The sequence below is a fragment of the Xenopus laevis genome, chromosome 5S (assembly GCF_017654675.1).
Source record: "Xenopus laevis strain J_2021 chromosome 5S, Xenopus_laevis_v10.1, whole genome shotgun sequence".
Lineage (NCBI taxonomy): Eukaryota > Metazoa > Chordata > Amphibia > Anura > Pipidae > Xenopus > Xenopus laevis.
This window is the reverse complement of record NC_054380.1, coordinates 126107947-126252125: the sequence shown is the minus strand read 5'-3', so window position 1 is coordinate 126252125 and position 144179 is coordinate 126107947. Positions and strand designations below refer to the sequence as shown.

The window sequence follows — 144179 nt, the reverse complement described above, 5'->3', positions numbered from 1 at the left end:
CTGCCTAAATATGAGTTGGTGGTTCCCTCACAATCTGTGCTTGTTTTAGAGTTTTTTTTTAGAGTTTCCTACTTACTGTTTGTGTTATTCACATATAATCTTTGCCCACCAATGGCACTGCTAGAAATATTGACAATGTCTGTATAATCAGATCTGTATTATTCCAAAGACAGAAGGATTTGATTTATTTTAATTCGCTTATTTATTCGTATTTTTGTTGTTTGCATGCAGGGCCAAAACTAGGGGTAGACAAAAGTCATGTGTCTACGATGCAAGGGGTGCTAGGAACATATCAACTGTCTGCCTTCCCCTACTTTGAACCCCGTGTCGTAGGAGGGATTGGGCATTTGTTTGGGCTCCCTACTAACTTTGTTTGGCACTGTTTGCTTAAAAAGAGGAACATGTGTAGGCTGGGACTTCATCAAAAAAGTGTTGCCTCTCATTCAAATCAGTGCATAATTGCTAGGGTAATTTGGACCCTTGCACCCAGATTGCTGAAATTGCAAACTGATATTGCAGATTGTCTCAGAATATCACTCTCTACATCATACTAACAGTTAACTCAAAGGTGAACAACCCCTTTAATATACCATGATGGCACAGGGATTATTAGTGTTGTCTCATCATCATCACTATGGTACTAGGTTTAGTTCTGGCCAAGGAACTATCTACTTTTTATGGCTATATCTAGTAGACGCAAATCTAGATCAACTGGACTTGCTGAGTAATCACTGAAGACTACTCATTATGTAACCAAGCAGTTTCTTCAGTTAAACTCACTGGTACGAGAAGTCCTCAGCATAGGAGATTCCCCCATCCAGGTGTTAGCTTGCTCTGTGGGCAGTTGGGAGGTTCTCTCTAATGTATGGATGCCATGTGGTTGCCTCCCTATAAAAGGTAGAAGAATAACAAATGTGTTAGCCTTTGGGGTCAGTGATGCTCAACAACACCTTAACTTCACTGCCAGTGGCTTCAAAGCAGGTGCTTATTTTTGAATTCTTGACTTGGAGGCAAGTTTTTTTGGTTGCATAAAATCAGATGTACCATCAAACTGTCCTTTGGTCCACATACAGCCTACCAAATAGCCAATCTCAGCCCTTGTTTGGCACCCCCAAAACTTTTTTCATTCTTGTGTTTCTGTCACAAATCGGCACCCAGAATCCAGAACCAATGCTACGCTACCAGGCAGGGGTCAGTATCACAGAAGTCAGAATAGTCAATCAGGCAGGGATCAGATATCAGATGTTTACCATGAACTCACAAGGATGAACCTACAATGGCCAATGATCTCAGCGCCAAAGTCCCTTTAAATACAATTTGAATTTCCCCTAAGGCAGTGCATCGCGAACAACCAGGGAAGCAGCACCCCGCGGCGGGCATCCCCGCCGGCCCACTGGACCACCAGGGTGAGTTTTTGTTACAGTTTCTTTCCAACTACTTTTAAAATTGACTGTGGCTCACAGGTTAAAAAGGTTGGGGACCCCTACCTTTAGGCTATAGTTGTAGGACACCTAGGTGGAATGGGCCCTGTGAATGAGTACTAGATAGCTACTACTAGATGGAACAGAAGAAAATGTTGACCTGCCTTGGTTCAATATTTTAAGGTCTGATATTTCATTAGGACTTATTAAAGAGCATGGAAAGTACTAGTAACACTTGTCTATTAAAAGTTCCTTTGAATTAAAAAAAAACTGTCCATCAAGTTCAACCCCTCCAAATTTTCCCTCAGCACATTTATATAATATATACATAGAGAACGTATACTGCATATACACTCTCCCCGATCACCACCTTGCACTGTCTACCGGCTTCATTTTTTTTATAGATGCGCGCCTTATCGTCCGCCCCTTTTTGTGATGTAATCAGTGGGGCGGGGTGGTGTGGGTCTATAAAAAGAACCCAGAAGTCGCGGGCGCGGGTGGAGGGAGGGCGGGTTAGGGTCAGGTGCAGGTCGGCACATCACTACTGTACAAGTGTGCTATACTAGTTTTAGAAACTTCTAGGTAGAGTCTATTACACTCAACCCTCCAAACACAATTCCATGTAGTGGAATAATTTTAACAGGGTTGGTAAGTCATAGAAACATTTTTATGAGCAAAACATGCCATTCAAGAATTATTCCCTGCACTATTCATTTAATCATTCCGTAAATACACCCCATTATCTGTTAAATATGGAGAGATATTTGTGGACATTTTTTTAAAAGGATATTTACAGTTGTGGAAAACAAAGTTTGGGTAAGACCTAGAGTAGAGTTTAACCATGTTTGCCCAGGTTCCCATCATCCGAGGTGTTAACAACCAATACCCCATGTAGAATCAAATGGTTTAATATATAATTTATATATTTATATATATATATTATTTTTATTGTATTTTACAGAATGCATTTCTTTACAGAATTTTTTACAAAATATGACATGTAAAAAAAATAAAATGAAAACTTTACAGTTTCAATAAATGGCACATAACAAATAAAATTAACTCGATTAATAGTTGACGGGCATTGTCTCAGATGTTCATACCTACACAGACATATGTATGGGGGGAACGGATAATGGGGTATCATTGCATTATTGAGCCTTCAGCATTAGTGATGGGCGAATTTGTCTTGCTTTGCCGAAAAAATATTTGAATTTCACGCGAAATTTGCAGAACAGTGAAAATTAGTGAAACGTGAATTTTGACGCCGGCATAAATTTTGACACCGTTGTTAATGTCAATGGGTGTCCGAATAATGTTGACACACAACGGTTTTGGCGCGTCTGACTTTTCAGACGCGCGTCCAATGATTTTTGACGCTGGCGAATTTTCCACCTGGAAATCTACCGCAAATTCAAACGTGCCGAATTTATTTGCCCATCACTATTTCCCAGGCCTTGCTGCAACCATTGTGTCTGCTCTCAATTGTTAGTTTATAAAATTGTGATTTTATAAAGTTTTGCCCTTGCCCAAAATAGTTCATTTTTCTATTCATTAAGAGGGAAAGTTTCATGTCTGAAAATTGCAGCCTTAAGTGTGTAATGCAATGGGGAACTATCATTTGATCTAACCACAGTTGATTTTTTGGGGATGGTACAAAGGGCATTTGTCCTGGTGGACCCACAGCCTTATTTCCTAGAAAAAAAACTCAACCAAAGGTGCCTTTTTTCAAGCTTTTCAGCATATTCAGAAGATTCAAATGTTTTAAAAAAAAAGAACATTAAATAGCTTGAATGTTAAACATACACTTCCCACTGACTTATATAGAAGCTTGCCAGTTTTTGCGGAATTCTTCATTCCAAGTTTTTTTGAGACTTTTTATCCTGAATCTCAAGTTTGGAAAAATGTGAACATTGTTTCACCATCCTTTGTTGGATTGAGAAAAAAAAACATGAATTACATTTTCATTTGAATTTCAAGAAATATACACCATAGACACTTAGGGGGCTATTAATAGAAGTCCGAATGGTATAAACTCGAAAAATATGAGTTTTTTTACTACAAGATCTGAATTGTTCGAGATTTATTTTATATATATATATATATATGTATATATATGATATATATATGATATATATGTATATATATAAATATAGATATATATATATGGTGGTACGTTAGTCAAAGCTTAATGTTACAATCCAGGAAATGGACCCAAACTCGTTCATGTTAGTGAAATAAATGTGTTTTTATTCAAATGAACCTGTGAATAAAAACACATTTATTTCACTAATATGAACGAGTGCGGGTCCATTTACTGGATTATATATATATATATATATATATATATATATATATATATATATATATTATGCAAAAAGTTCAAATCCAAAACTACACCATCTTCAACCTGTCACGGTCCTGTAGAAGTCAACGGCAAAGGTCCTATTTGCAATTTGACGATATTATGGTCTGTGTAATAACCCAGTGCAGGGAGTTGTGGAACGAGAAGAACGCACGCAGAGATGCCAGACTGCAGGGTAAAAGTCACTGCTCTCTTCACACTTTTCGCTCCTCCCCCTTCACTTTCCCTTCCTGTGTCCATAACTTTTCTCATTTCTCCACCCAGTGCTAAGCTGCTAATGCATATTAAAATGAACATTTAACATCACAGGAATGGACGGAGCAACATTACATCCTGCGCTGGGTTTCTTATGATAATCCAAATGTTACGTTTGCTATCCCCAACCTAGAAAAAACCCTAGATCTCTTTAGCCTTTAGCAACTACCTTTGGCTTCGGGAGGAGCCCTCCGCTACTCGGGTGCCGCCAGGTCTTAATATGAGAGGACTCAGGGAAGAGTTCTAGGCAAGCAAGGGAACCGCACGTAAAACTAACTGGGAGAACAAGGAACGTAGTCGGGGTCACAGGCCCGTCAATACACCAGATGAACTGAGCAGAACAATAACAGTAGACAGTACCGTAATTGGGGTCACAAGCCAGGTCAGTTTACCAAACGGGCAGCGTAGTACAAAACAGGAGTCAGAAGCTTAGGGGCAAATTCACTAAACGACGAACACTAGCGTGAATGCGCCGATTCATTAACGGACGCAGGCATAAATTCGATAGTGTTACTTTGCACCCTTACGCCTGGCGAATTTGCGCAACGGACGTAACTACGCAAATTCACTGACGCGCAAATTATTCTGAACGCTACCTTTTACGCTAGACTTCCTTCGCCACCTCAGACCAGGTGAAGTGCGATAGAGTAGATAGGGATTGCTTCAAAAAAAGTTAAAAAAAAATTCTAAAAACGCTGGTGTTTTTTCATTTTTTATGGGTGATAGGCTGAAAAAGATTGAAAAATTTTTTGGGGCTACCCTCCTTCCCCCCTACATTTCCTAACTCATGGCACCTAAACTATACAGTGGGCACATGTGTATGGCAAAATAAACATGTTATTTGCTGTTTTGAAGGTTCCCCGGCTTGTGTAGTGATGCTACATATACCTCCATTGTAACTTCAATTTGGCGCCGTATGCAAATTAACCATCGCTAGCGTAACTTTGCTTTGCTTGGCGAATTAACGCTAGTGCACCTTCACAACCTTACGCTTCCCCTGAGCACAACTTCGCATTTTAGTGAATTTGTGCAGTGCTGGCGAAAATACGCCTGGCGAATCACTGCGAAGCGGACGCTGGCGCAACAACGAATCTTAGTGAATGTCCCACTTAGTCGGGTCATAGGCCAGTTCAAAATATCAGATACCGTCAGGATCAGAGAGAATGGTCAAAACACAGGCCGGGGTCAAAGACAGGCAGCAGACAGTACTTGGTCAAGAACAGGAAGGGTTAAACACTAATAGAAACACAGAGAATCGCACCCAGGAACTAATGACAGTTGGGCATCCTCCGTTGCCCCCTCCCTCTCAATGGATAGCGCGCATGCACATCCTGTCTTCTTGCCGGAGCGCTAGCGTTGAACAGCTAGTGCTCCAGAATCGAACGCATTGCTCATACGGCTGACAGCATGCCGCCCCTTAAGTGATGCCGCCCTAGGCCCAGGCCATTTGCAGCGTAGCCACAAATCCAGGCCTGCATTGGGCAAAGAAACTAGACAGAGAGCTCTTTAAATAATTAGAATTTTGCGCTACCAATCACGTCACATTCTGCACTTTCCAGATAAATCCGGAAATAGCCGAGTGCAGTGAAAATGTATACGCATTCAATGGACTGGCGCTAACGAAGACGGACATGGCGGGCATCCCGCTGAGGGTGCGACGGGCGTCTCCATCGCACCCCCACTACACCACCAGGATGAGTCCTTACACCAAACATTTCGGGCTTTTCCACTGATTTCACGAAAAATTCTGACTTTACGATCGTCAAATATGAAAAAGTTGCCTATTTTACCAATATGATTTTTTTCATGTTTTTTTTAATTATAAATGAGGGTAAATGGATTCTAGTTTGGTCCGACTTTATTTATTTAAAACATCGGAAAAATTTGGATTAAGAAAAATAACCCTCTTTCTGTGTCCATCGTATAACAGCGCTGCTCGAAGAGTATCTTTTACCATGAATAAACATGAGGGAACTAGGAAAGAATGAGAATACTGTGAATTTCATTAAACAAATGGGCCTCTGTTACTTTACATTTATTTCTATCCCATTCCCCCATTTGTTTTCCTGATACTTCTTATTGCTTGTCTCTAACAAACTTTCTATCGATTAGATGGCCAATTCTTTCTGTATATAGGAACAATTCATTATTCTTTGACATCCCACGTAATTACAATAGGTTCATTTGTGTTTTCTCTTAACTATCCCATCATGAAATTACACCAATGAGGTGACAAATGTAGTTGTAGATTCAATAAGACGTTCTTTTAGCTGAGGGATGCACAGGTCAAAATGGTGTGAAAAGCCAGCCTTTCTCTCAAACCCTCTCTTTTGGTCATATTTTCTCCAATAGAACCTCATTTTACATTTTTTAGGGAAAATCCAGGAAAATGTAAAAGCTGGGAAAATGCATTATACATAATATATAGGTGGGACCAAAAAAAAACTGTGTAAAATGATGGAAAACTTAAAATCAGGTGATATAAAATTGAGGATTCCCTGCATGTAAAAGGAGACGTTTTCAATTGAAATCTCTTTATTTTTTTTCAGTTACATTTTTTAATTCTAGTTTTATTTTTCTAATTAACTATTTTTCAAAAAAAACTTAATAATTATTAGAATTTTTGAAATTCCTTGATAGTTAAAGTGTTTGTCTACCTTTAAATTTGCTTTTAGTATGGGGTAGAGAGTGATGTTCTGAGACAATTTACAATTGGTTGTCACTTGTGTTTTTTTTTTTTTTGCTTTTGAGTTTTTGAAGTTGTAAAAGGACCAGTAACATAAATTTATTTTAAAAAAAAAATCGTTAGTTAACAATGAAAAAAAAACACAAAGACAAATGAAACTTTGAAATAGTTAAGTCTTTATCAAGAAATAACTTACCGAAACTCCGCTTGCGCTCCTCTTCAGAAAAGGCGACAGGGTGATTTTGATTTCTCCTCCCTGGCTATTTCCTATAAGGAAGACAGGGAGAGAAATCGAGTGCCGCACGATGGATCGCCTTTTCTGAAGAGGAGCACAAGCAAAGTTTTGGTAAGTTATTTCTTAATAAAGACTATGATGGTATTTTTAGTAGTACCATTTTGACCTCGTGTAAGACAAAACTCAGTAAAGGAAAACCTTTAGTAATAGTCAGGCAATTTATTCATACATAATACAACATAACAGTTTTGTCTGGGTAAGCTGTTGGAGTAACACACAGAATGTCAGCCAAGGACTTACCAAAGACCCACCTCTTGGTCCAGGCGTTATATAGCTTTCAGAAGGCATTTACAGTAATTGTGACAAAAGGGTGCACGGAAATACCATACATAGTCTGACTCCTCCTTGTACAATTAATGTCTAAATGATTTACTTAGTCTTACATGTTATCAAAGGAATGTTGTAACATACTGTGCCTAGCTCCAACGGTCCACAACCTCGCAATCAGCTATTGGCTAACCAAGGCCATTGTGGTATTTCCAGTAATTTGAGCAGCACTTCAGCTAAAAGGGGCCCCATCAGACAGGCTGACGTTATGCTGACACTCTGGAATTTAAGTAACAGAGTGATGATCTTTTGTTTGTATGGCCTAGTATAAGTTATATGAGTGACCATTGTCCACAGTAGACCATTAGCCCTTATAGTCCATCCTGCCTTGGGCCCTATAGCGTTATGGCGTCATAGAGGGCGGGGGTGACAAATATCAACCCTCTGACACTAGCCATTCGTCCGTCTTAGGATTTAAACTGTTCCAGATATATTTTATAATAACAACTTATCTTTGTGTTTTTTTTCGTTGTAGACTAACAAATTTAAAAAAAATTATTTGATGTTACTGGTCCTTTAATGGTACTTAAGGTGGCCATACACGAGTCGATAAAAGCTGCTGACAGACCGAGTCGGCAGCTTATTGGCCCATGTATGGGGGCCCCCGACAGGCTTCCCCGACAGGCTTCCCCGATGGATGGGACTACAAATCCTGTCGGATCGCGGCCGCATCTGTTCGTTGAAGCGGTCCCGCGATCCGACCGCCCGTTCCCGTTTGTTAGGATCCGATCGTTGGGCCCTAGGGATCAGCCCGATATTGCCGACCTCAAGGTGGGCATATCGGAGAGAGATCCGCTCGTTTGGCGACATCGCCAAACGAGCGGATCTCTCCGTGTATGGCCACCTTTAGTGGGGTCTCTATATTGGGTCCACTTTTATTTAACTTGTTCAATAATGACTTAGGGAAGGGTATTGTAAGTAATGTATCAGTGTTTGCAGATGACACAAAACTATCATCCCAATTAATTCCATCCAGGATGTGGCACTTGCAACATGATCTTGACAAACTGGCAATCTGGGCAGCTAAGTGAGATTCAATGTTGGGATTTATCGTGGGTGAGAAATCTTCCCGTGTGCCATGGCCCTTAAACTTTTCTGCAGCTGAGTGCCAATAACTTTCCTTGATGTATTCATATTCTATTACAATGCTAAGGTTTGAATTGAAAACAAAGAACCTAGCCTGGTTAGGGTGAGACAGGCTAACAGGAGCCAAAAAGCCCTTCACGTGCAAGACATGCAACATGGAGCCTTCTGACAACATAAGGTATTTACTTGCCTCCTGCCATATACATAGCACTGATTTAATACCACAAACAAGAGTCCTCCTTTATTTCTCTTTGCTTTGGCCAACTATGCATCCAGAATCTAAGGTTCGTGATGACATGATAAATCACCTTGAGAAAAAATATTTGCTGTTTTGTTTCCCTGGACATTATTATTTCTTTCCAATCCATGGGGACTTACATAGCTATCACATAAACTCCAATCTTTTTTTGCTTAATTTACGAGAAATCCATAATATCACAGTTGCGTATTGTAGTAAAAGTCAGGTTTAATTACAAGCCTGCATTCATTACCTTCTCGGCAGACCTTGAATTCCGCACCAAGGTTACCCAAATAATGATGGGATACATAATTAATTCATCTACTTATTAATTAGTCAGATTGTATCAATATGTATCTTGGTCACGGAGCACCAGGCAGCGTTAGGGTCTTCAAAAAGTATCTAATTTTTATTAACAATTTAGTCACATCGTAAAAATGGAACGATAATCGGCAACAGTGTAGAGTCGGTGGCTTAATTGCTTATCTGTTGGTGCAGGAAAATACATGTCAGATATATATCTGTCAGCGACATGTTTACCTGGAGTTAAAACAAGGAGGTAACAAAGCCTTTGTGTAAACTGAGGTCTTTTATAGCAAGGTCACTCTGGTGGAGCTCCGAGAATGCCAATAAAGTGGACAGCTGTTTCAGTTGCTTCTGCAAAAGGATTTCTATTCTTTGCCTAAACTGAACTCATTTGGCATATACTCATATTTATGGGTATAAAGAAATAAACTTGACAAAGGCAAACGTCTTTATAGATTACTCAAAACATTTGATGGATGCATATATGGTACCTACAGGTATGAGACCAGTTATCCAGAATGTTTGGGACCTTCTGTTTTCTGGATATGGGATCTTCTGGGTCTTCATTTCTTAAAGTTTAAGCAAACATTTAAAATTGAATGTAAAATTGATAAGAGCGCTATTCTAAGCACTTTTGCTATTTATATTCATCCTTTGTTATTTTTTTTTCATTCCAAAATATTAAGGGATACATGTACTGTTATATAAACTAATATTGTTACAACAGCGCCACCTGCTGGTCATTTGCCACCAGTCTGACCACCAATTAGTCAAGGAAGTTGTCAGGAGAAAGAAAGAGGCTGCTCTGATGTTCTTCTGCTTAGAAAAGATTAGGGATGCACCGAATCCAGGATTCGGCCAGGATTCGGCCTTTTTCAGCAGGATTTGGATTCGGCAGAATCCTTCTCCCTGGCCGAACCGAATGTGAATCCTAATTTACATATGCAAATTAGGGGCGGAGAGGGAAATCACGTGACCCTTTGTCTCAAAACAAGGAAGCAAATATTTTTTTCCCCTTCCCACCCCTAATTTGCATATGCAAATTAGGATTCGGTTCGGTATTCGGCCAAATCTTTCTCAAAGGATTCGGGGGTTCGGCCGAATCCAAAAAATCCTAGAAAAAGATAAGAGAAAGGTTTGTAATTTTTTTCCTAACCAGAGTATAATAATTCTCAATGTGTGCTGCCAGTTTGGCCTCTTTAGATAGAGCCAGCAGCTTATCTGTTTGTATGGTTACACCCAGGGCTGCCATCAGGGGGGCACATGGGGTACAACTGTACCAGGCCTGCACCTAAAGGGGGGCCCAGCTGTGCTGCAGTTTTTGAAATAGCCGGCCCCATTGGAAGCCACAAAGCTGCGCCGCCTCTTCGGAAGTCCTGAACCGCAGAAAAGATGAAGTCCCTTCATGCTGACTTTCCGAAATCAGGAGAAGTGCAGAACTGCCAAAGTCCCGAAGCCGTGAAAAGACCCGAAGTGACAAAAAGAGTCAAACTTGAAGCTACAAAGCCATGAAAAGACCCAAAGTGGCAAAAGAGGCGAACTTGAAGTCCCGAAGCCGCAAAAAGACTGGAAGTCACGAAAAGAGCCGATCTTGAAGTCCTGAAGTCACAAGTTCAGTTCTACTATGTTGTTCACATAGACACGAATTTCTTGGAAGGCCAGAAAAACCTGGACCTAGGGTTGTAAAATCTAGGAACAGCATGTCAACCTCTAACTGCTTCTGCCCAGTGGAGCAGTCTTCAGAGGCAGGCAGACAAGCTGAGGGGCAGTTGGGGTCGAGAAGATGGGAAGGTTGGGGTGCAGGGTCGGACTGGTCATTGGGGGGCCCACCGGGTTCCAAACCTCTGGGGGCACCCTGCACGCATGTGGCAACTCTGGGCCCCTGTGCATGCGTAAACACCGGAGCAGCGTGCATGCGCAAAAGCCGGCACATCACGCAAACGACAGTCTAGAGCTCGACACTACTGTTTGTTTTTTTTGGGGGCCCAGCAGGTCGGGGGAGGGGGTCTGGGCTAGCAGGGGCCCACCAGGTTCTTTCCTGGTATCCCGCCTGCCCAGTCCGACTGGGGTGGGAGTGGGCTTACGGGCCTAGGGGAACACCAGGTTTAATTCTGGCCTTGACAGTTCCCTGTACTACCAACCACTGTAGTGGACAGTAAATACTCTCCATCTGTCCCCTACTATGTTGATCTATACTTATTAAGTATAGTAATTTTATTTACCAGAACCAGCAGAAGTCTAAAATATTTTTATAAATCAGATAAGCATACCATCCCTCCTTTACTTGGACGTTCACTTTGAAAATCATTTAACAGTTCTGAAGTGCTATTTAGGAGGGGATGGGACGCCAACGCTGTTGCTCATGGCAACCGATAAATATCTTGTTCTGACCACCCTATTTCAAGTTAGAAAATTAAATGTCTAATTGGTTGCTATGGGCCACCACAATGGTGCATGATTCATGGTTACATTTCCTTTCTCATTGAAGGTGATACTTAAGATTTTTACCCCACAAAAATCAGAAACTGCTTTGTTTCGAACCCATTTAGTAGGCTGTTGTTTGATGCATGTGGATTTGTATGGTCTCCTGCCCAGAGGCTGAATGAGAAATTCCCCTTTTGATTTAAGATGTATGTGTTAATTATTATTGTTATTAATAATAAGTGAAAGCACCCACATATTCCACAGCACCGTACAACAGCAGGGTGCAGCCATTAAACATACCCATTACATACAAATAGCCACAGGTATAATCTGATTATAATCTTTGCCATATTCATTTAGGTTACAAAAACCACTGAAACCACCCACAGAAATAAACAAATAGTACCTTTTGAATTGTAAAAAAAACACTGAAACCCCCTCATAGTAAATTAGCACTATACTGTATGGAGAAAGGACACTGTTATCCTGTTCCATAATGAGTAGAGTCCTGGCAGCCGCCAGTTTCCAGCAATTGTCATTTGGAGTAAATGCCTATTTGTCACCTTATGGGCCCATAAATCTCAGTCGGAAAAGGAAAGTCGTTTAGCACTTGGGGGTGCCAAAAATTAGGCACCCCAAGTAAATATATTTACTTACCTAAAACCCCAGGCCAGTGCTCCTTTTAGCAGAAAGTGAGCACCACGGATCGATCCTCTTCTGGCTTCTTCTTTCTTCAAGTTCAAGTTCAGCGACGCCTTTTTAATCTGGATGCAGAGATATGTCCCTTGTTTTGCTAATGACCAAATGGCAGTTAAATATTTATTATAAAATAAAAAATCCTCTATTTTAAATCTCATCAGCAGCATTTGAATCTATTTAGTTTGCAATACATTAGTCAGCAGACAGCACAACATATAGTTACATAGTTACATAGTTAGTTACATAGTTAAATTGGGTTGAAAAAAGACAAAGTCCATCAAGTCCAACCCCTCCAAATGAAAACCCAGCATCCATACACACACCCCTCCCTACTTTTAATTAAATTCTATATACCCATACCTATACTAACTATAGAGTTTAGTATCACAATAGCCTTTGATATTATGTCTGTCCAAAAAATCATCCAAGCCATTCTTATAGTCATTAACTGAATCAGCATCACAACATCACCCGGCAGTGCATTCCACAACCTCACTGTCCTGACTGTGAAGAACCCCCTACGTTGCTTCAAATGAAAGTTCTTTTCTTCTAGTCTGAAGGGGAGGCCTCTGGTACGGTGATCCACTTTATGGGTAAAAAGGTCCCCTGCCATTTGTCTATAATGTCCTCTAATGTACTTGTAAAGTGTAATCATGTCCCCTCACAAGCGCCTTTTTTCCAGAGAAAACAACCCCAACCTTGACAGTCTCCCCTCATAATTTAAGTCTTCCGTCCCTCTAACCAGTTTAGTTGCACTTAGTCTCTGCACTCTCTCCAGCTCATTTATGTCCCGCTTAAGGACTGGAGTCCAAAACTGCCCCCATACTCCAGATGAGGCCTCACCAGGGACCTATAAAGAGACATAATTATGTTTTCATCCCTTGAGTTAATGCCCTTTTTTATGCAAGACAGAACTTTATTTGCTTTAGTAGCCACAGAATGACACTGCCCAGAATTAGACAACTTGTTATCTACAAAAACCCCTAGATCCTTCTCATTTAAGGTTCTGTATTTAATTAACCATTTAATTAACCATTTAACCTGCCAACTGTAAGATTTCCAATAAAAAAAAAAATACAGTACTGTGGCTGCGCAGCCTGTACTTTTAAACTGCAGGTGATTGCAGCCAGGCTGAGGCAGCTAGCCAAATTCGCATTAATGCCTCTGTTGTGCACAGCTCCGTGGCAGCCTCCGGTGAGAAATAGCGCCTAATCTGACTATTTTTTTTAAAAAAATAGTGCCTATGGGAGACAGCCTTTCAGTAATTCGGAACTTTCTGGATAACGGGTTTACGGATAACAGATCCCATACCTACTACATATCGATCTCTTTCCAGTTCATCTTCCAGTATGCCCTCCACAACGCTGCAACTAACAGTCTGAATTATGAACTGGAGAGCTGCAGAAGAAAAAAATGTTAGATATTTGAAAAACCTCAAAGAATACAAAATAAAAGCCTTCCATTTTTAATCATAGAACATCACTGTCTACACTAACTATTCCTTGAAGGGAAATGGCACATGGAAAGATTTCACTCAATTATTGTCTCCGATTTGCTTCTAGGGCAATTGAAAGCACTTGTCAAGCGATTGCCATAGAGATCAAGGGGGGCAGGTGATTTGGGGTGTTTTTCCCCATCTTTTGAGCTACTTGGTACCCCTGTTACCAAGAAGTCCGGAATCTTGCTGTGTGACAGTATCTTTAAGGTGAAATGGCCCTTTCTATTGTTTGTGCTTTCTAAATTCAGTGCTTCTCTTGCCTTATGGGAGCTATACATTTGCCAACCAGGCATAGGATCCTGCTGGCTGAAGGGATAGATAGCGTACAAGGACCATACACATACTATATACTATAGGTATTTTATCTGCTGAGCTCCATTCATTGGTTTCGCTGCAGGTTGACTTCCCCATACACCACACAATCTGCTAACAATTGATAAAAATAAAATGAGATTAAGTGCACTACCCTGCTTTCCTACTTCTTAGCAAAACTATAATTGTATTCTGGAGTAGCTGGAGTAGCTGGAGTATAACAATACTTCCTACTTAACCAAGCCTTACTTAATCTTTCCCTACTATACCTGCTATTCCACAGCAAAAGTCCCTTCCCAGAGATTATTATCCCACTTACTATAGGCACCATCTCTCCCTACTATACCTGCTATCCCACAGCCACACTCCCTTCCCAGAGACTATTATCCATTGCAACTATAGGCCCCTTCTCTCCCTACTATACCTGCTATCCTACAGTCACACTCCCTTCCCAGAGACTATTATCCACTGTTACTATAGGCACCATCTCTCCCTACTATACCTGCTATCCCACAGTCACGCTCCCTTCCCAGAGACTATTATCCATTGCAACTATAGGCCCCTTCTCTCCCTACTATACCTGCTATCCCACAGTCACACTCCCTTCCCAGAGACTATTATCCCACTGTTACTATAGACACCATCTCTCCCTACTATACCTGCTATCCCACAGTCACACTCCCTTCCCAGAGACTATTATCCCACTGTTACTATAGGCACCATCTCTCCCTTCTATACCTGCTATCCCACAGTCACACTCCCTTCCCAGAGACTATTATCCACTGTTACTATAGGCACCATCTCCTCCTACTATACCTGCTATCCCACAGTCACACTCCCTTCCCAGAGACTATTATCCACTGTTACTATAGGCACCATCTCCTCCTACTTTATCTGCTATCCCACAGTCACACTCCCTTCCCAGAGACTATTATCCACTGTTACTATAGGCACCATCTCCTCCTACTTTATCTGCTATCCCACAGTCACACTCCCTTCCCAGAGACTATTATCCACTGTTACTATAGGCACCATCTCTCCCTACTATACCTGCTATCCCACAGTCACACTCCCTTCCCAGAGACTATTATCCCACTGTTACTATAGGCACCATCTCTCCCTACTATACCTGAAAAACATCTTCTGTGTCATTCCAAATAAAAAGTGCCAAGAGAATTCCATTGTCTGTAGTTGCAGGGCCGCCATTAGAAAACACGGGGCCCCGTACAACAACTTTTTTGGGGCCCCGCCCCAGACCCCACCCACTTCACATCACAGTTAAAAGACCACACAGACATCAGCGCTAGAAAAGTAACCCCCCACACGCAAGTTATAAAAAGCTATTGATGGTCAGGGCCCCCTTATAAGTTTAAAAAAAAAACACTGGCGCCAGGGTTGCCCTTAAAAGTTTTTTTTTAAAAAAAGCATTGGTGCCAGGGCCCCCCTTACAAGTAAAAAAAATTGGGGCTTCAAAAAATTTCAGGACCTTAATTCCGGCTGTTTTCGTGATTTCTGGTCTTTTCGGCGCTTAGGGACTTCGGCTTCGGCTATTTTCGTGGCTTCGGGTCTTTTCACCACTTCGGGAGTTCGGCTGTTCGGCTTTTCGGCACTTCCGCATGTTCAGCTGGCCGCAGATCTACGGCGCTGGCAAGGGGGCCCTGCTCTTTCTAAACTGCAGCACTGCCGGGCCCCTCTTCATGCCCGGCCACTTGTCCCCCCCTGATGGCGGCCGGTGTAGTTATAACCCAGAAACACATTTGTAGCTTTTTGTGGCTTTTTCCTTTTCTTTGCCTCAATTCATAAACTATTGATAGAACTAGGCAATGGCTGTTCATATTAGAGGGCTGTATGTAGGATCTACACCTACGTAACAGAACTTTAGCATCCCTGAGCATGTACAGATCTGTGTGAGGAGAAGACGCAGTAAATCCCTATAAACACACAGTTCCTTTTTCCTCTCTGATCAATCTCGTATATATATTGGAGTCATGTATTTCTGTTGTACAAATGCAAATTGCATCTTGAGACCTATAATTAATTCTGAAAGCCTGAAACACAGTTATTATAAACCTGCATAAGATTAACGGATATGAACTACAAAAGAACAATGGTCTCGCTAAAGAACAAAATAAATCCATGTACCATAATGACCCCGAAGAGACGGGAGCAAGACAGGCCTTTATAATTCCTATCCGCACAGAACATTTCCCACAAATGTGCATTTGCCATGGCAATAACAACTGTATTTAACAGCTTTACATGTGACTTTGGTAGGTGACAAGACTGCTGCTAAGTACAAAGCCTTATATGTCATTGTGTCCTGAAGTCTTTATAAAGATCTTTTTAATAGTGTAAATATATCAGATAAAAAAGGGGCTACACTGTTATTAAGACAAGCCTTGAATCATCTCAGAATCTTGTTTGTGCACCAGAATGAGGGACCTGATGTCCATCCCAATGTACTGGCTACACAATTAAATGGTAAAGAGAACGAGGGGAATGTGGGGAGAGCAGTGACATCTAGGAAGTGCTGAATGGAAAGTGAAAGTAATTGTCTGACCGCCTCTATGCCCATGGCTACAATAAATAATATATTATAATGTAATTTATTGTAGGTCACTAAGTAGATTCCTGACCTTATAATAGCACGAGGCTGGTGGCCAATTGTGTTTTTCAGGTCACATAACTTGGAAGTGACCTCTGATATCTTTATTATACTTCTACTGCAACATCAACATCAGCAACAGAACACGAGAAAATAAAGTGCAAATCATTCTACTCTTCATTCAGTTCAGGCAACTGTATATTTAGATTTTTTTAGAATGACTTCACTGAATAATCACACATTGCACTTAAAGGGCATGTAAAGTCTAAAATAGAATAAGGCTAGAAATGCTGTATTTTGTATACTAAACATAAACATGAACTTACTGCCCCACAAGCCTAATCAAGCACATAATTTATGCTTTCAAAGTTGGCTACAGGGGGTCACCATCTTGCAACTTTGTTAAACATCTTTGCAAGTCTAAGACTTATATATACTTATACCTCAGATACCCAAAACATAACAGATTTCCAGACAGAAGATGTAATGTTCTTTATTTTATCAACAAGTTATGCAGTAATAATTACAGTATAACACATATAAAACAATAAGGAATAAGGACTTCAATAAGGAAAAAGAGTATAATCTACGCAGGGGTGCTTCGCCAATGAGGCGAGTTGAGGCTGTCGCCTCAGGCGGCAGCGCACCACTAGGTACCAGGGGCAGCAAAAATGCTGCTCCTGGTACTTTAAGAGCAAATTTCCGGGGGAGGGGGGCAGCGGGAACTGCTGCTGCCTCAGGCAGCGGAGGGCCCAGGATCTCCCCTGAATCTACTGAATCCCAACTGTAGGATCTAAGAATAAGGCCATGAAGGAGTTTAATAATTTAGAAGGCAAAGTAAACAGAGTGAAGATCTTCTTCCTTGAGACAGAAGCAGAATAACATACTGAAGGTCACAATGAAACAATTTATTAACTTAAATAAAGGAACCTCATGTGAAGATCCTTAATAAATGATGGAAGAGTGAGATAAGCTTAAAGGAGAAGGAAAGGTCTTCTAACTTGGGGGTGTTAGTTAGGCACCCCCAAGTGATTGCATGTACTTACCTGAAACCCCAGCAGAAAACTGCACTGGCCCAGGGTTATTCCAGCGAGCGGAGCAATTGGCTCCTGGTTTCTTCCTTTTTTCTCACGCATGCGCAGTATACTAAAAAGTCAAACTTTAATGAAAAAGTCGGCTATTTCATACTACTACACATGCGTCTGCCCGGGGTAATTTGAAGATAGAAGAAGATGGAAGACGATCACTCCCTGGTGCTCGCTGGAAGAATCCAGTGCAGTTTTCTTCTGATAGTAGCACCAGCCTGGGGTTTCAGGTAAGTATATATAATCACTAACTGCCAAGTTAGAAGACCTTTGTTTTTCCTTTAAGTGAAAGGCACCAGCTCTGAAATATGTGGAGAATCACGCAGTGTCTGCATGTAAACAGCAGCGCCAGTCTATAAATACCTGAAAATCTCAAATAAACTTAAAACATGATCCCTTTAATCAAATGCAGATCCTGAGTGAATATTTGATAGTAATACTCAATAATCTCAGATGCAAGAGTGGGACAAGTGACCTGCGGAATGTGAAAAGTCGTGGAAGAAAAGACAGTGGATGTTAATTAGAAGCTGATCTAATGGTAAAAAGCATAAATGCCTGACCCAATGCAATATTGAAAACTTTGTCGAGCCCATCCAGCCAGCTCCAAACATTGGGGCAGATTTACTGAAGGGCGAAGTGAGCGTCGCTATAGAAAATTCGCCAGAAATCCAATCCGCAGGGACATCGACAAGTCACTAACAGGCGTAGAGGACAATTTGCTTGCGATTGAGACCGTCACTAGCACAATTTCACGCCCTTTTGCCAGGTGCATTTTCGCTCAGGCGAACGATCATTACTCTACAAGTTCACGAAAGTGTGAATTTTCCATTACGTTAACTCTTTCATCAGAGTTTCCTTCGCCAGCTTAGACCTGGTGAACTGATAAGGTGCAGCAACATCCCCTCAATCTTATGTTAGTGACGTCATATCCTGTATGCCGAGAAGTCTTAAAAATTATAAAAAATGTCAGCGTTTATTCATATTTTAAAGCGGAATTATCTTTAATCATTTCTAATTATCTTTAATTTTTGTATTAACTGTTTTTTACCATAGGCATGCTACATTTGTTTTAGGGTGGGCTCATGTCTAGGACATTAGAGGATCTCTTTTGTCTTTATTTTGCTTCCTTGGACATTTGTAATAATAAGTGGCCACTTCAAGCATTTGCACCATCATTAATAAAGACATATATGTGACCTATATATACCCGCCCTATTCAAATTGACCTAAGTGTAAGGGGCACATTTACTTAGCTCGAGTGAAGGATTAGAATGAAAAATACTTCGAATTTCGAAGTATTTTTTTGGCTACTTCGACCTTCGAATTGGCTACTTCGACCTTCGACTATGACTTAGACTTTGAATCGAACGATTCGAACTAAAAATCGTTGAAGTACTGTCTCTTTAAAAAAAACTTTGACCACCTACTTCGCCACCTAAAACCTACCGAGCACCAATGTTAGCCTACTTCTATATTCAGCTACAGATGGAGAGGCTATTTACTTCAGAGTTTTAGTCTCTGGTATCAGGAGTGTCCATTATCCAGAATGCCACATTTGTGCAAATTGTTGGGCTTGGTGTAAAAGTGAGTTTAGATAAAAATGTGAATAATATTCCAGCCTATTTATGCAATACCCCACCTGCGGCCTGGGGCAACACAACAGTGAGGAATGAAGCATAAAAAATGAACAATACTAGAAGGTGCTGGAGCCTGACACCCCATAACATTGTTTTACATTTTACATCCTTTAATTTTGCATCAAAAAAGACATTGAGGAGCTCAAAAGGCATAAAGAGACTTTGTTACAAAAATGTATTCATGGAATGAAAAGTTTTATTTAAGATGGAAAGCAAAGATCGTCCTGTTGGACTTTCTGGCTACATGAACCAGTTATAAAAAATTGGAAGCAAGATTATAATTATAATTCAATTGCACCTGAATCTATTGCACCAATGGTCGTCATCCCACCACTAAATGTACAATAATCATTGCACCTCTGTACAATGGCTGGACTAAGGAGAAAAGCTGCAGAAAATATTAGCGAAAGCAGAGACAAGGTGGGTAAAAGTAAATGTGTCTCTGCCCTATATAGAACTGCAGTTTAATTCAATTGAATTTCGCTCCTCTGCCCACAAAGAACAGAACTTGTAGACCAACAAAGCATATGTTGCTCCAGAATAGCAGGATGGAAGAGACTATTTTTGGTTCTCTTACTTTGCAGATATCTCAAAATAAATGAGAATTAATTCAAGAAAAATATGCTTCTGAGCATTTATATAGACACATGGTAGTGTCCTTATAAATCCCTGTACCACTGATCTATTGCAATGAAACAATACAAAGAAGAACTGATACTGTTGTCCATGTCAGACCAACTAATGTCCCATTCCTGTTGGGAAGAACTGGCTACCAATACTCACTAAAAGTAAGGTAATACAGGTATGGGATTTGTTATGCAGACACCCGTTATCCAGAAAGCTCAAAATTATGTAAGACTGTCTCCTCCTATAGACTGCATTTTATCCAAGTAATTTCCTTTTTCTCTGTAATAACAAAACAGTAGCTTCTACTTGATCCAAACTAAGATATAATTAATCCTTATTGGAGGCAAAATCAGCCTATTGGGTTCATTTAATGTTTACAATATTTTCTAGTAAACTTGAGATGTGAAGATCCAAATTGCAGAAAAATCCATTATCTGGAAAGCCCCAGGTCCTGAGCATTCTATATAACAGATCCAATACCTGTATTTTCAAAATAAAGTAAGATTCCTACCAGCACATGATACTTATTGAGGCTAGACAACTTCATAACAATTAAAACCTTAAATCGGGGCTGTCCAACTAGAGGCCTATGGGCTGGATGTGGCCCTCTAAAGGATGTTGATGGACCCCCAGTCTGCTCAAAGCTTCCATAGACTTTATTATATGACATCATTATTTTGTTTTAATCTGGTCTGGTCAAACATGCTGTATGAGAAATAATTTGCTCACTACATCCAATATGTTGGACAGTACTGCCTTAAAGGATAAGTAAACCTTTAAAGTAATTGGATGTAAAGTTGACACGGGTGCTATTCTAAGAACTTTTGCAATGTACATTCATTATTTTTAATTACTCTGCATTCATAAATGAGCCCTATAATTTTATGTATACTGTATATATGCTCATTCAGCAGGTTAGAGTTTTCAAGCCTAACAGCACAGTGGTGATATCTACATATTGTTTGCCTATCTTTTTGTGCCACTGATCAATGGAAGCACCGTATTGTGGTCTCCCACTTCTGAGCAGTCATTCATTGATTTCTTTTTTATCCGTTCCTCCTATGGTTTCTTCCCTTAGCACTAACTTTGTAAATGCTTTTCACACTCTCACTCTCTGACCTTAGCATAGGGCAGTAATGTAACTAAATGTTACTGAGCCCCACAGCAATTTTATCTTAGGGCCCCCAAAATGTCCAGAAATTGACATTTTTTGCCAAATTGCCCATTAATTAGGGTCAAAAGAAACCCCTGTATATTAGTGATGTAGGGGCAGGCTGGAAACCCAAAGACCCATGGGTTTACCCCCGGGGTGGGGTAGATTTGGGACGATATTGGCCAGTGTTGACCTTACTCTGCCAAGCTTCTAACTCCGGCAGCCTCTATTTAGAGGCACGTTCCTGCCCCATCCTTTTCATGATGTTAGAGATGAGCGGATCGGGCACAGGTCTATAAATAGGAGGCTTGCCAGTTTGTGTTGGTTTCAGGTTGGGAGCGACCCACACATCACTACCGTATACCTCCTGTGTCCCACTGCAGTCAAAGAGTGTGCTTCCTCTGTAGTTAAGGCCCTGGCATGGGGCAATGTAGTATATATTGTGGACCACATCGGATAGGGTCGTGGGGTCTTCCACACGCCAGCACTGCAAGCCCCCACATGTACTTTGTTCATTTTCATTATGCCTGTCGCAGTGTCGGACTGGCCCAGCGAAATACCAGGGAAATTCCCAGTGGGCCCAGGTGTCTGCTAAATATTTGACCTATTTTATGGCCATTCCCTGTTTCTATGAGAACAAAGAGGCTAAATAGATGGCATAATAGATTATAGTATTTATAACTAAAGAGACTAGGACAATAGAGGTTGAGTGAGAAGAGGAAGAATAATAGTACTGACATTAGGCCCCGGGCTAAATTTTCTTGGTGGGCCCCTGATCTAAGGTTTGGGGTGGGCCCTTGGTGTCCGACACTGTGCCCGTATTTGGAGGGAGTTAAGAGAGAACGGTGGGTAGTAAGGCAGGGAATGGGTCTGGGTCAGCCAACCTATAAGGGTTAGGGCCCACCAGGGTTTTTCCCGGTGTCCAATCGGCCCAGTCCAACCCTGATTGGGTGGGGTGCACAGCATAATGACAGCATCAGCTCAGAACACACAGTCTGTACAAAAACATCTCTAATCTCTCCCTTTGGTTTTTAGCTTGGACACCGACCAGAGATGAATGCTTTCCTTCCACCTGAGCACACCCAAAAAGCACTCGGACAGAAATGCAATGTGACAATTTCAGACCACTTCTACTAAATATTTGATACATCCCCTGGATACTGAGACAAAATTAACCATCTTCACTTGCACACAGGAAACCTATCAGCTCTCTTGTCAAGAGATGCTAGTCTAAATATTCTCCAAAGCACATGACCCACTTTAAGACGTCTGTTTTAATTCTCAATATAATAAGATATATATGAGTATAATTGTAGGTTGTATTGGTGTCATCCCTACAATTAATTTCTAGTTACAAATCAAAGGATGAAATATCAGACCTAATGATTGATGTAGGGCACAACCTAATTGGCTGTCAGACACTTCACTCAGAAATGCTCTTGATTCAAATGCAACCTGACTTATTATTGGCAGAATAAAAATTTGTTCACTTTCCTGGAAATAATATGTAGCTGAAAATGTATGGGGGAAAGTAGTTTAACTTTACCTTGGAAATAGCATTACAGAGGCAATAAATACTGCGAACTTGGCCACTCCAGACCAGGCCTGTGTTTGGGCCCTTGGGGGGGCCTGAAAATAAGACAGCTATCTATCAGGCAGGAGGTTTATAGGTCTAAATAGGCCTATTGTATGATAAGGGTTGCCACCTTTTCTTGGGCTGGAAAAAGGGGGCAGGGCGTATGATGTCGGAGGTGGGACGGGGGCAGGACCAGTGACAGGGGGGGGTAGTAATGTCGGGGTGGGACAGTGACATGTCGGTCAGCGATTGGCTGATCACCATGTCATTTTTTCAATGTACTGTCCAGATTTCCTAATTTGCCAAATTTTCAAAATACCAGGCTGTCCGGGTGAAATCCAGACAGATGGCAACCCTATGTATGATCCAATTATTGAACCATGAGCCAACACTTTGACCAGCGCAATTAGCCCTAGTGCATGGAAAGCCAAATCAGGGAGAGATCTGCTTTAAAGGGGTTGTTCAACTTCAAATTAACTTTTAGTATGATGTAGAGAGTGATATTCTGAGACAATTTGCCATTGGTTTTCATTTTGTATTATTTGTGGTTTTTGAGTTGATTTAGCTTTTTATTCAGCGGCTCTCCAGTTTGAAATTTCCGCAATCTGGTTGCTAGGATCCAAATTACTCTAGTAACCATGCACTGATATGAATACAAGACTATGAATAGAAGAGGACCTGACTAGAAAGATGACATGTATAGTGTGTGGATTTGTATGCACAAGATCAGATACGGTATGGCAGGAGGTATTTACAGGACTCATCTGAAAATTAGCAGGCGGCACAGGCAAAATGTTGACCGTTACACTTATTATGATTGGTCCCTTGTAGAACTGTTGCACCCCCACTGTTACTGCCTAAGAGGGTCGCCATCAGGGGGGCACAGGGGGTACCAGTGTACCGGGCCCGGGCCTGAAGGGGGGCCTGGCAGTGCTGAACTTTTAAAAGAGCCAGGACTCCCTTGACAGTGCCGAAGCCCAAAGCCGTGTCACCTCCTTCCGAAGTCCTGAATGCGGAAGTGCCGAAAAGCCAAAGTCTCGAATGCGGAAGTACCGAAAAGCCAAACAGCCAAAGTCCCAAATCAGCGAAAAGACCCGAAGTCACGAAAGGAGGCGAAGTTGAAGTCCTGAAGCCACGAGTTCAATTCCTCTGAAGACCAATGTTTGTTTCTTTTTAATCCCCTGGCCACCAATGTATTATTTTAATACTCTATAGGCCCCTGTTTATTTATAAAACATATTCTTTGGGGCCCCAGGTTTTTTTAACTTGTAAGGGGGGTCCTGGCGCCTATTTTTTTTAAAAATTAAATATTCTTTGGGGCCCCATTTTTTTTTTAACTTGTAAGGGGGGCCCTGGCGCCAATGTTTTTGCGCCAATGTTTTTTAAAAAATATTCTTTGGGGCCCCAATTTTTGTTTAACTTGTAAGGGGGGCCCTGGTGCCAATGTTTTTTTTTTAACTTGTAGGGGGGCCCTGGCGCCAATAGATTTTTATAACTTGTGTGTGTGGGGGTTACCTTTTTTAGCGCTGATATCTGTATGGGCTTTTAACTGTGATGTAGAGTGGGCAGGATCTGGGGTGGGGCTCGGGGGCCATTGTGGGCAGGGCCCAGGGCGCCCCAAAAATTTTGATGTACGGTGCCCCGTGATTTCTAATGTCGGCCCTGCTGCCCAATAACTGTTCTGCACTGCAGAATACAAAGCTAAGATCAAGAGTGCATGGACTTAGGTATTCTCCATACACTTCAATAGAATACTGATAAATACAAGAGTCCTCTGCACTCAACCAAAAACAATTATCAATATATTTAAGACATTGAGATATTTTGTGTCTTAAGCTACTAAAAATGCCCTCGCATTTTAAACAGGGATTGTTTGTCCATATATTGCAATATTTAAGCTGGCCAACTACATCAAAGTCATCTTTGGTCTGGTCAGTCCTACACTCAACTATCATTTGATTCATTTAAGAATTCTACTGTTTCATTATACATTTAAAGGGCATGTAAAGGCAAAAATATAAAATCCCATTTTTACTTTCTTTAATGAAAAAGAAATCTATCTCCAATATACTTTAATTAAAAGATGTCTACAGTTTTTATCATAAACCTGACTGTATGCAGTGCAATTCCCCCTTCTTTTACTGCTGTTGATAGGAATTGTCAGACGGTCCCCAACTGCTGTGCAGGTAAACGATCATACTTTCAAATGGCAGGGGGAGCCCCCCACCTTACTTCCCAGAACTCGAGCAGCATTGTTGGATTCCCTGTAGAGATTTGTATCCAGAGACGCAGTGCAGTCTCTATATTATGATTATTAATCAGTCTTGCTGTATTGGCTTCTATGGCAGATATTATTTGACTTGTGCTGTTTTGATAATTTATGACGATCCCTAAGCTTAACCTCCCAACTGAAGCCCAGACCACACTGAGCATGTGCGAGTCTTGATATTGCAGAAATGTCTAACAAAGTTACAAGATGACAGCCCCCTGCGCCAACTTTGAAAGCATAAATCATTTGTCTTATTAGGCTGCTGGTGCTGTAAGTTCATGTTTATATTTAGTATACATAATACAGCATTTCTAACATTATTCTATTTTAGACTTTAGTTGCCCTTTAACACAGGAACTAAGTTTTACCTGCAACTCACTTTCTTTCAAGGTTAAATCTCCCAAACATGGTTGCTCTTTTATTGGCCGCCACTGGGATCACCTGACTATAGCAGGAAAGGGTAGGAGCTACAACACGTAGCTGGCCACCGCTCCTGTATAAACTATAACATGGGATCAGTGACCCCTTTTTGAAAGCTGGAAAAAGTTAGAAGGAGAAAAAGGCAAATAATTTAAAAAAAAGAAAAATGAAGGCCAGTTGAAAAGCTGCTCAGAATTAGGAAATAACCACATAAAAGTTAACTTAAAGATGAACCACCTCAAAAAATAAATGTTCAGCTACATCATTATACCCATATTTAGAAACAATATGTATTATATACCCCTACTCTGAAGGAGTGCTATCTCATCTATACCAAATACTAGTAGAAGCCTATTCTCCAACAATATTGCCCTACATATGGGCCTGAGAAAAATATATATAAGCAGATCTGTGGGTTCAAAATATGGGATGGAACAGCCCACAGTCCGATAAACACTTCCTTACTCGTCGTCATATGTTTTGACGCTGGCGATTTACCCATATATACTCGAGTATAAGCCAACCCGAGTATAAGCTGAGGTACCTAATTTTACCTAAGAAAACTGGTAAAACGTATTGACTCTAGTATAAGCCTAGACACATTTAAAACCATTAGACAAGCAAAACGGTACCTTCAGCACTAGGCTGCCAGTTGGTGCCTGAGGCACAACAAAGACTGACAGGCAGGCACTTTACTTATTTACAAAGGCTTGGTATTACAGGTTATGATACAGAATCGACCAAACCTATCCCTTTGTAATCAGATTGTAGGTCTACTACACACCTATCATGATCTAGTTGCTTCTTTCTCATTATGACCTGAGAAATCCCAAAGCAGGAACTAGTTCAACTACAACTCTCAATATATATATCATGGCAGCTGAGTTGCAGTTCAACAACAGCTGGAGAAGCATTCCGATCTCCCCGGTAATAGGGCAGGGTACAGTGCTCTCAATTTTCAAGTTATACTCAGCCCCCTGTCCCCCTGACGCACGACCCCTTCCAACTCCCCGCAGCCCCAACACTGAAACTCAACTCCCCCCACTTTCACGTCCCCCCCCAATAAATCATCAGCCACAAACTTACCCAGTCCCACCCTGGATAAAAAGCAAAGGGGGCTCAGCAGGACCCCCCACTTCTCCCTTCCCGAGCATGCGGATCAGAGAAAATGCCGTTGCCATTGCTGGCCGGTGACGTCACGTTATGCACATCACTCGCAATGCGCCATGAAGAATCCGGCGGGACTTCGGTCAGTAGCACAACCACTCATATACTGACTCGAGTATAAGCCGAGGTAGACTTTTTCAGCACATTTTGGGTGCTGAAAAACTCGGCTTATACTCGAGTATATACAGTACATTATTCTCATGTGGAAGACAAAATGAACGATTAGTCGCCAAATGTTTTTTTTAAAAATCGCGAGCAACTAATCTCCCCGTGTGCCACTGCCCTTAGGGAACAGAGTCTCGAACACAAACAAATACATGAGAAATCTTATTACCCATATATTTACATATATTTATAAACTAAATTCATAAACTAAAATGGATATTAGTTAATGAAAAATGAACGAGTATACTTCAAGATAGACAAATACAATTCCAAAAAACCTGGGACCCATGGGTACAATAAATCACCCCGTCTGGTAAAAGCCGTGCTCTCCTCTCCAACTGAACAGTTAGGAAAAAATAAACATAAAGGGATGGGAAGGTAACAAAATAGAACTTTACAATGTGATGGAAATAATCAAGACTAAGGAGAATGAGATGAAAACTCCACTTACCATATACCTGTACCTTGAAACCCAGAGAGAGGGTTAAGGAGGCATCACAAAGGTTTTGGTTTGTTAAGTTTTACCTCTAAAAAAGTTGACGAATGCAATGCAACCAATCACTGTGTTAAAAGTGTATATTGTTATGTACCTTGAAGAAAGGCATCTTGAAAGCACAGACCCTGATCCATATCTCCCCTTCCCTCCTTTCCAATTCCATTACCCCCTCTTCCCTTTCCCCCTCAATAACAAAACAAAACATGGAACTTGTTAACATTGAATGAATTCTTTATTGATGTACTATAATCATTTACATGATGTTATGTACGAAATTACCTTCCATATAAAGTCAAAACTTTTAAGGCACCATCCATTCAAATGGGGCTTGGCATGTGCACAATAATCCCCATTGTCAAATAAACCATCCTTTGGCTGAGAGAGTTTCAGTTTTGCCTAATAAGAGCAAAGTAATTTTTGTAATTTTGGGAAAAATATGAAATATCCATTTTCAGCAGCTAACAAAAAATACATCTACATCTAAAGGTGGCCATAGACGCAAAGATCTCCACTGGACGAAAAATGACGGGACTCTCCACACATGGTCCGTAAATCGTATGAATCCTCAATTCGTACCATAGGATCTTTGCATCTATGGCCTCCTTTACAGAGAAAGTAGATAAAAGTATAAGATAAGATTCTTTATTTGTCACATGCATAGTTATACAAGTACAACATGCAGTGAAATGCATCCTGATCCACTTTTTAAGACTGTGCAAAACATACTAGTTAAACACTACAACCAAGTACCAAAAGAATACCATAAAAAATTCAATTTCTTTTTTTTTAAATTGAGTATAGCAGCAGAGCATATGTAGTACAAGATGAACCATGTTATTTACATAAGTGACAGTGAGTGAATATTGTATAAAAATATAAAATATAAAAACAGCAGTGCAAAGGGGATGTATTTGTGTGGTTGGTGATAGGCAGTTGGTGTGACTTTATTGGAAGAGATTGAGAAATGAATATTTATTAGGCCAGGCAAAGGAGAGTTAACTGCTCCTACTCCATAGCTACTCACTGAGGCACCTGCTGCACCTCTGTCATAAATATGTCACTAGGAGGACCTCGAGTTATAAAAATATCAGCATAAATCTAAGAGGCTCATGCACTGACAGAGAAAGGGCACCGAATTCTTCATAAATCAGTCTCTTTGCTCTTGGTGGGTGATGTGAGTTGAATTCCAACATCAATGGCTACAATTTTGGCAGTTTTTACTGTTGCTTTAAAGTGTTGTTGTTCTGCTGTCTATAAACCTGCTCCTCACTTTCTTTAACCATCAATTTGTAAAAGAGACCTTTACTCCTGTGCTACTCCTAAACACAGCTCTGGGTGCTTGACTCAAGCTGAACATACACAGAACGATACACTTGTACACACAAATTGTGGGTTATACTGGGCTGATATGAATGTTCCCCACTGCTACTATAGGCACCATCTCTCCCTACTATACCTGCTATCCCACAGTCACACTCCCTTCCCAGAGACTATTATCCACTGTTACTATAGGCACCATCTTTCGCTACTATACCTGCTATCCCACAGTCACACTCCCTTCCCAGAGACTATTATCCCACTGTTACTATAGGCACCATCTCTCCCTACTATACCTGCTATCCCACAGTCACACTCCCTTCCCAGAGACTATTATCCACTGTTACTATAGGCACCATCTCTCCCTACTATACCTGCTATCCCACAGTCACACTCCCTTCCCAGAGACTATTATCCCACTGTTACTATAGACACCATCTCTCCCTACTATACCTGCTATCCCACAGTCACACTCCCTTCCCAGAGACTATTATCCCCACTGTTACTATAGGCACCATCTCTCCCTACTATACCTGCTATCCCACAGTCACACTCCCTTCCCAGAGACTATTATCCACTGTTACTATAAGAACTCTCTTCCTACTATACCTGCTATCCCACAGTCACACTCCTCCCCCGAGACTATTATCCACTGTTACTATAGGTAAAATATCTCCCTACTATACCTGCTATCCCACAGTCACACTCCCTTCCCAGAGACTATTATCCACTGTTACTATAGACACCATCTCTCCCTACTATACCTGCTATCCCACAGTCACACTCCCTCCCCAGAGACTATTATCCCACTGCTACTATAGGCACCATCTCTCCCTACTATACCTGCTATTCCACAGCCACAGTCCCTTCCCAGAGACTATTATCCCACTGTTACTATAGACACCATCTCTCCCTACTATACCTGCTATCCCACAGTCACACTCCCTTCCCAGAGACTATTATCCCACTGCTACTATAGGCACCCTCTCTCCCTACTATACCTGCTATCCCACAGCCACAGTCCCTTCCCAGAGACTATTATCCACTGTTACTATAGGCACCATCTCTCCCTACTATACCTGCTATCCCACAGTCACACTCCCTTCCCAGAGACTATTATCCCACTGTTACTATAGGCACCATCTCTCCCTACTATACCTGCTATCCCACAGTCACACTCCCTTCCCAGAGACTATTATCCACTGTTACTATAGGCACCATCTCTCCCTACTATACCTGCTATCCCACAGTCACACTCCCTTCCCAGAGACTATTATCCCACTGTTACTATAGACACCATCTCTCCCTACTATACCTGCTATCCCACAGTCACACTCCCTTCCCAGAGACTATTATCCCCACTGTTACTATAGGCACCATCTCTCCCTACTATACCTGCTATCCCACAGTCACACTCCCTTCCCAGAGACTATTATCCACTGTTACTATAAGAACTCTCTTCCTACTATACCTGCTATCCCACAGTCACACTCCTCCCCCGAGACTATTATCCACTGTTACTATAGGTAAAATATCTCCCTACTATACCTGCTATCCCACAGTCACACTCCCTTCCCAGAGACTATTATCCACTGTTACTATAGACACCATCTCTCCCTACTATACCTGCTATCCCACAGTCACACTCCCTCCCCAGAGACTATTATCCCACTGCTACTATAGGCACCATCTCTCCCTACTATACCTGCTATTCCACAGCCACAGTCCCTTCCCAGAGACTATTATCCCACTGTTACTATAGACACCATCTCTCCCTACTATACCTGCTATCCCACAGTCACACTCCCTTCCCAGAGACTATTATCCCACTGCTACTATAGGCACCCTCTCTCCCTACTATACCTGCTATCCCACAGCCACAGTCCCTTCCCAGAGACTATTATCCACTGTTACTATAGGCACTATCTCTCCCTACTATACCTGCTATCCCACAGTCACAGTCCCTTCCCAGAGACTATTATCCACTGTTACTATAGGCACCATCTCTCCCTACTATACCTGCTATCCCACAGTCACACTCCCTTCCCAGAGACTATTATCCACTGTTACTATAGGCACCATCTCTCCCTACTATACCTGCTATCTCAAAGTCACAGTCCCTTCCCAGAGACTATTATCCATTGTTACTATAGACACATCTCTCCCTACTATACCTGCTATCCCACAGTCACACTCCCTTCCCAGAGACTATTATCCCACTGTTACTATAGGCACCATCTCTCCCTACTATACCTGCTATCCCACAGTCACACTCCCTTCCCAGAGACTATTATCCACTGCTACTATAGACACCATCTCTCCCTACTATACCTGCTATCCCACAGTTACACTCCTTTCCCAGAGACTATTATCCCACTTCTACTACTGCCATTGTTGAATTTCCTGAATTATAAAGAAGTAATTAACTAACTTACCTGCATATTTGCTATATATTGCTGCTGCTCTGAGGTACCCTTTAATGTGTATGGCTGCTTTCACTCATCCCAGCTTGGACTCCACACAAACAGTTCTCACTACTTCACCTTGTGCTGAATAGAACATTACTATGTGAGGGGTATAAAGGTTAGGAAAACATTGCCCAATATGGCTGCTTGAAGATGCATCAAAGGGACTATACTGATTAGGAACACATAATATTTACATGCAATTATTCACACCTAATTAAAGCAGAATATCTATAATTAACATATTTATAACATTGTTACCCTCATATAACCTTTCTCATAAATACCATAGGCAGAGGTACCATCTTGTCTCTTAGCATCCACCGTCCTATAGCACTGAGACCACAGGTAGGTAATGACACTAACAGATCGTTTCCTATGCCCTACCAGTTGTTACTAAGCAACAGCTCAAAGTTAGAACAGATTTTATTAATAGAAATATTCATTGTAAGTGGCTGTCAGGCAGCTTCTGTACAGAAAATATTGTTTATTCAAACTTGTTCATGGTTGTTTTACTTTTTGTGGTTTTATCTGGTTGCTAGGGTCAGTGGTCATGACAATGAAAAAGCATACTGACTATAAGGCATCATTTCTACCTTTTATAATAGTCTTTTCTATCCTTCCAGTCAGGCACTCAACTTCTTGCCTTTGATGCTGACATTTGCACCATTGCCTAGCCGAATAGGATTGTTGACCTTAAAGGAGAAACAAACCCCTTATTTAAAAAAAACACTACCCCCCTACCCCCACATAGACCCCCCTCCCTCCTCCCCCCAGCCTAGCTGCTACCCTGGGCAAATGCCCCTAACTTTTTACTTACCCCTCGGTGCAGATTCAGGGATAGGAGTTCACAGCAGCCAACCTCCGGGATCTTTGTGTCTTCTTCCGGCGCGTAGACAATTTCGTCCATTTTGGCGCATGCGCAGTTGTCACAAACCCGGAAATTGCTCAAACTGCACATGCTCCGTCGGCCGGTCTCATTCTCAGATTACCGAAGACCCGGAGATGGCTGCTGTGAACTCCGATCCCTGAATCTGTATCTTAATTAGTGATGGGGGAATCTGTCATGTTTCACTTCGCTGAAAAATCGTGAAACAGACAAAAAATTCACAAAACAAATTGAATTCGATGGGCGTCAAAATCATTTTGATGCACGTCAATTTTTGAGGCGAGCAAAATTTTAGTAATTTGACTATTTTGTCCAAATGCATCAAGTCAATGGCATCCAAATAATTTTGACATGCATCAATTTTTAAGAAGAGAGAGAGCTGGATCCAACAGGAGGGCTGGATGTGGAGTCTTGGAGCTCTTGGAGCTGTTGGTGACATGATGATGTTGCTGGTAGCACTGTCTCGCTTGTAGTTGGTGGTTGAGCTGCTGATGGTATGGGCCTGATACAGATCCAGTGGAAGGGAATGAATCTGAGCTGAAGGTAGGGCCGGATGTTTGAAGCACACGATCGTAAAGATTCTTATTACAATGATGGATGGTCCTACCAGCTTTTGCACACATAGGAGAATTCTAGAAGTCTTTTGATGACGCCTGAACTGATGTTGGGATTTGGTTTCATCAAGAAGAACATTGATTCCTGATTTCAGTGCTGATGACTGAAAAAGGGCATTATTATTTTAGTTGGATTGTAACATTTCAATGTTAGAGAAAAAAAAACCATAGGCAACAGTAATTCTAAATGCAGACATGTACTACATGGTTCATTAGCAGATATGTGCAGTGTATTGACTAGTGGACGCATGAACTGATATGTTCTTATTTGGTTTAAAGTGATATCCAGACTAGGATGAAAAACTTTTTTTTAATATAATGTAAAAACATGGAATTCTAAACAAATTTCCAATATACATTCCTATTGATAATGATTGTCTCTTTTTTCCTCTATTTTATCTGACTTCTCATACCACTGCATTATTGTATCAGTAGTCAGATCTCCTCCAGACAAGACTCAACTTCCCACAATGCCTTGCATGTTTTGTAATTAACAGACCTTATTCTGGGCACGAGCGCCATGTATGATTACTTGCACCCACTAGTGTGCATAGTGCTAAGTGTTGCATTATTAAATGGTCCATATATATTACTGTTTCTATCTCATAGATGATTTTCCTTTTGAAATCCTGCTACTGTGATTGGTTATTTTTATCGTGGCAATTTTAATAGACACTGAGATGCCCCTTTGAGCCAAATTATTACTTGAGGTTTATGAATGTAGAGTAGGCTTTAACTTTTTTTAACCTCCACTGCTGCCCAGTCAACGTTCCTGATGAGAGGATGCTCTCTGATGTTTCCATGGACCTCAAGATGCGTCTCAGGGTCCTTCTCTAGAAGGTATAAGGAAAGACATTAACAGCCATTAAAATTATTCACAAACATGTGCCCCTCCCAGAAATACAATTATGTATCTGGTCTATATGCCAGGCCTGGCAGCGGGATTATATAAATTAAAATATTCTGTGGAACAAGGGCAATGGTGCATGGGGCACATTCTTGCTCAAGTGCAGATGGTGCAACTTTAGAGACCTGGCTCCCACATAATTTTTTGAGCTTTAGGCCATACACTATTTTCATTGGTCACTTGCAGAATTGAACATGTGAAATCAGTGAGAAATACTTATGTTTACAAACTAATCCCTTCTTTCCTTGTAAGGTGCCGATGAAGAAGAACTGGGATGCAGGGATAGACTGGAGTCTATCCCTGCATCCTAGTTCATCTTCATCGGCACCTTACAAAGAACGAAGAGGTTCGTTTGTTAACATAAGTATTTCTCACTGATTTCACATGTTCAATGGCCATTCATCTGCAGGATCAAGGGGACTTCTATGTGCTCCCACTTACTGCCCATACTGTACAGGCAGTGGCACTTTAAGAGTGAAGTGCAACTCTATGCTCTTCATTTCTAAGAGTGGAAACAGTTGCCCCGCTAGGTACAAATTACCTGGTCACGCAGTTGCTAACTATCTACAAGCTGACACCCACTGCACCCACTGCACCCCTGCCTTCTGGATCTCACCAGTGCAGGTCTTCACACCATTGGGAACAGTAAGGAAAAGAAGAGAAAAATGGACACACTGGAGGACAGAGAAACAAAACAGGGAAGGACAACGGCAGTGGGTGAATAACAATTAAAATAAGAGCCTCCTTCCACCCACACCTATTGGGCCACTGTAGCCCTAACCAGCCCCCCCCCCCCAAGGATTCTGCCATGCCTTTCCCCCCAAGGCTTTACATTATATTGAATTTAGCCCTTCTAATCAAATTTATAACAATATCAGATAGCCATATACAATAGATAATAATCATCACAATAAGCAAGAATAAATATGACACATATGAAAGTGCCATCTGGTAGATCTTTGTTAAACTCCTGTGTCTAAATAAGTGTCTCATACTTGTGCTTATTCCACTTATGGTAGAAATTATATTATTACTTAGAACAAGTACTTGTAAAGGGTCAACATATTCCACAAGGCTGTAGATTAGATGGGTGTATGTAACAAACATACTGAGCAACACAGAGGGTAAAGAGGGAAATGGTCATTAGAGCTGACACTCGAAAAGAATGTAAACCTCGCAAGCAGAAAGATCAGCAATGCTTTTTATCACAGAAGATATTAATAATTCAAAGTAAGAGTGCCCAGGCAGAACAGGGAATTATATTCATAAAAGTGTAAAAACACGAGTGCTTAAATGTCTCACCCAACATGGAGTTGCTTTAGCCTTGAAGGTGAACCTGAACATGAATAACATTAGTAGCAACCCCGGGGGACATGAAGTGACGTTTATGTGCAGCACAAGCCTTACAGTTCAGGTTTCAGGAAAACATGAATTGTGTCCCAGAAAGCTTTCTGTTTTCTTTACAGTCGGTTAAACATGGCAGCACCTGGGTATGATACGGCTCTTGTGCCCTGGGTGCCCACAGCAATATTCCTAGAGAAGAACATGCTGATTATGTACAAAGACTAAGCACTCCTTTAGTGCTGGTGATTGTGTATTACCCTGACTTCAACATGAAATGTCATATTAAAGGGCAAGTTAACCCCAAAATAAAAATGTGCCCATTAAAAGAAGACTTAATTCAAAGCAACTTTCCACTATACATTCATTAACATTTTTCAGTGCTTTTAACGTTATCTGTAAAAACAATTGCTACTGAAAGGGATTGTTCACCTTTAAATTAATCGGCATTTGTGTTTTTTTACTTATTCAGCTTTTTATCCAGCAGCTCTCCAGTTTGCAATTTCAGCAATCTGGTTGCTGGGGTTCAAATTACCCTAGCAACCATGCACTGGCTTGAATAAGGGACTGGAATTTGGATACGAGAGGGTCTGAATAGAAAGAAGTAATAAAAATGGGTAAAAACAATAAATGTGTAGTCTTATGGAGCATGTGTTTTTTAGATGGGGTCAGTGACCCCCATTTGAAAGACGGAGATAGTCAGAAGAAGGAGGCAAATAACTTAAAAACTATAATGAAGAAAAAATTAAGGCCAATTGAAATGTTGCTTAGAATTATCAATTCTATAACATACTAAAATGTGAACCACCCTTTTAACTCCTGGTTGTTACTTTTTAAACAACGTTGCAAAAGTCTTAGTTCTAAAGTCAGATCTGTTAATCAGTTGCCTTGTCTGACATTGTATCAACAGTCTGAGCCACCAGTGCAGCGAATAGAAAGGGACAGACACTGCTTTCAATAACAATAGCTTAAAAACCAAAAAAAAATACAATTAATGTAAATTGCAAAATTGCTTAGAAATATGTTTTCTTTTATTAGGCAAAAATAATTTTTTGTGTTGACATTCCCTTTAATCTCGATCGGATGTTTTTCATGTTACGGCTGTTGCCCCATCTATATTATCTATAGTATTATATATATATATATATATATATATATATATATATATATATATATATATATATATATATATATATATATATATATATATATATATATATATATATATATATATATATATATATATAGCAGCTACAGGATATATTAAGCCATCCATAAATACACGGAGAGCAGGCACATTTTAGCCTCTGACCTGTAAGAAATTCCTCATCTGAACAAGCAGGAGAAAACAAGAAATAAATCATTTAAATATATAGATGAAGTAGGGATGCCCTAAACCCATCATTTTAGGATTTGGCCAAATATTGAACCCTCACTGAAAGATTCAGATAAATGCCAATACAAAATCTAAAACAAATACTCATTTTGAAAACAAAAACACAAGACTTTATTAAGTAATGGCAGATTTTTATTTTTTATCTTTTTGCTGAGTGTAATCACCTCCAGTGCAGAACATACTAAATTACATTTCTGCCGGGATGTAAATAAATAACTGGAGGTAAAACATATGCATAACTTGAAGCTGCAACTTAACTATTCGAAGATGTTTCAACCGCCTTTTTACCATGACTCCTTAATAAATAACCCGGTAAGTGGGGATGAACACACATAGATAGTTATTTATCGAAGTCCAATTTTATCTCAACATTTTCTGCTACAAACTCCAATCAAATCCACTCGGGTTTTATATGCTAATTTATTATTACATTTTCCCAAAAATTAGTTTTGTGGGAAAAAATCTGATTTTCAAGATTTCTTCAGATTTTTCACTCGAAAACTCAGATTTTTGCCCGAAAATGCCAAAAACGTTGGGGTATTGCACGAAACCCAGCGCACATCAAATAATTATTGAGACTTCTCCCATTGACTTATATGTAACCTCGACAGGTCTGAGATGCCGGATATTCTAATTTGGACTTTTCCATCCTCGCGGTTTAATAAATAACGAAAAAAGCGTGATTTTTTAAAAGTTCGATTTTATAAAAAAAAAAATCACACATTTTTCAGGATTTTTGCATTCAGAGTTTAGTAAATAAATTGGATCCGCTCCCTTAGCAGAACAGAAAGCAGCCAAAAGTGAGTCCACAAAAGAGAGGCAGGGAAGAGGGAATGGGAAAAGGTGATTAAAGAGAAATAATTAAAGACGGTGAAAGTAAAAGGAGGTGGGAGAAACAAAAAGTTAAAGACAAGGCATGATGAAACAGCACAAGGGAAAGGTAAAAGGCAACAGAAAATGAAACAGCAGAACATTAAAAAAAAGAAAACTCAACTCAACAAAGTAAGAAACATATCACATTAGAAAAGTGAAACAAATTATAGTCATATTTTAGTTAGAAGCTTTTCAATTGGTATTCATTGCTGTTATCACTTTTCTTTCTATTCAAGCTTGATTGCTAGCGTAAAATGTACCCTAGCAACCAAATGACTGCTGAAATTCCAAATGGGAGAGCTGCAGAACATAAAAGCTAAACAACACAAATAAAAAATGAAGATCAATTACAAATTGTCTCAGAATGTCACCCTGTTTTGACTTACAACAGAGCAAACAACTCGCACACAGTGTACATCATATACAAACAGTAGGTGGCAGATTTATCAAGGGTTGAATTTTTTTAGTTAAAAATACTTCAAAATTCGATCATCGAATTGAATTGAATATTCGAAGTCGAAGGTTTTTTTACATCGAATTTGGCCATTTCGAACGATTCGATGGATTTCATCGATCAATCAAACGATTTTTTTTCGACTACAAAAAACTTAGAAAACTGCTCTAGAATGTCCCCATAGGCTAACATAGCACTTCGGCAGGTTTTGGCGAAGTATTGAAGTCGAAGTTTTTTTAAAGAGACATTACTTCGATTATCGAATGGTTGAATATTCTAACTATTGTACTTCGAATCTAATTCGAAGTCGTAGTATCCTATTCGATGGTCGAAGTATCCAAAAAATTACTTTGAATTTCGATTTTTTTTATTTCGGAAATTCCCTCGAATTCACTTCGACCCTTGATAAATCTGCCCCTAGGAGTCAGTTGGTTGTTCCAAGAATAATTGTTAAGCGGAGGGAGTATATTAGCAGAGTAGCATAAGGATAAACCAAATAACAAAGTTATAGTCCAACATTAGTCGCATTTGAATTCAGTGCTTCCCATCGTATATGCAAAGAGAATGACTAAAATCTCCTGTGCAGAAACACTGAAAAGATCAGAAATCCCAGCTTCTACCCGGTTGGAAATAAAACCTGCCCCAAGGGATGGTGATGAGCACCTCTAGGTGTAGAGGGCTGTGCTGTAAAGGGTGAAAACTGTGCATCCACAATCACTTCTAGAGGTCACTCATCTCACCCTATCAGGACACTTAGGAACCTATACTTCTCTATGTCAGCTATTCAGCGGGTGTACTGTTAATGGCTGGGTAGGGAGAGTTTAGCTGAACATGTGCAATCACAGACTGACCCCATAGAATGTTGGCGTAGTTGGCCAGCTTAAATATATTGCAATATATGGACAAACAATCCCTCTTTTGTTTAAAGGGTAAGGCATTTTTCAGTAGCAGTATGCACAAAATGTCGCTGTCTTAAATATATTGATAATGGGTTGAGTGCAGAGGAATCTTGTATTTGTCTATATATATATATATATATATATATATATATATATATATATATATATATATATATATATATATATATATATATATATATATATATATATATATATATACAGTATGTATAAACTGTATATGGGGGACCATGTGACCGTTCAATAAATGAATTCTTCTTTTGCTATGCGAGTGCTTCCAGTTTTTTGGCACACCATGATGTTGTGGTAAAGCAGAACAAAAAAAAAACACAATAAAAATAAAGAAATTTAAGGTTAAATGGTTAAATGGTTAAATGGTTTAAGGTTAAATGTCAAGTTGTTGTTACCGCAAATATGGGCAAATTCACTAAGCCGCGAAGCGCCGAACGCTAGCGTTAATTCGCTAGCGTTTGGCATTTTCGCTACTGCGCAAATTCACTAACGAAAGCTGGCGTAGTTTCGCTAGTGTTACTTCGCAACCTTACGCCAGGCGAATTTTCGCTAGCGACGAAACTACGCAAATTCACTAACTTGCGCAGTGTACTGAACGCTACCTTTTACGCTAGACTTCCTTCGCCACCTCAGACCTGGCGAAGCGCAATAGAGTAGATAGGGATTGTTTCAAAAAAAGTAAATTTTTTTTCTAAGTCCCAAAAAACGCTGGCGTGTTTTCTACATGATGGCTGAAAAAGATCGAAAAATTTTTGGGGCTCCCCTTCCTCCCCCCTACATTTCCTGACTCATGGCAACTTACCTAGACAGTGGGCACATGTGTAGAGCAAAATAAAATTTTTATTTGCTGATTTGAAGGTTTTCTAGGCATTTGTAGTGCAGATATGTGTTCCTCCATTGAAATTTGAATTTCGCGCCGTATGCAAATTAGCCTTCGCTAGCGTAACTTCGCTTTATATAGCAAATCAACGCTAGCGCAACTTCGCAACCTTACGCTACCCCTGTGCGCAACTTCGGATTTTAGTGAATTTGCGGAGCCCTGGCGAAACTTCGCATCTTAGTGAATTTGCCCCATAGAGAGCTGCCAAACCTCATCAACCCTGCAACGCTCCTCTAGGTCCTAAGCGCATACTAGTCCCATTGTAGTCTGCTGGTATACAAAAGGTGGGGCTTAACCCCGTCCTGTAGAGGTGAGTCTCAGCCAACTGGAGTAGCCGGAGTATTGGTGATACGGAGCAGAATGCATAGCCTAGCAAGCCAAGTTCCATGGCTCCGGTAACCCTGCACCTGTTGCATAGCAACACCTGTGAGCACTACTTCTGTCAGTTTGGGAGAGATGTCATGGTACAGAGAAAAAGTCTGCGCAGAACCACAGGCCTGCCTCACCACCACACTCACCGGTTCCCCTGACAACAATTTAGCAGGTATATAACCAAAAGGAATGATTAGTTTACTGCTCCACCTCCACTCCTATCTCATATACCAGGACAGTAAAATAAAACGTTTTGACCAGACCGGGAGTTCCTGCTGGGGTTTGTATATGACTAAAAGGGATTGGTTCTGAGGAGGGGTACGCCTGCTACCTTTGTTGCAAAAAGTGAATCATGGGTCAGGTACTTGTGTCAATTACAACGTAAATTGTGACAGTTTGTGACCAAAAAGAAAAATGTAGCAACATAGATAACACCACTATAATCATGTAGCAAGCCAAGTCAGAAATGGTTACATTGTGTGAAAAAAACACATCAGAAACAGATGCTTATAAGAAGCACCCGATATACAGATATAGTATCAAAGATCGAATGTTGAATTTGAAAAACTTCGAAATTCGAATTCAAAAAGACCAATCGAAATGAAGATGAAGTTTTTTTTGGGTCGAATAGGTCCGTTTTTCACTGTTTTGACTCCAAATTCAGCAATTCGGCAGGTTTTAGATGGTGAATGGTCAAAGTCGAATTTTTAAAGAGACAGTACATGATAAATTTCGATATTCCAACTTTCGAATTTTTCAAAAATTCACCTTGACCTCTGAAAAATCTGCTCCTAGAGTCAATTGGAGGACTTTCGATTCATGGGTTTCTTGTTAGAGTGGAGAGACAGAGATTCGTCCATGTTAAGCATGCGCCAGTGTTTATAACTCGCAAAAAGTGGGAGTATGGTCCACCCCTGATTGTGGCAGGAGGATGCCGGCTGACTGCCTGTAGGATAGAATTGCGATCGGTGGGTTTCCTGAACAGTCTGGTTCCTAGTTGTAGATCCTCTATGAAGATATTTAAATCCAGGAAATCAATATTATCGGTGTGGAAATTTAGGGTGAGCTTGATGGGGCTGTCAAGTTTATTAAGGTGTTGATGGAAAGACACAATTGCTTCCTCTGTATCCGTCCAAATCATAAACAGGTCATCGATGTATTGAAAATAGGTAAGTATTGACCCAGGAGAGGTAAAATATGAGCAGTCTCAAAGTCTAACATGAAAATATGGCTCCAAGTGCAGACTGGAAAACAAAATACAGTTTGGGAAATTGTGTAAGCTTTATAAATGCTAATACTGATTGAAATATCCCTCAGTACTGTGTTGGGATGAAATATCCTTTAACAGGATAAAAGTCTTAAAAGCAATGGCTTGTGGGTTTTATAGATTCCAGCTGTGCTAGAAGCCCTATCGCTTGCATGGAAGGCAGCTGCTGATGAGACTGAACGTGTTCCCTTGTTATTAGCTAATGAAATACTCTGTCTACTGACATTTCTTCTTTCTGAACAATTAATGCATAGAAAAGTGCTGTGTGGAATAGCAACTGCTTGTAATGGAAATGGACACAGTGCCCTCCAGTGGACAGATGTCTAAATAAACATAATCTAAAAGGAATCAAATAAAAAGGGCCAGTGTATGCCTGATAATGGATTTTAAAATGTGCATGAGAATTTGGTTTTTATTATGTTGTTGACTTGGTGGTGCAAATGTTTCAGTCTTCCCATAATAAAAATGGAAATGAGATCCTTTATCCTATATGTGCCCTCCTTAGCCAAATAATGTTTTTTGTTTTTTTTATTTTTTTATTTTCAAATTTTTTAAAGGGCATGAAGACAAGAGACAAGAGTAGGGTGAAAGTCAGAGACAAGTGGTTAGGGCATGTACAGAGAAAATTCAGATCCACATGCATCTTGGCAACCCCTGCTTCTGAGTAGGGATGTAGCGAACCGCCGATAATGTGTTCGCGAACGCCGTTCGCGAACACCGGCAAAATTTGCGAACAGTTCGCGAACAGTTCGTGAACTTCGAACATCCGAAAATCGTTAGATTCGAACGATCGAAGGATTTTAATCGTTCGATCGAACGATTTTCGTTCGAATCGAACGAAAATCGTTCGATTTTAGCGATCGAATGGTCGAATGGTCGAACGATTTTGACGCGAACGCCTATTGGCGAACGTCGCGCGACGTTCGCGAACTTGCGGCGGACGCGAACAGCCGATGTTCGCGCGAACAAGTTCGCCGGCGAACAGTCCGCAACATCCCTACTTCTGAGTTTTTTTATGGAAATCGAATAGGTTTCAACATGTGAACTGGGAGCAAACAGCTACCCCTAGGTTATACGATTATGGGAGAATAAAGCTTGGGACCCAGGGTTTCACAGATAAAGGATCTTTCTGTAATTTGAATCTTTAAAATGCAAATCATTTAAACATAAAATAAACCCAATAGGCTGATTTTGCCTCCAATAAGGATTAATTATATCTTAGTTTGGATCCAGTACAAGGTACTGTTTTATTAATACAGGTATGGGATCCATTATCCGGAAACCCATAATCCAGAAAGCTCCAAATTATGGAAAGGTAATCTCCCATAGACTTCATTTTATCCAAATAATCTAAAAACAGTAGCTTGTGTTTGATCCCAACTAAGTTATAATTAATCCTTATTGTAAGCACAAACTGCCTATTATTGTTTATTTAATGTCTATTTGATTATCTAGCAGACAAGGTATGAAGATCCAAATTACTGCAAAATCCCTTTTCCTGAAAACCCCATGTCCTGAGCATTCTGGATAACAGGTCCCATACCTGTATATGTATATCTATATACACTGGCGGTAGGCAGAAGACCTTTGAACAGGTACCTGCCCATTGCCCTCACATCGTTGCGCCTTAGGCAGGCGCCTCTTCTGCCTACCCCTAGTTCTGGTTCTGCACCCAGGGTGGCCTACTGTCTGCTTGTAGCCACTATTAGAGGAAAAACAATGGTTTTGTTGAGACTTCTCCGTGCCTCAACAATCTTTTAACAAATGCCAAATTTTTAGATCAACTGGAGGAGTTTGGGGTCAGCACTCGTCTCTGGGCCAATGCAATGCAATGAGAAGGAATTTGTAAATCACTGGGAGGATGCCAAATGTAAGTGTTTGTAATGACTAACCTGATACCCTGGAACAGTGCTCCTGTTAGCAGAAAACTGCACCAGCCTGGGGTGCTTCGCACTGAGCAGCATGGAGCGATCCTCCAGCATCTTTTTTTTTTTGCTCTGAACTTTAACAAAAATGCCAGCTTTTTCTCTCCACTGTGCATATGTTGGACCAGGGGATAGAAAGAAGGATCGCTCAGTGGTGCTCACTAAGAAGAACCCAGACCAAAACAGTTTCCTGCTAACAGGAACTCCATAAGTGATTACAATTACTGGGAGGGGGGTGCCTACATTTGGCTTCTTTCCTTCTCCGTTAAAAGAATCAACTCAGACACCAAACCAGTGACACCTTCTTTCTATTTTTGGCTGTGTGAACGCAGCATTTCACAATGGAACTGCTTTCAGGCAGGCTATTGTTTCTCCTACTTTATGTAACTGGAGGAATCACAATGGGACTTGGATTTTTACTATTGAGTGCTATTCTCATATGTACCAGGTAACTGTTATCTTGTGTTAGGGAGCTGTTATCTTGTTACCTTCCCATTATTCTATTGATAGCCTGCGGGGGGGAAAAGGGAGGGGGTGACATCACTCCAACTTGCAGTACAGCAGTAAAGAGTGACTGAAGTTTTATCAGAGAAAAGTCTGATAAATGGGTCACATGTCACATGAATGGGGGGCACCTGGGAAGCTAACAATATGTCTAACCCCATGTCAGATTTCAAAATGAATGCTCTTTTGAAAAACAGATTTCAGTGCAGCATTCTGCTGGAGCGGCACTATTAACTGAAAAAAACATGTTTTCCCATGACAGTATCCCTTTAAACTGTATTAGTCATAAGCCCCCACTGCTCCTTCCTCTTCTTTTGATTAAAGCTGGGAATTTTTATTTTACTGCAGAAAGTATGGAACACTGAAGAGATCTTATCAATCAAGGCTTCTATTTCAGCATCAAACAGAATTATAATAACACCACGGTCAGACAATTCAGCTAATTAATTATTAGTGGAATGCTTCATCCCAAATATGTAATGTATATGTAATGTAATATAGTTGTTTATTTTCTTGGACATCTCTTCAGGCCCGGATTTAGGGAAAGGTGCCCTAGGCCGGCAAGATGTTAGGGGTGGCAAGCAGGCGCCCCCTAACATTCTATATAACCCACAGTAATTGTAAAACGGTTACGGACCGCTGGTCAATCCCAATTCCATAACAGTCCAAAATGGTATTTGTGATTCTTGGTCCAATAAACACACACCAGAGCAAGCAAGTGACAATACCTATCCAGCTATGAGCACTGGAATTGCAGCATTTTAATTTGTACTCAATGGCTGCTCCCACGTTTATACACAAAATAACTTATTCTGTACTTTGTAGATCTGAGTGGGAGCCCCATTATCACTCATGAACTCAATGAAGCTCTGGCCTCCAAAAATAGCAGACAACCTGGTTTTACCAGGCTTTATAACAAAGCATCTCTCAGCCTTGTTTTGTAGAGTTTGTCACACAAATCACCATTAGTTAGTATTTCCTCCCCTAAAGCTGGCCATAGATATAGTGGAACTTCAATATTGGACAAATGATCATGCGCTGCCATCTCCCGACCTACTACTATCCATTCAGATCAAATAAAGTTGTAAAAGAACAGATCAGACGATGTTCTGCCCCTGACAGCAATCGTACGAAAGTTATGTCTGACAAATATATCCCACTGATATCCTCAGATAGGCAATACATGCAGATATATTATCGGTAGCCGACAGAAATATTCTAACTTGTCCAACTGAACGACCAATAGACATGGCAAGAAAAATTACGGAACAATCCACACGCGGTCTGAAATTCGTACCAAATGAAGATCCATACGATCAAATCTATGGCCAGCGTAACAAAAGTAGCTGTGTTTGTATAGAACTAACAACCAGTGTCGGACCGGGACTGCTGCCACACCATTATCCTGGCCCCCCAGCTGCAAACTGGGGCGCAGAGCACTCTTAAATTTTTCAGGAAGGAGTTCTGAACTCCCTCAGAAGAGGGAGTTCAGGAGCAGGTCTGGGCCGGGGCCCACCGGGTTTTTTCCCGGTATCCTGCTGGCCCAGTCAAAAACTTGCTGTTGCTTGAAAGAAATGCACTGTATTCCCATCATTATAAATATCACAAAGGTGCTGAATAATTTCATACTGCTCAGTTGCATGTTGTATTGCCGGGCAAAAGAAAGGCCCATGCAGACACGGGGCAGGATGCCCATGCAACACTGTATGCCACCCATTACTGCCTGATCTTTTCCCAGTTTGTTCATACATATAGGTGGGTAAAAATTGCTCTGATCTTTAGCCCCAGGGCCAGTAATCAGATGATAACAGGTAGTTAGGCAGACCCACTGGGAAAGGACCACATCAATTTCCCAATACAGTCCTAACATTTTGCATTTCTAACCTGTCTGACCCCTGGCCAGATATCAATTAGGCAGTAGGGCAGGCTGTAAGTACAGGGCCACTGTCATGGGCAGCAATGCATTTATGGGGATGCTCAAAAACGGAACTAGAGGGGGGCGGGCCCTGGCGCAGGACGCGCAGCTGGGCCCCCGCCCCCCTCCATAAACCCGGAACTGGCCACCGAACATGCGGCGGGCGGACTGCCGGGGTGCCCTGAGGGGGTGCGGGCCCTGGCCCGCTCGCACCCCCTGCTCCTCCGGTAGTTCCGCCCCTGGGGATGCTGCATGATAGATAGAGAGCAGAGTGCAGAGTGCAAAAAAAAAAAAAAAAAATCAGAGCATTAAGACTTTTTTCAGCACGTTGTACCCTGCTTTCCAGAGGGTTAATCTGTTTTATCAGCTTCTGCTCTGCTCGGCAGAACCAGGAAGCAGGTTATTATCACCCAGGAAAATGGTTTCAATTTGCCATTGAGTTTGAGAAATACTTAAAGGGGTTGTTCACCTTCAAAAACTTTTTCCAGTTTTGTTGTTTTCAGATTGTTCGCCATAAACAAAGACTTTTTGCAATTACTTTCTATTTTCTATTTGTGATTGTTTTCTAATACTGAAATGTAAAGTTTTGTTTTTCACCTTAAAGGGAACCTGTCACCCCTAAAGAATATTCAAAATCCTATTTTATCACATTAGTAAAGCAAAATGAACTTTAATTACACTATATAAATTATTTGAATCTTGTTTTCTTGAGTCTGGGAATTCATAATTACAGCAAGCAGACAGGAGCCAGTTTGTGGACACTGTTATTAAGACAAGCCTTGTATCATCTCAGAATCTTGTTTGTGCATCAGAATGGGGGACCTGATGTCCATCCCCATGTACTGGCTACACAATGAAATGGTAAAGAGAGAGGGAGAATGTTTGGAGAGCAGTGACATCTAGAAAGTGCTCCTCTATGCCTAAGGCTTAGAGGAGGGGCAGACAATATTTGATTGACAGCTGAGATTTTTAGATGAGCTTACAACAGCTATATAAGCTTTAATAAAAAATAGAAATTGGATTTCATGTTAAATTTGAAAAGGACTTTTATACAGATTTTTGTGTCTGGGTGACAGGTCCATTTTTTTGGGGGTCGCTGACTCTGTAACTGTTCTAAATTGATACATTTAGTTGATACATTTGTAATCTTTGTCCTTGCTGAGCAGAATCCCTGGGTTTCATTACAGGCAGCTGTTAGAATTGATACAATAGTTGCTAATATTCCACAGATACTGCTGAGAAATGTATTGTCAGGGAGCCGGGATGCTCCCACCAGGGAGGTTGTCAGGATCAAGGAGGAAGCCCACAAGGGAGTCAAGGTTGCGGTGTCCAAAAGGGGTAAACAAGAAGATTAATCAGAGTCCAGGCAAGGGTTCAAGGGCAGGCAGAATAATCAGCAAAGTCCAAAGTCCAGGCAAGAGGTCGGCAACAAACAGGAACAAGATTAGTCTCAAAATAGCAGACAGGAAACCCAGGAAACACACAGAAACGAATCCTATACTTGGGCGCCATTCTGGCGTCTTGGTAGGGCTTTTATATTTGAATTTGGCGCCATAGTGACGTCATCGGCGTCCTTGCGCGACGTCGACGCGCTGACGTCATTGCGCCAGCGCCGCTACCCACGTGGCGGCCATGGGCGCCGGCATTTTGGGAGCGACGCCGGCAGGGGAGGACGCGCCGCCCGGAGCTCCTGGAACTGCTCCGGGCGGCGATCGTGACATGTATCAACTAAATGTATCAACTAAATGTATCAACTAAATGTATCAACTAAATGTATCAACTAAATGTAGCAAATTGTAACAGTTCAGAATCTGCTCCTGGATCACTGAGCTGCCAGACTGAGACACCAGAGACACAAACATTAAACTTTAAACTTCAATTTTGGACAAAACGATGAAAAAAAAAGAAAATGGAAATAAATAGACAAAAGTCTTTATTTCTACTGAACAATCTGAAAACAACGCAACTGAAAAAAGTATTTGAAAAGTGAACCACTCCTTTAAAATGATAGGGAGAAAGTTGTATTTTTATGTGTTTGGAGCAATTTTGGGCAGGTCAGTCACACTTCATTATAATTTTATACTTTAATTAGCCTCAAAGTGCTCCTAGACTCCCTTTGTATTTTAATATCTAATCTGCATATCTATTCTGTCTTATAATATCCCATTTGAGGGGGAAGAAGCAACAAAGATGTTGTGCTGGACACTCACGGACCAGTAACATAATACAGTGTAATAACCTATTTTAGCTGCAGAGTTTGCAATGCAAGTAGATAAGGGTCACACAGATGCCCCAGCTGAAACAGGAGATGGATACAAATCTACAGGTGCTGTTAGAGACACAAGGGTTTGGAAGAGTTCAGGGCACCGAACTGATAACATTTGGCAATAATACCCAGGAATGAACATCTAAAACAACCACGGGATTCAGACAGTTACACATGGCTACCGATTCAGTTTCAGGAAAACTATTCCATGGCCAGTTTTAGGGTTGGGCGAAAAGGGGTATTTTCTCCAGAACCCCGTTATAATAACAATACACATCAGGGGGCACAGGTAATTCATCCTGGGCTGGTACATATCAGGAATAATGGGGGGTCCGGCCATGCTGCACTTCCAGGATTAGCTGGGCCCCCATTGAAACAATCTGCCATGGATATATGGGAATTCCACAAAGACCTGGGCATAGGGCGGCAATGTTTTTGGGGGCTGCATAAAGGCCACTTTCCTCAGTAATAGGGAGCTGCACAGGGACTGCACTGGGTTTAAACTCTCCTGTTCTAGTGCAGTTCCTTCATACAGAACGCAACCCTTTATCTGCTTTTTCTCTTGCGCGAGCTATCACCTGTGTGTGTGTGTGGGTGCTTGTGTCTGGCAGGCTAGGTAAGTCATTGAAAAGAAAATCAAAGAAGCAGCTGTAGCCAGTGAGGGGAACAAAGAAGACCAACCGCTGAGGAGGGAGAGAACCATCCACAAAATGATAAAGGTAAGTTCCACTGAACATCAATGGTCTTTTTGTATTTAAACACTGACAACCATTATTTTTAACTTGTAGGGTGGGCCCTGACCTCCAATTTTTTTTTTTTTTTTAGTGTAGGGGACACTGGCCAGCAATGGTTATTTTTTGACCAAGGGATTAAACCAAATACCTCTTATTTGTACATTACAAATGCAGGCAAATTCTAAAAACTGCAATTTAGGTTAGAGCTGTTATCTGCTTGCAGAGTCTACCTTGGTTGGTGGCAGGCTTAATAATTCTTTGGTCAAAAGTGTTTTTACTGTTTTAGCACTCGTGTCTGTGTAGCCTTTTCACTGTGGGGAGGGGACCGTGGTGGAGTGGATAGAGCCAAGAACATTTTGTTGTATGTAGGGTTGTCTCCTTTCTTAAAGAATCTTACCAACTGGTGGTGGTTGGCGGACACTAAAGGGGCGAGAAATAAAAGAGGTTTGTAGCCAGTGTTTGGCCAGGTTGATTCTCACTGCAGCTAGGATTCGGGCCAAAAGCTTATTCTGTGTTTTATTTAGTTCTTTAGTTCTTTAGTAGGGATGGGCGAATTTGACCAGTTTAATTTCGCCAAAAATTCACCGTTGGCAAAATGTCGCCGATGCTCATTAAGGTCTATGGGCGTCAAAAGTTTTTTGACGCGCGGTGAAATTGTTTTGACGCGCGTCTTTTTTTACAAGTCTATGGGCTTTATTTCGCCCATCTCTATGCATGCCATTTCCAATCTCTGCACATCCCCTGAAACAAGTAGGGGTGGTTGAAATATCAAATTTTCTTGCAGGGGTGATATATCATCTTGTCATCACTTTAAATTCAGATTCTTTGATAGCCTTGTTTGGAGATATCTTAGATATTGTGGCCCATATTCTGTTAATATTCGTTATATTCTGATTAATTTTGCAGTAATGATTGCCATATCTCCCTTTCCCAGTGCGTCATATGCTTCAAATGTTTTTCAGGCCTTTGGGACAATAATTGTTTATACAAAATGGAGAGGCTCTCGTTTTAATCTGAATGCTTTTTGACAACAGGATTCAAGTTGTGTAGGTGCTTGTTTTGTAAAGGTAGAATTAGTTGTCTTTTATAAAGACAATCTTTAAAAGTTTATTTTGGTGGGAAGCTGTTTAGGTCTGTGTGGCCTGTTGGGGCCTCTGGGTACCTGAAATGCCAGGGCCTATTTTGATTCTCAGTCCAGACCTGAGGGGTGGACTATGATATAATTAGATCTGTAATGGTACAAAGGGGCAGGACTATATTTAGACAGCAGAGCGGGGGCAAAAAAGGGGGCTGGCATACCTCACAACTGTCCCAATTTTAGAGGGACAGTCCCTCTTTTCACAGCTCAACCCGCAGTCCCTCGTTTGTACTGGAAAATCCCAGTTTTCTCTGCACTGAACAGCCAGAAAAAAACCCCAAAGTTTCTAACTTAATTGGCTTTTGGCAGAGAGCCCAGAACAGCCACAGCTGCAGATAAGATACTTTTGTAACAATTTTGAGATAAGCAAATAAGTAATTGTAACAATATAAGATAACAGGTCCCTTGGGAGAAGTTAGACTCACAGCTTAAAGGGCAATTCGCCTTCATTAGCAAAACTGTAATAACTGAAACTGAGAGTGGGCCCCTAATTTAAGCACTTTTGGTGGGCCCCTGGTCTAAGATTTTTGGATGGGCCCCTGGTGTCCCAGTCCGACACTCATCACACATACAATGAATGGTGGGCTGGTTTTGGAGGAAATCTGGCAAGAAAAGAGGTAAGATTGGGCAGATTAGGGGAGGGCCAGGGGCTAAATGTATGGGCATTACAATTTACAACTGCATTGCTGGTAAATTTGCTATACTGGTCCCAGCCTTGGAGCTAGGGTTGCCACCTTTTCTGGAAAAAAATTCTGTCTTTCCTATATATTTATCTCTTTTCCCTATTAATAAGATTGGGATGAACCGTCATTTTTACCGGCCAGGTGACAACCCTACTTGGAGCGTGTTTTGCAGGCAGAATACCAGCTGGGTGGCCCTGTGATTTCTAATGGAGGCCCTGAGGGAATTAATATCATAGTGAGCATGTCAAACATAATGTCTTTAATAAAAGGGGAAGGAAACCTTCATATTCCCCAAATTAAACATGGACTCCCTCTTCTTTATTTCGCAGTAGAACTTCCTATTCTGAAATTGCTGTGAGGGGGTCAGTGACCCCAGCAGACAGGCTTCCCTTTTTATTGTTATTCTTTTTCCTTAGATTCCTATTAACTCCTAACAATAACAGCCATGTAAACGTTTAAAGTCCAAGCCTGGGAGAGACTGTAAATAAATAAATCTCTGCTGGGCACCCTATTCTAACAGTCCCAAGGAAACAAACCTTTTCCGAGTATTCCCCAAATATACCAATCAACCAATCCGACATCAGCTTTCATAAACCCAAGGTGGAAGGATCAGAGACAGACGCAGATTGGTTGTTGACAATGGCAATGGGCGAGGCCTCACATTCATCGTTCAATACACTGACAGAGTCCGGCTCAAGCAGGAGGTTTCAAGCTCCGCCCATTAACTACGCCACGCGAAGCCAACCAATAACATTCCTCCAGCTCCCTCTGGCCGGAGAATGCAGGCGAGAAAGTCATCAGCGGCTGCGCTACCCGTCGGCTCCTGATTGGCTAGTCCTAATAAGGTACCTTGAGGGGAGCCAATGGAAGGTGGACACGGCGGAAGACGATCGCTTAGCTATGTGTATGTGAGGCAGAGTGGGGCAGACAAGCAAGTGCCGGCGGAGGGGTTGGATCCTTATAGAAGCAGCAGCGGCGGAAGGGTATCGTGCCAGGCGCAGAGATGGCGAGAGCGTTTCTTGGTAAGAGACTGTTTTCATGTCACGGTATATACAGGCGGTTTCAATGGTTTCACTATATCTTCCTGAGCTCTGGCATCCCACGCCGGCCTGGGAGTTAAACATGAACTCAAGAGACTGGACATTTCCTATGCACTTATTTCTCATGATTCCCTTTCATTCAATGGCTGCGCAGCTTTTCTCTGTCCTGTCTCCATACAATCAACACATATACTGGCACCTTATGCATTTACACTCACTGCTGTGACCACAGGGTAATGGGCCCCAAACAAGCAGCATTTGAGGGCCCAGCTTAATAAATCATTATTCTTAAACATGTATGAACTTCCTGGCCCCTCCATTACTTCCTGGCCCCTCCATTACTTCTTGGCCCCTCCAGTACTTCTTGGCCCCTCCAGTACTTCTCGGGGCCCCTCCAGTACTTCTCGGGGCCCCTCCAGTACTTCCTGTGCCCCTGAACGACTTGGGCCCCCCCAGTACTTCTTGGGGGGGGGCCCTCGCAGTACTTCCTGGGCTCCCCCATTACTTAAGCCACAGGGTCAGCTAAAGTTACCCCCCATTCCCAGATACATGTAAACAAGCCCATTCTAATAAAGTAATCTAATAAAGAAAGCCATGTGTAGGGTCCTAGAGGTACTGACTGATAAGCAATTTCCATGTATTTGTATTAAAGTGCACTGCTTCCTAAAGTTAATGGGGCCCCTAAAATGAGTTTTCCGTGGGACCCACTATCTTCTAGTTACGCCACTGCTGAATCGCCCACACATTATATCGTGTGGACAATAATAAAAAAAAAAAATATATATATATATATATAATATCAAAAGAGCGAGGTGCACACCAGGAACCTTTAAACAGTTAAAAAATCTTTTCTTTATTTAATACATCTTTAAAAAAACAGGTCAACGTTTCGGTCTTTGCCTAAGACCTTTCTCAAGACCATACATACAACATTTAAAAAAATCTGTGAATAAATAGCTAAAACCAATTACACTCACCCAACCACGTGTTCTAGAATGACCCATGTGATCAGGATCACCACTCCCCTTATGGGGGCTGTGCTACTCATAAAAACCGTGTCAGACTATGGACAATATTGGTGCTTCCGTCAAACTAGAGCTTTACTTAAGCTTTTGGTTTGTCGTACGTGGGGAAATCTGACCAAACACTGCGTTTACGCATGGACGGCCATAGATCTGCCATTAGTACTGCATTTCGAGATGGGTTCACCAACAAGCCAGTGGCAAATCATTTTTTGGAGGCCGGCCATAGGTTACCTACATTTCGCTACATAGCCATTGACCACATCCCCCCACTTAGGAGAGGGGGTGATAGGTCAAAAATTTTGCTCCAGAGAGAGGTGTTTTGGATCAGGAAGCTGAACACTCTGGCACCGACAGGGTTAAAAAGACAAAAAACACAATTTCACCGCACAACAAAATATTTTTGACGCACATAGACTTTAATGGGCGCCTGCGGCGAATTTTTGATGAAACGGGTCAAATTCGCCCATCCCTAATACTGATCGCAAGCAGTTAGCCAGCACTTCCTGGTGATACTTTCTCTGCTGTGTTCAAACAATGCAGCAAGGGAAAGGATGGTACGGGGAATTCCTGTCTTCAGTCCATTATAACCTTGAGCAAGAACTCGTACAACAAGTCATATGTTGACACATGGTTTAGAGGGGTGAGCACAGCATTGTCCAACGTTCATCCTTTAAACACCAATTTTTTAGTATCCTGTAAGGAGGGACAGCTGTCTGGGAATGCTGGAAGCTGTTATTCGGCAACAGGTGGAAACTCACTGTTTGGGCCTCTCTGATTTATACCTTCAGGCTATATGGCCGGCAACCTGTACTTGCCCTTTATCAATACTGGGTTGTTTTTAATCTGTATCCGAGAGAAATACTTAAAGCGGACCTGTCACCTACACAAAAAAAGATGTATAATAAATGTCCTCTGCGAAGTAAACATGGAACACACATTCATTTTTTTTTTTTTTCATTAAAACATCCATATGTGTTATAAAGGTGTTTAAATATCTGCCCCGCCTCTATGCCTGAGGCAGTCAATTACTTTCACTTTCTATTCAGCAATTCCTACATGTCACTGCTCCCTCACATTCCCCATCCCTCCTCACATTCTAATTGTGTAGGGCACTGTGTATGGGTATTAGGTCCCCCATTCTGGCGATTACACAAGATTTTGGGGTGATACACAATTTGTCTTAATAACAGTGTCCACAAAATTGCTCCTGCCTGCTTGCTGTGATTGTATAATTCCAAGACTGATCAAAACCCCATTTCAATAATAAATACAGTGTAAGTAAAGTTTCTTTTGCTCAACTAACATGATAGAAAAGAATTTGAAATTATTTCTGAGGTTGACAGGTCCCTTTTTATATAGCTGCCGACAGACCGAGTCGGCAACTTATTGGTCTGTGTGTGGGGCCATCCGACGGGCTTTCCCGATCGATATCACGATCGAACGGGTTAAAAAATCCTGTCGGATCGCAGCCACATCTCTACATGTATGCGGTCCCGTGATCCGACCGCCTGTTCTCCTGCATTATGATCCGATCTTTGGGCCCTAGGGCACACGGTCGGATCAGCTCGATGTCGGCCAATTCAATGTGGGCAAATCTTTGGCGACATCGCCAAATGAGCGGATCTCTACGTCTATGGCCACCTAAAGAAATGTGTGTATATTTTTTATTGGCATGGAACTAAATATTTCCCCTGCTTCTTTTCTATCCGTAGGTGCAGTGGCCTGCACATTGATCTTGGCTGCAAGTGCCATGTACTCACCCAGCGACGATGTCATCGAGTTGACACTTAGCAACTTTAATAAAGAAGTTATCCAGAGTGACAGTTTATGGCTGGTGGAGTTTTATGCCCCCTGGTGAGTATTTGGCCTCTAACCTATGCAAGCACTGCTGTCGTTTGAAATGAGAACACATGATGGGGGGGGGGTCTACTAGGTGTGAACAGTGCTGAATCTGTTCTGTCTATTGGGAGCTGTAGTTCAGGATTAGTGTTGAGTTATCTAGTTAACATCTGTGTTTTACTGTTCTAGGAAACCCATAACAATGTGCCAAGCGTCACAATTGAGACAAACTATGCAGTTTCAGTGCAGTCCCACAAGACCTATTAAGAAAGAGGGATCTAAAAACGTTTTTTAGCATAATATAGAAAAATAATTCATTTTTTTTTCCAGTGGTTTTGCAAATGTAATTGCTATAGAAAGTAATATTTGGTTGCTCTGCAGGTTCTGACTCTTGTAGCAGTGTAACAAAAGCCATATGATTAACAGACCTGGAGGATAACTGACTTTTTGTTACATTGTTTAAAGACGGAGATCCAGAGAACAAGATAAGGATAAACACTGTGTTTAGATTCAGTTACATCTAATATTATTATGATTAACATGTATTTATAGAGCGCCAACATATTGAGCAGCGCTGTAAAGTAAATGTGTTTATACACCTAAATCACATGAATTACATACATAGAAATTATGAAGTTACATACATCACGACAATACAGGTAAAAAAGATGAGGAAGGCCCTGTGCAAAAGAGCTTACAATCTAAAGGGAAGGTAATAGTGATGCACCAAATCCAGGATTCGGTTCGGGATTAGGCCGAATCCTTCTGCCTGGTCGAACCGAATCCTAGTTTGCATATGCAAATTAGGCGAGGGAAATCGCGTAACTTTTCACAAAACAAGGAAGTAATGTTTTCCCCTTCCCACCCATAATTTGCATATGCAAATTAGGGTTCGGTATACAGCTGAATCTTTCGCAAAGGATTCAGGGGTTTGGCCGAATCCAAATTAGTGGATTTGGTACATGCCTAGAAGGTAATAAGACACAAGGTATGGGAGTGGGCAAGATCAGAATTAAGTGAGTGAGAGATGTGGTACTGTATGTGGTGTTGCATTTGGTAGTTAAGCAGAGTGAGGGTAGGCTTCTCTAAATAAGTGTGTTTTAAGAGATTTCTTGAAAGCAGAAAGGTTGGTAGAAAGTCGGACAGACCATGGGAGAGAATGCCAGAGGGGGGGGGGGGCAGCCCTTGCAAAGTCTTGAATGCGAGAGTGTGAGGAGGTAATGAAAGAAGAGTTGAGGAGCAGGTCAGTAGAGGAGCGTAGTAAGTGGTTGGGTGACTATCTAGAGATGAGTTCAGAAATGTAGGGTGGGGCAGAGTTATGAATTGCTTTGAATGTCAGGGTCATTTGTTTGAATTTTATTCTGAAAGGTAGCGGAAGCCAGTGCAGGGATTGGCAGAGGAGGAGCGGTTGGTGAGGTGTATAAACCTTGCGGCAATGTTCATTATGGACTGGAGAGGTGACAATCTCTGGCAGAGAAGGCCAATTAATAGAGGGTTACAGTAGTCTAAACGTGATCTGATGAGAGAGTGAATAAGAATTTTGGCGGCATCTTGGGTGATAAATGATGGTATTTTGGATATGTTCCTTAGGTGAAAGCGGCATGATTTAAAAAGTGACTGGATATGAGGAGTGAAGGACAGGGCAGAATCTAGGATAACTCCAAGGCACTGGGCTCTATTTTCTATTATTAAAAAACATATGGGGGCGGGGGCAGGTCCATCATACTGTTTGTAGAGCCCCAAACAGGTTGCCTAGGCTTGAGTGGCATTAACAAAGGCTTTTGTCTGCAGTTGGGTATATGTTATAGCTGTTTATTGGGTAAAGACATTACTGATGTTGGCAGACTTGTGTGTTAATGGTGCGCCTTCACATAGATGAAAGCAAGAGGATGTAGTTATGTTTGTGCTACAATTTTGTTTTTAATTGATTAAAGGTGTGGTCACTGCCAGAGATTGACTCCAGACTGGAAGAAAGCAGCTACAGCATTAAAGGTAATTTTGAATATTTTAAGAGAAGTAGCGGCCAAAAAAGCATGTTTTTATTTTGACTTGGAAAGAATGGCCTACTGCATGAGCCAAGTGGGAACATAAAGTGTGCTCTTTCTGTGTCAATTTTTTTTTCATATCTGATATATATATTAGCCAAAAAGATGACTGTCTCACAACACAGAGCACTTGGCAATAAATACACTTTATAGCCAAAGTATCCTGACACCTGCCTGTTGAACACTCTCACTACTCAACCAGTGGTATTTATATGAAACTTTTACCCTTCTCGGAAGGCTTTCCACTAGATGTTGGAATATTGTTGTGAGATTTCCTTCCATTCATGGGGTAAGAGTTTGGGCACAGATATAAGGCATGGCTCACAATCTGCATTCTGATACATCTCACAGGAGTTGTGGGGTTGTGTGCAGGCCAGTCAAGTTCTTCCAGTCCCATGTCCAAAAATCAGTTCTCTACTGGCCTGAGGTGCTGAAATAGAAAAAAGCCTTTCCCTCGCCACAAAGAAGTAGGCATGGAATTTTCAGGAATATCATCATATGATGTAGTGGTGCCTGTGTTGGCAGTGTCCGGGGGTGGTTTAAATAGCCAATTTCAGTAACAAGAAAGAGGTTTCCTCATAAATTTGGTCATACAATGTACTATTTTACTTTCCAGTGCCCAAAGCAAAGAATTAGTTAAAGGAGAACTAAAGCCTAACTGACTAGAAATATTGTACATTATGTTTTGAGCTTCTGTACCAGCCCAAGGCAACCACAGCCCTTTAGCAGTAAAGATCCGTGTCTCCAAAGATGCCCCAGTAGCTCCCCATCTTCGTTTCTGCTGATTCACTGCACATGCTCTGTGCTGCTGTCACTTACTGAGCTTAGGGACCCACTCACAATATACAGTACACATAGAATAGAAATGTAACCATATAAGGCTGATTAGTAATTAATACACATAATTACTACATGGCAGCACAGAAACCAGTGCAATTAGCATTATAATTTAATAATCAGCCCTGTAGCATCAGCTTATATTACAGGCCAACCTCGTTTTCTGCTTTAAAATTTGCGACGACCCCTAAGCGTCGTCTCTGAACAGCTGCTCAGAGCCCACTGAGCATGTGAGTGTTACAGACACTTTCCAAGATGGTGACCCCCTGTGACAAGTTTGAAGTCCTGGATCATTGCTGCTATTGACAAGCTCAAACTTTAGCCTCGTGCAATAAGTTCAGTAAATAAAATATGGCATTTTTAGCCACATTCATTTTTAGGGTTTAGTTCTCCTTTAAATGGAATGTAAAGGCAAAAAAATAAAATCCCATTTTTACTTTATTTAGTGAAAAAGAAACCTATCTCCGGTATATTAAAAAATGTCTACCGTTTTTTAAAAGAAACCTTACTTTAATGCAGTGTAATCCCCCCTTCGTTTTACTTGCTCTGACTGCTGCAGATAGGATAGACGGTCCCTAACTGCTCTGAAGGGAAACGATCATACTTTCAAAGGGTCTAGCCCCCACCTTACTTCCCAGAACTCGAGCAGCTTTGTTTGTTTCCCTGTAAAGCAGCTGGCGATTGGTATAGAGATTTGTATCCACAGACCCAGTGCAGTCTGCATATTCTGATTATTAGTCTGTCTTGCTGTAGCGGCTTCTGGCAGATATTATTTGACTTGTGTTATTTTGATAATTCATTACGTGCACAGTCTTGGTCTTGCAAAGATGTTTAACAAAGTTACAAGATGGTGACCCCCTGTGGCCAACTTTGAAAGCATAAATCATTTGTTTAATTAGGCTTGTGGTGCAGTAAGTTCATGTTTATTTTTAATATACAAAATACAGCATTTCTAGCATTATTTTATTTTTAGACTTTAGTTTCCCTTTAAGCAATTGCCTGCTGGGCTAAAAGTACAAAACTTACTTGGATTTTTTGTGTTTATTACAGGGAGTGGTGAAAGTCGGAGCTGTCAATGCTGATCAGCATCAGTCATTGGGTGGTCAGTATGGGGTGCGAGGCTTTCCAACAATCAAAATATTCGGAGCGAATAAGAACAAACCAGATGATTATCAAGGTATTTGGGACTAGTATATAATGACGGAAATGCATTTCATGTGAGTTTTTTTTAAAACAACCATAAACTACCATGAACCGAAATTCTACCAATCGAAACTTATTATAAAAATCGAATTTCTTTAAATTCTTTTGAATGTGATCGAATTCGATTCAAGTTTTAAAAACTCAATTGGAAAAAAACTTGAATGTCAGGAAGGCTGCAAACAACTCCAAATTGATCTCTGGACGTCTCCCATTGACTAAAACAGTAATTCGGAAGGTTTTAGGCGGCGAATAGTCGAATTTGAGTTCTTAAAGAGCCAGAGTAGGATAAATTTTGAAAATCGAATTAGAATTTTTTAAGAACTCAATGAAACTTGAATAACTCCCTAGTCGAATTTGACTTTTGTGACCATAAAAAAAAAATTTCTAATTTTCTAATTTCGAATTCAAATTTTCAATTCGACCCTTGATAAATCTGCCCCCTAGGCTAATGCTGATAAGTGATTTGCAAGACAATTGATCTAAATTCACAAAATATTATTAGCAGTTTCGGAGATATCCAGATTATAGACCAGTGTACTGTGCGATGTTTTTTACCCCTCGCATTAATCTCTGCATGTATTTTTTTGCAACTCTACGTAGGAGGGAGGACGGCCGATGCCATTATAGATGCTGCATTAAACTCACTTCGTTCCTTTGTTAAGGACAGGCTTGGAGGAAGGAGCGGTGGATCTGATTCAGGAAGGCAGGTAGGTTTCAGTGGTTGCACGCAACATCCATCACTGGGATTACAATAAATTGGATAGTCCTGTTCCTAACAAATTCTTATTTTTGAGCTTAGTATTTAGAACTGCAGTGTAACTGTTAATTGAAAAATATCCACCATTTATAGATGTATCAATATTGTTTGTGAGCACAAAGCCTTCCATCTCTACATTTCCATATCATAGTTTGAGATTCCATACTGTTCACAATAGCTGAGGACATTCCCAACTATTTCGAATCTGGGTTACTACAGGGTATAAATATTTGCTAACAGTTGAGATACAAAATGTCCAGCTTGTTTAAAGGAGCAGAATAAAAACTGGGTAAATAGGCTGTGCAAAAAATGTAATGTTTAAAGGCTGGAGTGACTGGATGTCTAACAAAACAGAACACCATTTCCTGCTTTGCAGCTCTCTAACTCTGAGTTAGTCACTTTAAAGGAGTTGTTCATTTTTGACGTAACTTTAAGTATGACGTAGAGCGTGATATTCTGAGACAATTGGCCATTGGTTTTCATTTTTTTTTATTATTTGTGGTTTTTGAGTTATTTAGCTTTCTATTCAGCAGCTCTTCAGTTTGCCATAAAAGCAACATGGTTGCTAGGGTCCAAAATACTCTAGCAACCATGCATTGATTTGAATAAGAGACTGGAACATGAATAGGAGAGTGTCTGAATAGAAAGATGAGTAATAAAAAAAAAGAACTATACATTTGCCGCCACACAGAACATTTTTTTTTTTTTTAAGATGGGGTCAGTGACCCTCTTTTGAAAGCTGTTAAGAGTCGGAAGAAAAAGGCAAATAATTAAAAAACGATATAAAACAAATAATGAAGTTCACTTGAAAAGAGACTTAGAATTGGCCATTCTATAACATATTCAACATTAACTTTAAGATGGACTACCCTTTTAAGGGGGGCCACATGGTACATTTCTGTTCAGTGAGTTTGCTCCTCAGCATTCAGCTCAGATACAAAAGCAACAGATGTGTCCCATATGGCCCCTCTCAAGTCACTGATTGGTTACTGCCTGGTAACCAATCAGTGGAAACCAAAAGAGCTGAAAAGCAGGAAGTAGTGTTCTGGCTATTATGTTACACATCCAGTCACTCCAGTCTTTATACATTACATTTTTGCCTAATTAACTATATTAGAAACATTTTTTATTTTGCACAGCCTATCTATTTAACCAGTTTTTATGTAATATTGAACAATTCCTTTTAAGCCAAATGTGTACAGAATGAAAGCATTGCATTTGTAATTTATAAATCGCCTCCATTAAACACTTGTTCTTTCCTATTTCATGATTACATTACCGTGTTTTTTTCCTACAGAGCTACAGCGGCGGCAGTGGTGGGAGCAAAAAAGACGTTATTGACCTGACCGACGACACATTTGACAAGAATGTACTGAACAGCGATGATGTGTGGCTTGTTGAGTTTTATGCTCCCTGGTGTGGGCATTGTAAAACGTAAGTGTGCCTTGTCTTGGCCAAACAAGATTGATTGAGGCATATCCCTTTCCTTAGAAATACAAAATTGACATACTAATCTTTAGATGCCTAACGCGTTAGGCTTTTCTGGGGGGGTCTAATTGATTTTAATTTGGCATAATAAATGAGAATTTTTTTTTTTGTTTTACTTAAAGGAGAAGTAAAGGCCGAATCTAAGTAAGCGTTATCAGAAAGGTCTATATAAATACACCAGTAACCCCTCAAAGTAATGCTGCTCTGATTCCTCTGTAGGGATGCACCGAATCCAGGGTTCGGTTCGGGATTCTGCCTTTTTCAGCAGGATTCGGGCAAATCCTCACTAACCTGCTGATTTATGTCATGTTTGCTTTTCAGTTTAGAGCCTGAATGGGCAGCTGCTGCCACTGAGGTTAAGGAGAAGACCAATGGAAAAGTAAAATTGGCTGCTGTAGATGCCACTGTCAGCCAGGTGTTGGCCAGTCGTTATGGGGTGAGTAGAACAATTAATGTTTATTGTGTAATTAGATGTCATATATGGGAATCTTAAAGGGATAGTGTCATGGGAAAATGTGTTTTTAGCGCTGATCCAGCAGAATTCTGCACTGAAATCCTTTTCTAAAAAGGGCAAACAGATTGTTTATATTTAATTTTGAAATCTGACATGGTGCTAGATATATTTTCCGTTTCCCAGCTGCCCCCAGTCATATGACTTGTGCTCTGTTAAACTTCAGTCACTTACTGCTGCACTGCAAGTTGATATCACCCCCCTCCCTTCTTCCCCCCCCCCCCAGCAGCCTAACAACAGAATAATGGGAGGGTAACCAGATAGCAGCTCCCTAACACAAGATAACAGCTGCCTGGTAGATCTAAGAACAACACTCAATAGTAAAATCCAGGTCCCACTGAGACACATTCAGTTACATTGAGTAGGAGAAACAACAGCCTGCCAGAAAGCAGTTCCATCCTAAAGTGCTGGCTCTTTCTGAAAGCACATGACCAGGCAAAATGACCTGAGATGCGCCTACACACCAATATTACAACTAAAAAATACTTACTTGCTTGTTCAGGAATGAAATTGTATATTGTAGAGTGAATTTGCAGTATAAACAGTGATATTTAGAAATAAAAACACACCATAAAAATCATGACCGAATCCCTTTAATCGATTTTCTTTGTCTTTCTCTCAAGGAAAAAAAGGGCTTCTCTTTAAAACAGGACAGAAGCAATACATTACTGCTTCTTCAAGTGGTTTTTTTTTTTTTTTCTGTCACAGATAAGAGGTTTCCCCACAATTAAGATATTCCAGAAAGGCGAAGAACCTGTGGATTATGATGGCGGAAGGACCAAGCCTGACATTGTCGCTCGTGCAGTGGATCTGTTCTCAGAGAATGCACCACCCCCTGAGATTAATGAGGTAATGCATACCTTGCCATGCTCCTATACAGGTATGGGATTCGTTATCCAGAAAACTCCGAATTACGGAATGGCTGTCTCCCATAGACTCCATTATAATGAAATAATCCAAATTTTTACCCTTTTCCCTTTAACATTAAAGCAGTAGCGTGTACTTGATCCCAACTAAGATATAATTAATATTTATCGGAGGCAAAAATCAGCCTATTGGGTTAATTGAATGTTTTCTACTAGACTTAAGGTATGAAGATCCAAATTATAGAAAGATCCAATTTCCGGAAAACCCCAGGTCTCAAGCATTCTGGATAACCGGTCCCATACCCGTATAATACTTCTTTCAAACAACACAGTTAAATTTGTGGAAGTGCACATTTTGGGGGCTCAGGAAGACCATTTAAAAAGCTTTGTACTACTGGATGCTTGTAGCCGTGATGCTTGGCTTATTATTATTATTATTATTATTATTATTTTTTTTTTTTTTGTGCAGATCCTGAATGGAGATATAGTAAAGAAGACCTGCGAAGAGCACCAGTTGTGTATTGTTGCTGTATTGCCACATATTCTTGACACAGGTAAGCAAACAGAACATTAGGACTTATTTTATCTTTCCATGAACTGCTAATTGGGAATGGCTCAGCAATATTCAATAAACAACAACACTGGCCACAGGCTTTTAGTAAAACATAAAGGTATTTGCCTTGTGTTTGAGACAATCCCCTTATACATTTTTTTCCCCTCTGTTACCCAGGTGCTGCTGGAAGAAATTCTTACTTGGAAGTAATGCTGAAGATGGCCGACAAATACAAAAAGAAAATGTGGGGGTAAGATGCAATACTTAGTGTTTGATTCATATAAACTTGTTTTTTAGTAGCGATGCACCGAATCCACTATTTGGGATTCGGCTGAATCCTTCTTGAAAGATTTGGCCGAATACAGAATTGACTCCCTAATGTACATATGCAAATTAGGGAAAGGAAAAAGTGGAAAAACAATCTTACTTCCTTGTTTTGTTATGAAAAGTCGCATGATTTCCCTTTCTACCCCTAATTTACATATGCAAATTAGGATTCTGTTCAGCCAGACACACGGATTCGGCCAAATCCGAATCCTGCTGAAAAAGGCTGAATCCCGAACTGAATCCTGACTTTGATGCATCTCTAATTTTTAGTGATTTAACATCGTTTAAAGTCCTGCTCTAGGTCTGGTTCCTGCAAAGCACTCCGGTTTCAAACTAGAGGGTCGGGTAGTGGGTTTATAAGGGGTCCTCCACCCAAAATCTGAAATTGTTTGTAACAAAAGGAAATATCTATTTTAAGCACTGCTATTTCGAAACCGTGTTTTGTTCAGTATATTTGTGGTGCTTTATGATTTATTTTTTTTCTAAGGTGGTTGTGGGCTGAAGCTGGCACTCAGATGGATCTGGAAACCTCACTGGGAATTGGAGGCTTTGGGTACCCTGCCATGGCTGCCATCAATGCAAGAAAAATGAAATTTGCACTTCTGAAAGGTTCCTTCAGCGAGCAGGGCATTAACGAGTTCTTAAGGTGAGTTCAAGGAGTGTGGTTGAGGAGTTTGCAAGATTCTCAATAATATAAAATAATATTTAAAGGGATTCTGTCGTGATTTTTATGATGTTGTTTTTATTTCTAAATTACACTGTTTACACTGCAAATAATTCACTCTACAATAAAAAATGTCATTCCTGAACCAGCAAGTGTATTTTTTTTTTAGTTGTAATATTGGTGTGTAGGTGCATCTCAGGTCATTTTGCCTGGTCATGTGCTTTCAGAAAGAGCCAGCACTTTAGGATAGAACTACTTTCTGGCAGGCTGTTGTTTCTCCTACTCAATGTAACTGAATGTGTCACAGTGGGACATGGATTTCTACTATTAAGTGCTGATCTTAGATCTACCAGTCAGCTGTTATCTTGTGTTAGGGAGCTGCTATCTGGTTACCTTCCCATTGTTCTGTTGTTAGGCTGCTGGGGGGGAAAAGCGAGGGGGTGATATCACTCCAACTTGCAGTACAGCAGTAAAGAGTGATTGAAGTTTATCAGAGCACAAGTCCCATGACTTGGAGCAGCTGGGAAATTGACAATATGTCTAGCCCCATGTCAGATTTCAAAATTAAATATAAAAATAAACTGTTTGCTCTTTTGAAAAATGGATTTCAGTGCAGAATTCTGCTGGAGCCGTGCTATTAACTGATGTGTTTTGAAAAAAACTTTTTTCCCGATGACCGTTTCCCTTTAAATCCAAACACATCCTAATATGGGACTTGACACTGCATTTTGTTGTTGTAATCGCCTTTGTGAAATTAAAATGAAATTCGCTTTATCACAGATCCTCAATTAGTTGCAGTATTTTGTAATCTAGTAGAGCCATTGCCTATACTGAGTGACGTTCTTGAACAAGTGTGTGTGCTCTTGATCACAGATTACTTTTTGGGAATTTATGACATTTCTTGACCATGTATTTATGTTTCTCATTTAGGGAGCTCTCTTATGGGCGTGGTTCTACATCACCTGTGGGTGGAGGAGCAATTCCTAAAATCAATACAGTGGAACCTTGGGATGGAAAAGATGGAGAGGTAAGGTTATACTTTAACTTCAACCCCCTGTATTCTGAAGCTTCGTTTGCAATCACTTCTTTGAAGGACAATTTAACCCTTTAGCAAAAAAACCCAACCCCCCACCCCATGTAGACCCCCTCGGCTTAACTGCCGCTCCGGGGAAATGTCCTGAACTTTTTACTTACCCCTCAGGCAGATTCAGGCATTGGAGTTCCACGCAGCCATCTTTTGGGTCTTCGGTAATCCGAGATGGAGACCGGCGAAGTGGCGCATGTGCAGTTGGAGCAATTTACTTGTTTGCGACAACTTCGCATGCGCCAAAATGGACGGAAATTGTCAAAGCGCCGGAAGATGGCTGTGGTGAACTCTCCGATGCTTGAATATGTGCCATGGGGTAAGTAAAAAGGGGCATTTCCCAGAGGGGGGCAATTAGGCTGGAGGGAGGGGGATCTATGTGGGGTGGGGGTTAGGGCTTTTTTTGCTGGGTTGAATTCTCCTTTAAATGTGAATTCAAACTGTAGTTTAAAAAAAACCCTCACTCTACAATATATAACTTAATTCCTGAACCAGTGTATTTTTTAGTTGTAATATTGGAGTGTAGGTGCATCTCAGGTCATTTTGCCTGGTCATGTGCTTTCAGTAAGAGCTAGCACTTTAGGATGGAACTGCTTTCTGGCAGGCTGTTGTTTCTCCTACTCAATATAACTGAATGTGTCTCAGTTGGACCTGGATTTTACTATTGAGTTCTGTTCTTAGATCTACCAGGCAGCTGTTATCTTGTGTTAGGGAGCTGCTATCTGATTAAACAAAAATGGGATAGACTAAGGGGCATATTTATCAAGGGTCGAATTTCAAATTGAGAAAACTTTGAAATTCGAATTCAAAAAGACCAATGGAAATTAAGTCTTTTTTTTTTTTTTTTTTTTTTTGGGTTGAACAGGTCAATTTTCGATCGAATAGGCCCATATTCGGCCGAATTCAAATCATACGAATCAAAGGAATAGTGCATTCGATCTAATTCAATGCAACGTTTTTCCCCAAAAAAAACTCAGATTTTTTCAAAGTCTACCAATTGACTCCAAATAGGTTCTAGGAGGTTCCCCATAGGCTAAAACAGCGATTCGGCAGGTTTTAGATGGCGAATGGTAGAAGTCGAATTTTTAAAGAGACAGTACATGATGAATTTTGATATTTGAATTTTTGATTTTTTTTTTTTTTTAAATTCGAATCGAATTTGGACTATTCCCTAGTCGAAATTCGAAATTTCACCTAAATCTTTGATAAATCTGCCCCTTACTGTTGGTAGAAAAGGAAGCCCTGATGATATATAAAAAGTAGAAAAATCTTTATTAGGACATAGTCAAGCCTATCTGGTTACCTTCCTATTGTTTTGTTGTTAGGCTGCTGGGGAGGAGGGGAGCGATATCACTCCAACTTGCAGTAAAGAGTGATTGAAGTTTATCAGAGCACAAGTCACATGACTGGAGGCAACTGGGAAACAGACAATAAAAATGAAATATAAAAAAATCTGTTTGCTCTTTTGAGAAATGGATGGATTTCAGTGCACTATTAACTAATGTGTTAAAAAAAATTCCGCCTCAAGAACTCTAGCGACCTTCCTAATATTTTAATTGTAAGAGTAAATGTTTGTGAATAGCGGGTGTCTCGCCTTTCAATCCCTTTTATTGGCTCATGAGAGATGTTTGTAAGACTGGAGCTTACCTGCAGTTTCCCCTTGTTGCCTTGCAGCTGCCAGCTGAGGATGATATCGATCTGAGTGACGTGGAGCTGGACGACATCGGGAAAGACGAGTTGTGAGGACACGGCAGCTCCGTGTGTCCTGTTGTTTCATCCCAATGTTTGGAGGGAGTTTGTAACTGTCAGACACCAGCCCATCTCTGGTTATCGGCTGAATACAGTGGTGCCCCCATATCTTCCTGTTTTTTCTTTTCTTTTTAAGATGAATTAACAAATGTGCACTCAGAGAGAGAAGGGTTTTATCAAGACCTACAGAGAGGCCTTCTCGGGAGAACACTGACAAATTCTGTGAATTGGTGTAACGGTGAATCTCATTGTATTCTCTTTAGATATTGAGGGGAGCTGCCGTCAACCTTTTGGGGGTGGGTTAGGGTTGGGGGTGGGTTAGGGTTGGGGGTGCTGGAGAATAAAGCTGTCGGAGTGTTTACTGTACTACCTTGTGGCCATTGAGAAGTGCATCGTGGCTGACACGGCAGTGAGTTTGTGTATTTTTATGTTTTGGGTATTTTCATTTGCAAATTGATCAGCCTGACTCAGTTTATGAATAAAATATTTTTTGACATATAGTGGGTTTCTTTCATGCGGGGACAACGTGCAATGAGAATAAACCACCCACAAATAAGCAGAATTTAACTTTTGCTCTCCAGGAGCTGCGGTGCAACTACATCTCCCACAACTCCAGGCTGTAACAGTCTAGTGCTGGAGTATCACACTCGTAGCCCCCCAGTCATTCCAGGTCACAACTCCCAGAATAAGGGTTGTTCACCATTGAGTTAACTTTTAATGATGTAGAAAGTGATATTCTGAGACAATTTGCAATTGGTTTTCATTTTTTATTATTTAACGTTTTTCAGTTCTTTAGCTTTTTATTCAGCAGCTCTTCAATTTGCATTATAAACAATCTGGTAGATAGGGTCCAAATTAGAGTCCTGCGTGGAACCAATTTCTTAGACCCGAACCGCAACCTGCATATTTACTCACTTTGATCCGCTAACCGGACCTGCAACTGCCTTATCCGCAACCCACCGACCACCATCAAACTGGAAGTGATGTTGCTGCAAACCGGAAGTGACATCATCAAAAATGGGCGGGGACCGAAACAAGTTTTGTAGAACTTTAATAGGAGTAAAATATAGACAAAAGTACATAAGAAATTTAGATGAGACGAGCAGCCCGCATCTAGACCCGCACCGCAGGGTGCCCACTTTTTTTGCCGGTGCCCGACCCGCTGCAGGACTCTAGTCCAAATTCCCCTAGCAACCATGCATTGATTTGAATAAGAGACTGGAATATGAATAGGAGAGGAGCTTACTAAAAAGATGAGCAATAAAAAGAAGCAGTAATAATAAGTGTGTAGCCTTACAGAGCATTTAGTTTTTAGACGGGGTCAGAGATACCCATCTGAAAGCTGGAAAAGAGTCGGAAGAAAAAGGCAAATAATTCTAAAACTATAAATAATGAAAACCAATGGAAAAGGGGGTTATTTACAAAACTTTGAATGCTAAAATCCTGAAAAGTTTGTGATTTATTTTTTTTTTTTTTTTAGAAAATCAGACTTTTAAAAATTCAATAACTTTTTTTCAGAATTTATTAAACCCCCCGAGGAAGTAAAAATCTGAATCTGAAAAAGCATAAGAAATCAGAGTTTTCGGGTGACAAATACAAAAAAAAAAACTTGAAAATCAGATTTTTTCCTGCAAAGCAAATTGTCAGAAAAATGTAATAATAAATAAGTGTAAAAAACCCGAGCGGAGTTTGTAGCAGAAAATGTTGAGGTAAAATTGGACTTTGTAAAGGCAAAAACCCCCATTTTTACTTTCTTTAATGAAAAAGAAACCTGACTGTATGCAGTGAAATTCTCCCTTCATTTACTGCTGTGGATAGGAATTGTCAGATGGTCCCTAACTGCTGAGCAGGGAAACAATCATACTTATGAACAGCAGGGGGAGTCCCCGCCTTACTTCCCAGCCATGCAGAACTCAAGCAGCTTTGTTTATGATGATCCCTAAGCAGCCCAGACCACACTGAGCATGTGCACAGTCTTAGTCATGCAAAGATGTTTAACTAAGTTACAAGATGGTGACCCCCTGTAGCCAACTTTGAAAGCATAAATTATTTGTTTGATTAGGCTTGTGGTGCAGTAAGTTCATGTTTATATTTAGTATACAAAATACAGCATTTCTAGCCTTATTCTATTTTAGACTTTACATGCCCTTTAAAGGTGAACCACCCCTTTAACATGTGAATGCTGATGAGGGGTTTGGGTGTTGTAGTTAAAAATAGGTTAATATTTGATATAAATACCACAGTAGGAAAGCAAGATAAGGCCAACATCGACCTTCAGTGATTTTTAGTGCACTAGGATATATTAGATATTCAGCATTTTTTTGCCCCAATGGAACTTGCAAGCTGCCTGTATGTTTTTGAAGTGTGGGAGGAAACCCATGCAGAGACGGGGTAACATATACACTACATATACACTCCTTGCAGGCAGTGCCCTGTCTGGAATCGAACATAGGACTCCTGCACTGCATCATGAACCATTGTGCCAGGGAAAAAAAACATTTATTGTGATTTCTGCACAGCAACCCGAGTCAACGTTTTTAATAAAGATTGTACAATTAAATATTTACTGTTAGAAATCACTAATAACTCCATATTTAGCACAGGGATATTCAGGCCAGCAGCTTGGCTAGATGCACAGACAGTAACAGACACTTTGCTTCTGCAGAAGTTGCTGTGGTTCATCCCAGTTATACATTATGCAGCAGAAATAATGCTGGGATCAGTTAGAGGCACATTTATCAAGGGTCGAATTTCGAAATAAAACGCCAATAAACTGCCAGAAATTCAAAATTCGACTAATCAAAATTTATTGATAAAATCGATTATTTTAAGCTCAAACTAATTTAAACGACCTGGAAACTCGTAATTCGATTCGAATTATAAAAATTCAATTTGAATTTAAAAAACGTCATTCTTCTCCGAAAAAAACTCGAATGTCAGGAAGGCTACAAGCATCAGCAAATTGATCCCTGGAACTCTCCCATTGACTTATACAGTAATGTGGCTGCTTTTAGGTGGCGAATAGTGAAATTTGAGTTCTTAAAGGGCCATAGTATGATTAATTTTGAGTTTGGATAAATCACAATTCGAAATTTGAGAGTTTTGACCAAAAAAAATCTAAGAATTCAAATTTTTACTTCGACCCTTAATAAATCTGCCCTTAGTGTATCTCTGTAGTGACTAATAGATTATATATGATCAGACATCACTCAATCATCTCTGTTTAATATAGCCTGGTACATACATCTCTCCATTCCTCCTGCAACGTGACCCTGTAACCCTCCCGATGATAAAACAGCCCATACAATTGCATGTGGCATTTTCATCATGAAGAAATGAAATGTGGGAAAATTGTACCTGGATGGGGGTGACAGATAATGAGATACAAAAGAGGCTGCTCTTCCTTGATGGCTGGGAGTGGGAGTTGTAGTTCATTAATAGCAGGGGAGAGATTTACTAAAGGGCAAAGTGTCCGTCACTAGATAAAATTCGCCAGAAATCTCATCCGCAGGGACATTGCCAATTTACTAACAGGCGTAGAGGACAATTCGCTAGCGAAAGAGCTCAGAGCATTTTCTTTCAGGCAAACGATCGTTACTCCGCAAATTGACTAAAGTGTGAATTTTCCATAACATCACCTCTTTTACCAGAGTTTCCTTCGCCATCCTAGTTAGGACTACACGGACGTTTTCGGCACGATCCGTCGCGCTGCAACAAAACGTCAGCATCAAGTCGCATGCGACAGAAATAAGGTAATCGATAGAAATGTCGGATGAAGTTGCAGCGTTGATCCGACGCGACACAACTGTCGGATGCAGACGCAGTGAATGTGGGTCTGGGTTGCGGATTGCAGGTGTTGGGTACTGGTCGGGTACAGATTCCAAAAAATGGACCCGCGCAGGACTCTACCCCCAATGACTATCCCTGATCCCCACAGAACTGGAACCTACAGCCTGAGGACACCAGATCAATTGACACAGACCCTCTAATATATACATGTTCCTAGGCTGCACACTGGGTGTATCTGAATAAAACACAGTCAGTGCAGCCCTTCTATATGTATTCTGTACTTGTTTATGGTTACCTTTAAGCTGACCATAGACGCAAAGATCCGATCGTATGAATCATGGTACGATCGGACTTTCCCATCTCCCGACCCGCCACTAACCATTCAGATCAAATAAAGTAGTTAAAGAACAGATCAGCCAATGTTCTGCCCCTGACAGCAATCGTACGTTAGTTATGTCAAAGTTCAGTCTCCCACTCAAAATCGTACAATCAGCAATACACGCAGAGATATTATTGGCAGCCGACAAAAATTTTCTAATCTGTCCGATCGACCAAACGACTGATCTCCACCGGACTAAAAATGTCGGGATTCTCCACACATGGTCAGATCGTTGCGTCTATGGCCAACTTTATTCAACATTTATCCTCTGACTGTTGCTGGACTATAACTCCCAGTGACCCCCTTCCCAACACCCTCTGGAGGGCCACAGGTTAGAGATTACAAATAAATCTTATAGGGAGTAAGAAAAAGCATTCAGAAGTCATTGTGTTGCTATACAAGAGCCCCCACGGGTATATCTGGCTCCCAGTGCAAGGAATATATAACATAAGGGGATGAACATCCTATAAATACATGTACAAGTAATGAAAGGGTAGCAGTTAAAAGTCCAAATTGGTCAGATCTATCTTGAAGCAAACGTAGGGATAATAATCTTGGCTGCTCAGCTGCAAACCAGGAATATCCATACCAATCTGTGGGGGGAAAAAAGACAAAGTGTTAAATGCTATGCAGGTATGGGGATCTGTTATCCAGAAAGCTCAGAATTACCTGAAGGGCGCCTCCTGTAGCCTCCATTTTATCCAAATAATTTGAAAAAAGTGTAAATGATTTCCTTTTCCTGTGTACAGGTATGGGACCTGGGATTATCCGGATAATAGATCTTTCCGTAGTTTAGATCTTCATACCTTAAGTCTACTAGAAACTTATTTAGACATTCAATAAACCCAATAGGCTGGTTTTGCTTCCAATAAGGATTAATTATATCTCAGTTGGGATCAAGTACAAGGTACTGTTTTATTATTACACAGAAAAAGGAGATCATTTTAATAATTTGGGTTACCTGCAAAAAAGTGGGCACCCTGCAGAATGAGGGGAGGATTTTCAGGTGCGGGTATAGATGCGGGTCTCATCTAAATTTCTTATCTTATGTTATTTTGCCTATATTTTACTCCTTTTAAAGTTTTACAAAACTTGTTTTTGTCCCAGCCCACTTTTGATGATGTCATTTCCGGTTTGCAGCAACATCATTTCCTGTTTGATGATGGTCAGCGGGTTGCGGGACAGGTTGCGGATAAGGCAGTTGCGGGTCCGGGTCAGGTAGCGGATCAAATTCGGTAAATAAGCAGGTTGCGGTTCGGGTCGCAGGACTCTAATTTGGAGTATTTTGATAAAATGGAGTCTTTGGGAGATAGCCTTTCCATAATTTGGAACTTTATAGATATTGGGTTTCCAGATAACAGATCTCATACCTGTATTTATAAAACAGTACCTTGTACTGGATCCACACCAAGATATAATTAATCCTTAGTGGAGGCAAAACCAGCCCATTGGGCTTATTTAATGTTTAAATGATTTGCAATATGAAGATCCAAATTACGAAAAGATCCTTTATCCGTGAAACTCTGGGTCTCGAGTTCTGGATATCAGGTCCCATACTCGTATAACTTAGGGGTTGCTGTTTACTCCTAGTTCATATGTTGGAACCTATTAGATTTCCCAAAAAATGAATGACTCCATGGTCAATGATTTTGGTGATCTGAGAACTATAGGGGCACCATGTGGAGTCTGAACAAGTGCCTGCCTAATGCCTGGATACTGGGGAACATATACAGTATGGTTAAAAATGCCTTCTTTTTTCCCCCCAACTATCCCTATTTAGACAAAAAAACATGTTGTGGTATGTCCTGTTAAAAGTGTGCCTTCCCCAATTACTTCCATTCTCCTCCAATATGTCCACTGGCTGGCCAGTCTTTCTGGGAGACCCGTTGGTGACATATACTAATCTGATTCAACTGAAGGTGTTAAGGTGGCCATAGATGTAGAGATCATCGCCAATGGAGCGGATCTCTCCCCAATATGCCCACATTGAGGTGGGCGATAATGGGCTGATCCGATCGGATCATAATGCATCCAACGGGATTTCTTAATCTGCCCGATCGAGATGGCCAGATATCGATCAGATGGATGGCCCCACACATGGGCCAATAAACAACCAACTCGGTCTGTCCTCAGCTTTTATCGGGCCGTGTATGGGGGCCTTTAGTTAGCCAGCAAACACAGTGCTCTCTTCTATGTTTACAGAGAGTGGTTATGGAGGAAAGTTAAATTGGCCATCCCTACCCAAATTTTAAAGGAATTGTTCAGTATAAATAATAAAAACTGGGTAAATAGACAGGCTGTGCAAAATAAAAAATGTTTTTAATATAGTTAGTTAGCCAAAAATGTAATGTATAAAGGCTGCAGTGGCTGGATGTGTAACATAATAGCCAGAACACTACTTCCTGCTTTTCAGCTCTCTTGGTTTCCACTGATTGGTTACCAGGCAGTAACCAATCAGTGACTTGAGGGGGGCCACATAGGTCATAACTGTTGCTTTTGAATCTGAGCTGAATGCTGAGGATCAATTGCAAACTCACTGAACAGTTATGTCCCATGTGGCCCCCCTTAATGTCACTGACTAACTCAGAGTTAGAGAGCTAAAAAGCAGGAAGTAGTGTTCTGGCTATTATGTTACACATCCAATCCTCCAGCCTTCATACATTACATTTTTGCCTAACTAACTATACTAAAAACATTTTTTATTATCTTTTTACCTAGTTTTTCTTTTTACACTGAGCAGTTCTTTTTAACACAATGCCTGACACTCTGGTAGGGTTGCCACCTGTCCAGTTTTGACCTGGACAGCTCGGTTTTCTGAAGGGCTGCCCAGGTCAAAACTGCTTGCCCGGTTTTCCAAATTAGGATGCCCTATGATTGATATGGTGATCAGCCAATTGAAGATTGCCGCGTCATGGCCCTGCCCCCCTGACATCACTGCTCGCCCCCTACACGTCCATAGTCGCTGGATACCTACATCCTTCATGTTTGCAGCTGCACTTTCATCCAGGTGCCTAAAGATGGCGTTAAGTACATCCCGTAATCTCTTCATAGACTTCTTGTTGGGCTGCAGAACCACTGCCTGGAAGTTCACTGGCAATCCATACCTTCACCACAGAGAAGATAACTTTAGACTCAAGCCAAGTTACTGAACCTTAACCACTCACTTTACACGCCAACAACATGTCTCCATCTGAATGTATAAACTATAACACAGTGGGGGTCATTTATCAACACTGGGCAAATTTGCCCATGGGCAGTAACCCATGGCAACCAATCAGATTGCTGCATTCATTGTTTTACTTACAGCTGGTTTTAAAAAGCTACTCACTGATTGGTTGCTATAGGGTAACTGCCCATGGGCAAATTTGCATGAGCCCCAGTGTAGTCATGATGATGAACTGACCCCATCCCATATTGCACTCTAGGGTTGATCTCATAAAATGCAGAACAGTTTTTGGGTGGGAATTTGTGGTGTTTTTTGGACTTATTGCTCTTTTTTTGTATGTGTGTTTGCGGGTTTGCCTGCAATTTACTCAGGGCACAACATTGTCATCAATAATATTAAAGGGGTTGTTCACCTTTGAGTTAACTGTTAGTAGGATATAGAGAGTGATATTCTGACACAATTTGCTATTTATTATTTGTGTTTTTTGAGTTATTTAGCTTTTTATTCAGCAGCTCTCCAGTTTGCAATGTCGGTAATCTGGTTGCCCGGGTCCAAATTACCCTAGCAACCATGCATTGATTTGAATGAGAAGGATCATTAATAGGGGAGGATCAGAATAGAAAGATGAGTAATAAAAAGTAGCAATAACAATACATTTGTAGCTTTACAGAGCATTTGTTTTTAGACAGGGTCAGTGACCCCCTTTTGAAAGCTGGAAAGAGTCAGGAGAAGAAGGCAAATAATTCATAAACTATTAAAAATAAATAATGAAGATCAATTGAAAAGTTGAATTGGCCGTTCTATAACATAATAAAAGTTAAACCTGAAGGTGAACCACCCCTTTAAGATAACAGAAAATATTTTTTGTTTTGATCAATCAGCCCATAAACGTTATGATTCATAAGGTTTCTTTCAGCAGAACCATAACAGTGTTCCTAGAAGAATGTGATTGGTTCTTACCTAAGGACGGACTCCACAAATACTCGCAGGGCTTTGATATGGATCCAGGCAATGAAAGCTTCGCTGAAATTCACTTTCAACCAGCGCAGCAAGGGACCCTGAAAGATATTTATTCCTTAAATTCAGATACACTTTCCTGCACAGAAACATCATTTTCACTTCATTATCCTGAAGAACTCAAAAGCCAGCGACGGGGCAGTATTGCCCGAATGCCTCTTCTATGGCAGTTACACTGGCTCATTTATATACATTGGGCAAGTTTGCAAGTGGGCAGTGTCCCATAGCAACCAATCAGTGATTTGTAGGTAAATCAATGAAAACAAACATTTGATTGGTTGCTACGGGTTTCTGCCCAAATGCAAATCTGCCCAGAGTTAATAAAGGACATCTGCTTGTGAGATAAATAGGCAAGAAGCCATTCAGACCAGTGGCGGAACTACTGGGGGAGCAGGGGGTGCGAGCGGGCCAGGGCCCTCAACCCCTCAGGGCCCCCCGGCAGCCCGCGCGCCATTGAAAATGTGGGCCGTACGGAGGGGGGCGGGGCCCGGCTGCGCGTCACGCACCAGGGCCCGCCCCCCTCTAGAATCGCTACTGATTCAGACCAATGCAGATGCCATGGCATGTCAGCCATTTAGTCAGTTACATTTTAAGAAAATTAAACTTCCAGACTTTGGATACAAAATGACATTAAGGAGAATTAAATTTGTTTTCACAAAATATCCTTTATCATTATTTCTAAGAGGTCATTTACAGTACAGTATGCAGTGTGCAAAGTACAAAAATGGTCAAAATTGGTCCACGGTCTAAGGTTTTCTGGTGGGTCCCTGGCATGGCTGCCACCAGGGGGGCACAGGGGGTACAACTGTGCCGGGCCCGGGCCTGAAGGGGGCCCAGCTGTTCTGCAGTTTTCTATATAGCCGGGTCTCCCTTGCGTGATGCGCCGCGGAACTGCCGAAGTGTCGAAGACCCGAAGCTGAAAAAGGACCAGAAGCCTCGAAAAGACCAGAAGTTGAAACCCTGAAGCTGCGAAAAGACTCAAAGTTGAAACCCTGAAGCCACGAAAAGACCCGATGGCACGAAAGGAGCTGAAGCTGAATACCCAAAATCGCAAAAAGACCTGAAGCCGTGAAAAGACCCAAAGTTGGAACTCTGAAGCCGCGAAAAGACCCGAAGCCACGAAAAGACCCGAAGTTGAAACCCTGAAGCCGCGAAAAGACCCGAAGCCACGAAAGGAGCTGAATCTGAAGACCCGAAGCCGCAAAAAGACCCGAAATTGAAACCCTGAAGCCGCTAAAAGACCCGAAGTTGAAACCCTGAAGCCGCGAAAAGACCCAAAGCCACGAAAGGAGCTGAATCTGAAGACCTGAAGCTGCAAAAAGACCACGTAAGGTGCCGAAGAAGTTGAAGAAGAACCTAAGGTAAGTTCAACTGAACACCAATGTTGTTGTTTTTTTAAATTTCCTTAAACCCCTGGCCACCAATGTTGTTTTTAAAATATTCTATGGGGCCCCTGACCACAAATGTTTCTTTTTTAAACTTTTATGGGGAACCCTGGCCGCCAATGGGTTTTTTTTTCAATTTATAGGGGGCCCTGGCCACCAATTAATTGTTTGAACTTGTCCGGGGGCCCTGACCACCAATGTTTTTTTAATAACTTTTATGGGGGCCCTGGCGCCAATGGTTTTTTTTAACTTATAGCAGTACCCTGACCACAAATGTTTTTTTAAAAACTTTTATGGGGACCCTGGCCACCAATATATTTTTAAAAACCTTTATGGGGGGCCCTGACGCCAATGGGTTTTTTTAACTTATGGGGGGCCCTGACCATGTATGGACTTTTTACTGTGGTGTGGGTGGGATCTGGGGTGGGGCTTGGCGGCCGGGCTGGGGTGGGTGGGGACCAGGGGGCCCGGGCCCCGTGATTTCCAATGGCGGCGAATTTGCGCTAACGTTAATCACTTCGCCCGTTAGGGAATCTGCCCCACTGAGTCTAGATAAGGTAATGAATGTCAAAAACTTTATTTGTAATGACTTACATATTGCTGTTTTTTATCAGCCGCCAGTTTAACAATTTCATCTTTTTCTGACTGAAGTTCCTTTTCATTAAAGAGAAATTCCCGAACGATGAATCTGAAAAAAGACAATACGTGGTTCTTTAACTGTCAGGAAATCATGAGAAACGTCCGGCACGAAACATGAGATTCAACTTTGCCTTTAACCCTATTAAGACCAGCAGCAACGGCAACCCTGGTACCACCAATTCATTTCAATACAAGATTGAAGTGTTGATATGCTGTTGTCTTTCGGTAACTTCCTTGGCAATAACATAGAATCTACGGTGCTGTTAAGGAAATCGTTTAAGAGAAGTTCAACTTGATTTAACAGTTTGACTTATAAATGGTCAAATTCTTGAAATTCTTAAAATTTTTCTGAATTTTTCATGTTGACGTTTGTAATTGTGATTATCAATGATAAATTTCCTCTAGTGTAGACCTGGAAGAAATTTTGTGGCATTGGGGGGAGGGGGGGGGGGTAGAATTTTGCAACATAATTGAAAAAAGCATTGAAAATGCTCTACCCATCAAACATTTACCCAACTCTATACAGATTTTGATTATATCCGCCAGACTAAGTAGTAGTGGGTCGTCTACATAAGATGACTGAAGAAACGATTTCATCAACAGCAACTACGTTTGCATACGATGAGGAAGATGTCGGAAGGATCTTAAGTAAAATTGATGCTGTGGACTTTACGTCTGCCAAACCATCACCTACAAGGGATATCACCAAAGAACTGTTTAACCTACAGCGCAAAGAACTGCACACCAGCTTACATGCCAGCTCTCTAGCAGAGTATATTAAATCTAAGAGAATACCCCGTGGATTACGGCTGGATATCAAACCTAATCTCTGCACTGAAGATCAGCATCTACAGCAGCGCTGGCAGGAAATCTGCAACAAATGTAGCCAGGATCTAATGCTACTAACGGTGGAAACACTTACCGATAAGCTACAAAGTATCAGAGTAGCTGTTAACAACACCCGTGAAGAACTGATACAGGAGAAAGGAAAACCGCAAGCGGAACAGTCCTTTAAAGCGCAGGAGGAAGCGCTATTGAAACTGCGAGAGGCGATCACGGAAAGAAAGAGTTCAAAGTTTGAACGCGACGCAAAAGATTACCAGGAAGGCCGTGTGTACACGTGGCGTGAGGAGCGGAAGAAACAGCGTACCCATCGCACACAAAACGCTGAGTTCCAGACGCAGTCAGATCCTGCCCATGTACCAGTAGATGAATACAGACGCTACAGAGACCGGCCTAGACGATTTTACAGTCGCTCACAGAACCGTTCATACAGACCCCGCACATACAGCCCTTCTAGCAGTGAGGATTTCTCAAGCTCCACAACACAGTCAACGCCTTTTTTAGGAGCAGCAGCCGCTACTCAACCGACTACAAGCGACGCAAGGACAGTACTCGTCAGGGATCAATACCCAAAGAGAAACCGCAAGAAGACGAGGTAAACAACCTTGTGGTAAACCTCTCCTCTTACATTATCAGCCCGGTTGAATTGACTGTTTTGAATAAGGGGTTGGGTTTTGTACCGACTTATGAATCTGAATTTGCAAACTGGGATATTTCATTTCAAAAGTTTTTAAGAGATATGAAACTTAAAACTCATTTTGCATCAGTTACAGATAACAGGGATTTTACTACACCTGATAAAATGTGTCTGTTCAAGAATAAAAGTACCTTTATTACAGATAACAATAATGAGTCATTGCAAGCCTTTGAGAAAATAGTCACACATGAAGTTAAACAACTGTGGGACAAAAAAACTGATGATTCAAGGAAAAAAAACCTTACGTTTAAAGAAAAAATGGCATTGCAAAACCTTAGGTCCAATGACTCAATTGTTATAAGGAAAGCCGATAAAGGAGGGGGAACTGTTATTATGGATAAAAATAAGTATATGGCAGAGGCAACTATACAGCTTACTACTCCAGGGCACTATGAAAAAATTAGTGGGGACCCTATAAAAAAGATCATGAAAGAAATTGAAATATTGGTAACACAAGCACAAGAAAATGGGGTTATACCTAATCATGTAAAATAATTTCTTATTAGAGAACATCCCCGCACCCCAGTACTTTACCTGCTCCCTAAAATCCACAAATCCCTCTCCAACCCCCCAGGGAGGCCAATTGTATCGGGAATTGGGTCAGTGTTGGAACCACTGGCAAAATTTGTAGATGGTTTTCTACAACCTTGTGTCATGAATATTAACACATGTCTTAAAGACACTACGGATTTACTACGCAGACTAGGGGAAATAAAGGAACTTAAACCTAATGTATTATTATGCAGTATTGACATCCAAAGTCTGTATACCTCCATTCCCCAAGATGAAGGAATTCACTATGTAGAGGATGCTCTACTTGACACAAACCTTCCACACCAATTAATATATTTTTTGGTGGACTGTCTCAATATCGTTTTGAAAAAAAACAATTTCCGGTTCGCAGGTGAATTTTATTGGCAGAAGCAGGGGACATCAATGGGTGCGGCGGTCGCTCCTTCATTCGCCAATATTTTTGTCCACAGGTTAGAAAAACAACTGTTTCTGAGTGAACCATATATCCAACACATAGTTTGCTATTATAGGTTTGTGGACGATATATTGGTGATCTGGGATGGGCCCCTATCCGGGTTTGAAGACATGGTACGAACCGCAAATCAAGCCCATCCTACGATTAAATTCACCACAGAAATAGGGGCCCAGAAAATTTATTTTTTGGACGTCACCATAACAATTGAGAATGGGCTAATGAATACAAACCTGTACCGGAAAAGCACTGATAAAAACAATATTCTGCATGCCTCTAGCTATCATACACCCAATGTAATCAGGGCCATTCCGAAAGGCCAATTTATTAGAGCACGGAGAATCTCCACACAAGAAAAAGACTACACATTGGCATCTAATACCCTAAAAGAGAGATTTATTAAAAGAGGGTACAAACCCAAATTAATAGATACATGTGCCAAGGAGGTTCAAGAGATGCCCAGAGAAAATCTACTTACCTACAAGACTAAAAATGAACAAAAATGCCTTCCCTTTGTGAGCCAGTTCAATAAAAATAGCAAAGATATTGAACGCATAGTCCATAGATATTGGCCTATATTATTACAAGACAAATGCCTTAGAAATGTGCTAATAAAACCTCCACTGTTTAGTTATACTAAAGGGAAAAGCCTGCGGGACATCCTGTGTCAGTCTGAGGTTAACCCTGTCAAAAAAGGTGCACAAAGATTCCTGGGTAAACCACAGATGGGTACATTTGCATGTCTTAACTGCATTTGCTGCTCTTCTATAATTAAAGGGGAGACATTACACCACCCCACACAGGGTACCCCAATAAAAGTTAGACACTTTGCCACATGTGATACAAGTAATGTTGTCTATTTACTTAAATGTCCCTGTGGAATGGGATATGTAGGACAGACTGGGAGATCGATTAAAACAAGGATCAAAGAACATAGAGGCAGTATACGGAACTTTAAAAAGGGAACATCGACAGATACAACAGTCGCAAGGCACTTTAATCTAGCAAACCATAATCTTACCCAATTAAAGTGGACAGTGCTAGAAACAATTCAACCACTACAAAGAGGAGGTGATATACAGAAATTCAGACTACAGCGAGAAGCTTTTTGGATAAAAAAACTAGATACACTGCAACCTAAAGGGCTAAATGATAGCTGGAGCATAAAATGTTTTCTTGGATAAAAAGTTGTTTTCCCTAATAGGTGTGACTAACACTTTATTTTCTTCCTCTACAGATAAAGTTATTTTTGGGTACCCAATATATACAAGCAAGAAATAGTGAATACTATACGTAGAATCCAGATAAGGATTGTGGGTAAGACTAAGGTTATCTTACTTTATCAAGTTTCTGTGGTAGGCCTAAATAGGGGGCAGTTCCATTTGTTTGTTTGCCTTTTTAGGCTTTTTGCAGCTATACGATGAACTTTTGAAACATTTTGCAACACTACTATGGACATTGAAACTATGTTAATATCAGTATGTGTACCATTGTGGATATGCACCAACTACACCTGTACTAGATGAACACTTATGCTAATTGTGATAATTAACCCGCCTACCTAGGTGATGACTTCACTTCCTTGCTACACTATAAATGTATGCACTTTGTATGCCTGTATATAACACTTGATAAAGGGCTGCTTAGCCCGAAACATGTTGTGAATAAAAGCACTTTGCAGCAAGCTCTGCGTGTTGGCTGACTTCCTGAGTGAACCGTTTGAAACTTCCAACTCTATATTTACTGCACCACTACGCTATAGCCTTTTGTATTTCTGATGTTCCTTCATCTCCAGGAGTCATGTGCTCACATCACAGGTCACATTTCTCAAGTAGAAAGTGAATATTTATTTTACAAAGTCCTGTTTTCTGATACTTTGGAGAGGCTCAAGTGTCCATCATTTCATAGACTCCAGCAGGGAGAGACAGTATTTCATAACTATGCCCTGCAAGACAGAAGGTTTTAGCAACCATGCCTGGAGGCTGCTGCAGGTCCCTAAGATGAAATAACCCACCTTACAGACTGGATGCAAATATCATTTGTAGAGTCTCTATGGCATCTGCGAAGGACCTAGAAAAGGCTTACACCACCCTCTTCTGGCAAGAGTTATGTTATCTTGTATTTCAGATGGTTTAATGTAATGTTTATCCTGATCAGTCCTACTAGCAGAAACATTAGATACTGTAGCTTCAAGTAAGGATTGGATGGATTTTTAGTGAAGAAATACAGCGCTTTTGGAAATAGTTCTTAGCTCTTAAGGTGGCCATAGATGTAACAATTACAATCTTTGCTGGAAAACATCTTTCCAGGAAAGATTGCTAATTTCAATACACACGTGTAGAGCTAAATTGTCAGATATACATATAGAAACAATAGAATTCTACCTGTATCAAGGGTCAGCCCACCGGTGCTGCTAACTCAGGGCCCCTGAGCCCCGACCCTGCTCCGGAACTCGGCCACAGTCATCTTCAGCATGTCCACCCTCCCCGCAGCATGCGTATGCATTCGCGTACCTGTTTTTGAAGTGACCGGGCCGGAGACGAGATTGGGGCAGCATGGGCAGGGAGCAGGTCTGGGCCGGCAGGGCCTAAGAGAGCCGGGGCACCCCGCCAGCCCAGTCCGACCCCGCCTGTATCTGCTGATTCATTTTCTGGCCAGCCAGATCGACGAGCCGACCGTTATCCAAGCCATCTGCCGATATCAGTCGACTCGTCTCCCACCATGCACGCACCGAATATCGAACAAAAATTTTTTCGAACTACATTATCAGTGTCTATTGCCACTTTTAGGGACCGATCTGATTCTGATCCTGAAGGAAATTTTCCCCCCTCTGAGGTTACAGATGGGGAATCAACTTCTGGAACAACTACAAGTTATGCAGGTTTTATATAGACATAAAAGATTGAACTCAGTGGACAAGTGTATTTTTTCAACATATGCAAACAGAATGTTTATACCCACAGATGCAAGATTGTGGTGTCCACTGGTCTGATTATTTATTGTTTCCTTTAATTAATCAAACTTGTAATCCCTTACTTGTTTTCCCGGGCCTTGGCTTTAAAGTCATCAATTACTTTTCTAAATAAAGTCACAGTGTAGAGGCCTCCTTCTGCATCCTCGGCAATCAGTCTGCAAAGAGAAAGCAAAGCACATCAGATAATAAGGCAGTGCTCTATCACCTAGTAGTCTCTCAGTTTCATGCTATCAAAATGGTGGGAACCCACCTACAATTGGCAGCACCAATGGGAAGGAAAGCTGGAGTAGCTCCAGCTCATACATATAAAAAAGAACTAGAAAATTGCCATCTATGACAAATGGGCAGTCGTAAGAACCACAGTTTTGAGACCTCCAAAAGCCTTTGCCTGCAGTCTGCTCTACTTCAGTAGGCAGCGAGTCCCAAAACATGGCCAGGAATATTAATTCTTTAATGAAATTACAAAATGTCTCTGGCATCTGTAGGAGGGTAAAGGTTTTGCTAACCTTTAGGTTCTTTGGTTTCATTTTTCCTATGTGAACGTATTCTGTTGGCAGTTCAGTAACTGGCTGGGTCCTTTTTCCCATAGGGGAGGGGGAGTAGTTCTCCAGAGGTTATAAAAAGGGATGTTGCCATGTGTTCTGTCTCTGTTAGGGTTGCCACCTTTATTAAAAAAATTTTACCAGCCAGTGGGGGACGGGCACCAAAGGGGGCGGAGCAACATCGCACAGCGCTGGAAAAAAGGTAAGTTATTTTCGAATTGGGAGCAGGCCAGGGGCTTTTTTTAAAGGGAATTTCAAATTACCGGCAATTGCATTGCTGGTAAATTTGCAATACCGACCCCGGCCTAACCCTGAGGAAGTGTCGTTCACTTAGACACGAAACGCGTAGGTTTGTACAGCGCACCCACTGAGAATGTAACTCCACAATGTGTGTAACACTAAAGCCGGATTGATATTAAAACAGTGGTATTCCCTCCGTTGAATGGCCAGCGCTGCTAGCGAGGAATTATTTGCGTGAAGACTGGTGTATATGGGGCTAATACCCGAAGTCTCGCGATAGCTGCGACCAGGAAGGGATCGCTGAACGCCGAGGTGAGCTCCGCCATAACCGCTTCTCCAATCGAATAATTTTATTAAAAATATATCTGAATTCTAGGCCATAAAGTATGACTGAAAAGTTGCCTTGACCCTGTGGATACAGTTAAAGTCTCCACTAAATCACCACTTTTCCCCCTACCCCAAAATAGCAAGTTCTTTTTATAATTAACATTAGTTTTTTCAAAAAAAACAATGTAACTTACTTGGTCGAACGTGGAACCACCATATCAGATAGCGATTCATACGTTTTTTGCCATGCACCATAATTTGACCTTTAAGGAAAATGGAGTTGTTACTTTTACAGTTCAGCAGAAATGCGGATGAGTGAGTGGGTTCACATTAGAACAGTGCAGCAATTAATGGTCCCTGATTTTGCTGCCAATCCCATTTACAAATTGTTGCAGTGTAGCACATAGGCCATAGGTAGGACAGTCCTACTTTATATGAATAAAGAAGCCCCACAAAGTATGTTTCCCCCAGAGCTTGGAAAAGTCGATTCTGTTGCACACACCTATATTTATACTGTACATCAGTTAGTCACAGGTACACACATTTAAAGACAGATTTGGAAATATCTTTAATGTTAAATCCATGGTGAAAGCTATCCATAACTTACTTTGGAACAACCACAAGAAGTGTGACCAGATATTCTGAGTCCAGGACAAAGTCTTCTTTATTCACTATATCAGCTAAGGTTCTCGTCAAGAGGTTGCCCCTGTAGAGCAAATGCAGAGCTAAGTGATGCAAATAAATCAGTAGAGAAACAAGGACAGGCTTATTGGAGGCCTCATAGATGTTGAAGATCTCTCCTTTCCACTGTCCCACTTTCTACTTTGTCCCCAAATGCAGGACTTAGAAGATAGAAGCAGCCCTAAAGACCCCAGTAACAATTACCTACAGGGGTCTTCTGGTAGCAACATCATCCAGTATTAAGTATATTACATGAATAATAGTAAGTTAGGGGAAATCAGAGGAAGGGCAAAGTGATGTGGGTTTCTTCCATGTTCTCTGTGTCCTCCTTTACTTCAAAGCAATAGAGGTGGGTTATTTTGTTCCTGATCATAATGTGTGTAAATGTGATAGGGACCTTAGATTGTAAGCTCCATGGATCTGATGTGACTGATGAAAAATCTCTATAATGCAGGTTACTAGTAATAAGGAAAAGTAATGCGGAAACAGCAGTAGCATGTTACTCATAATACACAGTATATGACAGTACTAAGTACCTAATCTCTTACAGACCAAACGTTCAAGAGGATACTTGGCATAATCGGCAACATTTGGGTCCCTAGACTGATGGTATTACATAGTGTCCAATCCCCAGTCAATCTCTTCAGTCACCTTCTAGGCCACTGAAAAACCTAATTTTAGCATAACTGGCACCAACATTATTATTATTATTATTAACATGTATTTATATAGCGCCAACATATTGCGTAGCACTGTAACATTGGCTTATCATTTTCACTGGGTACTCTTCTATGGCCTAGGCTTTACTGTACCTTTATTTTCCATAATCGAAATCCCTATCCTAGGCATGAATCCCCAAAACTGACTATGGTTAATTCCCTGTCTAATATATACATAACTAATGGGCATTTAAGGCAGCCTCACTCCCTACTCCACTCTCTATGAGAGTGATATAGTGATGCCTATCTTGCTGCTGCCCTACATGCAGGGAAATTATTAGACTTAGTAGACTACCCTTCAACACTCATGAATCACATGTAATTGGGTGAAGCCCCCCAAACCCAACCTGTAATTGGAAACTGCCTTTAAAAGCACATGACAAGTAGTATGCCCTAGTTTAGGTGCTTCTCCTCCAACTGACTATGCCATGTGTGGGTCACAATCCCATAACCTATACAGCACAATACATTGGTTACACGAACATTGAATTTAATTGGATTATACAAAAAAGTCACTCACATAAATTGCTATACATACACAGTTTTCCTCTCCAGGCTTTGCAGGTTCCCTTTAATGTTATTGTAAGCGGAAGATCTGGATTTTAGATCTGTGTCTATCTGAGACATTTGCTGAAAAGAAACAAATATTGATAGTGATTTAGAACAAGAAATGCATTTAACATAATGAATAACAAGATACCAATCAGGGACCTTTAGTCTAAATACTTCTCACCTTGTTCCCTGTTGAACTGATGGAATCCGGGACTTAAAGTCCCTGTACTTTACCTGTGGGTCAGTGTCTAGAAACAGAGGCATTTCAAGTCCCAGGATTTATCACTTCAACAATGAACATGGCGAGGGTAAGCGAAAAATAACAGGGTGGAAAAATGGTCCCTGTGAGTGTGAATGTAAAAACAAGCACATTGTGAAATCTGCTGCCTCTTATTTACCTTGATTAATACTTCCATTATGTTCTTCAGTGACTGCTTGATGGGATACTTAGCCATGTCCCACTCAAAGCGAGCTAAGTAGCTGATCAGGTCCACTGTAGGTAGAAGAAGAAATGCTGAGCCCAAAGCTAGGTCCAATAATGGGGCTACAAGAACCATGTGCAGCCTTTTGGGCATCACTGGTCTATACTCACTCATATGCCCAGTATCCTGATGCCCAATCGGCCTTTCAAAGACCCAATAAAAAGTCTTTGGGAGCTAACAGCAACTCCTCTGGAGTTTGATCAAGGAAATAAATATTGGGTCTATAATAGTATTCGAATGAGCATTGTGGGTTTTAAACAAATGTGTTTCATCCCTTCTAAAAATAAATATATATTTGTAAATAAAATGAATGGTGATTATTTTTAAAGAGAAACTATGATGTAGTATTGTCGTATTTGAGGAACAAGATCAGATTGCTCATCACTGCCCTCCATAGAACAATGCCACATGCTGAACATAGGTTAGGACAAGGGGTGTTGAAGGACAGCAAGAGGATTATCTTCATATAAAGGGACAGATAAACGACCACAGTGTAGGACACTGAGCATGATACATGTTCTCTGTGCTCACTGATAACTAACTCCAGCCGTTACTTTCCATCTCATATGCTAGGCTCCGTGTAACTGATACCGCTTACAAAGGGCGGAAAGTTGTCAGTGTTTCCATTCAACTAAGGATCACATAGGGGCTAGTGTTCTCCTTATACCAGCAGGTCTACTGATAGTAAAGGGTGACGGAGCATCTCTGTTAGTAAGGGCAGGAACAATCTCTAGACTTCAATGTCTGGCCTCACCAAGGAGTGTAATTACATCTGTACTGAAGAGAGAACAAGACCTAGATACTGAGAGAGCTACAGGCAGATGGATATATAGACGACAATTTATTTTTCACTTAATACTTAGTGTTGTTTAATTCTTCTTATAACTGATGTAATGTTCTTGGTAAGCCAGTTGTTTCTTAAGAGTAGTAGCAGGTTTTGGGCTCAGCCCGAAGTTCAGTGAGATTTGGGCACAATTCTTATTTGCTTATTTTCTTAGAATACAGGAAAGGTCAGCATGAAAGTAAATTAGGCAAAAGTTAGGGTGAAACTTGGGGGTTGTTTTATCAAAGTCCGAATTTATCTACGTATTTTCTGCTACTAACTCCTATCAAATCCGCTCGGATTTTTTTAAGCTTATTTATTATTGCATTTTCCCGAAAATTAGCTTTGCAGGAAAAAAATCAGATTTTCACGATTTTGCCGGATTTTTTTATCCGATTTTCACCCGTAAACTTTGGGGTATTGCATGAAACCCATCGCACATCAAAAAATCATTGGGACTTCTCCCACTGACTAATATGCAACCTCAACAGGCCTGAGATGCAGGATTTTCAGATTCAGACTTTTCCATCCTCTGGGTTTAATAAACTCCGAGTGATTTTTTTAAAAGTCCTATTTTATAAAAAGAAAAATCATGAATTTTTTGCATCCGGAGTTTAGTAAATAACCCCCTTGCTGTTCTATGTATTCTTTGAAATGTAATTGAATGGGTGATACAAGGCCAAATCCACTTGTTTGGCAATGTCACCAAACGGGCATATCTTTACCCTGGGCCAGATAGGTCTAATCCAAGTGTTGGCCCTAGGGTCAATGATCAAATGATGATTGGGGCCTACGGAGACCTATTGAACAAGAACTGCATCGACATGGGTCAATGCACTCCTCATCTGGTCAATGCACTCCTCATCTAGTCAATGCACTCCTCATCTGGTCAATGGACTCCTCATCTGGTTGGATTTAAACCTGCCCAATTGCTAATTCTGTGTCAGGTATGTGTGTGTCAGCCAGATATGGTCAAACAGGCTTGTTGGTGGGCCTCCATACAAGGAGGAGCCTGTGAAGGGTCCTAGTCTGCAGGTTTTGTCAGACCATATATAGCCACTTGTACTGCTATATCACTAACCTTGTAAGAGCAATGAAACACTCACACTCAATCAAGCTTTTGATGTGGTCAATGGGTGACAGCTCTGCAGAGGCCCCTTTTTTGATCCAATTACTAACTAATCAACAGGATGTTCAGATGAACTTTATTCTAGCTTAACATTAGTGTTCCCAAATCATGAAAATATTTGCTCATTTGGTGACTTGGTTCTAGTTCTAGTTACTCCATTCGCATGACTTCACTAGGTCTGCTATAGTCCATTTCTGAGCCCAAGTCATGGAGCGTCTGCTCTAACTAAAACAGTTGTGTCCAATAAAAAAAAAACAAAAGAAAGGGAAATTACATTACAATAGTAACTTTCAAAAACCCAACTTTCCAGTATGTGACAGTTCTCCACAGGAAAAGGGTACACATAAAAGCAATCCATTTGATAAAATAACTGCAAAATATGTGTTTTTGGTTATGGATTATTTTTGAATACATTCTGTTAACAACATAGCAGCTATTTCTGTTACTGCCGAGGTGCAAATAGTTAAAACATAACAGTTTTGGCACATGCAGAACAGTAATGAGATAAAGTCGACATTCATAAGACAGAACAGTGTTGTTATCTGAGTCATATGGATATGGTGACCAAGCTACGAGGCTGTTATTTCAGAAATCCGTCGTAACCTGATCACTGTACCCCTACAACTAGATTGATAGGTCTTGAGAAGAAGGAACCAGTAAAATCCATGCTGAAAAAAAAGGCACCGCAAACAAATATAATTTTTACATACTGTGCATGTTTTTAGTGTTCTTCTTCTTCCCTGAAAGAACATCATGTTGGAAGCTCATGGTTACATGAAGACCAAGAAGCAGACACAGGTACAAGTAAACTTATTTACACTATAAAACACATATACAGGTGTGGGCTCCGTTATCCGGAAACCCATTATCCAGAAAGCTCAGAATTATGGAATGGCCCACTGCCATAGACTCCATTATAATAAAATAATCTTAATTTTAAAAAATGATTTCCTTTTTCTCTGTAATAATAAAACAGTAGCTTGTACTTGATCCCAACTAAGATATAATTAATCCTTATTGGAAGCAAAACCAGCCTATTGGGTTTATTTTTTTTTTTTTTAAAAGTTTTTATTTTTGCATTTTGCTTTTAACAGGAAAGGAAATAAAAGAAAGAAGAAGACATACAAGCATTGTTTTTGCCAGTGGAGCCAAATAATAAAAATACAACTTTATCTATTGTAATATCATTGTCATACCTTTGTCATACATAGCTATACATTAACATGTCTCTAGTCAAATCAGGATTATCGTACATTACTACCTGAACGGGTGCCCTCCATGTCTATTGGGTTTATTTAAAGTTTACATGATGTTCTAGTAGACTTAAAGGGATGCTGTCAAGGGAAATTTTTTTCAAAATGAATCAGTTAATAATGCTGCTCCAACAGAATTCTGCCGTGAAATCCATTTCTCAAAAGAGCAAACAGATTTTTTTATATTCAATTTTGAAATCTGACATGGGGCTAGACATTTTGTCAATTTCCCAGCTGCCCCCAGTCATGTGACTTGTGCTCTGATAAACTTCAATCACTCTTTACTGCTGTACTGCAAGTTGGAGTGATATCACCCCCCTGCCTTTTTCCCCCCAGCAGCCAAACAAAAGAACAATGGAAAGGTAACCAGATAGCAGCTCTGTTTGCTCTTTTGAGAAATGGATTTCAGTGCAGAATTCTGCTGGAGTAGCACTATTAACTGATGCGTTTTGAAAAAAACATGTTTTCCGATGAAAGGATCCCTTTAAGGTATGAAGATCCAAATTAGGGAAAGATCTGTTATCCAGAAAACCCCAGGTCCCGAGCATTCTGGATAGCACGACCCATACCTGTACTCATTTGCAATATACTAACGAGGTCTTGTACAAAATGAGTTGCACTGCAGGCAGGCAAGTGAGCAGAGAAAAGCAATATAGAAATTGGTACAGTACACGACTGTGGCTTACTTGTTCAGCCTGTTTTTGTATATTTTATTATTAAAGCAGAATATCCAGTAAATTTGCAGCTCACCTCCATTCGCCAGCAAAGTTTCTTGGGCTTTGTTAGTTGAATCATCCATGACTTCCCCTATATATTGTGCAATCTTCTTAATCAAGCTGAAAAAAAAAACATTATTGTACATATATATATATATATATATATATATATATATATATATATATATATATATATATATATATATATATATTGTAATTGTTGGTGGCACTGGTTATGTGTGTTTGAATGCAGTAGCACTGCTTTGTGCGCCTGTGTAACCAACTTAAAGGAGAACTAAAACCTAAAAACAAATACGGACAAAAAGGCCAAATTTTACATACTGATTTTACTGCACCATCTTAAAGTTTCAGATTCTCTCATCAGTAATGATGCAGGCGTTCCAAGTTGTGCACAGGGGGTCACCATCTTGGATTTTGTCAGGAGACAAGATTCCTCTTTTAGCTCGTCGTTCTCTTTTCTACTGATTCACAGGTAATGCTCTGGGCGGCTGTCACTTACCTGAGCTTAGGGACTAACAGAGGGATATAACATTCATGATACATGGCCAATTCATTAATTCAGATTACAAGGAAGTATAAAAAGCTACCAGAAATGATTACTAATCAGCCCTGTAACACCATCTTGAGCATGTGCAGTGTCACTGACATACTGTATGATGAGAAGGTGCAGTAATGTTATGAACAAATTTGAAGGCCTGGATCATAACGGATGAACCTCTGGACTGATATAGTATATAAATACTACCTTTTAGGCCATATTAGTCTTTAAATGTAAGCTTACTTAAACATTTTAAGGGGATATGCCAATGCACACAAATTTGAGTGTCACAAGTTTTTCAGCTAATGGTCCAAATGGAAACTTTACTGGAAGGGTTATATGGGTGAGTGTATAAAACAGACCATACAAATGCTTCTTAAAATAGATGCAGTCTTGGATAATTATTTCTGAACCAGTGGGGCATGAATCTCATTCCCAGAATTCCCAGAAGTCCATTGGAGAAATGCAGTAGAGGCAGGGGATGAAGACTGGGACATAAGGGGGTATTTATCTGAATTTTTGTCTGAATGCCAAAAACTTGAAAATTCAAGAATTATTATACCCCTAGCATGGAAATAGTCCAAATCCGAGAAACTGGCATCTCAGACCTACCGAGGTTGTATATAAGTCAATGGGAGAGGTCCCTATCCTATTTTGAATTTTCTGTGATCTGCAGTAGAATTAGCCAGAAAATCTGATTATTTTGGACTTTTCAGGCAAAATATCCCCAAAAAATCTTATGATTCGGATTTTCAATCGTTTTTTTTTGTTTGTCCTCGATCCGATTAAATCGCACTTTTTCAATAATAAATAAGGTTCAATCGTGGATTTTAATTCGGTCTGACTTTTTTAATAAAAATAATCAGAAAAATTCAGCTTTTGATCAGTAAGACCCTAGATCAGTGATCCCCAACCAGTAGCTTGTGAGTAACATGTTGCTCCCCAACCCCTTGGATGTTGCTCCCAGTGGTCTCAATGTAGGTGCTTATTTTTGAATTCCAGGCTTGGAGGCAAGTTTTAGTTGTATAAAAAATAAGTATACTGCCAAATAGAGGCTCCTGTAGTCTGCCAGTCCACATAGGGGCTACCAAATAGCCAATCACAGCCCTTATTTGGCACCCCGAGGGACCTTTTTCATGCTTGTGTTTAGGGATGCACCGAATCCACTATTTGCGATTCGGCTGAATCCCCGAATCCTTGGTGAAAGATTCAGCCGAATACAGAAACCGAATCCGAATTTGCATATGCAAACAAGGGCCAGGAAAGGAAAAAGTGGGAAAAAATCTTCTGTTGTGACGAAAAGTCACGTGATTTCCCTACCCGCCCCTTATTTACATATGCAAATTAGGATTCAGATTCGGTTCGGCGAGGCAGAAGGATTCGGCAGAATCCTGCTGAAAAAGGCCGAATCCTGGCAGAATCCCGAACCGAATCCTGGATTCGGTGCATCCCTATTTGTGTTGATCCCCAACTCTTTTTACATTTGAATGTGGCTCATAGGTAAAAAAGGTTGGGGACCCCTGCCCTAGACGTACACTTATATTTTTGTAGCAGGAGTATGTCAGTCAGTTTTGAGCAGGATTACAAATAAAGTATAAAGAAGTCTGCTGGCAAGTATAATTTCTTTTCCTGTATTTTAAATGAAGCTGGACAGGACATATCACACTATAGACCAGGGGTATCTAGGTAGACTAGCTTTTAAAAACAATATTTTCCAGCATCTGCAACCAGCAGACAGCTAAAAGTTTGATCTTCACATTCCATTTTAAAACATATTAAAGCCCATGCCAAATATTCTACAAATGCTACAGAAAGTTAAATTAGAACAGATAAAACCTCCCAGCAAACAGACGTGGAAAAAGGCTCAGAGTTAATGACGAATGGGACATGAATAACTAATCACACAATAAGGATACAGCTTGCTCTAAATACTCCTGCCCATCAGTGTTATTCTTAGCTGGCACAGCAGGGATAGTCGTACCCTACTAAGTTACTGAGCCTCAGTGTGTCTGACAGTTATTGGCCTGTAATGGACATTGGGATTTTCCAGAACTATAGAAACAAAAGCGTTGTTCCGTCCTCATCGCCACATATATTGGGAGTAGCAGCTGAGGGTTGGAGTAGTAGGGGGGATGGGGATAGCTGGTGACAGTAGGGCTAGATGGCGTCATTAAAGGGGGATCTATTGTGCAAATGAAAATTTAATAAAAGCTTCATCTCACTGAAATAGGACATTTTCTAAATACTATGTATTGTTTAACTAATAATCAAGTTACTCTTCAGTATCTCACTCTCCACAACCTGTAACCCCCTGTCTTCATGTTCTCTTCATGTTGTGGTCTGGGAAGTGGCACTACTGGCCCCACAGCAAAATAATTTGAAGGGCCCCAAAACTCTCCAGAGGTTGTCCTGTTTTACCAATATAATGTATATTAAAATCACTCATTAATTAGGGCCTCATGGGGCCCCTATACTTCCTCTGTAGTTATGCCCCTGGGTCTGGGTCTGATTTTGATTGACAGGTAGGTCTAAGAGGTCTTTTAGGGGGGCTGCCTTGTCAGAATAACTCAAATAACCAACTCCAGCACAAACACTTTTAGTATGATGTAGAGAGTGATATTCTGAGACAATTTGCAATTGGTTTTCATTGTTTTATTATTTGTGGTTTTTGAGTTATCTAGCTTTTTATTCAGCAACTCTCTAGTTTGCAATTTCAGCAATCTGGTTGCAAGGGGCCAAATTACCCTAGCAACCATGCATTGATTTGAATAAGAGACTGGAATATGAATAGGAGAGGGCCTGAATAGAAAGATGAGTAATAAAAAGTAGCAATAGCAATAAAACTTGTAGCCTTACAGAGCATTTGTTTTTAGATGGGGTCAGTGACCCTCATTTGAAAGCTGGAAAGAGTCAGAAGAAGAAGAAGGCAAATAATTCAAAAACTGTAAAAAAAGAAATAATGAAGACCAATTGAAAAGTTGCTTAAAACTGACCATTCTATAACATACTAAAAGTTAACTGAAAGGTGAACCTCCCCTTTAATGGTTCAACCTCCCCAAAGGATGTATTAGACCTAATTGTCAATCAAAAACGGACTCCACCTACTGCATGAATCCAGAATGAAGAGACACAGGTTGTTTGGAGGTTGGAGAGTGAAGAGCAACTTGATTATTTCACAAATGTTACAGAATTTTTAATTAATTATATTTAGTTTCTTATTTCAGCAAGATGAAGCTTATATTAAATTTAGATTTTTGCGATAGACCCCATTTAACTTTTTTTATGCCTACCTTCCACTGCCTGTTGCTAGGTAAACCCCCGCTAGCCCAACAGGTCACACTATCAGGCATTAATAGCTCACCGATAATCACAAAGAGCCTGTTGTGATATACTATAAGCAGTAGTGATAATTAGGAGGGGTCTTGTCTGTCCAATGCTGACTTCTCCCCATGTCTTCAGGATACAGTGGCTGCTAGAGCAGCCTTTGTGGCACTACCCAAAATCAGTACTGAATCCATTTTGCCGAAAAGCTATAGATATTTTCGGGATGTCTTCCTTTTGAAGAGGTGGCTACAGTGATGGGGCATTTCTAGAAAAAAACAAGCTCAGGCTAGAACATTCCAACCAATGGTCGGTTCATTGTTCTAATAAAGCTATTGTTCTGTCAAAATCACTAGTGGAACAGAAACTTGATCCATTTGTTCTGGGATCATCCTCTTCTTCCTCTGCTCATGTCACCAGCTCCCCTTGGCACTAATCGAGGCGCTTGACAGAGATGAAGCCATTTACACAGATGCACAATGGAAAGCAAGAAAAGTTCTGGGATAAAACCAAGAAAATGGCACAGAAAATGGATACAAAAAAAGGGTACAAATTGTCTTCATCTTTAAGGAAGGCAAAACTATATATTGGCCTTTGGATGTTTGCTGTAGGGCGAGACTGTACTTTAGTCCCAAGACCTTATCTGGCTCCCTCCTTCCCACACACACACAGACCTTCAGCGAATATTTGCCTTATAAAATATTAAGTACTCTACTTTCATTGCAATCATTTTGCACAGGGTAGGCAGAGTTCAGTTGCCTGTCTGCTCTGTTTCCTGACAATGTGATACCTTATCCATAGGTGAAGGCTCATAAGAGAAGGCCGTTAACCCTCACCCTGACAAACAGACCTACTGGCAATTACGAGCATCCATTCCATACTTTCCAGCCATTTGGAGTGCCCCTTATATGTCAGAGTAACAAATTATAGCTAAGTGCCTATGTCCATGATCAATCATACTGCTTTATTATTATAGTTTTGGAATACCTTTCAGCGTGACTGCTCCTACTATTCAGTGGGATTGTTTCTACTGACATAAATCAGAATATCTACCACTTGCCCTGAACTGGCAATTACCACCCATATTTTCTTTACTATAAATGGAGCAACTGGCAGCGCCTCCGATTAATATTAATAACAAGGATGCACCAAATCCGCTATTTTGGGATTTGCATGAATGCCGAATATTTTGTGAAAGATTTGCCGAATCCTGAACAGAATCGAGCTGAGAAAGGGTAAAGAAAAAAAATTTAGTTCCTTGTTTGTGTGATAGAAAGTCACATCATATTTAAGGATTTGGTTCAGTCAGGCACCCGGATTTATCTGAATCCAAATCCTGATGAAAAAGGCCAAATTCTGTCCGAATCCCAATCTGAATACTGGAATCTGTGCATCCCTAATCAACAAGGAACACTCCAAGGCGAGCAGTGGGCATGCCCTGTGTGCCATAGACCTTAAAATAAACATTATAAATGTTCATTTATTAATTTAAAAAGCAATATATGTCATTTTAATGAGAAAAGTTATAGGGTGCATCTAAAAAGCTGTGCAGAATTTATATCTCCGATTCAGGGATGCAAGAATCCAGCATTTGTGGATTTGGCCAAATAACAAAAAACTTCGCAATCCTATTCAGCTTATTCGAGTTTGAGATATAAACATTTGTATAATGCCAGAGGAATTTCAAATAGAATTAAACAAAATGACATTTTTGTAATTTTTCCAGTGTTTTAAAGTCACATGAGTTCAAGGTTTTGGTTCGGCTGCTGAACATTAAAAGATTCTGTCATGATTTCTATGATGTATTTTTTATTTCACTGTTCACACTGCAAATATTTCACAATATAAAATGTCATTCCTCAACCAGCAAATGTATTCTTTTTAGTTGTAATATTGGTGTGTAGGTGCATCTCAAGTCATTTTGCCTGGTCATGTGCTTTTAGAAAGAGCCAGCACTTTAGGATAGAACTACTTTCTGGCAGGCTGTCGTTTCTCCTTCTCAATGTAAGTGAATGTGTCACAGTGGGACCTGGATTTTACTATTGAGTGCTGTTCTTAGATCTACCAGGCAGCTGTTATCTTGTGTTAGGGAGCTGCTATCTGGTTACTTTCCCATTGTTCTGTTGTTAGACTGCTGGGGGAGGGGGGGAGGAAGAGGGATGATATCACTCCAACTTGCAGCACAGTAGTAAAGATTGACTGAGGTCTTAATCAGAGCACATGTCACATGACTGGGGGCAGCTGGGAAACTGACAACATGTCTAGCCCCATGTCAGATTTTAAAATTAAATATAAAAAAAATCTGTTTGCTCTTTTGAGAAATGGATTTCAGTGCAGAATTCTACTGGAGCAGCACTATTAACTGATTTTTGAAAAAAAATTATTTTTCCATTAAAGGGCATGTCAATGCAAAAAAATAAAACCCCATTTTTAATTTCTTTAATGAAAAAGAAACCTATCTCCATTATACTTTAATTAAAAAATGTGTACCGTTTTTATAAGAAACCTGACTGTTTGCAGTGAAATTCTCCCTTCATTTACTGCTGTGGATAGGAATTGTCAGACGGTCCCTAACTGCTGAGCAGGGAAACAATCATACTTATGAACAGCAGGGGGAGCCCCCGCCTTACTTCCCAGCCATGCAGAACTCAAGCAGATTTGTTTATGATGATGTATAACAAAGTTACAAGATGGTGACCCCCTGTGGCCAACTTTTAAAGCATAAATTATTTGTTTGATTAGGCTTGTGGTGCAGTAAGTTCATGTTTATATTTAGTATACAAAATACAGCATTTCTAGCCTTATTCTATTTTAAACTTTACATGCCCTTTAAGGATTCAGCCAAATTTTTTACAAAGATGGCTGGTATACAGCGAATCCTGGAGTCTGCAGGGGTTATTATCAAAGGTCAAATTTTACAGTAATGTGAATGATTTTAAACTCTAATGAATTTGATTTTATTCCCAATTCAAATAGTATGTTATTTATGAAAAAATGTCTAAAACTTGATCGAAAAGTCCGGACCCAAAAACTTAAATCGAATTCAAATCAAATTCAAATCGAGTTTTCCTCCAAAAAAAAAAGCGACTTTTTTGATGCTTAACATTTTATAATATTATATTATTATTATTATATATTATATTATTATATTATTAATATTTTTTCCTCCCATTGGCGTCTATGGGGCGTCATTTACTAATCAAAATGTGGCAAAAATTTGGCTCATCACTACTATTAACATCTTCAAATAGTTCAAGGGACCTCTGCCATTGACTTCTACGTGAACTCGACACACATGTTTTTGCACTTTGGCTCCCAACAAATTGCATCTAGTGCTCATAAACATAACTGTTTCTGTTAAATACTTTGTAAAGAATTACCCCTCTCTTTTTATGTGAAGCCACCTGTGTTGAGCAGCACTGCATACTGGAGGGGCAAGAGCTGGACAGTGGTCATTTTCGGGGCTTTAAAGGATGAAACCAGTTCTTGCTCTTGGCCATTTTCGGGGCTTCAAAAGGTGAAACCAGCTCTTGCTCTTGGTCATTTTGGGGACTTTAAAGGGTTAAACAAGCTCTTGTATGTAACAATGACAACGGACAACTGGAAACCATATCACTGTATCATGCATTAAGCATAATGGTCCACGTTTACGAAAGCTGCAGCTAGAACGCAGTGACATCATTTGTTTACAAAGGTTGAGTTACAACCGTTAGCACTGATTATAGAGTTCATTAATCTTGGAAGACACTTTGTAAATGAAAACCATTAAAGGCATACTGACCCCAAACAATTTCTCTTTACTTTATTCTATTTTTAATCTATTCCACTTCAACCTTCTCCACTTTTCTGCCTAAATCTCCTATCCAGGCTGCTGAGTCAACCAAAATTGTATTGCCCACAGAGATATTTATATAGACATGACATAGATACACATTATTGTTGTGATAACAATAATAACAATAACCCTAGTTGTCACTACTACTACTACTACAAGCAAGTTCAACAACAATGGAAAGGCAATACATATAAAGAGGTAGTTCACTTTTGAATTAACTTTTACAAGGGGACTGTAATATGTTTCGTTAGAAAAAAAAATGTTTGAAAAGACCATTGCAAATGTTAGAGACCGTGTTGTTTCCTCTTTGACCAATTACAGACCTCAACGACTTCCTTGTAAAGTTTGTAACCTAATGGCTTTTGCAAACCTTTAAGGTTGCCAAAGATTTAGAGAGCCGCTCATTTGGCGATGTCGCCAAACGAGCGGATCTCTCCCCAATATGCCCACATTGAGCTGGGCGATATCAGGCTAATCCGATTGTGGGCCCTAGGGCCCAACGATTGGATCATAATGTATCCGATACTGACTTTCGGCCATATATCGATCGGGGAAGCCCGTCGGACTGCCCCACACACGAGCCAATAACGCTGCCAACTTGGTCTGTCACCAGCTTTTATCGGCCCATGTATGGGGGCCTGTACAGTGTATGTAATAAAATATAAAAATATAAAAAATAAAAAAGTGTATTTTCCAACAAAATATTTTTACAAAACTCCAGAGCAGGTGTTAACGCTAACCTTTGCTTAGCGATGTAATGTCATTCGCCAGCTAATGATATTACATTGCGAGCAGAACTAAACATTCACAAAAAACACCATTTAAACATCAATTGCGATTTATTATTATATTCCCCTTTAGTATGTTATAGAAAGGCTAATTCTAAGCAACTTTTCAACTGGTCTTCATTATTTCTTTTTTATAGTTTTTGAAATATTTGCCTTCATCTTCTGACTCTTTCCAGCTTTCAAATGGTCTCTGACCCCATCTCAAAACAAATGCTCAGTAAGGCTACACCTATATTGTTATTACTACTTCTTATTACTCATCTTGCTATTCAGCTCCTCTCCTATTCATATTCCAGTCTCTTATTCAAATCAGTGCATAGCTGCTATGGTAGTTTAGGCCCTAGCAATCAGATTGCTGAAATTGCAAACTGGAGAGCTTCTGAATAAAAAAAAGCCAAATAAATAAAAAAAACCACAAATAATAAAAAATGAAAACCAATTGGAAATTGTCTCAGAATACCACTCTCTTCATCATACTCAAAGTGAATTTAAAGTATGCCGCATTATGATTATTAAACACAGTTATAATCAAAATACAGGTACTATATATATTACCCATTATACACAAACACCATATGATTCTATCTGACGCTCCTCTGTGCTTTAGTAGTGGGTAATGACCAACAATAGATGACATTACTAGAGGTAGGTGAAAATACTGCCAACAAAATAAGGTTTTCATTGCACAAGGAATATGTACGGCCTTGGCTCATTTGTAGTTACTTTACACAGCAGTAAACTGAGATGGGGCCAAACCTGTCCACTTCTGCGTAGTCCCAGATCCAGAGAGGGGCGAGCCGATGTTTGGCTTAAACAGGATTGGTGTATATTTCAAAACAGAAGCAGCTCCTGGATTGTGTGTGTAGTAAATAAGAGTTGTTTTACCTTTCAGCAAATGTATCGAGTTTCCCCAATTCATCTGAGAGTCCAACAAGGGCATCCAAAGTCCCCACCTGAAAATATATATCAGTTTTTATATAAATGCCAGTTTTTATATAAATCAGTTTTTAGATAAACGTCATTGCAGCGGTAGCTTCCCTGACAGTAGATTCCACAGCAGTGAAATCTGGGAATGTTTGCATAAGAAGTTCTGTGCCCACTGGCAAATCTATTGCCATGAAACCAACACAGAGAAAGACATTGCCTATATGTTTAGTAACCTCTGGGCACAGGTCCAGATTTGTGGAAAGGCCACCAAGGCCCGGGCCTAGGGCGGCAGGATTTTAGGGGGTGGCATGCTACCCAACCATACCCACATTGGTTCAGAAACACTGAATATGTACAGGAGATACAATAGTTTTATAAATTTCCTGTGCACCAATCCTCAATGCTTCGGAGTGAATAAAAGAGAGGGGGGCAGGGGAGATGAACGGCAGCGGGCCTAGGGGTGCCCGCTATGTAAATCCAGACCTGCTAGGACATTAGGATCTGTTATTCACTATGTATTGTATGGGATCGGTTATGCGAAAACCCTTTATCCAGCAAGCTTCAAATTACAGGAAGGTAATCTCCCATAGACTCCATTATAATAAAAAAAGACTACAATTTTTAACAATGATTTCCTTTTTCTCAAGAAACAGGTATGGGATCCTTTATCCAGAAACCCGTTATCCAGAATGAACATTTCCCATAGACTCCAGTTTAATTAAATAATACAAATTTTTAAAAACGATTCCCTCTTTCTCTGTAGTAATAAGACAGTAGCTTGTATTTGATCCAAACTAAGATATAATCATAATACCAGCCTATTGGGTTTATTTAATGTTTAAATGATTTTCTAGTAGACTTAAGGTATAAAGATCCAAATTACGGAAATATCCCTTATCCGGAATACCCCAGGTCCCAAGCATTCTGGATAACAGGTCCCGTAACTGTATTAATAAATAATACCTTGCACTTGATCCCAGCTAAGATAAAATTACTCCTTAATGGAAATAATCTTATTAGGCTTTATTAATGTTTACATAGTTAAATTGGGTTGAAAAAAGACAAAGTCCATCAAGTTCAACCCCTCCAAATGAAAACCCAGCATCCATACACACACCCATCCCTACTTTTAATTAAATTCTATATACCCATATCTATACTAACTAATGAGTTTAACTATAGAGTTTAGTATCACAATAGCCTTTGATATTATGTCTGTCCAAGAAATCATCCAAGTCATTCTTATAGTCATTAACTGAATCAGCCATCACAACATCACCCGGCAGTGCATTCCACAACCTCACTGTCCTGACTGTGAAGAACCCCCTACGTTGCTTCAAATGAAAGTTCTTTTCTTCTAGTCTAAAGGGGTGGCCTCTGGTACGGTGATCCACTTTATGGGTAAAAAGGTCCCCTGCTATTTGTCTATAATGTCCTCTAATGTACTTGTAAAGTGTAATCATGTCCCCTCGCAAGCGCCTTTTTTCCAGAGAAAACAACCCCAACCTTGACAGTCTTCCCTCATAATTTAACTCTTCCCTCCCTCTAACCAGTTTAGTTGCACGTCTCTGCACTCTCTCCGGCTCATTTATATCCCTCTTAAGGACTGCCCTAGATCCTTCTCATTTAAAGAAGCTCCTAACACACTGCCATTTAGTGTATAACTTGCATTTATATTATTTTTGCCAAAGTGCATAACCTGCATTTATCAACATTGAACCTCATTTTCCAGTTTGCTGCCCAGTTTTCCAATTTAGACAAATCACTGTGCAAAGTGGCAGCATCCTGCATGGAACCTATAGCTCTGCACAATTTAGTATCATCTGCACAAATAGAAACAGTACTTTCAATACCCACCTCCAGGTCATTAATAAACAAGTGGAAAAGCAAGGGACCTAGTACAGAGCCCTGCGGTACTCCACTAACAACACTGGTCCAATTAGAAAATGTTCCATTTACCACCACTCTTTGTAGTCTATCTTTTAGCCAGTTCTCTATCCAGGTACAAATACTATGTTCCAGGCCAACATTCCTTAATTTAACCAGTAACCTTTTGTGTGGCACTGTATCAAATGCTTTAGCAAAGTCTAAGTAAATCACATCCACTGCCATCCCAGAATTGAGGTTTCTACTTACCTTCTCATAAATAGAAATTAAATTAGTCTGGCAAGATCGATTACGCATAAAACAATGTTGGCACTAACTCATAGTATTATGATTTGCTATGAAGTCCAGTATCTTATCCTTTATTAACCCTTCGAAAAGCTTTAGCAAAGTCTAAGTAAATCACATCCACTGCCATCCCAGAATAAAGGTCTCTACTTACCTTCTCATAAAAAGAAATTAAGAAATTTAGATTATTATTATTATTATTCAGCTCTCAAGGAAATTTTTTAAATTTGAGGTTTAACAGTATCTGGGAGGCAGCAGGAGGACCAGTTGTAAAGGACCAGTAAAGCCCAGTAGGGATATATATTGGATATATTTCTCACTCGGTGCAACTGAATTAGCTTTATATGTAAAGAGACACCTGTGCTGTTAATTGTCTTTCAATTCTAATTGGTTGAGGGATATGTTGTTTGTGATTGGTCACACTCTCTTTAAAAGAAATGTTCAGGGGTGTGATCATTAGTCTATGAGTAAGTGCCCCAGTAGGCACGAAACGCGATAGGCGGTCATCTGTATGTCCTAATAAATGAATTAATTATAAAATTCTGGTCTTTACTTTTGGAGAAAACTCACAACCTTTTGCTTTTCCAGATTTATTGGATAGCATGGAGGATTTAACCTTCACTCCCTATTCAGAACAATAAAGTTTTGAAGTGTTTAAAGTACAACAGGAAATGTTCTGCACTGCCACTTACCTTCAGTTCTGGTATGATAAACTTAGCATTGCTGGACAGGTTTGCCTTGGAAGTCACTGTATTCATTCTATCCATCGCTGCCAGGTTGGTTTTATCCCCAGGAACCGAAATTAACCACAATTCAGACATTTTCACTCAAAATATACACTTGATTTACTGCAAGAAAGATAAATACATAGATTTAGGTTTGCCACCTTTTCTGGAAAAAAATACTGGCCTTCCTTTATATTTATCTTTTTTCCCGATTAATAACATTGGGATCAACCATCATTTTTACCGGCCATGTCGGTAAAATACCAGCCAGGTGGCAACCCTACATAGATTAGACATTGCTATATATTACTGTTGCTAACAGAACGTCACTTTCAAGGGAAATGGTATTCTCTTGCATTGAAGGGGTGGTTCATCTTTAATTTAACATTTGGGGGCCGGTTCACTAACTTCGAGTGAATGATTAGAAGTAAAAAAAACTTCGAATTTCGAAGTGTTTTTTGGGCTACTTCGACCATCGAATGGGCTACTACGACCTTCGACTATGACTTCAAATCGAACTATTTGAACTAAAAATCCTTCAACCATTCGATAGTCGAAGTACTGTCTCTTTAAGAAAAAACTTCGACCCCCTAGTTCGCCATCTAAAAGCTACTGAACTCAATGTTAGCCTATGGGGAAGGTCCCCATAGGCATGGCTAACTTTTTTTGATCGAAGGATATTCCTTCGATCGTTGGATTAAAATCCTTTGAATCGTTCGATTCGAAGGATTTTATCGTTCGATCGAAGGAATAATCCTTCGATCGTTCGATCGCACTATTTGCGCTACAATTCTTTGACTTCGATATTCAAAGTCGAAGGATTTTAATTCCCAGTCGAATATCGAGGGTTAATTAACCCTCGATATTCGACCCTTTGTGAATCGGCCCCTTAGTATGTAATAGAATGGCCAATTCTAAGCAACTTGTCAAATGATCTTCATTACTTATTCTTTATTGTTTTGGAATTATTTGCATTCTTCTTCTGACTCTTTCCAGCTTTCAAAAGGGGGTCATTGAGCTCATCTAAAAAACAAATTAACTGCAAATGTATTGTTTTAATTACTGATCTTTCTATTCAGACTCTCTCCTATTTATATCCCTGTCTCTTATTCAAATCAGTACCTGGTTGCCAGGGTAATTTGTTTCCTAGCAACCAAATTGCTGATTTTGCAAACTAGAGAGCTGCTGAATAAAATGCAAAATAATTCAAAAACCACAGATAATAAAAAGTAAAAACCAGTTACAAATTGTCACAGAATATCACTCTCTAGATCAGGGATCCCCAACCTTTAGAACCTGTGAGCAACATTCAGAAGTAAGAGGAGTTGGGGAGCAACACTAGCATGAAACATTTTCCTGGGGTGCCAAATAAGTGCTGTGATTGGCCATTTGGTAGCCCCTATGTGGATTGTCAAACTAAACCGAGGCTCTTTTTGGCAGTACACCTGGTTTTTATGCAACCAAAACTTGCCTCCAACCCAGGAATTCAAAAAAAAGCTCCTGCTTTGAGGCCACTGGGAGCAACATCCAAGGGTTTCGAGAGCAACATGTTGCTCATGAGCTACTGGTTGGGGATCACTGCTCTAGATCATAAAAAGTTGATTTAAAGGTGAACAAAACCTTAAAACCTAGTTCTATTTGCTTGTCTGGCAATAGTCTAACCCACTGCCCATTATTACCAGATTTAAACAATAAGGTAGGCTCAAATGTTACATTTATATCTACAATGCAGTTCCTCGCCTGATGAGAGCCAGGATATTGGGTTCCGATTTTCTTGCCAACCTCTGTCTCTAGCGCTGCTGAGGTCCCAGTACCCTAAGTCAATCTATTAGGCAGCCTGTCCTGGCTCTTTAGAACTTAACATTTCAGATGTGATCTACTGTAAGTAACATGCACCATTGCTTCTAGACTTCTGCCACCTCCAACATACGCGCAATTTTATTTAATTGTAGTAGATCTGCAGATATTGTAAGAGATACATGCTGCCCATTTACAGAGTCTCTTACCTGATGGTGCAGAAATGTTCTTTTCATAGCAAGCCCCTTCGGTGAGTTCAATCAAAACTTGACTCCACCAGTGGAGCTGAAAGGGAGGAGAAAGACTCTGGTTTTCTAAACTTCTTGATATACGTCTTCTTCTTGATATCTTTCTTCTTCTTTATCTTATAGTTTCCCTAGGTCTGAGTCTTTCTCTGTTCCACTACTCCCAGTCCTCAGCTAGTGGCAGCTCTCACCTGTGTGTCCTGCAATGCTCTGCACTCCCCCAGCAGCTCAGGTTTTATCTGGGCCAGGTAGATGGCCCTGTTATTTGTTTCTACTTAGGGCTGTTCCCATTCAATAGTCCCCCCTCCCCTCTGCACCTACCATAAGGTGGCAGGACATCATTTACTCCCCGAGCAGCCTCACAAAACAACAAACAGTGTTTGTTTCCGAAATATTACCTAACGGCAAACATGACACTGAGACCATCTCTTCTTACATCCGCCATCCTGTGAAATGTTATATCTGTCATGGAATTATTTCTCAGGTGTCGATTAAAATATCTCTCATTCCTCACATTCATGTATCACTGTATATATTCACATGTCTGTTGCTTTCCATTGCACACCCGGTAACTTCCCTAAGACAATTTATCTACAGAAACAACAAAATGTAGAAAAAGGTGAGGTTTGCGCATGAGCCAGGGAGTGCAAGTTTTATAGTAATAACACCTTCTGTGCAAAGTCATTTTGAGATTTTTAAAAATAAAAAAATATTTTATTAAGCTGAATTATTTTTTTAATAATGCTACAAATTATTACTTACTTGGTGAACTTGACCAGAAAGCACACAGTGTTCAGGGTAAAACCTGCCCCATGTGTGCAGTGAGACAGCTCCTTGCTTATTTTGTAGAATCAGCTCCCAGACTTTTTCAATTTGTGGGTCCTGCTGTACGTACCCTGATTGGCCACCTTCCAATCCTCTCACAAGTATTGATTGAAGTACAGCACCACAAGTCTTTTCTATAAATAAAAATGCCTTTATTGGAACACTGGCAGGACCCGGATAAGCGACGTTTCAGGCGGCACAGAGCCTTTTTTCAAGCTTGAGGGGATCCAGTGTGGGGGTACACGGGAATCCAGTGTGGGGGTACATGGGATCCAGTGTGGGGGTACACGGGAATCCAGTGTGGGGTACACGGGAATCCAGTGTGGGGGTACATGGGATCCAGTGTAGGGGTACATGGGAATCCAGTGTACGGGTATATGGGATAAAGTGAAGGGGTACACAGGGATCCAGTGTGGGGGTACATGGGAATCCAGTGTGGGGGTACATGGGAATCCAGTGTGGGGTTATATGGGATCCAGTGTAGGGGTATATGGGATAAAGTGTAGGGGTACATGGGATCCAGGAGTATGCGGGATCCAGCACAGGGGTATGCGGGATCCAGCGCATGGGGTACTCGGGGTCCAGTGCAGGGGTTTGCGGGATCCAGCACGGGGGTATGCTGGATCCAGCGCGGGGGTACATGGGTCCAGCGCTGGGGTACGCGGGATCCAGCGCGGGGGTACGCGGGTCCAGCGCGGGGGTACGTGGGGTCCAGCATAGGGTACATGGGATCCTGTATAGGGGTACATGAAATAAAGTGTAAGGGTACATGGGATCCAGTGTACAGCAGATGGCACCTTTGTCCAAGGAGGTCCTAATGAGGACCGCAACGTTGGACTCTCACATTATGCATTATTAATAAAAAGGCAAAGATTTTATAAGGGTTTGCCAGTTCAAAGATTCGTGTGTATACAACTGAGCACCCCAATTCCAAAAAAATGTATTTTATATATATATATATATATATATATATATATATATATATATATATATATATATATATATATATATATATCCAGAATGCTCAGGACCTGGGGCTTTCCAGATAAAGGATCTTTCCATAATTTGCATCCGAATACCTTAAGTCTACTAGAAAATCATGTAAACATAAGATACACCCAAAAGGCTGGTTTTGCTTCCAATAAGGATTAATTATATCTTTGTTTGGATCATTTACAAGGCACTGTTTTATCATAACAGAAAAAAAGGAAATAATTTTAAAAAATTTGGATTATTTGGATAAAATGGAGTCTATGAGACACAGCCTTTCTGTAATTTGCAGCTTTCTGGATAATAGGTTTTCGGATAACGTATATACCTCTATAAATAGATTTTTGTACTTACCGTTAAATCCTTTTCTCTTGTCCTACATTGGGGGACACAGGCACCATGGGGATGAAGATCCTGTTGCTTGGAGAAAGGACACTAAAAGGTTAAAGTTGCTCCTCCTCCTCCTGCTCTGGGCTTCATCCCCGCCTACCTCCTCAATCCTCAGTTTTCTGACCGAAGAAGAGATGACGAGCCCTACCAATTGCCCATGTGAAAAGAAGGAGCACCTCCCCAATGCAAGCTAAGCACGGTATGAACCACCTGCTGTTTGAACTTGTTGGTATTTGAACAATAAAAATTATATAAGATATTAACTGATCAACATTAACTTGAACTAATACAGGGAGGGAAGGCCTATGTCCCCCAATGTAGGAGAAAAGGATTTAACGGTAAGTACAAAAATCTATTTTTCTCTTGCCTAGATTGGGGGACACAGGCACCATGGGGACGTCCCAAAGCTACCCATGAGGGCGGGACTTTTTACCCCTAGTGTTCAGGGAATAACCAACTGCAACACTTTCCTCCCAAAGCTCGCTTCGGCTGAGGCGAATGTATGCACCTTGTAGAATTTGGAAAAGGTGTGTGTGGATGACCATACTGCAGCCCTACAGAACCTTTTCTGCTGAAGCCTGGAGGCGAACCACCCTGCTGAGTGAAGAAGTAGAATGAGCTGAACCCGGAAGGGTGTGGCCTTACCTCGTACCTCATAGGCCTTGAAGATTGTTGACCTAATCCATCTTGCATTGGTGGCCTTAGATGCCTTAAGGCTTTTCTGTGGTCCTTCTGGTAAGACAAAGAGGTTGTCTAGCTTCCTTCTACTCTTGGTAGCCCTGGTTTATGTTCTGAGAGAATGAACCACATCTACGCATGTAACTGATCCAAATTTGTCTTTTGTTCAGGACAAAATGAAGGAACCACCAGGTCCTGGTTAAGATGGAACTCTGACACCACCTTAGGAAGAAATCCAGGGTAGGTCTCAACACCGCCTTGTCCTTGTAAAAAATCAAAAATGGTGGACGACAGGATAGAGCTGCTAGTATTAAAGAACAGATATTTTGGTTTCAAATAATTGAAAAGCTGCAAGATTTTGTGGTGTCCGCTCTTTATTATTAGATTTGTGTTCATAGGTAAAGTAAAGCCTATAACATATCTAGCATAAGTCATTCTAAAACTCCTGGACTTGCTGTGTAATCATTTATAATCATGTTTTACTACTCATCCAATCAGTTTCTTCAGTTCAACTAGATATACCATGACCTGGATAAACAAAAATCTTCATAGTTGTAAAGCCTATAGGTTCTGATGGATAATTCTTTTGTGATACAGGTATAGGATCTGTTATTGCCAATGCTTGGGACCTGGGGCTTTCCAGACAATGGGATTTGGATCACTGAACACTGTTTGATAAGAAAAATGTAAATATTAAATAAACCCAGTAGCACTGTTATATAGCCAGGAGTGTGGCACCCAGGTGCATGGTAAAATACGGCATTCAAAAAGACCAGTTATACCATTTTTATTTTTGCCTGAAATTGTCTGCTCTTTTGTGAAAAAAATCTTATTTTGTTTTCCAGGAACCTACAAGCCTACCAGCTGTCTTTAAAATTTGAGAGATGATTGGATTCTGAAGGTTAGAAAAGCAATATCTTCTGTTATTATTCCAGAAATGCAATATTATACAGTATCAACTTTGTTGCCCATGTTGTTAGTTTTCATGGCAGAATAGAGTATATCAAGGAATAAAGAGGGGTTATTGGTAGAGAGGAGGCTTATCTATATTTACCCATTGTTATCTTGTTTTTAAAAACAGAATCTGCTGTTTTTTAAAGGGATACTGTCATGGGAAAAAAAAATTCAAAATGAATCAGTTAATAGAGTTGCTCCAGCAGAATTCTGCACTGAAATCCATTTCTCAAAAGAGCAAACAGATTTTTTATATTCAATTTTAAAATCTGACATGGGGCTAGACATTTTGTCAATTTCCCAGCTGCCCCAAGTCATGTGACTTGTGCTCTGATAAACTTCAATCACTCTTTACTGCTGTACTGCAAGTTGGAGTGATATCACCCCCTCCATTTCCCCCATCAGCCAAACAACAGAACAATGGGAAGGTAACCAGATAGCAGTTCCCTAACACAAGATAACAGCTGCCTGGTAGATCTAAGAACAACATTCAATAGTAAAAACCCATGTCTCACTGAGACACATTCAGTTACATTGTGAAGGAAAAACAGCAGCCTGCCAGAAAGCATTTCTCTCCTAAAGTGCAGGCACAAGTCACATGACCAGGGGCAGCTGGGAAATTGACAATATGTCTAGCCCCATGTCAGATTTCAAAATTGAATATAAAAAAATCTGTTTGCTCTTTTGAGAAATGGATTTCAGTGCAGAATTCTGCTGGAGCAGCACTATTAACTGATGTGTTTTGAAAAAAACATGTTTTCCGATGACAGGATCCCTTTAAGTACAAGGTGCCCAAGTTCATTCATTAATACTATGGAATTGTTTGTACAAACAGTAGCGATGCCTTCGCATATATATGTAATGCTAATGCCTTCCCTCTTATTTTCCAGTGATTAAATTTGACATCTTATCAGAAGACTATTCAAAGGAATGTCCAAGAGCAGCCCTCCCTGTTGGTGAACACCAGTGTTTTGCTCCTGAATTTTGCTTATTCTAAAAGAAAAAATAATGTTATTATTATTATTACAGGTATAGGATCCATTATCCGGAAACCCATTATCCGGAAAGCTCTAAATTATGGAAAGGCCATCTTCCATAGACTCCATTATAATCAAATAATCCAAATTTTTAAAAATGATTTCCTTTTTCTCTATAATAATAAAACAGTAGCTTGTACTTGATCCAAACTAAGATATAATTAATCCTTATTGGAAGCAAAACCAGCCTATTGGGTTTATTTAATGTATACATGATTTTCTAGTAGACTTAAGGTATGAAGATCCAAATTACAGAAAGATCCGTTATCTGGAAAGCCCCAGGTCCCAAGCATTCTGGATAACAGGTCCCATACCTGTATTATGTCTGTTTTTGAAGTAGATATTCAAGTCTGTTCCCTTTGTGCTGCATGTGCCTGGGCAGTAACTAACTGAGCCATTAGATCAGTATAGATCAGATGACATGAAGTCAGACTTGAACAACATGGCCGACACGAGGGAAGCTAGTGTTTCTTGGATTCTTAGCAATGCCACACACAACACTGCATTTTTGAAGCAGTGGAAGTGTAAGGCAATACTACTGCCATTATCCAGTCTAAAGGTAAATAGTTCATTATGTTCCCTTTAATAAGGGGTGGGAACACTGTAGTGAGAAAAAAATATTAGAATAGCCAGATAATTACAAGCTAATCCATTTTCTCTGTTACAAACTTTAAAAAAAGAATCTGATGCTACAAGCCTAAACTGCTTTTTTTTGCTCCTCTCCAGATTGACAGAGTGACAGATATGTAGAGCTCCATTGTCAGCATGGCCGTTAGTACAGACTGAGGATTCCAAAGTTTGGCAGAGACTTTGCCTTCCACTATCCCTCCCGTGACCTGTATTTTGTAGGTGCAAGGTAAATGTGACTGAAAGGCCTTATATCTGTGAACTGTTACTTTAAAGTTAGGTGTATAGTGGATTTGTTACCTTGAAGCAAATATCTATAGGGGAGATTATCAAGAATGTCTTGAAGGAAGAAAATAAACTGGGAGTATCCAATAACTGTATAAACCATGGTTGTGTAACGTATGGGACCTGTTATCCAGAATGCCTGGGACCTGGGGTTTTCAGGATAACTGATCTTTCTGTTATTTGGATCTTTGTATCTTAATGTAAGGGCTTACCCTGGTGGTCTAGTGGGGGACGGCAGGGACGCCTGCGGCCCCCTCGCCTGCTGCCCCCTCAAAACTGCCCTAGCACAAGTCATTTTACTATAGCGCTACATATATATATATATATATATATATATATATATATATATATATATATATTAAATAACAATTCCAGAAACACAGTCGGTTCTATTAAACAGAAATGATTTCACAAGAGCTCACATTAAGGCATTTTAAAGGAGAAGGAAAGCTCCAAGACAGTTTATTGCCAATAGATTAGCCACAATAGTGAAAGTTAGAATGCTATATTTATTCTGCAGAATGCTTTACCATACCTGAGTAAACAGCTCTAGACACTGTCTCTGTTTGTTTAGGGTAGAAGCTGCCATATTAGCTTGGTGTGACATCACTTCCTGCCTGAGTCTCTCCCTGCTCATTTACAGCTCTGAGCTCAGATTACAGCAGGGATGGGAGAAGTGAGGGAGAGAGGAGCAAACTGAGCATGCTCAAGCCCAAGCCCTGGAGGTTTAAGCTGAAAACAGGAAGTCTGATACAGAAGCCCATGAGTACATAATAGAAGGAAATAAATTATGTGTTTCTTTTGACAGAGGACTCAGCAGCATTACTTTGAGGGTTTACTGGTGTATTTATATAGACCTTTCTGATAAAGCTTACTTCATTTTAGCCTTTCCTTCTCCTTTAACCGTTTTCTGCTCCAGGATTAGTTTTCACTTGATTATTTAGCAACCTGGAGTGTGGACAGATTTGGATGAATGATGCACTGTTGTCTGTGATATTTCTCTTTGGACTGACAGTGTGGGATACAGTGTATTCTCCAGTAACACAAAGTGCAATGAAAATAAATCTGTTGCTAGTAGAAAATTCTTTGTACTGTTCTGGGGATGTTCCATATCTTTTGTTGTCAGGACGGTTAAAGCATTAAACATTCTGTCAATCTTTTGTTGTTTGTCCTGCAGCTCTGAGGTGTATCGGTTAAATCTGGAACAAGGGCGATACCTGAACTCTCTTCAGACTGAAGCCTCGTAAGTGAAAATGAACTGATGTGTTTGGCATCTTGTTTTGCCACTAGGGGGTGCCACATACACCCATACAGAATAACTTGCATATGACATTCACAGGCATCTTTCACTAGAGAGAACTGTGCATTTTACTGGGCTTTTCTGTCACCCGACACTATTTTGAGCTTTATATACTGAAATGTTTAGTGTTATTATTGAGACAAGTTTAATAGTCATTTGCTATTATTTTTTTCGTCAGATTAACGTTTGTGACATCAACCCTGCTCACCATTTGTTTGCTGCAGGCACCACGGAGGTAAGTTTCTGTTTCAGTTTTTAGGTCTGTGATCACTAACCTGCATCAGTGTGTTGGATAAGTTAATGCATAAAATGTTGTCTTAAAGGAACAGTTCAGTGTAAAAATAAAAACTGAGTAAATAGATAGGCTGTGCAAAATAGAAAAAATGTTGGGACATAACTGTTCAGTGAGTTTGCAATTGATCCTCAGCATTCTGCCCTGGTAACAAATCAGTGGAAAAGCAGGAAGTAGTGTTCTGGCTATTATGTTAGACATCCAATCACTCCAGCCTTTATACATTACATTTTTGCCTAACTAACTATATTAGATACATTTTTTATTTTTTGATTCATTCCTTTCCTACTCAGGTCTGAAACCTATTGTAATTGGTGCATGTTATCCCTTACTTACCATATACTGTAACCTCGTGCTCTGATGATATCCTTTGTAGGGCAGAGTGGAATGCTGGGACCCCAGGACAAGAAGTAAAGTTGGGGTGCTGGACTGTGCCCTAAGTAGTGTGACGGCAGACATGGAGTAAGTATGTCTGTGGGGTAATAAAGTTTTATAGATGCTAGGGATGCACCGAATCCAGGATTCGGTTCGGGATTCGGCCAGGATTCAGCATTTTTCAGCAGGATTTGGATTTGGCCGAATCCTTCTGCCCAGCCGAACCGAATCCTAATTTGCATATGCAAATTTGGATTTGGTTCGGTATTTGACAGAATCTTTCGTAAAGGCTTTCAGGGTAGAAGGATCGCCATCAGTTTCTGCACTGAAGTTCAATGGACCTCTACACATGGCAGTGGGCACCTCTAAATTTCAAGGATTGGGGGAAGAGACATCAGATGGAATTTCCAACATTATGGTGTTATCTTGCAAGAGTCCTGTGGCACAACCAATAAATACAGTTAGATTAGGGGTAATGTGCGTTCTTCTGCCATTTATCTTTCTTCTTCTTTAAAGTAACAGTTCAGTATAAAAATAAAAACTGGGTAAATAGATAGGCTGTGCAAAATAAAAAATGTTTCTAATATAGTTAGTTAGACAAAAATGTAATGGATAAAGGCTGGAGTGACTGGATTTCTTAGAGAACAGAACACTACTTTTCAGCTCTCTAATTCTGAGTTAGTCAGCGACTTTAAAGGAGAATTCAACCAGTAATTAAAAAAAAGCCCTCCCTGCCTGGGTAGACCCCCCCCCCAGCCTACCTGCCCTCCTGGGCAAATGCCCCTAAGTTTTTACTCACCCCTCCGTGCAGATTCTGAATTCTGAGTTCACGGCAGCAATTTTCTTTCTTCTGTCTTTTTCGGAAGTTTCTGCGAATTGCGCAGTAAATTTCTTTATCTTGCACAGCCTATTTATTTACCCAGTTTTTATTTTTACACTGAACAATTCCTTTAAAAGCTGTAATAACCTCCCGCTTTTGTTCAGGGCTGTTTTCCCATATGGATGAAGTAATCTGATAATAACTGAGAAGTCGGACCAAGAGTTGGTTGGAGAACTCTAGGGATGCACCGAATCCCCTATTTCGGATTCGGCCGAACCCCTGAATCCTTTGCGAAAAATCCGGCACAATACCGAACCGAATCCAAATCCTAATTTGCATATGTACAAGGTACTCTTTTATTATTACAGAGATAAAGTAAATCACTTTTAAAAATTTGAATGATTTAATTAAAGTGGAGTCTATTTGAGATGGCCTTCCCGTAATTTGGAGCTTTCTGGATAAAGGGTTTCCAGATAATGGATCCTATACCTGTATTTTATAAAAGCAAGACACTTGTTGGCCCTTGGGTTTACCTGGTGCCTCCAGAATGTGCATCTGACTTTCTTGAGAGAGTTTGTGTTTATTAAAACCGTTTCCAACTGCGGTACCCTCAAGTGTATATTTTATGCATGATTCAAACCCTTTCTGTATGTACCAGTCTTTATGTAACTCTACTAGTATATGCAATGCTGTACTTTTTTTCACAATACAGAAAAAGCCAGAACCGGGTAGAATAAAACTGTAATAAATAAAGACAAATATTCAGAGATTTAAGTATGATATGTGAAACTTGAAAGGTTCTGGTTAGTCACTGCGAATTAGTCGCGGGCGTCAATTCTCACGTTTCAAAATTTTTCGCCAATTTCGCTGGAAGTTCGTGAATTTTTTTGCTAAGCGAAACGGGAGAAATTCGCCCGTCACTAGTTCTGGGCTATAGTAATGATTAGGCTGAAGCCATATGGATAAAGGGGGCAGGCAAGTTAATTGTAAGATTGAGTTACAGGTCCACTCATGTTGAAAGCTCAGCTCCTGTTACCAGTAGAAAAGGCAGCAAGTTTGGGGCAAGTTTTGGTGGGGGATATCGAGCCCTTAAAGGAATTGTTCACCTTTAAATAAATTCTTATTAGGATGTAGAGAGTGACATTCTGAGACAATTTGCAATTGGTTTTCATTTTTTACTATTTGTGGTTTTTTAGTTATTTAGCTTTTTATTCAGCAGCTCTACAGTTTACAGTTTCAGAAATCTGGCTGCTAGGGTCCAAGTTCCCCTAGCAACCATGCATTGATTTGAATAAGAGACTGGAATATGAAAAGGAGAGGGACTGAATAGAAAGATGAGTAATAAAAAGTAGCGTTAACAATATATGTGTAGCCTTACAGAGCATTTGTTTTTAAATGGGGGTCAGTGAAAGCTGGAAGGAGTCAGTAGAAGAAGGCAAACAATTCAAAAACTATAAAAAAAAATAGTGAAGACCAATTGAAAAGTTGCGTAGAATTGGTCATTCTATACCATACTAAAAGTTAACTTAAAGGTGAACCACCCCACCCAAACTGGACCAGAGGTTACTGCCAGGAGAGTTAAAGGAGAACTAAAGAAGTAGCTAGAAATGTTGTAAATTATGTTTTGTGCTTCTGTACCAGCCCAAGGCAACCACAGCCCTTTAGCAGTAAAGATCTGTGTCTTCAAAGATGCCCCAGTAGCTCCCCATCTTCTTTTCTGCTGAATCACTGCACATGCTCTGTGCTGCTGTCACTTACTGAGCTTAGGGACCCACTCACAATATACAGTACACATAGAATAGAAATGTCACAATATAAGGCTGATTAGTAATTAATACAGATAATTACTACATGGCAGCACAGAAACCAGTGCAATTAGCATCAGAATTTAATAATCAGCAAACCTGTAGCATCAGCTTATATTACAGGGGAAGTTCATTTTCTGCTGGATAATTAGTGACGAGCCCTAAGCTTAGCTTCTCAACAGCCAATCAGAGCCCACTGAGCATGTGAGTGTCACAGACACTTTCCAAGATGGTGACCCCCTGTGACAAGTCTGAAGTCCTGGATCATTGCTGCTATTGACAAGCTGAAACTTTAGCCTCGTGCAATAAGTTCACTATATAAAATATGTCATTTTTAGCCACATTCATTTTTAGGGTATGAATATTCACTGCTAACGGGCTGTGGTTGCAACGGGCTATTAATAAAGCCAAAAAACATAATTTCTAACCTCTGCCTTAGTTAAAGGAGAAGGAAAGGCTTTGTGCACTTGGGGGTGCCAAATGTTAAGCACCCCCCAAGTGATTGCCCGGGGTTATACCACGGACCATCTTCTTCCGTCTTCCACTTTTTTCGATCGGCATGTGCAGTAGAACGAAAAGCCAAACTTTAACTAAAAAGTCGACTATTTCACTCAACTGCGCATGCGTCTGCCCTGGGAAATTTGAAGCGGAGGAAGACGGAAGAAGATGCTCCGTGGTTCTCACTGGTATAACCCCGGGCCGGTGCAGTTTTCTGCTGATAGGAGCACCAGCCCGGGGTTATAGGTAAGTTAATATAATCACTCGGGGGTGCCTAACTTTTGTTACACCCAAGTACAGGATTCCTTTCCTTCTCCTTTAAAGGGATTCTGTCTTGATTTTTATGATGTAGTTTTTATTTCTAAATTACACTGTTTACACTGCAAATAATTCACTCTACCGTGTATAATTTAATGTCCATAACCAGCAAGTGTATTTTTTTTAGTTGTAATATCGGTGTGTAGGTGCATCTCAGGTCATTTTGCCTGGTCATGTGCTTTCAGAAAGAGTCAGCACTTTAGGATGGAACTGCTTTCTGGCAGGCTGTTGTTTCTCCTACTCAATGTAACTGAATGTGTCTCAGTGGGACCTGGATTTTACTATTGAGTGCTGTTCTTATATGTACCAGGCAGCTGGTATCTTGAGTTAGTGAGCTGTTATCTGGTTACCTTCCAATTGTTCTGTTGTTAGGCTGCTGGGGGGGGAAGGGAGGGGTGATATCACGCCAACTTGCAGTAAAGAGTAACTGAAGTCTATCAGAGCACATGAATGGGGGCAGCTGGGAAACTGACATTATGGGGCATATTTATCAAGGGTTGAATTTCGAATTCAAAAAACTTCGAAATTCGAATTCAAAAAGACCAAAGGAAATCGGCTGAATCGCGAATAGCGCATTCGATCGAATTTGATTCAAATTTTTTCCAAAAAAAACGTTAGATTTTTGTCACCAATTGAGTCAAAATAGGTTCTAGGAGGTCCCCCATAGGCTAAAACAGCAATTCAACAGGTTTTAGATGGCGAATGGTCGAATTCGAATTCGAGACAGTACATTTCAATATTCAAATTTTTTTTTAAATTCAAATCGAATTTGGGCTATTCCCTAGTCGAAGTACACAAAAAAATAGCTTGAAATTCTAATTTTTTTCACTCGAAAATTCAGCTGGACCTTTGATAAATCTGCCCCTATGTCTAGCCCCATGTCAGATTTCAAAATCAAATATAAAAAAATCTGTTTGCTCTCTTGAGAAATGGATTTCAGTGCAGAATTCCCATGACAGTTCATTGTCATGTGCTTCCATATAGTGCGCAGATACATTATGTGACGATAATATTGTGTTGATGATGTTAATGAGCTACTAGTGGTGCCTACGTTCTGCCACTTACATGGACTCTGAAGCAGGCACACCGCAATTCTAGTCAATTATTTGCTTAATTTTATTACTCGTGAATTCCATTATTCAATCCCTAACTGCTATTTGCTTATCGTATAGACTTTACCCGTAACACATTCACACACCGAGCATATTGATCTTATTGAGCCAAGTTTGCTGTTGCTGCTGTAGCTAAACAGCTTGGCACAGGTTTGGGACCTGTTATCCAGAATGCTCGGGACCTGGTGCTTTCCGGTTAATGGATCTTTCAGTAATTTGGATTAAATAAACCCAATTGGCTGGTTCAGGGGCGTAACTACAGAGGAAGCAGACCCTGCGGCTGCAGGGGGGCCCAGGAGGTATAGGGGCCCCATGAGGCCCTAATTAATGAGCAATTTCAATATATATTGGTAAAAAAGGGCAACATGTGGTTATGTTGGGGGCCATAAAATGAATTTGCTGTGGGGCCCAGTAACATCTAGTTACGCCACTGGGCTGGTTCTGTTTCCAGTAAGGATTAATTATATCTGAGTTGGGAGTACAAGCTACTGTTTTATTATTGCAGAGAAAAAGGAAATCATTTTTAAAAAAAAAATTTGGATAATTTTGGTTAAAAACGTTCTGGATAACCGGTTTCCGGATAACGGATCCCATACCTGTATATCCTTTATAGCACATTGTTTTTGAATTGTAATAACATCACGTCCATACAATTGTTTGTTGCCACTATAATTTATTTTTAAATAATTTCATGAAGCCTATTTGCTCTGTTGCTGCGTGTGTTTTAGTAAATGGCATATTCTGATTCTGGGAACATTCTGGAAATATTTATATAAATAAATATAAATATAGAGTATAAATATAGAGTTTCTAGGCCTCTTCATTGTTTGTTTTTTTTGGTCTTTATTTTCTGTTTCTAGTTAAAGCAAAGAAACAATCGTGTGGGCTTCCCATAGTATTCACAAGTTCAAATGAAGGAGAGAGTGATACTTTGATATAATCTGCAACTGGTTTTCATTTTTTTATTATTTGTGGTTTTTCAGCAGCTCTCCAGTTTGAAATTAGCTAGGGTCCAATTTACCATAGTAACTAGAGTCCTGCAGCACGTCGGGTACCTGCGGGTTACCCGCAAAAACCTGTGGTACCCTGCGGGTTGCAGGTAGAAGTTCCGGTTGCGGATATTGACGCGGTTCTTCGGGTCTTCTCAATAGCGATTTTCTTTACTATTTTTTTCTGATCACACCTACTTCCAATGATGTCACTTCCAGTTTACAATGATCGCACTTCCTGATTCTTGATGGTCAGCGGGTCGCGGGTCCGGGTTGCGGATAAGGTACCGGGCCAGGTATCGGGTCCAAGCGGGTAAGAATGTGGATTCCAAAAAATGGACGTGCGCAGGACTCTAATAGTAACCATGCATTGATTTGAATTAGAGACAGGAATATGAATGAGAGGCCTGAAAAGAAACACAAGTAATAAAAAGAAAGCAATAACAATACATTTGTAGCCTTACAGAGCATTTGTTTTTAGATGTGGTCAGTGACCCCCATTTGAAAGCTGGAAAGAGTCAGAAGAATAATTCAAAAAAACATAAATTAAAAAAAATGAAGGCCAGTTGCTTAGAATTAGACATTCTTTAATATATGAATAGTTAACTTAAAGGATAACTAAACTCTTCATTCGAATATGCTTAGAAAAGTCCTTTTCTACATAAGGAACATATTGAACAAGCATAAAAGTTGAGCATCTTTATAATGTAGGGATGTGTAAAATAGCCATCCCTAGTATATTGTGCAGGCAGTTCCTCAATGTTATGGACACCTATTTGGGTCCTAAAATACAGTTGGGAGGGGTACTGTTTGCTCTTTCTGTTCTAAGCTATGCCCCCTGCTACTTCTCACAGTGACCAGCAGATGGCACTGTGCTAGGATATAAAAAGGCTCTGAAGCCATGCTTTCATTGTCCATTTTGTGCTGGCTCTAGCCTGAGCTAACAGGCTGAGTCTGAGTGGAACCTGATTGTTTTAGGATTAGTCAGGATAGGCTACTCATCATTATAGGTCACTCTAGGAGTGACAGATAGACAGGTTATTTAGCTGAGCAGCTCAAGGCTCCGACGAGGAGAGTCAGAGGGATTAAGATCCCGGGTACTAATAGCCCAGAAGTAGGGACTAAGTGTATAAGAACAGGGTAGATAGATTCCCCTCAGGTTCCACTTAGGGAAAGGCTGAAAGCTGGTTGTACCTTTATTGCTGCTGAGCTTGTCCTCTTGCCTGTGGGGACTAATATTGACCAAAAGGTGCTGTAAGTATTGCTAATTCAATGTGATACCAAATCCTGTCATGCTCTATTGTATACTCCACTGAGGATTGTGTATGTTCAATAAATCAGTTCATGTTTAAGTTATAAGAACCACTGGCGCCCAATTATTAAACCCTGAATCCAGTTACAGTTGCACTACACCCTGCCTCCACACCGTTGCGAGGGCTCACTCCCTAAGATTACAGGTCTTATCCGGGGCACATTTATTGGGAGTTGAGCTCAATAGTGGTGTACAATACACACAATTTACTAAAGCGCTACAATAGTAAGAATGATCCAGGCCTTCAAAGTTGTCACAGGAGTTTCCCATCTTGAATATTGTTAGGAGTGTCTGTGACACTCACATGCTCAGTGGGCTCTGAGCAGCTGTTGAGAAGCTAAGCTTAGGGCTCGTCACTAATTATCCAGCAGAAAATGAGGTTGGTCTGTAATATAAACTGATGCTACAGGGCTGATTATTAAATTCTGATGCTAATTGCACTGGTTTCTGTGCTGCCACGTAGTAATTATCTGTATTAATTACTAATCAGCCTTATATTGTGACATTTCTATTCTATGTGTACTGTATATTGTGAGTGGGTCCCTAAGCTCAGTAAGTGACAGCAGCACAGAGCATGTGCAGTGTATCAGCAGAAAAGAAGATGGGGAGCTACTGGGGCCTTTGTTCTTCTTTTACTGGGATTGGATAGGACAAATTCTTTCAGTAAAGTACTGTTTTATGAAAACATTTTGGGGCCATGCAGCAGAAATTCCTTCGAACCTCTTATGCTAGGAAGAAAGTTTTGTGGCCAGGGTAATTGGGGTGATCTGACCAAGTGATAGGATAGATGTCATAGGAATGCTCAAGCCCTAAGCAGAATTGCACATGGGTAGCTGAAAAGTAGGTATATTGAAGTTCGTTGGGGCGAGTCAGGAACAGTCACACAGTGCAGTCTTTATTATTGACATTCTTGATGGGCCATGTGATATTGGATTGGTGCAGGATCTTTGTATGAATATTAGAGTAGGTTGGATTAAAGTCTCCCCTACTATAGGCTTGCATCTACTGTTGCTTGTTCATCTCTGATTGTTTATGACGTGTATGAACATTGCCAACAGAGTATTTTTGCATTGCAGTCAAGTTTTTTTTGGTGCAGCCTGTGTCCATTCCCATCCACGTGTCTATTTATGACTTTGAATCATTTGGGAGGATATCCTGTGTTGTCCCATATGAATTTTCCTTCTCGTTAATATCCATAATGCCGTCTTCCAGTATAAGTAAGCCCCTGTTAGGTTTTTTGTGTTTTTGAGCAGAAATAGCAGGATTTCAGAAAGCAGGGTCTCCTCCCTGATCTTGGAGAGAATGTGATGGAACTCACGCTTGTACCAATGATTGGCCACCCCCAGTGTTTATATTTCTTTTGTCTGGCTGCCAGTATTGACCTCGTGTGCAACATAAATAGCTCATGAACTTGCCAATGTGTTAAGTGCATCACTTGCCTTGTCGTTACAATGGAAACATGTGCTTCCTATAGTCATAGGAACAGTTCCAAGGAGAAACCATATAATTAAGTCTGAAGAGCGGAAATCCTGCCCATTTCCTTTAACGCTCTTTTATACTCGAAGGGTCGTGTGGCATGCCGGCGCTCCTTATTTACTTTAGATTTATTTTAGGGTTATCTCTATTTAAATCACAGCTTCACATGTCTGAGGGCAGTTGCCCCACTTTGTAGACTGTGAACATAACTGGCCAATTCAATTCATGTTTTAAATCAATGGCCTAGTGCCTATCTCATTATTATAGAGGTTGAACTCCATTTAGAGATCTCTTATTTACTTTATGTGTTCAGGGGTCAGATTATGATAAAATGATGATGTCCTTCTAAAATGTCAGTGAAGCCCTTGAGCAGTCTCTCAGAATCCTTTCATGGCTGCATCAGGCCCCTGGGTGTCCTACTGGACAGTCCTGCCTAGTGCCTATCCCATTATTATAGAGGTTCAACTCCATTTAGAGATCTCTTATTTACTCTCATATGTGTTCAGGGGCAAGATTATGATAAAATGATGATGGCCTCTTAAAATGTCAGTGAAGCCCTTGAGCAGTCTATCAGAATCCTTTCATGGCTGCATCCTTTATTTAAGGGTTATCTCTACTCAAATCACAGCTGAGGGCAGTGGCCCCACTTTGTAGACTGTGAACATAACTGGCCAATTATTTTAACAATTCATGTTTTATATCAATGGCCTAGAGCCTATCTCACTATTATAGAGGTTCAACTCAATTTAGAGATCTCTTATTTACTCTCATATGTGTTTGGGGGTCAGATTATGATAAAATGATGATGTCCTCCTAAAATTTCAGTGAAGCCCTTGAGCAGTCTATCAGAATCCTTTCATGGACGCATCAGGCCCCTGGGTGTCCTACTGGACAGTCCTGCCTAGTGCCTATCCCATTATTATAGAGGTTCAACTCCATTTAGAGATCTCTTATTTACTCTCATATGTGTTCAGGGGCCAGAATATGATAAAATGATAATGTCCTTCTAAAATGTCAGTGAAGACCTTGAACAGTCTATCAGAATCCTTTCATGGCTGCATCCTTTATTTTAGGGTTATCTCTACTCAAATCACAGCTTCATACGTCTGAGGGCAGTGGGCACACTTTGTAGACTGTGAACAAAAATGGCCAATTATTTTAACAATTCATGTTTTATATCAATGGCCTAGTCCTTATCCCATTTTTATAGAGGCTCAACAGAGCAGTCTATCAGAATCCTTTCATGGATGCATCAGGTCCCTGGGCGTCCTACTGGACAGTCCTGTAGCAACGCCAGGCTCAGCCAAGCTATAAATGCTTTTGATTGACTTTTTGGCAGGCATATTACTGAGTTTAAAGAGCCCAGTACTTTAGATAGTTACTGATATTATCCTGTCGCAAAGAGATGTTGTATTCTTTCCTATGTGGCCCATGTGCAGTGTCTTTTCTAAGGGTGCCATTGCTGTAACACAAATCCACTAGGTTCTGTTCAATGGGATCCTACCAATTAGTATAGTATTTGGGCTGAAGTTTCCCCAAAGGCAACGAAGCAGATAATGGAAAATCTTCGGGGGAGGGGGTTTGATAGGGTGATAACAAAAATCTAACCACTGGTTACCTAAACAAACAGATTTTTGTGTGTATGGTCCAACCTTGTGTATTGTCACACATAGACACTTTGTATTTCTTCAACAATGGCTCCTTTAATTTTTATTACAAATATGCAAGGATGGCTTCACACTCAAACAAAACGTGTACTCTCGTTAATTATCTTGGAATTGAATTGATGTTGTGCTATATTAGGAGAGGAAATCAAGTTTGCATTTTTAAAATGTTTGGGATTTTTACCCAGGAATGTTAATTGGGCTCTTGTTTGCACAACCAAAAGGTCTTGTTGAAGGGGGGTGGGGAGCAAGGTATGTGTGTATGCAGTGACAATTTGTCATGCTTCTGTGCTATTATATAGCGAGTTCCAAGGTGCTTATATGTTGTACTTTTCCTTTATTTCCTCACGTTTATACAAACATATTATGCACTGAGCTTACATTTTTTGCCTTTCCTTTCTGGCAGCCTGGGCATAACCTCCTACTGTATTATAATTTTACTACAAGAAGCTAGTATGAGGCATTAACAGCCAAACAGGTCAATAAATGTCCCTCTCTATCGAAGACTCCTTTGGTATTCCTTGGTTCCTAACACCTTAGTTAAGCGTAACTCCTACAGAGAGATAGAGTGAAGCTAGAACAACAAACAATATTCTGCTATTCCCAGACTAACCATGTGGCTTTTTAGGCCTTGGGACCTGCTCCTAGATAGTGTTCTTCCCCCCCCCAAGTCATGCTCTAACTCAGTGATCCCCAACCAGTGGCCTCAAAGCAGGAGCTTATTTTGGTAGGCCATTTGGCGCTACCAAATGGCCAATCACAGCCCTTATTTGGCAGCCCAGGAACATATTTCATGCTAGCGTTGCTCCCCAACTGCTTTTACTTCTGAATGTTGCTCACCGGTTGTAAAGGTTGGGGATCCCTGCTCTAACTGAACACCAGGATTTTCTAGCAAAGCAAATAGGCATTCTCCCCAAACTTGCCCCTTGAGCCAAGGTTGTGATCCACCCTAAGTGGACAGTCCACAGTTTGGGAAACACTTAGAATAATGAGATTTGGGTATGAAGATGTCCCAAGCATCATGGATATAGCGTAAGACACATTTGCACATTTTGTGTGTGCATATTTAATTCAGTACTTGCTCAAATGATCATTTTTAACAACAAGATAGACAGGTAAGTCTAACTTGATGAAGTTAATACCGTGGCCAGTCAGCCCTGGTATATTCCCTGCCAATTTAAAAAGTGGGATTTAAGCAGAACAGCTGCTGCAGTTTAACAGAAAAGGAATAGAATTACACTTCTCTTTATGGATACAAGTCAGATACACTAAGCTGAACTGGCCTTGGCACCCCAAGGCATTTGCCAGTCTAATATTTCACTTTCCATAACATCAAAAAACAATAAATTGTGCCCTTTGATTACTATTATGGATGACCTGTGCCATTATCCCATGAAAACCAAGCCAATTGGGCAGGCATGTAAAACGTATATGGCAATTTCAGTTGTCTGCCATGGGAAGACAATTACATGACTTTGAGAAAAGATGTGACTACAAAACACTGATTAATGTCTAAATGTGCCCTTAGTCTTAAGGACCTACAGTAGTGTTTGATAAATTATACAAAAGTTATATTATACTATTCTACATTATACTCCACATCTTGAAGTTATGGGCTTTTAACAAGAAAAAAGGAAATCAGTTTTTTGTGATTTCATACGTGGTTGTTATTCTCCCATCTTGCACTTGTCTAGAAACTGCCAAAGGTAAACAAGGAGTTGGCGCTTAAACTGTACGAGGAGGAAGAGCAGCTCTCACAGAAGAAGAAGAAACAAAAGGTTGGTTCTTTCTCCATGTGTGTTTTTTGAGTAAGAGATAGTGGAGCCTCTTACACACCGTCTGGTGTTCATTTCATTGAGTCTTTGTACTTGTTGACTGTGTGTTACATCCTTCATTGCAGAAAATGCCCAACATCCTCAGCGATGATCGATGTCATGTTTGAGAATCCAGATTTCCAAGTGGACCAGGAAAGCGAGGAGTACAGGCTTCTAAATCCCTTGGTGTCAAAAGTCAGCGAGAAGAGAGAGAAAAAATGAAAGATATTGGAAAAGCTCAAAGCCGAGGATGTGGTAAGGCATTGTACTTAATTAGGATGTCACAGGAAGCATGAAATGTCAATGGTAACTTCCATATGATACATTAGAGCAGCACTTTGCTCATACTATCCTGCTTCTTTAAAGGCAGCCACACATGCGTCAACACTGTTCAATCAAAAGGATCAGTTTGCTGAACACTGAGCTATACATAGTAAGGCCACATTTCTATTCTTCCATTAATTTAGACTGAAACCCAAATTAATTGCAACAAAAAGTAGTAAAGAGGAGCTGTAACTTCACTTTCTTATCTGCCAATGCACCATGCACAGGGCAGCTTGACCTGTTAAGAAGAACTGACCATGGTGCATAGATATCAGACAGCCTACACATATCAAAAGCCGTGCTTTGATTTGCCTGATTTAATCATGACATGTTTTATCTTGCAGTCACTCTGTCCAGAATGAACGTATCTGCTATTCAATGCGTAGGATCTTTAAAAGGCTGGGACAGCTCCTCAAATTAGGCAATGACTACTGGCCAAAGTTTAGGGTATTTTGTCCAACTTGCCCCTGATCACTTGGACCATGTAGAGTATGCCAAATAAGATTGATCAGCTTGGTTATCTGATTGATTGAAAAGTTAGATCTTAATGGCAGGAGGGGCAGCACTTGATGTTTTGTGGGTCTGCCAGTGCCATATACATGAACTGATGGATGACCAATTTTACCTTGCACTGAGGGTGCTATCACTCTAGTCCAGATTTTCTGTTTGGGCAAAATAATAATAATTCCCAGCCCTGTGCTGCAAATAGCCAGAAAAAAAACACCTTATCCAATCTGTTTTTTAATTCTGTCCCCAGGAGGCAGAGCCAGAAGGAAAGCTAAGTGACGCCGAGAGCTCTGAATCTTCAGACGATGAAAAGGGATTGTTCGAGGAGGTCAGGAAATAGCACAAGCTCCTACACCAAGAGGAAAACAAAAAGACCAACAAAAAGCCCTCAAGCCTCAGTTCTACGAGATAAAAGCAGGGGAGGAGTTCCACAGCTTCCAGGATGCGGCCAAAAAACAGAAGTTGATGAGGTAAGCGTAGGAGCTGAGGAATGGCTGCTTCTTAGTTATAGTTCCTCACATTTGGGCAAAACATAAACTTGTGCTTTTCCGCATCTCCACCTTCATGGTGTCCCCCAGTATGAATGTTAAACATACTTCACTGTTGGTATTTAAAGGTTGTCATCTGGCCTTGCAGACACCCATCTTGGTTTTAAACAAACTACATTTAAAAATATCCCACAATGTTTTTTTAGTAGACAGATTTCTCGCTATAATTTGACCCTGAATCTCCTAGCATGTAGTAGGTAGGGTTAGATAGGGTTAGATCTGTTTAACAGAGCGAAAAGCAGGCTGGGTTGTTAACCATAGCAAAGCCTGGTTGCAATACACTTAGAATATACTGAATTTTAATTGTGTAAATATGACATCATGATCACATTTCAATGACATCATGGTCACATTTAGCATGCTATGTATGAACACCGTCTGGAAGCTCTGCCCCATTTAGGACCAATATAATTGGCTGCTTCCTCATCTACCAAGTAAGTGACTGTATCTTTCCAGTGAGGGGGAGTCTTTTGTGTCCAGTACCTGCCTGAGTTTCATTTAAATCAGTAAATATTAAAGGAGAAATAAAGGTAAATGCATGGCGAGGGTACCACAGTGGATCAAATGCCAAACCTTTCACCCTCAACCATAAAAATCTTCATAAAAGGCGACACGGCGACGATCCATCATGTGGCACTCGATTTCTCCTCCCTGGCTATCTCCTATAAGGAAAGCAGGGAGGAGAAATCGAGCGCCTCACGATGGATCACCAGATCGTCTTTTCTGAAGAGGAGCACAAGCGGAGTTTCGGTAAGTTATTTCTTAATAAAGACTTAGCAATTTAAAAGTTTAATATGTCTTTGTGTTTTTTTTTTCGTTCTACACTAACAAATTTTTTAATAAAACAAATTGATGTTACTGGTCCTTTAACACCTGCAGAAGCAAGCTCCCAGTTTGCCAAAAGTCTGTAATGAGAAATGTAATTTAATCTTTGCCAGCACAACTCTGCATGTGTGTACCCCTTTATACAATGTTCTATGCCAGGGGTCCCCAACACCGGGCCACGACTGGGCTGCATACACAATTGAACTGGGCCACCGAGCTGAATTTGACACAGGGCGTGCAAATTTGCCATGGAGCGCCCGAATTTGACACAGCATTTGACACTGGCGAGTCCGAATTTGACGTGGCATGAGCGAAATTTAAGTATAGCATGCAGTTCATCCCCCCCTCCCCCGGTCCTTGAAAAAAATTAGGGCTTTCCTCCGGTCCCTAGGACAAAAAAGGTTGGCGACCGTTGTTCTATGCAGCAGCCATGCTCTGTTTGCTCAAGGGGAACTATAAATAGAATTACAGGCTTAGTATACTGGTCAATTTTGTTAGCAGGATAAGTCCATATATTTTCCTTTTTGGAATTATGGCAAGAGAACCCACTTATATATAGGTCGATCTCAATAAGTACACATAGATCAGTGCTGTCCAACTTCTGTGGTACCGAGGGCCAAAATGTTACTGGCCTATGTGGTGGAGGGCCGATAATGGAAGTCAGTGTTGGCCACTCCCCCTTTTTAACCACACCCACTGTTAACCACTCATATGTGAAAAATTTAAGTTATGTTAAAAACATACACTTAAATCCATTTGCCTCATCCTCCTCTGTGGATGATACAACAACCCCCAACACATGATTAAAGGGCATGTAAAGGCAAAAAATAAAACCCCATTTTTACTTTCTTTAATGAAAAAGAAACCTATCTCCAATATACTTTAATTAAAAAATGTGTACCGTTTTCATAGGAAACCTGACTGTATGCAGTGAAATTCTCCCTTCATTTACTGCTGTGGATAGGTCCTTAACTGTTGAGCAGGGAAACAACCATACTTATGAACAGCAGGGGGAGCCCCCGCCTTACTTCCCAGCCATGCAGAACTCAAGCAGCTTTGTTTATGATGATCCCTAAGCAGCCCAGACCACACTGAGCATGTGCACAGTCTTAGTCTTGCAAAGATGTTTAACAAAGTTACAAGATGGTGACCCCCTGTGGCCAACTTTGAAAGCATAAATTATTTGTTTGATTAGGCTTGTGGTGCAGTAAGTTCATGTTTATATTTAGTATACAAAATACAGCATTTCTAGCCTTACTCTATTTTAGACTTTACATGCCCTTTAAACTCCTTAGGGGCCCTTAACAACAATTTCCTAATGCTAACAAACCCCAAGAACAAACCCCTAACAGGCTTACATCCCACAGGTAGCGTAGGGCAAGCAGAGAATGGCACACACACAGAGGGATGGCAGAACAGAGCAGGAGACAGGGAAACCTATCATTCTAATATGTACTACATACAGTGACACAGTGCTGGTGCCCCATTAGCATTTTGAATAAGGTGTAAACAATACGGGGGATTAGTCTGAATTTGAGGTTTAAACAATGCAGGGGCCAGTTAATCTCTTTTGTGATACCTCTTAAAGTTTACATATGGTAAGAAGACACAGCATGTCGGGGGCCACAGAAGGGGGGGTCGCGGGCCGCCAGTTGGACAGCCCTGACATAGATCATTACCTAGAAACGGGGTTCATCCACTAACATGTGGCCTGGCACAGCTGAGATCTTGTTTACCAACAGGAGATTTGATAAAGGAGGCTAATCCCCCTCTGTGTCCCAGATACTGTCTGAGAAGATAATTTGCCCTAATTGTGGCTAAATGGTTGTACAGGGATCCCCTTGTGTCACGTTCATGAGTCTCTTTGATCTGATAATCCGGTTACAAGCAGAGGAAATCATATGAAACAAATGATGCCCCAGACTATTTCTGTTTTTGTTTCCTCAGTTTCATGCAACAGATCACTGAGAATTTAATAGAAATTATGACGGGAGAGGCAGAACCATCACAATATTTTCTCTCTTGGGTTATTTATGTTAAGCTGTTGATGCTGGTTTAAGTGGCGTTTCCAACTATCGCTCTTAAGGGTCTCAGCAGGCCAGGTATTTAGGTTTAGGTTTAGTAGGGACGTAATCCTGAATTACTGAGCCTGTAAATAGATTGCCTGTAAGCAAGGAAACCTGTTCATACAATGCAGGATGGTAAAGTGTAATCTAATCCCCTCATTGGTATAAGGATTATTGTGTTTAATAAAGAGAAACAGATTATATCCAGTAAAAATAAAAAGGGCTCAAAGTTCAGTATGGCAGGCTGAAATAGGGTTACCACGTGTAGTGGGGCTTCCATCAACCTTATATTGTCAATTGTGGCAACACATATATATGTTTTTATATTATATATAACACTACTTTCTGACCCTAGCCTTGCTTGTGACTTCCCTCTGACCCGTAGCCTGGCTTTTGACTGCCCTCTGACCTGTAACCTTGCCTATGACTGTCCTCTGACCCTAGTCTTATCAGTAACTGCCCACTGACCCCTACCAATGCTTGTGACTGCCTTCTCATCCTTAGTCTTGTCTGCCCTCGGACCCATAGCTTTGCTTGCACTGTACTGAAGGCACATAAGTTGGATTCTTCTTTGGATGGAGACACTATATGAAAGAACTGTATAAAATCTTCCTTTATTGATCAAACTTGGTTAAAATCACAAGAGTCCAGATGAGCAGGGCAGGGGAGTGCATGGCTCAACGCGTTTCGTGACTACAAGGTCACTTCATCAGACCATAAGTCCATAGCTTTGCTTGCGACTGCCTTCTGACCCTTAGCCTTCTGACCCTTAGCCTTGCATTTGACTGCCTTCTCATCCTTAGTTTTGCCTTTGACTGCCCTCTGACCCATAGCCTTGCCTGTGACTGGCATCTGACTCCGAGCCTTGCTTGTGACCGTCCTCTGACCCTAGCTGTGCCTGTTACTGCCCTCTGACCCCTAGCCTTGCCTGTGACTGCCCTCTGACCCCTGGCCTTGCCTGTGACTGTCCTCAGACCCTAGCTGTGTTTGTGACTGCTCTCTCACTCCTAACCTTGCCTGTGACTGCGCTCTTACCCCCTAGCCTTGCCTGTGACTGCCCTCTGACCCCTACCCTTGCCTGTGACTGCCCTCTGACCCCCGGCCTTGCCTGTGACTGTCCTCAGACCCTAGCTGTGTCTGTGACTGCTCTCTCACTCCTAACCTTGCCTGTGACTGCTCTCTTACTTCCTAGCCTTGCCTGTGACTGCCCTCTGACCCCTAGCCTTGCCTTTGACTGCCTTCTGACCCCTAGCCTTGCCTGTGACTGGCATCTGACTCTGAGCCTTGCTTGTGACCGTTCTCTGACCCTATCTGTGCCTGTTACTGCCCTCTGACCTCCGGCCTTGTCTGTGACTGTCCTCAGACCCTAGCTGTGTCTGTGACTGCTCTCTCACTCCTAACCTTGCATGTGACTGCCCTCTGACCCTGACTGTGCCTGTTAATGTGGTCTTTGGGTAACATTTGCCTTCATTTAGAATCTATGGCACTATATTTCTATCACTATTTATTTCAGCAGGATTTGGACAAATCCTTGTGCCTGGCTGAACCAAATTCTAATTAACATATGTAAATTAGGGGCAGGAAGGGAAATTACATGACTTTTCGTCACGAAACAAGGAAGTAAAACATTTTTTCCACTTTTTCCCTTTTCTTCTGTATTCTCTGGATAATGGGTCCCATACCTGTACTTTTAAACATCCTTCCCGTAATTCGTAGTTTTCTGGATAACAAATCCTATAACTGTATATCTAGGCTTCCCGCCAAACCAGTTCCAAAAATTGCACCATTATTTTAAATTGCTCCCGACCTGGCGCAACTTCTTGAGGTCAATGGGGCAAATTTAAACAGAAAAAAATATCTGGCTTTAATAATCTTTAAAAAAAAAGTCTTTCCCAAGCAGTGCCTTGCTAAACATAACGTGCTCGGCAGCCAGATATCTATCACCACTTAACAAGTCTGCTACAAAAATCCCTGGGCTGTCTCGTCAGTGACTGATCTCCTGCCATGGTCTCGCTCGGGGGCTTAGCTGTGCACACAAATAAGTTCATACAAGGGCTTTGAAAGCAAACTTGCTACCGGTAGCACAATGCAGAGCCAGAGTATTTATATAAGAATATCGGCATGGTGGGATAGGGCTTAAACAAGCAAATTAGAACAACTCTTCAAAAGAGAGAGGTGCCATTTCCCCTTCTTGGATTGCTCATTGGAAAACATGCAGCCTAACCTGAAAAGCATTTTTAAAGAGACATTTATTCTAATTCTTTTTTTTTTTTGTAGTACAGGTATGGGACCTGTTATCCAGAATGCCTGGGACCTGGGGTTTTCCAGATAACAGATCTTTCCGGAATTTGGATCTTCATACCTTAAACGAGAAGCAAACCCTAAAGTAAAAAAAAACCCTATCCCCCTACCCTACATAAACCCCCTCCCTCGTCCCCCCAGCCTAGCTGCTACCCCGGGCAAATGCCCCTAAGTCTTTACTTACCCCTCGTGCAGATTCTGTCCAGCGGAGTTCACGGCCGAAATTACCTAAACTCCGGTAAGTAAAGACTTAGGGGCATTTGCTCGGGGTAGCAGCTAGGCTGGGGGGGAGGAGGGAGGGGGACTATGTAGGGTAGTGGTGTTTTTACTTTAGGGTTTGCTTCTCCTTTAAGTCTACTAGAAAATCATGTAAACCTTAAATAAACCCAATAGACTGGCGTTGCCTCCAATAAGGATAAATTAAATCTTAGTTTGGATCAAATACAATGTAATGTTTTATTATTACAGAGAAAAAGGAAATCATTAAAATCATAAGATTTGGATAAAATGGAGTCTATGGAAGGTGGCCTTTCTATAACTCAGAGCTTTCAGGATAATGGTTTTCCAGATAATGGATCCCATATCTATTTTTATATGCAGGTTATGTTTAGCAAGGCACTACTCGGGAAAGACTTTTTTTTAAAAGATATTTTTTTAAGCTGAGAGTGGGCACTTTTACACAGCACGCATTTCTAAAGCCAGAAAATACCCCTGTGCCAGCAGTCCTATAGTATAGTGGAGCTCGGATTTATGCAGGAATTTGTAAGAAAGAGGCTTTTAAAAAGAGAGAAAAAAAACAGGAGGAATCTGCAGCCTGAGATAAGAAAGCTCAGCATGGGAGTGAAATTGGTCCACAACATTTTGAAATTATATAATAAAGTAAAACATGGAATATAATTAGTTACTGCACTAATCAGAAGTGAATAGAAAATAGAATATTAGAAATGACGCATATGGCTATTTAGGTTAGGGAACAAGCTGTTTGGCTTTGCAGTGCAGAGCAGAGGTTCTGATGAGTTTCTTCAAGGCCGGAGAGCTTCTGTTCTTTCTGAGGTCATCTCGTCCTACTCATTGTTTCTCTATGTACTGATAAAGCCTGAAGGTGATGGGAAGCAGGGGCGTAACTACCGGGGGAGCAGGGGGTGCAAATGGGCCAGGGCCCGCACCCCCGCAGGGCCCCCCCCCCCGGAAGATCGTGCGCGCTGCAGCCGGCTGGAGTCGGGGCGGGCCCGTCTGCATGGCTCGCACCAGGGCCCACCCCCACCAAGTTACGTTACTGATGGGAAGGAAAACTGTGTAGTGTTTGGTAAAGAACATTCTGTTACTAGACCAGAGCCAGAACATAGCAGCAGCTAAAGGGGTGGTTCACCCTAAGTTTTAGGGGCAGATTTATTAATTTTTGAATTTTTATTGTGTCAAAACTCACAAATTCGAATTTAAAAGCACCAACTCGAATGTGAATTTGAATCTGACATTTATCACCCCTGAAAACAGCTCTAATTTGAATATCCGCCACCTAAAACCTGCTGAATTCATGTAGAAGTCGATGACAGAGGTCCGTTGAACCATTTGAAGATGTCAATAGCCTTCCTGACATTTGAGTTTTTTTTAGGAGTTTTATTACACAGTAATAAATGTGTAATAAATATGTTTTCAGTTTCTGCCTCAGCCTGCATTCCACCTCTTTCCACACAAACAATCGTTCATTTATTCATAGAGGGGTGAATTGCTGCCTATCTTCCCTTGTAAGGCTTTGCCTTTGTGCCCAATCAGAATGGGCGCAGATAGGGTCTCATGTCAGTTAGACTACAGAACTACAGACATATACAGTTCAGAATAGTGGAAGTGTGTTTAAAGGAGAGCTATCGCAAAAATGAAAATTTAATATAAGCTTCAGCATACTGAAATAAGAAACTTTCTAAATACAATCAATTAAATATTCTGTACAGTTTCTGAAATAATCAAGTTTATCATCACTATTCCTCTCTCAGCATCTGTTTCTCTTCTTTCTCTCTTCATTCAGTTGGGTGTCAGACTTTCATTGACAGTTAGATCCAATATATCTTATAGGGGGCTCCTTTTGCCTAGAAGATGAATTAGAGCTCACTCTATTAAAATCACCAGACATGTCTCTCTACATGCAGGATTTGTGCAAAAGGCAGTTATTTTGTTAGATTCCGTTTGTACTGTAATCAAGTTATTTGAATGAACTCTACTACATCTGCTAGGAAAGGGAACCCCACTCATAAGATATATTGGATCATTCATCTGACACCCAATTGCTGCATGAAGAGAGAATGAAGAGAAACAAATGCTGAGAGAGGAATAGTGAATATAAAAGTGATTATTTCAGTAACAATGGAGGAATCCCGAACGGAATCCAACGGCAATTAGCATATGAAATTTAGGTAAGGAAGGGTTAGAAAGAACCGCACATACAGCATGTAAAAAAAAAAAAACACAATTTCCTTGTTAGTGTGACAAAGAATTACATGAAATTAAAGATTCAGATTTGGTTAGGCCATCTACTTGGATTTGGCTGAATCCTGAACTGAATCCTGGATTCGGTGCATTGCCAGTAGCCATGTGCAGATCCCACCATTAGTGAATCACATATGAAATTCTAACTTCTGATTTGTCCCTGTGCAGCAAAACCCTTGAAGATCGTCTAAGAGTGGAGGAAAAACTGGGAACTTTGAATGTTGCTGACACTGCCGTGGGCAGCAAACAACTTACATTTACATTGAGAAATGTAAGAGAGTATGCTGTGGGCATATGCTGTAAGTCACTGGCAGCATTATGTAGCACAGCTGTACATTGCATAATGTGTGGCAGCATTGTATTGATAAAAGTCATTCCTGTGCCCTGTGATACTGTAGGGTTCCCCATTCCAGCAAGTTCTCAATGACGAGCCATCACCCCTGCCAGTGACACCTTCATTCTGACTAAGCACTTGGTTTCTTAAATTTATCTCCCAGAAGGTTTGCGCATGCAGTTGCAGAACTCTTATTTTAGGATGCCGGTCAGTACAAGAAGTCCTGGGGGGGGTCCTGGTCGTATATGTTACAGCAGTTGGCTTGATCCCTGACAAGTTCATCGTACTTGGGTTACGTGTCATTCGTTTTATTCTGCCTTCTCTATTTTTAGTTCATGAATTTCTAGTTAAGAGCGAGTTCCAGCATGGCGTGTCCCTAGTCTATCAGCACCTTTGTGATCCAGCTTTCTATGCACGACACACTGTCTCAAGGGGAATCTCTACAGAAGGGCCTTCAGATAGCAACCCAAATACAACCCCCGTATTTGGTTTGGCCATCTAATTGTGAGACCAGGATTTGCAGTAACATTTTACCTGTTGCTGCAGTAGATACCAGAGCCTAAGCAGACATTACTCTGAGTAACCTGGAGCTCCTTATCATCTCCACCAAAGATCTTTGATTTGAAAGCTTTCAGGTCAGTGTAGGAAGAAGATGCAGATTTAGGTCAGTCCTGTAACCCCTAAAACCAAGTAGTAATAATGCACATTTCTGATTGGTGGCACCAAATCACTGTTATGGAGAAAATCTGTGGTTGAATCCTTGGTGCTGCAGGGCTTTTTTTGCAGGAATGGTGTGTTGTGGTACCCAGAGTTAATACACCAAACCACCATTCCCCTGACAATAAGGAGCTGCCTCTTCCCTAACCTGTACCACCTTCCACAGCCAATAGGTCATGGGCAACTACTTCATTTTTGTAAACCATTCAGTGCTGTTAGGAAGCAGACACTAATTCAGCCAGCAACCAGTGTACTCCATAATTCTGGTGGGGAATCCTACAGTGTCCTAGCCCTTACGATTATAATTTCTACTACCTAGTGAGACCTTGTGCCTCAATGTGTACACCCAACACGACTACCAAGAAGCCCTATGTCACGGCCGGCACCCGATACCAGAACAAATTCCAAGCACCCTGGTCTCGGCTCGGCTTCACCAGTAGTGTGACCACCGTTGGGCTTCGGGAGGAGCCCTCAGCTTACTTGGGTGCCACCTGGACTTAACGAGGGGTGCAAGGCGAGATGTTCTGGCTGGCGAAGGGCCACGGCTGTTAGCAGAGTCTTTTTGGGCCGAAGGTCACGGTATAAAAGGATTAGGCAGAAGGATGGTCAGACAGGCTGGGTCAAGGCAGGCGGATATCAGAATCGTCAGGCAGGCAAGGGTCAAACCGGGTTGTCAATCAAGGGGTTAAGCAAGAAGAGTTGTCGTAGGCAGGCAAGGGTCAGGATACAGAGTTCAGAGTAGTCAGGATACAGGCAGGGTCAAACACGGATAATCAGGATACAGAATAACAGGAACAGATGCACTAGGCTCAGAAACCACTAAGAAACAAAGTTCTATCACGGGCACTGGCTGTGAGTATGAATGGGCCTTAAATACCTTCAAATTTCGCGCCAAAACGTGCGCCAATGCGCACTGGCGTGATTACCTTTAAGAGGTGCGCAGGCGCACCGCGCGCGCCCTAGAAATCAAGATGGCGCTGGATCCAGCACCACGGAACCACGCGGCGGGCGACCCCGCCGCACAGGTAATATTATTACACCCTACAACACTCAACTTCCAAACAATGTTAAAAAATGTACTCTGTGGCATGAGTATGAGTCACATGGTAAATAATGTCTCTGCATGGAGAAAAAATGATTGCTATGTATTTAAGAAAACACAAGTGACGTCACAATAGTACCCCTGGATGCAGATGCTTGCTCACATTAACTTAATTAATCCTTATTATCCTGGCAAACAAATATGCTAAGAATTAAAATATGATCATCCTGATTATTCTACACAAAACTTACCAACCAGGACTCTTTGCTAAAGCAATTTTTCTGTATGTTCTGGTTGCTAGGCAAATATTTTACTTTATGACTAAATAGTTTGTCCTGTGCTACAACTGCATCTTGCCTCTCACTCCTCCATCATGATGTATTTATTCAGAAGGGCATAATACGTCCCTTGCGATTTGATGTCACAAGCATTTTTTTAATGCAACTCTATAACAAGCCTAATTAATCACTTGTAATGTTTCTTTATCAGTCTGAACAACATAGGAAACGTCAGGAAGCGGAAAGGAAGCATCAAGGAGAGAGGAAGAAACTGCGCCGTTCAGCAGGACACCTCAAGAGCAAGCCATCCAAGGGTCGGCCTTTTTATTAGAAGATCTTGGCGATTTTTTTAATAAAAATGTCTGCTGGTGTCAGCACATGTTACTCATGGATCAAAGACTGGTGTCTGTAGCTACAGATATACCTTGCATATATGAAATGCACCATCTAATATAGCTCAGACTTTTTGTACATTCAGTGGCATCTGTGCATAAGGCTTGCATGAGTTCCATGCATTCGGACTAGTCCCTGGATCAACTTGTACTATGAGCTATCTTCCATAACCCTGTATTCCCTCACTTGCTAAACACCATCCAACCCATTCTTAAAGCTATCTAATGTATCAGCCTGTACCACTGATTCAGAGAGCGAATTCCATATCACAGCTCTCACTGTAAAAAAAAAAACCCTTCCGAATAATTAGGCGGAACCTCCTTTCTTCTAAATGGAATGGGTGCCCTTTTGTCAGCTGGAAAGACCTACTGGTAAATGTGGCCAGTCTTTCCTCATAGCTTAGATTTTCCATACCTTTTACCAGCTTAGTTGACCTTCATTCATACAATAATGTCCTATTTGAGCATTGGAGACCAAAACTGTACGGCATATTGTAGATGGGGCCTTGCCAGAGCTCTGTACTCATGAAAACAAACAGATACAGACAGTGCTAAATGTAATGAACCTATGGCAGATATAAGAAACAGTTGATATTTTCTAGGTTATTCTCTATAACCTTGGTGCAGCCAATCATATATTTCCACCAAAGCAATATTCTTTCCTTAGACTACAGCTGCTAGGGGCTCACTAGATACACTGTAGGGAGGTTATTGGTGAATATAATTTTCTGCCCAGCCGGCCACTTACATTCCTTTAGGATTGGGGGGACCACCTTTAAATATACTGATTGTCAGGCTAAAGCTACCAAGCTACCTCACCTTGTATTCCTGCCTTCAGGGTTCATAACATATACCCTTGTGTATGAGACACACCACACAAAAAAGAGAGGCTGCAAATACAGGGTTTTATATACAGTAGGTCATGGAATTCAGAGATTACTTGTTACCATTTGAATCAACTTGTAATTATCTGTTATTAAACATTAAGGGATCCATTACCCTGCTCCCCACCCTTTAGATAAAAAACCTTTCATTATCTTTTACTTTTTTTTATTCCGTCATGCTCTTTATAACACCTGGTGTGGCAGGCGGGATATGAGGAAACTTTGTATTTCTTACATAAATTTTGAATGGGTACATTTTTATAACTGATGACATCACGTACTTTACAGGTTATTCATGGGCTTTTGTAATGTATATGTATATACATGCGTCTGTTCTTATTAGCCTGCACAAGAAATGTGGCAACAGCAATGGTGGCAACAGAGTATATGCCGAAAGAACAATGTCATTTATATTTACAAAAAAGGTTTTATTTTAATGCCCTGACAAAGCCATCCAAGGTGAAACGCGCGTTGGCCACGAAGTGAATGAATATCTTATGTGATCAAATAAAAAAACAATTATTCAAATTAATGAACTCCAAAAACTCTTTAATTAATTATAAATTTTATTTCAATAAGAAGTAATTTACAGAGTGCGACAAATGGGACCATTCATTGTTTCAACATATATTTTTCGTTTAGTTTCTCTTAAATATAAAGATGCATAGTGTTGTGCATTGAGGATGCTCCTTAATTTTCTCTGTGTATCATATAAAATTATTGTTTTTCATTTAGTAGATGCTTTCTCTAGGCCCAGGGGAAGTGAAGTTCAGTAATAGCACAGAGAATTCCTGCAAGTAAACAGCTTTTTACAAGACAATGTACAACTGCAGCTTGCCTACTCGCCTTCGTTCAATTGATCCCTTATATGCTTAGCCTGCAGAAATACAGGATTCTGAAATAGGGCTGCATCACCTGCTTGACTCGGGTGGAGCTGTCTTCTTTGATGTGTTAGTAACTGTCTCCCTAATATAAAGTAGTTAGAGGTGTGTGTCAGCAGTCAGTTAAAGCATGATTCAAGCTATGTGATTTGCCCAAACATGAAGGTTTCTCTACAGCTCTCTTAAAGTTACTTAAAGGGATTCTGTCATAATTTTTATGATGTCGTTTTTATTTCTAAATTATACTTTTTATACTGCAAATAATTCACTCTACAAAAAAAATTTAATTCCTGAACCAGCAAATGTATTTTTTTTAGTTGTAATATTGGTGCGTAGGTGCATCTCAGGTCATTTTGCCTGGTCATGTGCTTTCAGAAAGAGCCAGCACTTTAGGATAGAACTGCTTTCTGTCAGGAACTGCTTTATGGCAGGCTGTTGTTTCTCCTACTCAATGTAACTGAATGTGTCGCAGTGGGACCTGGATTTTACTATTGAGTGCTGTTCTTATATCTACCAGGCAGCTGTTATATTGTGTTAGGGAGCAGCTCTCTGGTTAAATTCCCATTGTTCTGTTAGGCTGGTGGGGGGAAAGGTAAGGGGATATCACTCCAACTTGCAGTACAGCAGTAAAGAGTGACTGACCTTTATCAGAGCACAAGTCACATGACGGGGGCAGCTGTGAAACGGACAATATGTCTAGCCCCATGGCAGATTTCAAAATTAAATATAAAAAAAAAATGTTTGCTCTTTTGAGAAATGGATTTCAGTGCAGAATTCTGCTGGAGCAGCACTATTAACTGATGCGTCTTGGAAAAAAACTTTTTTCCCATGACAGTATCCCTTTAAATCTAATGGCCATCCTATAAGGCGAATTGTGCTGCCACTTCGTTACCACTATAAGAGAAAGGAAGCAGACTACAAAATGCATGTTGCTACAATGCAATGTTCAATAGGTGTTACCACTTGGAGCAAAAGGAAAGCATTTCGGTTCAGCTGAGGAACGAGATCTTGCCTGGAAATTATTTCAAGGTGCAGCCAATCAAATATTTCCACCAAAGCAATATTCTTTCCTTAGACTGTAGAGACAGCTCCTAGGGGCTCACTAGATAAACTGAAGGGAGGTTATTGGTGAATCAAATTTTCTACCCAGCAGGCCATTTACATTCCTTAAGTGTCAGGGCACACGGGCAGATTCGGGGAGATTAGTCGCCCCGGCGACAAATCGCCTCTTCTTCGGGGCAACAATCTCCCCGAACTGCCTTCCCGCCGGATATAATGAAAAATCGCCAGCGGGATGGCACTCGCGCCAATTTGTTTTCCTAAGTTTCCTTGTGAGGCAACCTCGGGCAACCTCGGAAAATGAAGCGCCACGAGTGCCGTAACGCTGGCGATTTTTCATTAGAGCTGACAGGAAGGTAGGGGAAGGCAGTTCGGGGAGATTGTCGCCTCGAAGAAGAGGGATTTGTCGCTGGGGCGGCTAATCTCCCTGAATCTTCCCGTGTGCCCTGACCCTTAGGATTGATTTTAGGATTGAGGGGACATCTGTCGAAATGACCACCTTTAAATATACTACACTTATGCACACTATATACTACTACACAGGGTTTTATATACAGTAGGTCATGGAATTCAGAGATTACTTGTGATCATTTGAATCATCTTGTAATCAAGTTGTAATTATCTGTTATTAAACATTAGTGTAATTATCTGTTATTAAACATTAGTGTAATTATCTGTTATTAAACATTAGTGTAATTATCTGTTATTAAACATTAAGGGGTGCATTACCCTGCTCCCCAACTGTACATCTCCCCACCCTTTAGATCAGTGATCCCCAACCAGTAGCTCGTGAGCCCCATGTTGCTCTCCAACCCCTTGGATGTTGCTCCCAGTGGCCTCAAAGCAAGTGTTTATTTTTGAATTCCAGGCTTGGAGGCAAGTTTTAATTGCATAAAAACCAGGTGCACTGCCAAACAGAGCCTCAATGTAGGCTGACAATCCACATAGGGGCTACTAAATAGCCAATCACAGCACTTGTTTGGCACCCCAAGAACATTTTTCATGCTTGTGTTGCTCCCCAACTCCTTTTACTTCTGAATGTTGCTCACAGGTTCAAAAGGTTGGGGATCCCTGCTTTAGATCAAAGCTTTTCATTTACTTTTACTATTTTTATTCCATCGTGCTCTTTCTTTCACCAGGTGTGGCACCTCGTTACCACCATAAAGAGAAAGGAAGCAGATGTGCATTACAAAATGCTTGTTGCTACAATCCAGTGTTGAATAGGTGTTACCACTTGGAGCAAAAGGAAGGCATTTATGGTTTTTATGTTCAGCTGAGGAATGAGATCTTCGCTGGATATTATTTCAAGGATATACTGAAATTATTCTTCAGGTGGTATCTTTCCTTTCTTCTGGGCTCCTTGACTCCATGGGGCTTGTATGAACACATATGAAGTACAGAGTGTAATAAAAACGACATACCCTGGTGGTCTAGCGGGCCGGCGGGGTTGCCCGCCACGCCGGTCTTCTCTTCCTGATGCGCCGTGAACTAAGGAGGCGCGCGGGGCGCCTCTGCTATTTTTATAGGCGCAGGCGCGCTGACGTGTGACTGGGTATTTAAAGGGCCATTTAAAGGGCCATTACATTGGATTCTTTGCCCCTGATAGGACTAGTTTTCCTGGTGCCTTTGAGCCTTGTGCATCTGTTCCTGCTTGTTATTGATCACCTGTTGTGACCTTGCCTGTTTTTGACCATCCTGATATCCGTACTTCGACCCAGCCTGTATTTTGACTACTCCTTCTGCCTGATCCTATTCTGATTGATTACCCGGTTTGACCCTTTGCCTGCCTGACGATCCTAGTTTTCCGCCTGCCTCGACCCAGCCTGCCTGACTACGATTCTGCCTTATCCTGTTGTACCGCGACCTTTGGCCTAACTGACTTTTAACTGTTGTGCCCCTTTGCTTGCCAGAACTCCTCGCCTTGCTCCTCTCGAAAAGTCCAGGTGGCATCTGAGTACGCTGAGGGCTCCTCCCGAAGCCAAAGGCGGTCACACTACTGGTGAAGCCGAGCCGAGACCAGGGAGCTTGGCATTAGTTCTGGTTTAGGGTGCCGACCGTGACACAGAGCTAATATTTCTCATGCTTATCCACAAAGTATCAGGAGTATTTAGAGTGTAAACAAATATCTTGAGTTTCCAGAGAGAGAAAAGATTGCACACTCTTAAAGAAAAATGTTTTATTTGCCAGTTACAACATATGGCAACTGCATGTTGCCCTATGCGTTTCAACCAACACAGGTCTTCATCAGGGGCAAGAAAATACAGAAAAAGGCAGCTTTTTTTTGCTTTTATTTGTAGTTGAAACTCATAGGGCAACAAGCAGTTGCCAAATGTTGTAACTGGCAAATAAAAAAGAGTGTGCAATCTTTTCTTTTTCTTTATGCATAACTACATTGGTGACTTTTGATGGGCAGCCTCCTCGGGATTAGCACCTCGAGTTTATTTACTTATTGAGAATTTGGAGGGTGCTCCTTCTGACTATTGTTTTTGGTGAGTCTTGAGCGAGGGCTGTGGGCCCATTTCTGTACCACCAGGCACCCCCAGTAGCCTCTGTCCTCTCTGCAATCACTCATTCCAATGGTTCTACCCACAGAACACCTGCATGAAGTGAGCAGCAGGGTATTCTATTCCCTCTGAAGTCATACACTGTAAACCTATATTGGGACAGGAAATGTCCTCCCATCCTTGTGTTGCATTTTTTGAAGATGTTGAAAAGCATCATCCTTTCCTATACATCTGCCAGTTGCAAAGGTAGCCTTGATTGTTATATCCTGCAGATGTCACAGATGGTTTCCCCCCACGCTATTTCCACCCGACATGCATAGCTTATTTGTTTCCACTAACCATGACACTTCGAAAAATGAAGCTGCTTTTAGGGCTTAAAGGAAAACTATACCCCCCAAACAATGTAGGTCTCTATTAAAAGATACTGAGTAAAACAGCTCATGTGTAAAACCCTGCATCATGTGAATGAACCATTATCATAATAATATACTTTTCTAGTAGTATGTGCCATTGGGTAATCATAAATAGAAAAATGCCATTTTAAAAAATAAGGGCCGCCGCCTGAGATCGTACGATTCACTGTGCACACATACAAACCACAAGTAAGGTCACATGAGCCAATTAACAGACAGAGTTCTGCCTTTTGCTTCCTCACTTCTTCCTGTTACAGTTAGTGTTGTAGTATTTCTGGTCAGGTGATCTCTGAGGCAGCACAGATAGAGTCACGAAATGGTGGCTCAAGGCAAGAGATGTAAAAGGGCAATATTTATGTAAATATATATTCCAGTTTGGTAAGATTCTTTAATATGTCATTCAATTTGATATAAACTATCTGTTGCTTAAGTATTCATTTTGGGGATATAGTTTTCCTTTAACTGTTAACCCTTGTCTCCAAATTACTTGGATGTAAAGTCCAGGGCTTTGTGGAGGAGCACATATATAAAATTTAATGTATGTGAAGGCTTCAGGCTAAGAGCAATTATAAAGGTCATGGAACTCCAAGTAGCACTGGCTCAGTCCAGCTTGCACACTGCGGGTTTATTGTCCAAAACTTCTTTTAAAGAAACTGTGCAGTGTAAAAATAAAAACTGGGTAAATAGATAGACTGTGCAAAATAAACAAAAATTCTGATATAACTAGTCAGTGACTTTAAAGTGGTTGTTGACCTTCAAACAACTAGTTGTTTTTAGATAGATCACCAGAAATAACGACTTTTTCCAATTACTTTCTATTTTCTATGTGTCACAGTTTTTCTAATATTATAGTGTAAAGTGTTATTTTTCACCTTCTAAAGGGGGAGGTCGCCGACCCTGTAAACTGTTCTGAATGAATACATTTAGTTGATACATTTCTTATCTTTGTCCCTGCTGAGCACAATCCCTGAGTTTCATTACAGGCAGCTGTTAGAAATGATACAATAGTTGCTAATACTCCAGAGATGCTGCTGAGAAATGTATCAACTAAATGTTGTAAAATTGTAACAGATCAGAATCTGCACCTGAATTACTGAGCTGCCAGACTGAACCACCACACGAACATTCAACTTTAAACTAAGTAAACAGTAAAAAATAAATAATGGAGAGTCATTGAAAAAAGTCTATTTCTAGGGAACGATCTGAAAACAACTGAACTGAAAAAAGTGTTTGGAAGGTGAACATCCCCTTTAAGGGAGTCCACATGGGACATAACCGTTCAGTGAATTTGCAATTGATCCTCAGCATTCAGCTCTGATTCACAAGCAACAGTTATGACTCATAACTGATTGGTTACTGCCTGGTAACCAATCAGTGGAAACCAAGAGATCTGAAAAGCAGGAAATAATGTTCTGTTCTGCTACAGTCAGGTCCATAAATATTTGGACAGTGACAACTTTTTTTCTAATTTTGGTTCTGTACATGACCACAATGAATTTTAAATGAAACAACTCAGATGCAGTTGAACTGCAGACTTTCAGTTTTAATTCAGTGGGTTGAACAAAAAGATTGCATAAAAATATGGACAAATGAAAAAACTGAAAATAAAATGTTCATTTCTAATACTTGGTTGAAAACTCTTTGCTGGCAATGACAGCCTGAAGTCTTGAACTCATGGGCATCACCAGATTCTGGGTTTCCTCCTTTTTAATGCTCTGCCAGGCCTTTACTGCAGCGGCTTTCCGTTGTTGTTTGTTTGTGGGCCTTTCTGTCCGAAGTTTAGTCTTCAACAAGTGAAATGCAGCTCAATTGGGTTCAGATCAGGTGACTGACTTGGCCATTCAAGAATATTCCACTTCTTTGCTTTAATAAATTCCTGGGTTGCTTTGGCTGTATGTTTTGGGTCATTATGAAACGCCTCCCAATCAGTTTGACTGCATTTAGCTGGATTTGAGCAGACAGTGTCTCTGAACACCTCAGAATTCAATCAGCTGCTTCTGTCCTGTGTCACATCATGAATAAACACTAGTGTCCCAGTGCCACTGGCAGCCATGCACACCCAAGCCATCACACTGCCTCCGCCATGTTTTATAGATGATGATGTGCTATGCTTAGGATCATGAGCGTTCCACGCCTTCTCCATACTTTTTTCTTGCCATCATTCTGGTAGAGGTTGATCTTGGTTTCATCCGTCCAAAGAACTTTTTTCCAGAACTGTGCTGGCTTTTTTAGATGTTTTTTTAGCAAAGTCCAATACATAGTAACATAGTAACATAGTAATATAGTAACATAGTAAGTAAGGTTGAAAAAAGACACATGTCCATCGAGTTCAACCTTTTTTTTTTTTTTTTATATTAACTACCTATCTGCCAGTTGATCCAGAGGAAGGCAAAAAACCCATCTGAAGCCTCTCCAATTTGCCTTAGAGGGGGAAAAATTCCTTCCTGACTCCAAAATGGCAATCGGACTAGTCCCTGGATCAACTTGGACTATGAGCTATTTCCCATAACCCTGTATTCCCTTACTTGCTAAAAAGCCATCCAACCCCTTCTTAAAGCTATCTAATGTATCAGCCTGTACAACTGATTCAGGGAGAGAATTCCACATCTTCACAGCTCTCACTGTAAAAAACCCCTTCCCAATATTTAGGCGGAACCTCTTTTCTTCCAATCGGAATGGGTGACCTCGTGTCAGCTGGAAAGACCTACTGGTAAATAAATCATTAGAGAGATTATTATATGATCCCCTTATATATTTATACAGTTATCATATCACCCCTTAAGCGCCTCTTCTCCAGCGTGAACATCCCCAATTTGGCCAGTCTTTCCTCATAGCTAAGATATTCAATACCTTTTACCAGCTTAGTTGCCCTTCTCTGTACCCTCTCTAATACAATAATGTCCTGTTTGAGCGCTGGAGACCAAAACTGTACGGCATATTCTAGATGGGGCCTTACAAGTGCTCTATACAGTGGAAGAATGACCCCCTCCTTCCTTGACTCTATGCCCCTTTTAATGCACTCAATGTAGCCTTTCTATTTTTGATGCTTATGGGTGGCTTGCACCTTGCAGTGCACCTTCTGTATTTACTTTCATGCAGTATTCTCTTTATGGTAGAGAGTATTGTTCACTTGTTTGGTTGTTGTGAAGGGGTTTCTCTTTACCATGGAAATGATTCTGCGATAGTCCACCACTGTTGTCTTCCGTGGATGTCCAGGTCTTTTTGCGTTGCTGAGTTCACCATTGCTTTCTTTCTTTCTCAGGATGTACCAAACTGTAGTTTGTGCCACTCCCAATATTGTAGCAATTTCTTGGATGGGTTTTTTCTGTTTTTTCAGCGTAAGGATGGCTTGTTTCCCCTGCATGGAGAGCTCCTTTGACCCCATG

General features: G+C 40.7%; 2 protein-coding genes and 1 pseudogene across 2 annotated transcripts; 2 read left to right on the top strand and 1 right to left on the bottom strand.

Annotated features, from left to right (window-relative positions):
* Window positions 1-50911: 50911 nt before the first annotated feature.
* On the top strand, window positions 50912-66467 carry pdia6.S (protein disulfide isomerase family A member 6 S homeolog). The gene is given in 13 exon segments (NM_001086836.1): window positions 50912-51003; window positions 53759-53900; window positions 55820-55877; window positions 57818-57944; window positions 58571-58677; window positions 60025-60161; window positions 60537-60651; window positions 61435-61575; window positions 62062-62146; window positions 62323-62395; window positions 62960-63118; window positions 64067-64163; window positions 65895-66467. Coding segments are annotated over 13 exon segments (1329 nt in total). The 5' UTR covers window positions 50912-50984; the 3' UTR covers window positions 65964-66467.
* A 4155-nt stretch (window positions 66468-70622) lies between these two features.
* Window positions 70623-103855, bottom strand: atp6v1c2.S (ATPase, H+ transporting, lysosomal 42kDa, V1 subunit C2 S homeolog). Its single transcript, XM_018265941.2, has 13 exons — window positions 103641-103855; window positions 101602-101757; window positions 98696-98763; window positions 89342-89427; window positions 85303-85397; window positions 84891-84982; window positions 83560-83658; window positions 83147-83215; window positions 81906-81998; window positions 76300-76393; window positions 74264-74361; window positions 73112-73241; window positions 70623-70730 (listed from the first exon to the last, which is right to left on the bottom strand). Exons 2-13 carry the CDS (start codon window positions 101728-101730, stop codon window positions 70638-70640), a joined length of 1146 nt encoding a protein of 381 aa, XP_018121430.1. The 5' UTR covers window positions 101731-101757; window positions 103641-103855; the 3' UTR covers window positions 70623-70637.
* Window positions 103856-105028: 1173 nt separating this feature from the next.
* On the top strand, window positions 105029-134991 carry LOC108717491 (annotated as a pseudogene).
* The last annotated feature ends 9188 nt before the right edge of the window (window positions 134992-144179 follow it).

Bases quoted from the DNA above. Each gene is read 5' to 3' on its own strand.
- atp6v1c2.S (XM_018265941.2), bottom strand. From the start codon at position 101,730: ATGTCTGAATTGTGGTTAATTTCGGTTCCTGGGGATAAAACCAACCTG. The intron at 85,398-89,341 runs GTGAGCTGCAAA...TTCTACCTACAG, and splicing joins AACTTTGCTGGCGAATGGAG to TGGACCTGATCAGCTACTTA. The intron at 70,731-73,111 runs GTAGGTATCCAG...TTCCCCCCACAG, and splicing joins CAGCTGCAAACATGAAGGAT to ATTGGTATGGATATTCCTGG.